A 140,785-nucleotide genomic window follows, 5' to 3' on the forward strand; every position below is an offset into this window, starting at 1 on the left:
TAACAAAACTATCCAGACAAATCTACTATAATCATCAAGAATAGTAAGGAAAAATATGTGATTATGCGCATAAGTAATGGACAAAGGGCCCCAAATATCAAAATGTAACAATTCAAATTTGCTGGAAACAATAGACAAACTATTTGAAATAGGCAATTGTTTTTGTTTAGCAAAATGACAGATATCACAAGTAGCTTTGTGATCAAAAGTTAATGAAGGATAAAGGTTGGTCATATGAGACAGTCTCTTATGAGAAACATGTCCCAATCTGAAGTGCCATAAAGCAGATGAAGGAATGGTTAAAGTTTTATTAGTGGAAACATGATTGACTGAAAAATTATTATGTAAAGGAAAAGCAGTAGAATCTAAAACAAGTCTATAGAGACCTGCAAATGATTCACCCAAACCAATCATCTTCTAGGAATGAAGATCCTGTAACAAACATTTGTTGTCATGAAAAATGGCAAAACAATGTAAAAAGGAACAAAGTTTAGAAATGGAAATTAAGTTGAAGTTGAATGATGGTGAGAACAAAAACAAATGAGCCATTGGGTAAATTGATAGGTTTTGGTGCAATTTTGTGAAATGAGGTAAACCAATGTGAAGAGGATACTATGTGCTCATTGGCACCAGAATCTAACAAGCAAATATCAGATTTAGAGGATATGGAGCATGAAAAGATAGAAGCAGATATACCTGACTCAATTTTGGAGATGGAATTTGAAGGAGATGAACTATGAACATGATTAGCACTGGCAGGAGTGGAAGGTACTGCTGCAGGAAGCAAATTCACTTGTTGTAGCAAACTAAGCAATTGATCATACTTCTCCTGAGAAATACTGGTAGTGGATGATGAAGATCCATCAGTGCAACTTCCTGATTGAGCCTCATTTTCATCAAAACCGCTTGAGGCATTTACAGAAGAATTTGGTTTCTGATAGTTTGGATTGGGGAATCCATGCTTCTGATAATAATAATCAATAGTGTGATTGTTCTTGCCACAAAATGAACAATGTCTAGGTGGCTTGGATCCAGAAAAATAACCACTCCCTCTGCCTTGAGGCTTGCGTGAATCAGCAGCATTCATGACAGATAAAGGTTCATCAATGGAGGAATGTAATGAAAAATTGTTACTTTCCTCTTGAATAACCAAAGAATAAACTTTGTTAATTGAGGGGAGTGGATCAAGCATAAGCACCTGAGTCTTAATCACATTGAATTGATCATTCAAACCAGTCAAAAACTGGATGACTTGGTCTTCAAGTCTGAAATTACGAGCTTCTCTCATAGCTGCACAACGACAGGGATGAGGACAAGTACAATGAGGCATTGGACGATGAGAATTCAACTCTTCCCAAAGAGTTTTCATTTTAGTGAAGTAATCCAACACCGATTTTGAACCTTGTTTTAAATTGTTAATCTTAGAATGAAGTGTAGCAATGCGAATTCTATCCACTTTGGAAAAGCGTTCTTTAAGATCTAACCAAGCATCAATGGCGTTTTCATGAAAAACTAACGTTTGTGCAATTTGAGGAGTAACTGAATTTATGATCCAAGACTGAATGAGATGATTACAACGTTCCCAGGCATTGCGATTCAAATCCTCTTCATCTGGAATCTCCATGGATCCATCAATGAATTTCAATTTGTTTTTCGCGCCAAAAGCTCGAATCATGGAACGACTCCATGCGAGGTAATTTGATCCATCCAAAGGAGGAGCAACGATCACTGAATTCAGTCCTTCACTTGGATGAACATAGAACACTGATTCAGTATCAGGTTGATTTTGGCGAGGCATGTTGAAAGATGAAGCGAATTACGAAGAACAGAGGAGAAAAAAATTTGCAGCAATATGCAATTGCAACGAGATAAGCAAGATGAGAGAAGAAAACGATGAAGTTTTTTGCAAAAATCAACGAAAAACAACGAAGATCAATGAAGAAGATGAAGAAACTGATCGTAACTAACTTTTGTAACAAACTTCCACCATGGAAATGAGAATAGAAGCTCTAGATACCACGTTATGGAATGCAAAGTGTAAAAATGATCTCATTTCTCGTAGATGTGAAAGTGGTTACAAGGTGTATTTATAGGCAATATGTAAAGTACAATAAGCCTAAGCACAAGCTAAATCAACTAGAATAGGAAAGCTAAACTAGTTAACTTGAGATGCAAGTAAACTAGATGAACTATGTTCTTTATTCTCTTCTCCCTCTAATACTAGCTAAGGATGAAAGGAAACATTGAAGAGAAAAGGAAGATGGTACGTTGTTAAGACTTACTGAAAAGAAGTGTTTATCAGTGAGACAGTGGACAAACAATCCCTTCCATCTCTCTAATCGTATATTTTATGATTATGTCTGCTAACTTCTATTCTCTTATTTTTATTATTAAATTGAATGTATTTTTATATTTGTTGTTCTACCTTGAAATTTAATTTTGATTTATTTGTTGTTATAAGTCATAGGATGGCCCAAGATTCAAAATTACAATTATTGGAGGATTCTTTGGTTGTTCTTTTAATTTGATTTGACAAGGACATGTGTATAGTCCTTTAAGGACATGTGTACCGTGTGAATCAATTTGCATGATAGCAGCAAGAGAGGATCGATTCAGAAGCGGTGTGAGAATTAGGTGAGTGAGTACCCTTTCTTTTATGCCACTTTATCTTCTTTAGTTGCAGCTTTAGATTAGAAGTTAAGACTTAAGACACTTTAGTTGCTCCTCCCTGCATATTTATGAGTGGAAAAGATTCTATATTCTGATACATGAACTTTATTATGTTTACCTAAATATATTTTGTATCAAATTTTGTCCATTCTGTCAAAACAGGTAAAAGAGGTTGGGGTTTTGCACCATGAGAAGAGTTTATGTACAAGATACATGAATCTAAGCAAATTTGAAAAACAAATAGTTAGTGGAGAAATTGTCCTTGATTTGTAAGGTATTGTGACGATATAACACTGAACAACATTCCTTAAAAAAAAAAACATTGAACAACATCTTGTCAAAAAAAAAACATTGAACAACATTATTGATTTTACAAAAAAAAAAACTTTTGAACCACGGTGATACAAATTATAGATATTTGGATCTTAATCACATGCAGACCCAAATGGTAAGTAAAATTCGCATTTGACTTTTTTTTTTTTACTTCATTTGTCAATGTCCTTCATATTATCTTCATGTACTTCAACTAATTATTTATGAACCATGCGGGACCAATGTACTATAATGGATAGTATCACCTACTCTACCAGTACAACCCAAAAGGATCTGTATGGGGAAACATTGTGTGGGCCCACTCAGTATCATAAATTGGAAAGCACTTGAACCCGATGAAAGTTTTAGTGTTTAGCCATAGATCAATAGATACAAGTTATAACATATCATCACAAATAAAGAAGAAAGAAGAATTGTGTACCTTTGAATTAGGTTGATGAAAGATAAACGTAGACAACGCCGACAACTATGAGAGGGATAACTACCCTCATTCCGTCTAGCTCTAGGTTTTCACCATGATGTTCAGAATAATTAACTGTCTAATGGGATGACGTTTAAATAGCTAAACGGCTGAGGGCAGGGACCTCTCATTGGGCTTATCTAAATGGTCCAACCCATCACGGTCCATTTAGTAACAATAGCCCAATCACTCAAATTCATCATATAATTAGTGCTTAACACAATAGACCATAATTTATATTATAAGATTAACTTATAATAATTGATTATTGTCAATCCATAATTGATTAATTAAATAATTAATCCAACAATCTCCCACTTGGATGACAATACTCAATTACTAAAAGAATATAATATTTCACTTGTCATAAAGAATTAATTTTAAAATTATATGTATGGTCAAAGCACTAATCATTCAAAAGTGAAGTGGGCTTTAATGCTGTAGAAATTGAATCCGATAGGGAAAACAAATCATACATGTCAAAGACTCACTTTTCAAACAAATGATGAATTTATAGTGACACATTTGAATTAAAGAGAATGTGTCATTAAAGAATGGCCCAATCATTTTAAAAAATGCTATAACAAACTCCCACTAACCCAAAATACCATAGACTTAATCAAATCATTATGAGTTACAATACTCGTATATATAAGTCTGTGGTTAGTGGTTCTGCCAATGAGTTTTCAATTCCATAAAAGTCATATATCCACATAGGTATAAGAATAGTAATTACTTATAGGGATAGCCTATAAAGAGAGAGTAATTACATTTAGTCAAAATCGATAAATGTTCTACGACATTCAATTAATCCAAGTTTTATAAAAAAATGTGACTATGAAAATCCATAAAAGCAAAATAGGAAATTCAATAATCCCCAAATTGAATTAACACAGACACTTAGTTTAAAGAAAAAGATGTGGATTAATGTAGAATGTCAATAACAAAAGAACATTTATGATTATCTCAAATTATAAGTACCACAAGAACACAATATCATACTCGATAGGAGTATTGATATTATACATTGTACTTATTATTTATGACCTCAAAAAATGTGGAATGTTGGTAAAACAGAAGCACAATGTATATTTGCATGCCAAGGAGTTATTGTGCATATTCCAACAAAATTGACTTAAGCATCCAATTATGATGCTCATTGAGATTGATAGAATTTTAACATATATCTCAATATAATAGAATGAGACTAAAGTTTAAAGTCTCTTAAGCTATGCCATATTTTATAGTGTGCACAAGAGTATATGGCGATAACGAGAATAATATTGTGTACATATTTCTCTTGATCTCACATATATATAAACAAGAGTGAGATTTCTCATTTGAGCTCATAATATATAATGTTGTGTACACACTCCCACTGATCCTACATATATATAAACAAGAGTAAGTGGGATTCTCATTAGTGATCACTGATATAAAAATATTATAATAATGTAATATTCAACAGTGGGATACTTAATTGCTAGTGCAAAATTATTAACATAAGTGGTTATATAATTTTAACTAACAGAGTTTCGTGAACTCAACCACATATTTTGCACATGAGCATAGCAGAATTATTAACACAAGTGGTAACTCAAGGATAATGTGACACCCCATAAATACATATTTTATCAATGGCAGATATCATCAAGAATTGGGTTTCATAGTTAACCACATATTCTGCATTTGGAATTAAGGAGAATGTAAATTTTCATTTAAGAATTTTATAACACAAGATCTCCTTTTCACAATTAAAATTCCAAAGAATTTTATAAATATAATAACCTTTATATGACAGAGTATGATGATTATATAAAAAATTTATCATCATATGAGTGAGATAAGTCTCTTATTATTATAAAATACGATATAAGACTCTATTCACAATTTTAGTAACTCACTCAAAATTCAAATGCTACAATTATACTTCCACACATTTGAGAAAAAAAAAATTAGGTTACAAGCAGCAGAAATACACAAGACTTATATTTTATTATTACTGAGGATATAAGAGAAAATAATCATAAACTTCCATAAGTATTAAAGAATAGCAATAGCATAACTAATATCCTCAATATAAGTCTCTACAATAATTTTATATCTAAAGTTATGAAACAAATAAATATATTTGTTTATGAGATATAGTTAGTTGACATGTAAAATTTTTCTCACTTGTTGAAGAATGATATTTTCTCCACTTGGTGGAGAATGATAGTTAAACTATCTTACCCACAAAAGGATGATTATGTTAAGTAATGTCATACCGATAGGGTATGTTCATCACGTTATACAATACATAGCAATGATTCTCCCACTTGATAGAGAATAGACAATGATAGTTGAATTAAAAAGTTTGAAAGATATTTTAATAAAATATTCAACTATTTCTCTATCACAAAATGATATGTTAAGTAACGTCACACCGATAGGGTATGTCCGTCACTCACATAACAAGGGATATATAGTAGCAATCCGATATATTTATATATATAAAAAATCACATTTAGGTAGAAATTTAATTCAAAATGTAATAATATTGGATTGCAAAATTTATACAATTTTCTACATGTCTTTTAATAGAGTAACTTACTTATTGTAATCTCATTCAAGGACCTTAAGGATAATAATAAGTAAGAACTATATCATCACAATGTACAATTCTTATGTCTCAAAATTTAAACATTGATAGAGTATTATAATTGACATAAGTATAAACATTTTAGGTACATCGAATAATAACAATTATATTAATAACAACACACCGATAGGGTATGACTGTCACCAATATAATGCTAATCTATTTAACAAAATTTGCATAATTGTATCCACGATAGGTGAGACTACAATTATACAAATCAATAATGTTTATGCCTAAAAGATTATGATAAAATAATATCATGCATAAAAAATTATTAATTTACTCAATTTCGGTCATATTCAAATAATAGAAAAATGTGCTTAACAATATTTTAAATTAGCACATCATAAATATGACTTTAGAATTTATTTATATGAAGTAGTATAATAACAAAAGTTATTATTTAAAATACAAGTGTGTCAAATAGTTTTGTATTTTATCCAGAATAGAACTCTTAGAATAAAATTTTTCAATACTCCCACTATAAATTAGAAAGAACATAAATACAAAATGGAGTATTATAGTAAGAAAATAGTATATAACAACAGAATTCTATTTAATATTCTGAAAAAGGATTACACTTCTATATAGGATATCATAATTGCACAACAAAAGAGAAGAAAGATTAAATTTCTTCATATGTGCAACAATAAGCAATAAGTCACAAGAGGTAAAATAATTAAATCACAACTTACCTCGAAGAGTGTGACATTCATCCTTATACTTAGAGCCACTGAATTTTGATGACTTAACGAGAATATCTTATAATATAGTTATCTCAAAATATTCCTCAATAGAGAATAAGCAATTATAAATAAACATATGTGATACTCTAATTATAAATCAATATGATTTATATAAGAATTCAGATGTAAGGATGATAAATATTTAAAATTGCCTAAATTCTTAATATGTTGTTTTGATAATATTTAACGGATAAACAACAAAGAGGCGTGCAAATATAATTCACAGTTAGAATTTTAGCATAAAAATGCAACTATGCATCATTCAATATATATAAAATATTTAGTATAATATTATTGTGATCCAAGTACTTAATTGCGACAAGACATGTTAACAGTATTTGTCACAAAATTTAGAGTAGTAAATTACGGGTCTAGATTAGAGCGTATAGTAGAAAGTATAATGTATATTAAAGAGAAATATGCCAATTTTAGATTCAATTAATATAAATGGCATATATAATATACAACTCACTATACTCATTTTTTAAAAACAAAATATTATTAGGACCCTTTGAATCAATTTGTGACAAGAATCAGAGACAAGTGTCTAAGTTCAAATATGTCGTCAAAAGAATGATAATTAGTGAATTTTGGATCTTTATGTTGAGACAATATGAATTAAAGAATATAATTTATTAGAAAATTTATAATGCCAATAATATTTAAAATCGTAAAATTTAGATTAATTATATTTGGCATTAAAACTAATAAATTGAGCCTTCTACAAATTCACAATAGTAACATTTTAATTGATGAGATAGATAATGTTACTAATATAAGAGAAGATTTTCAAAACAGTTTAGACTCAAATATTGAGAATATATGATCTTTTCAAGATTTGACAAAATTTTGAAACCCATAAATCAAGAATAAATATAGTATAATAGTGAAGTTGTTCTTGACAAGACAAATAATTTTGAGGGTATCAACAAATCTCAAAATATATATTAATATAGAATATTTGATGCAAGAATATAAGTCTGAGTCTAAATTTTTTCACAATCATAACACTTTAAAACTAATTCACATAAGTGTTATTACCATAAAATAATATTTTCTTATAGAATATTTTAGACTCAAATCTAGATAATATATGATTTAAAAGAATATATGAATCACATATTAATTTACATCAAATATTTAGAGATTTCATAAAGTGATTTAAATCCCAAATTTTAAAGGTATAGAATAAATCAAATCTTCTAAAAGTACTTTGGGTGTAAAATAATATACTAATATTTACCAGATAATTGGGGATGAAAAGTCCTATTGACACATTAAATTCAATTTTTGAAAGAGTGAATATAATTTTTTTTAAGAGTGAAAAATTCCTCATTGACACATTAAATTCCTCATTGTCATATAAGAGTAAGGAATGTTCATAAAATTTTATCACAAAAAATGTGAGAATATAATTTATTTATCCCCAATCAATAACATATAAATATCTACATGTGTCAAAAAATTCCAAAATAATAAGAATATAATAAATAATTTTGGAAGATTTTTTTTATTTTACACGCGCTCCCACGCGCCAGAAATGCGTGAAGGATAGTTTTTTTCTCACGTGCGCCTGTAATCACGCGCCTGGTCTTCTTCGCCCGTTTAACTGAAAAACGGGTCGAAACGACCCGCGATCTACCCGATTGGATTCTCGCTCATTAGTGGACGAACTTCGACGATTCAAGTGGGGTTAAAAAATCGCGATTGAGATACAAAAGGATTTCACATGTCAATTTTTCGGACTATCGACTTAACGACAAATCTAAGAAATTAGGGTTCATCCCAAAATCCAAAATTGAGACTGATTTCTCATAGAATAATAAACAGCGATCTACTAATTTGATTTTATGGGGAACACGATCGCATTCCAGAGAAAATTTAAGATTGAAATTGTAGGGTTGGAAGCAAGATATACATCGATATCTTATTATTTGACAACAGGCAATCTCATATGTGTTTTTATTGAAAATCAGTGACAAAACACACAGACAGACCAATTTTAAGAATCAATTGCTTTTTCATGGATATGAATTTTCGATGCACACAGTATAAAGAATATAGAGACAGTTATATGTTGATTCATGTTTCATGTATTAGGATTAATGAAATCAACATACAATAGTTTACGATCAATAAAAAATTAGAATGAATCATATGGATACAAATAACGATGGACTGATTTAATAACACATGATTCACGGATAAACCGATAACTATAACATGTATCTACTTGACTCTGATACCAATTGATGAAAGTTTTAGTGTTTAGCCATAGATCAATAGATACAAGTTATAGCATATCATCACAAATAAAGAAGAAAGAAGAATTGTGTACCTTTGAATTAGGTTGATGAAAGATAAACGTAGACAACGCCGACAACTATGAGAGGGATAACTACCCTCATTCCGTCTAGCTCTAGGTTGGTTTTCACCATGATGTTCAGAATAATTAACCGTCTAATGGGATGACGTTTAAATAGCTAAACGGCTGAGGGCAGGGATCTCTCATTGGGCTTATCTAAATGGTCCAACCCATCACGGTCCATTTAGTGACAATAGTCCAATCACTCAAATTCATCATATAATTAGTGCTTAACACAATAGACCATAATTTATATTATAAGATTAACTTATAATAATTGATTATTGTCAATCCATAATTGATTAATTAAATAATTAATCCAACAGAACCCGCTATATATCCATCCAAACCTTTTGACAAATACGGATGTTGGTCCGGGTCAGCCACTATTGTTCCGGGTAAAGGACCCGTGATCCTTTACACTGGAATTATCGACGAAAAAAAATACTCAAGTTCAAGTTTATGCTATACCCGAAGATCCAACCGACCCACTTCTTAGAAAATGGGTAAAACCTGATGAAATCAACCCGATTGTGATTGCGGGAAAAGGTGTTAATGGTAGCTCTTTTCGTGACCCAACAAGTGCTTGGATGGGTAAAGATGGACGTTGGAGAATGTTGGTTGGTAGTAGAAGGAAACATAGAGGGATGGCCTACTTGTATAGAAGTAGGGATTTTGTGAAATGGGTTCGGGGCAAACACCCGATCCATTCAAAAACTACTACCGGTATGTGGGAGTGCCCTGATTTTTACCCGGTTTCATTGAGAGGTAAAGCAGGGTTAGATACATCAATTGAAGGAAATCATGTTAAACATGTCTTAAAGAATAGTCTTGACATGACTAGATTTGAGTACTACACATTGGGCACATACCTAGCTGATAAGGATAGGTATATTCCGAGTAATACTTCAGAGGATGGTTGGGGTGGACTTAGATATATGACTATGGTAATTTCTATGCTTCCAAGTCATTTTTTGATCAAAGTAAGAATCGTAGGATACTTTGGGGTTGGGCTAATGAGTCTGATTCCAAGGATGATGATGTTAAAAAAGGATTGGCTGGAATTCAGGTACTAATACTGAACCGACCCCTTATTAATAATAGTTTTCTGTACATCTAATAATTTGAAATGATGCTTATATTTATTTTATGCATACACATTTTTTTTTCTTCTCAAATGACAGACTTATTTAAGTAAATGTATTCCTTGAATAGAAATTGACATTTCTCGACATACATTAGTACTATTCCTCATCACAATTCTAGCTATATAATATTTTATATGCATATTAGAAAAAGACTATATTATTTGATATTATTGTTTGCATGCTCATATGTTTTGTTAAGATACATGCTATGAAACATGATTTATTTAATTTTATTTGTTTTAATCAATTAATTAATGTATGTGTATGTTTAAATCTTTAGGCAATTCCAAGAACTGTGTGGCTTGATCCTACTGAAAGACAATTAGTACAATGGCCTGTTGAAGAATTGAATGTACTAAGAGAGAACGAAGTTAGTATGAACAATCAAAAGCTTGAAAAGGGTGTTCATGTTGAAGTAGGCTTGCAGGCAGATGTGGAAGTTACTTTCTCATTTTCAAGCTTGGATAAGGCAGAGGCTTATGATCCAAGTTGGGTAAATGCACAAGACCTTTGTTCCCAAAAAGGTTCAAAAGTTCAAGGTGGTGTTGGTCCTTTTGGGCTTTTGACTTTGGCTTCAGAAAATTTGGCAGAGTTTACTCCTGTATTCTTTAGAATCTTCAAAGCTCCAAACAAACATGTAGTTCTCTTGTGCTCTGATGCGGCCAGGTATGTCTAATTTAAATTGGAATAAACTATCAATTTAGTATTAAAGTATCACTCTCTTTTCAAAAAACAGCCTTAAAGTATGTGAAATCAATCAAGTTAGTCTGTAGAGTATATGATATTAATGTTAAATTGATGAATTTTACATGTTTTAAAAACTAATTATTTTACTTATATATTTTTATGGACTAAATTAGAAAGACATTGATCGTACTTTAGGAACTAAAATTTGATGGTTGTTTCAATGAAATTGTGATGAGGATCCAATTTTATTTTTCTCATCAAGTCCTTTATATTAAACTAGATTAATTTTGTTTTTCATTCTTTGACAGTTCTTCTTTGACAAGTAACTTGTACAAGCCATCATTTGCTGGATTTGTAGATGTGGATTTAGCTACTAAAAAGCTTTCTCTTAGGAGTTTGGTATGTGCAAATATTCAACGCCCATCTCTATTTTGTTTTAACCGTTATGCTGATTATTATTAATTGATTAATGATTGATTTTTTAATTAACAGATTGATCATTCAGTGGTTGAAAGTTTTGGAGAAGGAGGTAAAACAAACATTTTGTCTAGGGTTTATCCGGTACTAGCCGTGGCAAATCAAGCTCATTTGTTTGTGTTTAACAATGGTACTGAACCGATCATTGTGGAGAATCTCAAAGCATGGAGTATGAAATCAGCTGATATAAATTGAAGTAACTTTACATAATTTATTTCAGTAAATCAATCCTTAGCATTATTAATACAAGACGTCCATCCGTACAATGCAGGGGTAAATTCTATGAAATTTTTATTGTTATTTTTACTGTTTAAACAAACAGTTTGATAAATATTTATATTTTCATATGAATGTTTATTTAAATTTCAAAGGATTGATTTAATGATGAAAAAAATCGGTTGCGCAAATTGCACTTGGATCAAGCATTAAGATTTGATATACAATCGTTTTTTTTTCTTTTCTTCAAATTGAATATGAACCATGATCAAATTTATAAACTTGCATGTTCAAACATCACAAATCCCTTAGGGGAGGGGAAGGGAAGACTTTACATGTTTTTTTTTTTTTACTATTCATTCAATAAAATTGAAAGAGTAAATCGATATAATGCAAATTCGTTAAAAACAAAAAGGATGAATCTGTGAACATGCTCACATCATCCATGTTAATAGCATAAAACGGCAAAGTACAAATGCCTACACATGTGGCTATATTTAAATCTCCGTAATAACCATGTTTCCGGATCTGCAACGTAAATGACGCCAAAGTCATTGATTGGATCTGCACTGGATCGAAGCTGATCTGACAATCTGAACCGATCAAATACCTGAGAGAAACAAACAATGTCGCACAAAGACGACGAACAACGAACGTCGCACGAAGACGATGAAATCACAAAATAAAAAACGAAATAGATGTGAAAATCACTTATTTCAATAAAAGGAAAAGAGAAAAACGAGTTAGATGGGTGATTTTGGGTCAAAATTGACCCTAAATCACCAGAAACTAGGGTTTTATTGACGGCTCACAAGAGAGAGAAAAAATATTTTAGAAGGTTAGAAATAGAGGAAAGTGGTAAAATCTTTCACATTTTTGAAAAAAAATATTTTTTTAGAGAATAATAATGTTTATGACTAATTTTGTCAAAAAAAAATAATGTTTATGACTAATATATTTAACAATATTATAATTACATATATTAAGTTTGAATAATTCATGTAAACTCTCCGAAAACCCCAAAACCTTCCTCCAACACAAATTTTGAGTTTCTCCAAATGAAGAGGATTTTGTATTATGAAGAAAAATGAATCCCCAAACATCTCTCTCTCAATGTCATCTATTTCTTACACTTGCTCTTTTTTTTCTTCCAAACTCACAAACAAACATCAGAGTATAACGTGGGAAAAAAAATTCATCCATATTCACTGCGGTATAATTGTATTTCAGGTCATCTTTGAGCAAATAGAGTTAGACCTAAGATTACTACCATTTAATACTCAAAAGTAAAATCGTGATATATAGGCATTATACTTGAGCTACTTTGATTTGTATGATAAAACTTTTACTTCAAAGTTCAAAATAAAATTGTACAAAATCAAAATCAGCAAGCTTAACCATAAAAGTAGGATCAACATATCTTTCATCAAAAGTTCAAACTCCAAATGCCATAACGTCCGACCATATTTTCTAATCGCTAGAACAAAAACAGCAATAAATACTTTTAATTCAAAATAAAATTGTATATTATAAATCAGACTTTTATTCAAAGAGATTGAAAAGGACCCTAATTTTTGTAGGGCAGTGAAAAAAAAAACCCTTCTATATATGGTGTTTATATTGTGTTATTGTCAAATACTTCTTTGCACAAAGATGCTATTTTTTTAGAATATACAAATTTACAAATACTCATTATTTAATCAATGATATGGAAATATATCAATTCAAAAAATATAGATATTAAAATTTAGATATCCAAGTGCAACCACCGGCTCGTCCATCACCACCACCGGTGAGAGAGAGAGAGAGAGACCAGGCCAGAGAAAATCCGACGAAGAGATGCAAGTACAACCACTGACTGACCTTTCAGATCTGTCATCAATCCATCGTGACCTCCTCTTTTCCTTCGCGACGACCACGAGCTCCATCTCACCGGCCGTCGCCTATCTCGTTACCCCCTGCTTTTTTTTGTTTTTGAATGGCTAATATTACCGCGCTGCATTGTTTTGCTTATATGGTTTGAAATCTATTTGTTTAGATAATATTATCAAGTATCATTACTCTCAAAATTGCTTAGTTAAAACCAAAGAAAAATCTTTTAAACATATATTATTATTATTATTATCATCATCATCATCATTATCATTGTTGTTATTATCATCATTATTATTGTTGTTGTTGTTGTTATTATTATTATTATTATTATTATTATTATTATTATTATTATTATTATTATCATTGTTATTATTATTACTATTATTATTTTGAAGGGTCTCCTAGTAGATAATATTATCAAGTTGTAATAAAAGAGTGAGATTAAAGTTTCAATCTATACTCATCATAATGAATCAAATTTGTCAAAAAAAAAATGAAATAATTAATATTTCAGTCAATGTTCAAAAAGTACAAGAAAGTGACTCTTAAATTTTTTAATCTCTCCGTTCCAAAATACATGTCGCAGTCAACTACTGCACACATTCTAATACACAATTTTGACCATTAATATTTTAATTATATATAAAGAAAAATTATTTTGAAAATATTCATTGAGACAAATCAAACAACATCTTACATGTTAACGTTTGTATTTATATATTAGTTAAAAAATATGGTCAAAATAAGATATTTTGAACGGTGCAAATTGTAAATTTGTGACATGTAAATTTTGACCAAATGTTGAATTAAAATTGCAGGCAGATGTGGACGTTACTTTCTCATTTTCAAGCTTGGATAAGGCAGAGGCTTATGATCCAAGTTGGGTAAATGCACAAGACCTTTGTTCCCAAAAAGGTTCAAAAGTTCAAGGTGGTGTTGGTCCTTTTGGTCTTTTGACTTTGGCTTCAGAAAATTTGGCGGAGTTTACTCGTGTATTCTTTAGAATCTTCAAAGCTCCAAATAAACATGTAGTTATCTTGTGCTCTGATGCCACGAGGTATGGGTAATTTAAATTGGAATAAACTATCAATTTAGTTTTAAAATGCACTCTCTTTTCAATTTACTTTCTAATATATATATATATATATATATATATATATATATATATATATATATATATATATATATATATATAGGACATATCAAGTGAAAGGAGTAGATATAATGAGAGATGAGAGGATTCAATCTCAACCCTTGGATCAACATTAATGGTTCAGATTAATTATTGTTAAAATACTCTCTTTCTTGTTATGCACACTATTCTTTTTCATCTTCCCTGTTTTCCATCTAACAGGTTGGCTTTTACTCCCTCCATTCCTTTTCTTTTGATGTTTTAGAACTTCAACTATATTCCAAAACTTTTGATGTTTTAGTGAATTTATTATTGTTTTCTCAAGTTTACCCTTGTTGGAAAACACAATAAACTATTAAAGTAGTTGTGACCTTTGGTTTATCACATGTGAATTTAATGATAAATAAGGACATTTAAGTAAAACACACACAAATGTTTATATACTTTAATTACTCCTTAAAACTTGTGTCAAGAACTAAAACATCAAAAGAAAAGGAATGGAGGGAGTAATAAAATTCAAATGAGTTTTGGTGCTTAATTACATTGACGAATTACTTTCTAAAATATATATTAAATAGCCTTAAATATGAAATCAAGAGTATATGATATTAATGTTAAATTGACGAATTTTATGTCTTAAAAACTAATTATATTAAACAAGTTGCTTGGGTTCCAGTGGCAAGGAGCTCCTTCCAAGGATGTACCCGGGGAATACCGGGTTCGATTCCCAGGGGGAACAATGTTTGGCCAGTGTGCATGCCTCTACGCACGAGCCGGATTAGCCGCCCACCTTTGGTGGGTCCGAAACCGGTGCGAAAGAAGAAAAAAAAAACTAATTATATTTATATTTTATGGACTAAATGTAAAAGACATAGATGGTATTTTAGGAACTAAAATTTGATGGTTATTTTATTCAAATTGTGATGAGAATCCAATTTTATTTTTCTCATCAAATCCGTTATTTAAACTAGATTGATTTTGTTCTTCATTTTTTGACAGTTCTTCTTTGTCGAGCAAATTGTACAAGCCATCATTTGCTGGATTTGTAGATGTGGAATTGTGGATTTAGCTACTAAAAAACTTTCTCTTAAGAGTTTGGTATGTACAAATATACAAAGCCCTTCTATATTTTTGTATTCACTCTTATAATGGTTATTACCAATTGATTAATGATTGGTTTTTTAATTAACAGATTGATCATTCAGTGGTGGAAAGTTTTGGAGAAGGAGGTAAAACAAACATTTTGTCTAGGGTTTATCCGGTACTAGCCGTGGCAAATCAAGCTCATTTGTTTGCCTCAAAACTCAAAACTACAACATAAACATGCAAACATCTAAACAATTAAGCAACACAAATCATTTTCATGTAAGGGTTAATTATGTTTCTAGTCCCTATAAAATAGCGACCTTGTAAGTTTAGTCCCTACTTAATTTTAATAGCATTTTTAGTCCCTATAAAAAAAATTTACTTATAATTTTAGTCCCTGCTAAAACAAAGTTTGATTAATTATCCTTAAACTCTTAAATTTTTGAACGATTTTTTTGAGACAAGATTAGAACACTATGAAAGGTTCGTTTACTAAAATTTAGAATTTTCTGACATGAAATGAATTAAATATGAATTTTTTAAAACGACAAAAGTTAAAGATAAAAAGTAATAAAATCTGGATGTAGAAATCAAATTTTGCAATAATTTTTTGCGGACGAACTTTTAGTAATGTTCTAAACATGTCTGCAAAAAATTGTTCAAAAATTTAAGAGTTTAAGCATAAATTAAACAAATTTGAATTGAGTAGGGACTAATACTCAGTGCAGAAAAACAAAATTAGGGACTAAAAATGCTATTAAAATTAAGTAGGGACTAAACTTACAATGTCGCTATTTTATAGGGACTAGAAACATAATTAACCCTTCATGTAAACATTGTATGATTTCTTGCCAAAAAAATCAAAATTTAAACAAATCTAAATCTAAAAAAATTCTAATTTAAGAGATAAAATCTAACATATAAACATAAAAGCTTAATGGTGTTTGATTATGAAAACTTACTTGTTAATGGAGTGTTGTTTGATTTGGAGTTGAAGGAATTTTGGATTTTGGTGATTTGAGGGAGATTTGAGAAATTTTAAGACGGGAATGAGGAAATGAGGTTCGTAGTGTTTAAAACAACACGCAACGTGAGTTAAGTCACGCTGCGCAACTTAACTCACACATCGTTATTTAACTTGCGTAGAGTTTAAGTTTAACACTTGCGTTAGTTAAGTAACGCATGAGTGTTTTGGGCAAATCAACCGTGTGAGAGCGAAATGTGGTGTGAGAAGAAATCCTAATTCAATTCATGCGGACTATAAATAATCATCTATAACACAACTGGTGAAGAAGAAATCCTAATTCAATTCCCAATCTTGTCACAGTATTTTGTTTTCTTCAAAACCAGGCCAAGCCGTTCATCATCACAAACTGAAACAGGTACAATAAGCTGCTTTTCTTTCTCAAGTATCTCTATCTCTCTTCTACTCTCCAAGCGATACTTACTTAATTATGTTGTAGCATTATTGTAAAATCAAAATCATGCGATTTTCATCGTTCTTTTTAAATTTAGGGTTTTGGTTTCGATTAATTTTTTATTCTATTTACTATATATTGTATAGTTTAATAACTGTGTTCGTTATTGTGTTGCAGTAGCAATGAAGAGGTGTAAAAAGCTTAAGAGTGAGTCGCCTGCAATGAAGCTTGAGAGTGAGTTGCCTGATTGTATTATATCTTATATCTTTTCCATGTTAGCTTTGAAGGATTTGGTGAAAACTAGTGCTTTGTCCAAACGATGGACTCACGAATGGGGATTAACGACGGACCTCAACTTTGATCTTCATACCATGTTTGACTATAACACAATTCAAGATTTACCAAACACCCTTCCACTCTTTCAAAGGTTTCACTTTCAATCTCAATTTGCCACAAGATTGGATCAATTTATGCTGCATTATAACGGTGCCATCATCCGTTCAATCCGAGTAAAATTTCCATTAGGCAATGAACATAGGGATGTCATTGATAGATTGATCTCCAAAGGAATTGCTACGGGTGTCAAACATATTGAACTTCTCTTGTCGTCTGAAACAAATGATACTACTGATTCTATTTCGCCATACAAATTTGCCCTTACTCTCTTATCTGACAATGATTCTCTGACCTATCTGCACCTACGAAACTGCATCCTAGTAGAATCTCTGGACTTCTCTGGATTAAAAAATTTGAGAACTCTTGTGTTGCATCTAGTTGATGTGAATCGGAAACTGCTTCAGAGTCTGTGTTCCAATTGCAGCAATCTTGTAGACTTGACCCTTGATGGTTGTCAGTTCACTTCTAGCTTGATAATAAACAGTTCAACATTGCTTCATTTGAACATTGTTAATTGTGAGGTTGACTTTCCAAAGTTGTTAACTATCATTGCATCAAATCTCTCATCCTTTGAATATTCTTGTAATGATGGTTATGATTTTCGAGTGCACCCAATCAACATCAAGGCTCATATGTTATCCAAGTTTAGCTTTAGAGGTAGCAAATTTTTTGAACCTGTTGGGTTTTCTGGATTGAAAAACGTAACAACAATTGTGTTGGATGGACTAATTGAAAATCTATCCATGTACATCTTGCCTTATTTGTTTTCCGATTGTCTCAAACTTGAAGACGTCACCTTTAAGAACTGCTTGCACATAGGTTCAATAGAAATTACCAGTCCAAAGTTGCGTCATTTGAAAATAATTGACTGTGGTTGGGCGGATGACTCTCCTTCTGAGATATCTATTGATGCATTGAATCTCTCATCCTTTGAATATAGTGCTCAATCCACGAGGATAATTTCTTTTACGGCTCCCAAGTTATTGAAGGTTTTCTGGAATACTGCTGTGAGAAAGGATGCGCTACACCTTTTTAGTCCAATTGCAAGATTTCCTCATATTGAGAATTTATCTATGCTCATCAACCCTTTACTGGTGAGTCACTCAAAACCCATGTTTGCTAGTTGATGTTTATTGTTTGCATATAGGTTGCCAATCTCGGATAGCGGTTGGTCCCAAAATTGAGACAACGACATAGTGCATTGCAACACTTACTAGGTTTCTTTTAATTAATCTGATCACTAGCTGCTTTTAATTCACTTTAAATATTACTGTTTAAACAGATAAAGGAATTAACGAAGGTCTTGGTTCGATTTCAAAATCTGAGACAATTGGAGTTTTTTATTGAGGGACCATATGATCCTAGTTGGGACTACTTTTGGATTTTAGATATTGCAATGGCATCTGTGCATCTCCAAAAACTTTCTCTGACGGTGAGTTATTCAAACTCTATTTTTTTTTTGTATTTTTTTTTAAAAACTTTAATGGAACTAGAAGTTTATTTTCCGCCTTCAATACTTGCAATGTGTTTGTCTTCATGTATCAAGAAATTTATAAATTTAAAACTTATTTTAAATTAGAAAATAAATAGACAATTTTGCAGTTAGATTAACATCATATCATATGATTTATAATGATCTTGGTTGATAACTTAATAAATGATCATTGTAATTTTTTATTTACTTTCTTTAATTAATTTTCGGAACTAATTGTTAAATTTTTATGTGTATAATAAAAGTAGGAATCTAGAAGGAAAAACTTTAGATTTTTTTTTTGGGTTAAGTAGCCAAGTGGCTAGAGCTCACACATTTTAAACGTGGAGAAGTGGAGTGTCCGAGGTTCGAACCCTAGCCCCGCGTAGAATCTAGAATTTAACTCAATTAGTAACTCCCTTGTAGTTAACTACAATGATGTAAAATAGATTTGTACTTCCCCCTCTTTCATAAAGTGAGTTGTTTAAGTCTTGCATGTGTAACATATAAGTGGGAACATATTACAACTTCAAATCTGCACAATTAATTTCAACCCAATTATTTTTTGTAAAAAAATCAAATCTAATATTTCATGGCTTATGCTTTGTTCTGCAAAGAGTAATAAATAATTGATACGTTAGCTTACAGCTTATATGCTCAATAAGCTATAGACTCTACTTGATGTAGCATATGAAAAAACACTAATCTCATGAAAAAAGACTAGGTTTAAATACATTTTTGGTCTCTCTATTTAAAAAAAAAAAAAAAAGTAGTTTTGGTCACCCTATTTAAAAAGACAGCTTTCTACCCCAATTTCAATTTTTTGAGTTTTAGTCCCGTACCTCAATTTTGGTGATGTGGCCTTGACACTAATAATATGGCAGTGGTGGACATTTAATTTCCACGTCATTACTAATTTGTTTAATTCAATAATACCTATTTTATACAATATTTTAATTCTTTAAATAATATATCCAAATAATTGTTAAATCTGATTTAATAATTATAATTTTAGAAATTATCCAAAAAAAAATATAAATGCATAATTCTTCAACCCACAAATTGCATGGAAATGATAGCTGCAAGCGCAATTGAATGAAAGAAAAGAACACACTCTGAATCATTGCCCCATTAAGGATCTTTCTATCCATGTAATTTTCAAGTTTTAGTTCTCTTTGAATTTTGGGGTTTTATTGAAGAGCTTTGTAAAAAAAATTAAGCTTGTTTTGGTTCGTGCATGTTTTTTTTAGTACCATTTTGGATGGAGTAAATAGGCAATTATCCCCGAAATTGTAAGTTTCGTCAATTACCCCCTGACATTAACAAAACTTCAATTACCCCCTGAAATTGCACAACGTTAATCAATTTACCCCTCCGTTAAATTTTTCTGTTAGTCAACATGACGTTTTGCAAATACCCCTGAAGTTTTGCACTTATGTGGAAAATGCCCCTTGAACTTGAAAATTTATATATTTTTTTTCTTATACTTGACTCAAAAGATATTAAAAGCAAACAATTAATTGTTAGTTTTAATATTTAAGTTATTTAACTGTTAGCTTTAATATTTAAGTTATTTAAGACGCATTCAAACTCCCATATGCTTGAAAACAGAGTCAAACATTATTAGGGAAAAAGCACTTCTAATAATTTTCTTCACTCAAAATTGCTTGAAAAGAGAGCTAAACACAATGGTCAATGTTCTCATCCATATGCAAATTATCTCTCATCATGTATAATTGAAATAATGCATATGCGTTGAAGGGAGAATCATGTATAGTTTGAATGCGTATTAAATAACTTAAATATTAAAGTTAACTGTTAATTGTTTGCCTTTAATATCTTTTGAGTCAAGTATAAGAAAAAAAATATAAATTTTCAAGTTCAGGGCATTTTGCACATAAGTGCAAAACTTCAGGTGGTATTTGCAAAACGTCATGTTGACTAACAGAGGAATTTGACGGAGGGGGTAAATGGATTAACATGGTGCAATTTCAAAGGTAATTGAAGTTTTGTTAATGTCAGGGTAATTGACGAAACTTACAATTTTGGGGATAATTGCCTATTTAATTTTGGATGTGTTGGAATGAATTTCACAAATGCTACTGCTTCATTTTATACTTCATATTCTGGTTTTGATTTGTCGGGAAACTACGAAGAGGTTTATGATTTGTAAAGGGCGCTGCCACATCATCAATTGATAAGGTCACGTCACCAAAATTGATCTCAAAATGGGCGAGGGACCAAAACTCATGAAAATTGAAATTGGGAGACAAAAAAGGTTTTTAAAACAGGGGACCAAATCTTCATTTTTTTTATTTTAAAATAGGGAAACCAAAAAAAACCACTATCAAACAACTCTATTTTAGTTGTGTGTTTATATGCTATTACCTCCGTCCCTAAATATATGATACTTTTGTGAAAAACACCGGAATTAATAAAGTTAATTATTGTATTAATTTTGTTGACAATTGCTATTGTTTTACAAATTTACCCTTTAAGAGAGAGGGTTTGTTAATGTTTTAAAAAATATTTATTACATATTGAAGAAAAATATGTAACATAAATCGGGGTTTATTGGTGAATAAATAATTAATGTACCTTAAAATTTGAAAAAGGTATTATAAAAAGGGACAAAAAAAAAACTCAAAAGGGTCTTATAATTTGTTATACTCCTTCTATTTCTAAATACATGTCTAGTCAACCATTTTACATACGCCAATACACAACTTTGATCATTATATATTTATAGGTTATGCTAACTTGGGCACAAGATAAGGAACCTAAAAGTATAAACATTCCCTCAAGTTTTGTGCATTCTATTTATTACAAATTCAAAAATTATATTCAATGCACATATTCCAACAAAATACTATGATAAAAAAATTATAAAAATTAGATATTTTAAAAATATTCATTGAGACAAATCAAACAAAATCTTATATAATTAACCTTTGTATTTATATACTACTTAAAAAATATAGTTAAAGTCATGTGAATAGTACACGTTTACAAATTGTGACATGTATCTTAAGCTAGCAGTTTGACCTTGTCAAACATAACCTCAATCAAACAACCTCTTATTTCAACTAAAATAATGAATAAGTCCTGGATTAGTTTCATATGCCTAATGGAATTTTTAAATTTTCATATTAGTTATATTATGCTCTTTATTTTTCAATTTTTAGATTTTAAATCTACATCCGGAACTTTTTCAATTTTCAGATTTTAAATCTACTTCCGGAACATTCACACATGGTTGGATTTAAGAGGCAAAAACGAGAATATGAGGGGTTCTCTCATAATGATTTGAAATGTGTGGATTTGCGTGGTTGTGTTTGCTCCACAAATGTTATTGAGTTAGCTAGTCATCTATTGAGGAGTACAAATTCGCTTACGAAAATGATTTTCAGTTCTCGTGACAAGTTCTATATGGGAGCTGGTAAATGGACTTCGGACTCTAACCCTCGTGAAAGATTTTATGTAAGTGCTACTAAATGGGTTAATGGTTGTGGTGGTGGTTGTTGGCTTGGAGAGAATGTTATTCACGAGATGCTTAAAGATGAAGTAAAAGAACAATGTCAGCTTATAATTTTGTAATTTTGTAGTGTATTTTATCTATTTATAATGAGTTTTTACTATTAATATTAGTAATAAATCCATTTGCACATTGTATAATTTACTTTATTTATGAATTGAAATATTACAATATTAACTATCCTTTTGGGTGTCTTTATATTTATTTGAAGGAATCATTGTAGTAGCAGACATTGTTATACGTGGAGGTAGGGATGGCAATTGGACCCAAGTCCGATGGGCACCCGCAAAAAATACTCGCAATGGGTAGGGTATAACCCCGCTTTTATGGGTATGGGCTTGGGTCCAGGTAATTACCCGCAAATTTAGATGGGTATGGGTGCGGGTAAGGGCACTATACTACCCAGCCCCGCAACCCTTATATACATATTTATATAATATAATAAATATTTTATTTATTTTTGGGGTACAGTTATTTAATTTATTTAGCTATTTAAGGATATACCTAAACCTAAAAACTAATACGGTAATTGTTTCATCCTTACCTTCATAAGCTCACTAGCTAAAAATTTATGATTTAAATCAATTTGATGTTTATCTTAGCATGCACTTTTTTATATGTATTTTGAATGTTTTTATTTTAATTTTCGAGGAATATTTTGGATGTTTTTTTATTTGGTTAAATACTGTGATTTCTACTATTTTATGAGTTTCTTTAAAAAAATGGATCATAGTTTTATTTCAATTGAAATGTTTTTTATTGTCTTTTTATAATTAAATTGCAGGTAATGGGTACGGGTATGGGCACTTAGATGCCCACAGGGTATGGGAAAGGGCACTAAAGTTGTTACCCACGAGGGTATGGGCTCGGGTACGGGCATTTTTAACAAATGCGGATATGGGGATGGGTACTGTAGTACCCTACCCATTGGGTATCATTGCCATCCCTACGTGGAAGAGGAGTCCATTTAGCTCTATGGATGCATGACATGTGGTAAAAACACATCTAAAGGCTGAGATTTAATATCAAAACAACAATTATTTATTGTTGATAAAAATGATTAACAAATCGATCTGTATGTGTATGTGTATGTCAAAATCTTTAGGCAATTCCAAGAACTGTGTGGCTTGATCCTACTGAAAGACAATTAGTACAATGTCCTGTTGAAGAATTGAATGTACTCAGAGAGAAAGAAGTTAGTATGAACAATCAAAAACTTGAAACGGGTATTCATGTTGAAGTAGCTGGAATAACTGCTTCCCTGGTGGGGGGTATTCATGTTGAAGTAGCTGGAATAACTGCTTCCCTGGTGGGTTAACATTTTTCTTTTTTTAGTTAGGTAGCCTAGTGGTTAGAATTCACCTTATAAGGTGAATAAGTAGGGTGTCCGGGGTTCGAACCCCGGTCCCTGCATATAATAATGCATTGTCCTACCAACTGAGCTATGCTCACGGGACATGTGGGTTAACACTTTAATATAAGTAATAATGTCAAACTTAACATTATTCATTTTTATAATATTTATCACACCTTCAATAATATATAAATTTAACCAAATTCAAATGTTGAATTAAAATTGCAGGCAGATGTGGAAGTTACTTTCTCATTTTCAAGCTTGGATAAGGCAGAGGCTTATGCTCCAAGTTGCACAAGACCTTTGTTCCCAAAAAGGTTCAAAAGTTCAAGGTGGTGTTGGTCCTTTTGGTCTTTTGACTTTGGCTTCAGAAAATTTGGCGGAGTTTACTCGTGTATTCTTTAGAATCTTCAAAGCTCCAAATAAACATGTAGTTATCTTGTGCTCTGATGCCACGAGGTATGAGTAATTTAAATTGGAATAAACTATCAATTTAGTTTTAAAATGCACTCTCTTTTCAATTTACTTTCTAATATATATATATATATATATATATATTAAATAGCCTTAAATATGAAATCAAGAGTATATGATATTAATGTTAAATTGACGAATTTTATGTCTTAAAAACTAATTATATTTTTATTTTATGGACTAAATGTAAAAGACATAGATGGTATTTTAGGAACTAAAATTTGATGGTTATTTCATTCAAATTGTGACGAGGATCCAATTTTATTTTTCTCATCAAGTCCTTTATATTAAACTAGATGAATTTTGTTTTTTATTTTGACAGTTCTTCTTTGACGAGTAACTTGTACAAGCCATCATTTGCTGGATTTGTAGATGTGGATTGTGGATTTAGCTACTAAAAAATTTTCTCTTAGGAGTTTGGTATGTACAAATATACAAAGCCCTTCTATATTTTTGTATTCACTCTTATAATGGTTATTACCAATTGATTAATGATTGGTTTTTTAATTAACAGATTGATCATTCAGTGGTGGAAAGTTTTGGAGAAGGAGGTAAAACAAACATTTTGTCTAGGGTTTATCCGGTACTAGCCGTGGCAAATCAAGCTCATACACCATCCTTTAACCTAAAAAAATAAAACTTAAAACATTTGGACCAAGCATTTAGATTTGATATACAATCGTTTTTTTTTTCCTTTTCAAATTTAATATGATCTATGATCAAATTTATAGACTTGCATGTTCACACATAACAATTTTTTTTTTTTTGACAAAATGTTCACACATAACAAATCTCTTAGAGTAAAATATGGAAAAGAAAAAAAATTCCATCCATATTCACTGCTGTATAATTGTATTTCAGTTCATATTTATAGAAAATTGAGTTAAGACCTAAAATTACTACCATTTAATACTCAAAGTAAAATCGTGTCATATAGGCATTGCTTTTTTTTTTTTTTTTGAAGGAATATAGGCATTACTTGAACTACCTTTGTATGATAAAACTTTTACTTCAAAATAAAATCGTATATGAAATCAAACTTAGCAAGCTTAGCCATAAAAGTAGAATCAACATTATGTTTTTTTTTTTTGTTTAAGAAGAGAATCAACATATCGTTCATCAAAAGTTCAAATGCCAAAACCTCAAAAAGTCCGACCATATTTTCTAATCGCTAGAACAAAAACAACAACAAATACTTTTACTTCAAAATAAAATTGTATACAAAATCAAACTTGTATTCAAAGAGAATGAAAAGGACCCATATTTTTGTAGGGAAGCAACAAAAAAAAAAATTCCTTCTATATATGGTGTCTATATCATTGCCAGATACTTCTCTGCACAGAGATGCTATTTTCACTGCTAAATAATGGGAACACCTGCTGTGCGAAATTTGACAAAAACTAGTTCGTTGATTTTCATTTGTATTTCTTCGTGCTACTTAGGCATTATCCATTTACAAATACTCATTATTTAATCTCTGATATGAAAATGTTCATTCAAAAAAATAGATATAAAAATTTAGATATCCAATAAACATTTCATTTCTAATCCTCCCTTATTTTTAAAATGAGTGTCGTCTTAACTAAAAATATTTGTTTTAACGTGAATGTCACTTGTACTTTTCAATGTAGAATTATTAGTTTAACTCCAATTGCACCTTCTAATTAATTGGGTGTACACTACTTCCAAAACATTACACTAATAGTAAATAAGGGTAGTTTAGTAAAATTGTCATGTTTTTTGACATCGTTACATTTCTTAATTTGTGGGTAAAAAAACGACGCTCATTTTAAAATAGAGGGAGTTCATCATTTTGATGTTAGTGAATTCGCTCGTGTTGATGATGTATCCAAGAATTGAAAATGCAAGGAATAAATATATGCACTAACAATAAGAATACGCAAAAAAATGAAATGATGTACAAACGTCATTGAATTCTATGTTGAAACTTCATAGTTGAGTGAGAGATTAAAACTAATAATTAACAATTGAAACTTGATGATGTGAGTGCCTAAATGGTAACCACAAGGGAAAGAAACAGATGTACTGAGAAGGAATTTGAAGGACAAAATGTGATACTCCCCTACGTCCCGGAATAACTCACCCATTTTTTAAAAAAAAGTGTCCCAAAATAACTGACCCATTTCAATTTTCAATACAGCTTTCATCATTCCCAATACAATATAACACTAAATAATACTACTTTTATCATTTCCAATACAATATATTCCACTTTCCCCTTTATTTATACATTTTTCTTAATATGTGTGAAAAACAAAATTGTGTCAATTAAATTGGGACGGAGGTAGTACTTAATTTAGAGACAACAAATAAATAAAGGGAAATGTTAACTTGTGCCCTTGGGGCATAAGTTAAGAAACCAAATATAGAAGGATTTTCTTGAATTTTCTTGAAACTTGTACCTTCAATGTCTTAAAAGTTGCAAAAGTTATATTTTCAATATAAAATTTATTTTTAAATTCTATTTTAAGCTCCTTAACTTGTGCCCTAAGGGCACAAGTTAACATGACCCATAAATAAAATACTTTTGCACAGTGAGATGGTGTTGATAATGTATTCCCCGGATTGGTCCTTCCAGTACAAGTCCAAGTGGTGCATTATGTTATTGTTGATTCGCCATTTATCATCTGCTAATAGGTTACCTCTTACTTTGTTACTCAACTCTTATTATTTATTTGCTATGACTAATGATAACGATGATTCTCTTCAATTTATTAGTGTCCAGCTGAATTGTTGGTCCATATGATATGGGGACCCTTGATAAGAATTTTTGGACCATGATATGGGGACCCTTGATTGCATTTTTTTCTTTTGTTGGTATACCAGCTGAATATTTTAAGAGGAAAGATTTATGAACACTCATTCACTTATATTTACACATTTAGAGAGAAAGGAACTATATCTATAAATGAAGAATCTCGAACATATTTAAATATAATTGCTCTAGTGTCTTTATATTTTGAACTTATTTTATGATCTTTTTTTTGCACTATAGAAAACTCTCAATATTATATAGGATTTGCTAACTTAAGAGAAAAAAAAATATGAATGTCCAAGTTAGCAAGTGTGCACCTTTTTATTTAAACAAAAATATCAACCTACTGCTATTATAAATCATTATTAAATGAAGGGTGATTATGTAATTTTAAAAAAATGGAATCGTTTTTTTGTCAAAACTGTTGTTCTTTTTAAGGTTGTCAAAACCGTTTTGGCTTTTTTTTTTGGGTTGTTTAATATTTGTAATTGTGATATAAATATGTTCATAGCAAAAGTGGGTCTAAATTAGCAAATTGGAGCAAGTTAACGAATATTTTATAAGTTATCAATTTTAAATATTAAAGATGAATGATATTTTTGTCCAAATAAAAAGGTATACACCGGCTAATTAACTTAAACCTTTCATGTTATTTTTTTTTAAGGAAGCCTTTCATGTTATTTCTTGATATAAGTTAGCAAACTTCAATATATATGTGTGTGTGGGGCTGTTAATTTACATAAACGTCATAAAAGTATTAATGAATAAGTTAGCAATCTACATCTTTTTTTTTTAACCAAGCAATTTACATCCATTTGTTTTTTAAAAAAACCACCTTTTAATATTTTTAATCTGTTTAAGGTTAATTTTGTAAATTTCATTTTAAAACTAAACCACTTACCTTTTTCTTTGAATAAACTAACCACGTACCAATGTTGTGTGTCGGCAGTGTACTAGGAAACATTGTAATAATTATTTACGTGTACAGTTTCTCTTTGCTATCATTTTAATTAACGTCATTTTCTCAGTGTCTTGTCTTGTTTTTTTTCGACGGTTTGTCATAGTGTTTTACTCTCTCCGAGTTTATTTACAAAAAATTATTGATTTTTTAATAATTGAATAATTGATGTATCATGTCTATATTCTACTAACAAAATTAAGATTAAGAATAAGTATCTCATTGAATATTCAACATACATATGCTTTCCGATTTTCAGCAATATTTTTGACATTAAAGATCATCAAAATAGTGGGGGGCAATACGTAATTCTTTATGGAACCAAAAACTAATTCCTTCAACAACTACTACCAAAAATTGGTGCGTATATAACTAATGAATCCGTCCTGTGCACAAGCCTGGTAACGTGCTTTTGAAAAAGGAGATATTAAAATATCTCTATAAAAATAAAAAAAAAGGAAGCAGCCATTGTGGAAATTTGAAGCCATGCCTGTACTAGGTTTAGGCGAGGAAGTTGACGATACTCATCGTTACTTTGAACTTAATCATCTTTTTTAAAAATTCATTTCCTATTTTTGTAAAAAAAAAAAAATCATTTCCTATTGTAACCTGAAAATGACAAATATTTAAGTTTAAAGGTATAATTAAAAAATAATCCAAAGTGTTAGATTTCAAGATCTAATTCATAACCAAAAGAAAAGATATCTAACTTAAGATAGATTCCAAACATTTTTTGACTTATAAACATGTGCAACTATCAATACCTTAATCAATATCAACATTTAAAATAAAATAAAAAAACATAATCTAGTAATTGATTTTGCAGTATATAAGAGAAAGGACATGCATTTATCACTCTATGTGCAATATCTAAGCAAGAAACTCAAAGAAAGAAAGAAACATGGCAGCCATAACAACCGGTTACGACAGAGTAAAAGCAGTGAAGGAATTCGATGAATCCAAAATGGGAGTAAAAGGTCTCTCCGATTCTGGTATCAAAACAATTCCACAAATTTTCATTCATCCACAACAAACCCTTTCAGACATAAAATCTACCACCTCCAATAAAACCACTTCAATTCCACTCATCGATCTCTCCAACTTAGCTTCACCAAATCACCGACCAAACATCATCAAACAAATCAAAGAAGCAGCCAAAACATGGGGCTTCTTCCAAATCATAAACCACAACGTAAACGTGTCGGTTCTCGACAACACAATCAATGCCATCGAATCTTTCCATAACCAACCACACGAAACAAAATCCAAATACTACAAACGAGAAGAAGGACGTGGAGTTATGTATGCAAGCAACAATGACTTGTATAGATCCAATGCTGCCAGCTGGCATGATTCTCTGCAAGCATGGATGGCACCGGAGGCGCCGAAAGCCGAGGAGTTGCCGGAGATTTGTCGGAAGGAGATAGTTGAATGGGATTTTCATGCGGCCGGAGTTGCTGAAGTGGTTTTTGAGTTGCTTTCTGAAGGTTTGGGATTGGAACGTGGAAAGTTGAAGGAGTTAAGTTTTTGTGAAACGAGGGTGATTGTGGGACATTGTTATCCTTATTGTCCTCAACCAGATTTGACTATGGGTATTACACCGCATACAGATCCTTGTGCTATTACTTTGTTGTTGCAGAATCAAGTTCCAGGATTGCAGGTGAAGTATGAAGATGAGTGGGTGGATGTTAACCCGGTGCACGGTGGTATCATCGTTAATATTGGCGACTTTCTCCAGGTATGTCACTTTTTATAGATTAAAAAGTACTCCTTCGATCACTGTTATAAATAAAATTTCACTTAACACTACCAAAAAAAAAATTCACTTTTTAAATAAATTGAATAATTAATGTATTTATAAATATAAGAGCAAAGATACCCTGATATTACATTGAATGATCGGATAATAGATACGTACTCTCTTTAAACTCTGGATACTAGCAGGGGCGGTTCTAAGGCCCGGCGAGCCCGGGCTCCGGCCCAAATTTTTTGCAATTTCTTATGTAAGTCCCCTTGAATTTCTTATATAAACCCCTATAAATTGGGCAATTTCTTTAAATATTTTATTATTTGCTTGCAATTTCTTATGTAAACCCCTATAAATGTATTGCAATTTTTTTTTCGCCCGGGCTTTATAAAAATCCTGGCTCCGCCACCGGATACTAGAGTGTTCACAAAAGAAAAAACACATTTTTAAGGCTTTTAGATTTCATGTTGACATTTAGGTTCTTGTGATGATTTCATTTGAATTTATTTTTTGTAGATAATATCCAATGGAGAGTACAGTAGTGTACAACACAGGGTGTTGGCTAATTCACATAAAAAATCAAGAATCTCAATTGTGATGTTCTTGAACATGAGTAAATGGAGAGGAAAAGGATACCATGGCCCTCTTCCTGAGTTGCTATCCCCAGAGAAACCACCGGTTTATCGAGATTTCAGTGAGCAGGAATTTATCGAGAACTTTTATAGCAAGGGAATTGACACAAAGTCTTTCGTAGACAAGGTTAAAATTCAAAACTAAAACGCAACAACATACCATAATAAACATGCCAAAGTGTTTACGTTTTCTATGTATTGATTGCTTTTCTTTTTAATTGAAAAGCGAAAGGGATCTAGAATTGTCCTAAACATCATGACCTTGCTCTTGACTTTCTTGCACAAAAAATAGTTTTTAATTTGTGCATGTAATAAGCTATGTACTAAAATAAAATATGATATCATATCATATCATATCATTGTGTGGTGAGTTTTTGTTTTTGCTTATGATTTGCTTTGTTGAAAGGAAAATGTCTATTTTTTTCCTTCGTTTATGACATGCAGGATGAATAATGTAAATTGATTTGTTTATTAATTAAGAGCATTGCTATTTATATAGAGAGTTTTTATCAAGAATTTATCAAGAAAAGGTCTCAACCAATTAAATTTGTTATTTGACGGAAATCAAGGAAGGTAATGGTGTGTAATTAAGGAAATGTGTTAGTAAATATACTGTCTTGAAATTTTCTTGATAAATTTTGTCACTATATCTATCATTTCCCATTAATTAATTAAACACTAGGCATGGTTCTAAAGAGCCATTCGTTTTTTAAAATAAAAATAGAGCTAACGAGGAAAAATAAAAATCAGCATTCATAGATGAGATAATTGAATAGTACTACTGGCAAGTCGTGCTCTATAATTTGCCACAAAAAAGATTAAAAGACCACTATCGGAGGATATGTCAAACACAACGTACAAAATGAACAAGAAATATCCGGTGGGCGTGCGTGTAAGAAGCTGGAGAGTGGTGAATTTTGGACGACACTTTATCAACGACTCAACGTTGGCAACAACTTTATAGTTTGAGTTTTCTTTTCTCATCCCTAGCTAGTAGCTACACGCATGCACTTTAGCAGTATACTTTGAAAAAGAAAGAAAGAAGAAAACAAATTTTTCTTCTTGTTCGAAAATATACTTTCACACAATATGGCATGGTCCTAACTCCTATCCTGCGATAGTGGTCTTCTAATCTTTTGTGTGGCAAATTATCGAGACAAATCTAACGACATCTTATATGATACTATTTATCTTTTAATATTAGTAAAAAAATATGGTCAAAATAAGTTAGGTCAAAATTACACATCTTCAAATGGATCATCTAGTACGGGACGAATGGAGTACATTGGAAGTGGGACTCCTAAAGGTGTGCACTTTCAGGAGTATACAATTTTGTGAGTCGGAGTTAACGCAGGCTGGGCCTGGGCTTGGATAAATGGTAGGAGTATCTATTTTTTTAGTACCAAAAAATGTTAAAATTAACTAATTTTAGCATTAATTAATTGTGCGTGCGTTCTTCTTCCATCTGTTGCACTTTTGTGGATAATGTGATGAGAAATGATATTTTGACAACCACTTTTTGACAACTTTTGGACAACTTTCTCTCTCATACTCACATGATGTTGTTATCCTCTCTCTTCCTTTTTCTCTCCATTGTTTTTGACCAATAAGAAGTGAGAAAAACAAGGTTGTCAACAAAGTTGTCATCAAATGGATGTCAAAATATCATTACTCTAATCTGATATGCTCGCGTCATTTGATATGGTAGCGAAAATCAGTTTCAGACTTCCTCTATAAATAACACATATCATTAGAAAATCATGGCTAAAATATGGTATTGGTCCCTGCAAAATAGGTCAATTTTGGTTTTAGTCCCTGCAAAAAATTTTTATAGTTTTTGGTCCCTGCAAACATAGGTCAGTTTTTGTTTTAGTCCCTGCAATTTTTTTTTATAGTTTTTGGTCCCTGCAAAAATAGGTCAGTTTTGGTTTTAGTCCCTGCAATTTTTTTTTTATAGTTTTTGGTCCCTGCAAAAATTTTTGTTTTTGGAAATAGTCCCTGACCCCAGTTATGTGATGATTTGTCACTTTTATAAATTAAAACATAATTATTGTATTGTTTTATTATTATTTTTTAATTAAAAAATAATTATTGTTATATAAATTATAAAAAAATAATATTCTTTTTATTAAGTAAGCACATATACACATATGCACAAAAGTGACAAATCATCACATAATTGGGGTTAGTGACTATTTCCAAAAACAAAAATTTTTGCAGGGACCAAAAACTATAAAAAAAAATTTGCAGGGACTAAAACCAAAACTGACCTATTTTTGCAGGGACCAAAAACTATAAAAAAAATTTGCAGAGACTAAAACCAAAACTGGCCTATTTTTGCAGGGACCGAAAACTATAAAAAAAAAGAGCAATGCTATATCTCTAGAAAAATAACATCAAGAATTCTTCAAGAATAAAGAATAGCCAATCACAATGCACTATTTGCCACAATTCAAGGAGGTGTGGCTGAAAAATAGGAAGTGGACAAATAAATCATCCAATTAAAATTTGCCAACTATTTCTTGAAAAATTCTTGAAGCCATTTTTCTTGAGAAGTAGCATTTTCCAAAAAAAAATTGCAGGGACTAAAACCAAAACTGACCTATTTTGCAGGGACCAATACCATATTTTAGCCGAAAATCATTTCCATCGAATACAATGGTACACCCACAGACTTATCAGAGCAGCAACACAATCAGCCCTCAATTCACAACCACCTCAACGACATGATATCTCTAGTCAACAACCTTCCACCTCAAATTTGCAATTAGTGTTTTTGCAATTAGTGTTTTGATTGTGATGTTGCGGGTGATGGCTTAGAAAAGATTCCTGAGTGGAATATGGATGGATGAACTTTGCAGATAACATCGGTGAATAAAAACTCACGTTAAGGAAAATTGAAGCGCTCTAACGATAACAAGTGTGTTTGGAATGTTAACGAGATTGAATTGAAAAGAAACCAGTTAGAGTTCATTGAATATTTTGGAATGGTGAAACGGAGTTGGAACGTTTTATTAGGTTTGATGTGCTCTTGTTTTTCAATGAAGAGGGAGTGAAAGGGGAAGACGCGTTAGATTTATTGTCATATTGGATAGGTTTTACTGTAACTTAGTGATAGGAGAGAATTGTCTCCTTTGACATCCAGTGAATTTCCATCCCTCGATTAGCAATGAGAGTGAAACAGAAAAAGGGAAAAGATGCATTTAAGGGTGGGGATTAATACTGGAGAGAGTCCAGTGAAAATATAAGACTAAATGGTACTGGCCAAAATATAAGACCGAGGCTAGAAAAAATCCATCCCAACAAGCTGATCTTTTCAGCGCTCATTAGGCTCTCAAGAGTTATAAAAAAAAAACGAAAGGAAACTTTAACAGCACATATTTAACGGATAGAATAAGACAGCGAGAAACGATACACTTCAGGGTGCTGAAAGTTCTTGAGTTTTAATAGCAATCTAAATACAGTTTTGGTAAGTCAGCAGTATAACACTGATGATTTTAGTCTACCTCCTGCCTCTAAATTAGAAGAAAATTGTCTCAAATTTTCATAAAGACAACTTTATGCTCAGACAAAAACTAAGATGAGAACTAGACGACCTAACAAAATACATGTAATAATGCATTGCATTAGCTTAAGTTCTCTCTAGATAGACCCTGATTGGTGTTATTATTGTATGGTATTCATGGTGCAGTAAAGTTGCATGACATCAATGGTCACAACATGAAAAGAGAACTTAATCAATAACATTCGTTTATACCAAAATATAATCCATTGATACCAAAATAAGTTCCAACTACATTCAACATCAATTAAAACAAGAGATCCAGTCAAAAGATAAGTAACAACCAAAACCATCAAAAGTATCTCAGAACAGTCAAAAGATAAGTAACAACCAAAACCATCAAAAGTATCTCAGAACAAAACAGAGGAAAGAAACAATATCAACCAAAGTTTACTTGATCTTCTTCTTTGGCCTCAACTGCAGTAAAAAAAAAAAAAGACCACAAAACAAACATCAGCACAAGGTAACCAAAAACATAGCACAAAATTACAAACAGCATTGTCTGAACGCTTACTTGATTGCTATGACCACACTTCTTCTTGCGGCAATTCACAGCCCTGGGATGAAGACGAGCATAACATCTACAAACAAAAACCCCAAATTCACACTTAGATCAAAATTAAATAATTGCACTATGTACTGAACCACCAACAATGAAATTGAATAAAAACAATATCCAAAATGTACCAAATCGAGAAAATCAACTGGAAAATATTAAACCCAGGTGATAAAGTAAGAAATGGATCATTATAGGGAACTTATATAACCCCAATTGCACTTTTAAACAACAAAAGAGGCTAAGTTATAGTCCCATCAATATCAGCTATACAAACAACAGCAACCAGGACTAATTACATTAAGGGCCGTCTGGATTAACTTAAAAGCTTATTTTTAAGCTTGTGAATAATAGCTTATGCAAATAAACAAGCTAATTCATAAGTTCTCGCTAAGGAAAATTGCATAAGCTTTTTTTGAAGGAACTTATGAATAATAAATAAAAGTGTATTGGTTTACATAAATGTTAAGCCTAAGCTCAAAAATCATTCAATTCAAACAGGACCTAAATGGGACAAATTGCATAAGCTGTTTTTTAAAAAACTAATAAGAAATAAAAGTGTATTGATTTACATAAATGTTATGTATAAGCTCAAAAAGGGATGGCTACATGAATCAAACAAGGACATAATAATCTAGCATATACAATATTTCTAGCCAATTCATTAATATCACAATCAACAATATAAAATGAAATAAACAATTGATATAAGAAATGACGAAACGTACTTGCGGCAAATGGTTTTGTCTTGGTTGTATTTCCTTGCCAAAGCCATCAAAGAAGGTTCAATGATACCACCACGAAGCCTGAGAACAAGATGAAGAGTCGACTCCTTCTGGATATTGTAATCAGCTAAGGTGCGTCCATCTTCAAGCTGCTTACCAGCGAAAATCAATCGCTGCTGATCCGGTGGAATACCTGATTATTTCATTCAAAAGCGCGTTTGGTTAAATAAATAAATACAAATTCAGATTATGAAAAGCGATTAATAGATGATTATGATTGTGTTATTTTGTTTGTTACCTTCCTTATCTTGAATCTTTGCCTTCACATTGTCGATTGTGTCACTGCTCTCGACCTCGAGGGTGATGGTTTTCCCAGTTAGGGTTTTCACGAAGATCTGCATCTTTGCGGCTTCTTCACCTTTGTCAGTTCTGGAAGGAAATGGTGGTGACCTATTTTATATTCCAGTTTCTAGGGTTTAGACAGAGCCATTGTCCTTGTTGGGCTGCTATTGGGCTTTAAAATATTTGGTCCTTTAATCGATGAAAATTTCTTTTTCCACCCTACCAGCATCTCGCGCACATTCTACTTTGACCATTTTACATTATTTGAATTATATAATTTCAACCATTTTTATCATATTTCAGATTGTATAGTATGAGCCTCGTAAAAACTCATACAAACAACTAAAAAATTGTTCTGGTTCTCCAATTCTTGTGTTTAACACGGTTCAGAAAATATAATCCGAAATAAAATACTAATAGTTCAAATTATATAATTCGAACTCTGTCAAATCCATCATCCGACTAACTGCAAAGACAAAGCGCGGTTCATAATTTGATACAACTTAGATTATATAAGCTCTAGTATACGCTTTGTCATCGACCTTATTTTGTCGCCGTATAACAATAACAATATCTCTTACCAAACCCTTAGGCTTTATTTGGGAGTTTGGAGGGGAAGGGAGGGAAGGGTTTTGGGGGGTTGGAAATATATAGAAAAATGGACAAAAAATTCACATTTTTTGAAATAACAGTTTTTTAGAGAATGATAAACTAATCTCTCTTAATATAAGAAGGGAAGATGTTGTGGAAAACTTATTTTTGCCCATCAATGGTTGGCTGCCACATATCACTTTTAAGGGTAAATTTTGTCTAAAAATTACTTTTTCTAACTAAATGACCTCACTTAACTATTATGATGTCATTTAACTATAAAAAGCTTATAGTTTGATTTATTTGCTCTTCAAAAAGTCAGTTCCATTACATCCCAACTATAAGCCAGATTTTGGTTGACACGGAATCCAATCAATGGAGCCAAATTCTCAATTTCAAAATTCAAATTTCAAATACACTTTATAATTATCCTTCAATACTCATATTCTCTCATCTTTCTTTCATTTTCCTTTCCTCTTTTTTCTGACTTATTCTTATCTACATTTTTTCTTCTTCTCATTTCTTTAACTTCATTTTCTTCTCTCATTGCAGGAAATTCTTTTCAAAACGAAGAACACAGACAGGTAAAATAATTTCTTTTCATCTTTACAAAACCATGAAAATGATCATTAAACTCATTATTTCTTTAATTTTTTATCTTCATTTTATTGTTGAGCTTCATATGACATATGAGGCAAAACAAGAAAAAGTATAGAGATGAGAAGTTAAAGAAAGAATACATATCCAAAAACAGTCCAAACACAATTTTACAATTATATCAACAACAAAAAAGCAAATATACAAAATATATTCATTAGAAAATGCTGATGATTGTGCCTTCTTTGTTTGTCTTGCAAACTTGTCAGCTGATCTAATGTTTATCCTTTCATTGGCAGGACGATTCCAGATCACATATGAGCAATAAGGGAAGGAAAAAAAAAAAAAGAGCCCATAAATAAGAGATAGAGGGATGAGCAGCTGATTCTGAGAATGAGAGAATTGAGAATATGGTTTAGTATCAGTTTGGTTTTATTTTTTTTATGCATAACAATTTGGGCTTTGTAAATAAAAAAAAACTATGTTTTTAGTTAAATCATAACAAGTAAAATAATAACATAAAGTGAATTTTTTTAGAAAGAAATGAATATTATTTGAGTCATATTACAAGAAAATCTAAGTGACATTTATGTTAAATCATAACAAGTAATAACAGAAAGTGAATATTGAAAGTGAAAAAAAATTCTTTTGATTTGCAAGTAAAATTTTTATTCATCTGTAAAAAAAAAAAAATCCTAAATTCTGAAAAGAAAAGTCTTCATTTTAACTTACAAAAAAAGTCTTCTATTTGTATCCTTTCAGCAGTAACAAAAGAAATCTTCAAATAATTTGAAGAAATTAAAAATAAAAAAAAATCTGTTCTATCAAAGATTCATTGAAAAAATGATTTTTGTTATCAATCTGTAGTATAAAAAAAAACTGACTTTTTTATCAGTAGCATCAGAACTAAACTACAAAAATTCATCTACAGAAGAAAGTTTTACATCTCTAGACATAAACAAAATCACATCCAATTTCATATTTGTATTGTTGTTGTTGCATGTAATGGAAACAAAATATGTAAAGAACTTGACCTTGATGAAGACAACAGCCCAGGTTTAAGTGTTTGTGTAAAAATTCTGACCCAGATCTGGACAACATACAAGATTGGGATGAAAACACGTAAGCTCTTTTCCGGCGCGGTGGTTGCAAGCTCCGGCATGGTGGTCACCGGCGAAGGTTGTTCGATCCTGATTTTTTTAAATGTGTTTTGTAGAGAAGATGGAGGGGACTCTTTTTATGGTGATGGATTTTCAAAAGCTTGTACGTGGATGTCAAGATCTAGCCGAAAAGATGGTCGTATGGAAATTACAAATCATCTTTGACTTAAAAATAAATTTGATAGAGTATAATTACAGATGAAAAGGAGAGGATGAAGATGGTGAAGCAATGTAACGACCGTCGGAGACACACTGAAGGAGGGAGGCGGCGGCTAGGGTTTGTTTGAGAATGAGAGAGTTTTCCAGATTTCTTTGGTGAAGAGAGAGAAAATTAACTTTGAAATGAATAATGGTGTGTGTGGAATAAAGTTAAATGACAAAAAATAAAATAAAAAGAAAATTATAAAAAAATACTCTAGGTTTGTACGAGATAAAAAGGGGTAAAGGGGTATAGACTTTTTTTATTGCAAAATTAGTGTAACATAATAAAAATAAAAATAATAATAATAATAATAATTTCTTTATCAAATAATAAAAAAATAGTAGTAGTTTATTTAACCTCTAAAAATATAGTTTAATAAATGTTATTTTACACACACGCATATATATCTAACGACGTGTTTTTTTACAAGATCTAAAGACGTGTTGTTACATTAATTAATGAATGTTAAAATTTAATTTTTTTTATATTCATAAAAACATGAGGTGAATAAATTTCATTGTTACATAAAAATAACGGTAAAACATTGATCATTTGATATGTATAAAATACCAAAGAGAGTAGTAGAAAAAGAGTGATGTGTATAGATTTGAAGTGAGGCAGTAAGTAACAGACGAGATATAAATAGTTTAAGAGACAAGTTTTAAAAAGAGTGACCAAATATATTATACAAGGGTCAGCTCATCACTTCAGAATTTTAAAATAATTGTTGTAAACGAGACAAGTTTTCACTGCACAAAATTTTAAAAAAAATTATTATAAACAAGACATGCTGATATAAATTTTAAAATAAGTATTGAACATATTTTGGTAGTGGCTGGAGTTTGAACCCCGAACCTTTGCATATATTATGCATTGTTCAAACCAACTGAACTAAGCTCACGAGGACGTAAGTATTGAACATATGATTTGTCATCACTGATATATATTATAAAATAATTAGTATACACGAGACAAGAGATACACTGATATATATTATTAAACATTATTCTCCTTCCTTAAAAAAACATTATTCTCCTTTTTTTTCAAACCATAATGTAAGTGAAAAACTAACTTAAAAAAAATAATAGAATTATACACGGCATTTGTTATCATTGAGTACAAATTCAAAATAATTATAACACAGAGACAAGTTGTAGTTGATATCCTTCAACAAAAAAAAAGTTGTAGCCGATATGAATTTTAAGATAATTATTAACCATGTGACATGTCATCACTGATATATATATATATATATTATAAAATATTTATTATGCATGAAACAAGTTGTTATTTGTTAACTTCAAATATTTATTATACACGGCATTTGTTATCATTGAGTACAAATTCAAAATAATTATAACACAGAGACAAGTTGTAGCCGATATCCTTCAAAAAAAAAGTTGTAGCCGATATGAATTTTAAGATAATTATTAACCATGTGACATGTCATCACTGATATATATATATATATATATATATATATATATATATATATATATATATATATATATATATATTACTCCCTCCGTTCCTATTTATAAGAGAAAACTGTGTCAACAAAAGCTGATGTATCTGGACTGAATTTTGAACCAGATGCATCAACAAAATCTAAGTGACATTTATGTTAAATCATAACAAGTAATAACAGAAAGTGAATATTGAAAGTGAAAAAAAATTCTTTTGATTTGCAAGTAAAATTTTTATTCATCTGTAAAAAAAAAAAAATCCTAAATTCTGAAAAGAAAAGTCTTCATTTTAACTTACAAAAAAAGTCTTCTATTTGTATCCTTTCAGCAGTAACAAAAGAAATCTTCAAATAATTTGAAGAAATTAAAAATAAAAAAAAATCTGTTCTATCAAAGATTCATTGAAAAAATGATTTTTGTTATCAATCTGTAGTATAAAAAAAAACTGACTTTTTTATCAGTAGCATCAGAACTAAACTACAAAAATTCATCTACAGAAGAAAGTTTTACATCTCTAGACATAAACAAAATCACATCCAATTTCATATTTGTATTGTTGTTGTTGCATGTAATGGAAACAAAATATGTAAAGAACTTGACCTTGATGAAGACAACAGCCCAGGTTTAAGTGTTTGTGTAAAAATTCTGACCCAGATCTGGACAACATACAAGATTGGGATGAAAACACGTAAGCTCTTTTCCGGCGCGGTGGTTGCAAGCTCCGGCATGGTGGTCACCGGCGAAGGTTGTTCGATCCTGATTTTTTTAAATGTGTTTTGTAGAGAAGATGGAGGGGACTCTTTTTATGGTGATGGATTTTCAAAAGCTTGTACGTGGATGTCAAGATCTAGCCGAAAAGATGGTCGTATGGAAATTACAAATCATCTTTGACTTAAAAATAAATTTGATAGAGTATAATTACAGATGAAAAGGAGAGGATGAAGATGGTGAAGCAATGTAACGACCGTCGGAGACACACTGAAGGAGGGAGGCGGCGGCTAGGGTTTGTTTGAGAATGAGAGAGTTTTCCAGATTTCTTTGGTGAAGAGAGAGAAAATTAACTTTGAAATGAATAATGGTGTGTGTGGAATAAAGTTAAATGACAAAAAATAAAATAAAAAGAAAATTATAAAAAAATACTCTAGGTTTGTACGAGATAAAAAGGGGTAAAGGGGTATAGACTTTTTTTATTGCAAAATTAGTGTAACATAATAAAAATAAAAATAATAATAATAATAATAATTTCTTTATCAAATAATAAAAAAATAGTAGTAGTTTATTTAACCTCTAAAAATATAGTTTAATAAATGTTATTTTACACACACGCATATATATCTAACGACGTGTTTTTTTACAAGATCTAAAGACGTGTTGTTACATTAATTAATGAATGTTAAAATTTAATTTTTTTTATATTCATAAAAACATGAGGTGAATAAATTTCATTGTTACATAAAAATAACGGTAAAACATTGATCATTTGATATGTATAAAATACCAAAGAGAGTAGTAGAAAAAGAGTGATGTGTATAGATTTGAAGTGAGGCAGTAAGTAACAGACGAGATATAAATAGTTTAAGAGACAAGTTTTAAAAAGAGTGACCAAATATATTATACAAGGGTCAGCTCATCACTTCAGAATTTTAAAATAATTGTTGTAAACGAGACAAGTTTTCACTGCACAAAATTTTAAAAAAAATTATTATAAACAAGACATGCTGATATAAATTTTAAAATAAGTATTGAACATATTTTGGTAGTGGCTGGAGTTTGAACCCCGAACCTTTGCATATATTATGCATTGTTCAAACCAACTGAACTAAGCTCACGAGGACGTAAGTATTGAACATATGATTTGTCATCACTGATATATATTATAAAATAATTAGTATACACGAGACAAGAGATACACTGATATATATTATTAAACATTATTCTCCTTCCTTAAAAAAACATTATTCTCCTTTTTTTTCAAACCATAATGTAAGTGAAAAACTAACTTAAAAAAAATAATAGAATTATACACGGCATTTGTTATCATTGAGTACAAATTCAAAATAATTATAACACAGAGACAAGTTGTAGTTGATATCCTTCAACAAAAAAAAAGTTGTAGCCGATATGAATTTTAAGATAATTATTAACCATGTGACATGTCATCACTGATATATATATATATATATTATAAAATATTTATTATGCATGAAACAAGTTGTTATTTGTTAACTTCAAATATTTATTATACACGGCATTTGTTATCATTGAGTACAAATTCAAAATAATTATAACACAGAGACAAGTTGTAGCCGATATCCTTCAAAAAAAAAGTTGTAGCCGATATGAATTTTAAGATAATTATTAACCATGTGACATGTCATCACTGATATATATATATATATATATATATATATATATATATATATATTACTCCCTCCGTTCCTATTTATAAGAGAAAACTGTGTCAACAAAAGCTGATGTATCTGGACTGAATTTTGAACCAGATGCATCAACTTTCGTTGACCCAATTTTCTCTTATAAATAGGACCGGAGGTAGTATAAAATATTTATTATACATGAAACAAGTTGGGTTTGTTAACTTAAAAAAAACTTTAATAAATTTTGGGAAATGTTAACCAGTGCCCCTGGGGCACTGGTTAAGGGGTTAAATATAGTAATATCTTGCATTGAAAGTTGTGCTGTCATTGCATTAAAAGCTTAAAAAGTGATCTTTTTGACTTAAAATTTCCACTTCTGGCTTCCTTAATCAGTGTCCCAAGGGAACTGGTTAACATGACCCTTATTATTATGGCGAAATTGTCACTGATACAAATCTACTTACATCCACTTCTTCTAACAATATCTAAAAAACTAAGTCCGACAAAATAAATAAATTAGTCTACAGTTATCAGTGGAAATTAGTTATACTGACCATTATTTGTAATTAGTTTTTTTAAAAAACTAATAAATTGGTTTCAATATATTTATATAAACGAGTAGTGATGAGTTCGCGAGGAAAAAATCGCTAAAACATGTATTCTCTATTTTTAAATTATAATATCAGTATTTAAAATATCAGTATTGTACGTGATACATGTTATTATTGAGTACACATTAAAAAAATTATAACATAATAAACAAGTTGTCGCTCATATAAATTTCAAAATAAATATTAACCATGTGACATGTCATCACTTATATATATTATAAAATATTTTTTTGACGGAATATATTATAAAATATTTATTATACACGAAACAAGTTGGAATTGTTAACTTTAAAAATTATTATTATACATGGGTGAAGTCGTCACTAATATCTACTTTTTTTTAGGGGGGGACCGATACAAATTTACTAACATCTACTTCTACTAACAATATATATATATATATATATATATATATATATATATATATATATATATATATATATATATATATATATATATATATATATATTCGAAGTCCTTCAAAATTTCATAACCGTCCTTATTAAAATTCACTGTCTTCTTAATTTCATGTGTTAACTTTAAAAGATTTATTATACACGAAACAAGTTATCACTGTTAACTTTAAAAATTATTATTATACACGAGCGAAGTCGTCACTAATGCAAATCTACTAACATCTACTTCTACTAATAATTATTTTTATACACGGGCGAAGTCGTCACTGATACAAATCTACTAACAACTACTTCTACTAACAACAATAACAATAACAATATATAAAAATCAAAGTCCACCAAAATTTCATAATAATCCTTATTAAAACTCATTATCTTCTTAATTTCATGTGCATAATTGTCATTTTTCAAAGTTTAATTTATTTAAAAAAAAAAAAAAACTAATTACGGACAACGATCATCACAAGTGTAACTAATTTCCGCTAATAACTACTCCCTCCGGTCACTATTATAAGCAAATTTCTACTTTTTAGATTCATTCAATAAATGATGTATGTGGTCTATAGACAGACCACATACATCATTTATTTAATGAATCTAAAAAGTCAAAATTTGTCTATAATTGTGACAGGAGGAAGTATGTAATTAATTTATTTATTTTGATGGACTTCGATTTTTATATATATTGTTAGTAGAATTAGATGCATACTCCATTTTTTAATCATAATATAAGTGAAAAAATAACTTCAAAATTTAAAAAATCAGTATTATACGCAATACTTTTTTTTTTATCCCTTATACGCAATACATGTTATCAATAAGTACAAATTTAAAATAATTATAACAAAAGAGACAAGTTGTCGCTAATATAAATTTCAAGAAAATTATTAACCATGTGACATGTCATCACTGATATATATTATAAAAGATTTATTATACATGAAACAAGTTTTCACTGTTAACTTTAAAAATTATTATTATACACGGGCGAAGTCGTCACTAATACAAATCTACTAACATCTACTTATACTAATAATTATTTTTATACACGGACGAAGTCGTCACTGATACAAATCTACTAACATTTACTTCTACTAACATTAATAACAATATATAAAAATCAAAGTCCACCAAAATTTCACAACTGTCCTTATTAAAACTCATTATCTTCTTAATTTCATGTGTTAACTTTAAAAGATTTATACACGAAACAAGTTGTCATTGTTAACTTTAAAAATTATTATTATACACGGGCGAAGTCGTCACTAATACAAATCTACTAACATCTACTTATACTAATAATTACTTTTATGCACGGGCGTAGTCATCACTGATACAAATCTACTAACATCTACTTCTACTAACAATAGTAACAATATATAAAAATCAAAGTCCAACAAAAATTCATAATCGTCCTTATTAAAAGTCATTATCTTCTTAATTTCATGTGTTAACTTTAAAAGATTTATTATACACGAAACAAGTTGTCACTGTTAAACTATTATTATACAAGGGCGAAGTCGTCACTGATACAAATCTACTAACATCTAATTCTGCTAACAATATATAAAAATCAAAGTCTAGCAAATTTTCATAATCATCCTTATTAAAAATCTCCTTAATTTGTACATAATGATCATTTTGCAAAATTTAATTAATTTGTTTTTTATAAAATTAATTATCGATAATGGTCAGCACAAGTGTAACTTTGCAAATTTTCTAAAGCACAACATACGTGACAACCTCATATTATATGGAGATAATGGAGAAAACCAAAATTTCAACATCATTGTCAATAATGATCGCAAATTAACTACACAAATTGAACAAAAGTGGAATAACTTCTCTCGAATCAATGAATTCCGACCTAGATGCACTGTGCGACTTAAATTTTATATCAATAATTGTTATATTTGTCATTTATTCCTAAAATTGTACCAATGCATTAACATTGCATCTCAATTGTCTTTTCTATATTTTTAATTGATTTTAAGTGTCTTCTACTAATTCAAAAAAGTTTAAATTACCTAATCAATGCAATTTTACTTTATTCTACCATCAAACATATAATACACAAATAATTCAACATTTACATATAATTCAATTATATCAAAATTCTTATTAAAATTTAATGATCTTTTACAAATAACAAACGTTTACTGTACCCGTGCGTCAGCACGGGTTTGTTACTAGTACTTATGATTAATATACTTTTAATTTTAAGAATATAATAACAACATAGATTGGATTTGAAAAATTCATATAAACCCTTCATAACCCCCCAAAACCCTCCCCCAATACAATTTTTGAGTTCCCCAAATGAGGGGGATTTTTTTATTATGAGTAAAAAATTAACCTCCAAAGCCCTCTCCTCCCAATGTCTTCTATTTTCTTCCATTTGCTCCTTCCTCTTTTCCAAAACCCTCCCTTCCCCTTCCCTCCAAACTCCCAGACAAAGCCTTAATATGTCTCTTTTATACGTGACAATTGGTTGGTGAATTCATGTGACACGTCTTGCAATTAAACTTGACATTTGGAAATGAGATTGGTTTCCATCGAACTTGACATCCATTGAAGTGCATTTTGATTGTCTTGGTGAGAGAGAATGGAGATGAAATGAAACAATCTTCAGCGGTAATTGAAAATTTGTGAAGTCATTTAACATAAACACCTACATGTTTTTTTATAAAAAAAAAAAAAAAAAAAAAACAACTATATATGTAAGTCCATGCAATAATTATAAATTATACATATTATCGTACAATTTCAATACAATTTAATAGATACAATATTTCTGTTTAACAATAGTATGACCATACAGCTAATTTTATATAAACAGATCATACAATTCATTAAGACATGACAATAGTTGTTAAAAATATTTTCTTCATTGGTTATGAATTTAAATGTTATTTTTGGTATAGTTATAAGTTGTAAGCATGTACTTATTTTGGAAATAGTTATGAGAGTTTTGGAATATACATGAAATCCTTAAAATTGATTGGTCTGGTTGTTTCTCTCTTCTGGCTTATTTGTTGTAAGCTCAATTGAAACATATTTTTCACTTTCACTCCATGGGTCTAATTCCGTATAGCATAGACAATTCAACCATAATATCCACATAAAACACAATAAAAAATTGAGAGGTTAAAAATTGTTGCAATATATTGGGATAAAAATAAGGGTTTATGCTATTTGTTACTAAAACAATCGGCACGAAAATGAGGAATTTGCCTTCTACAAGGAACACAAACATAATAGTTGGATGCGGAATACATGCATACAACCAATAAAATAACATGTACGACTAAGATTCTATATTTCGCTTTCGTTTGTCAATAAATCGTAAAAATAAGCATTTCGGTTAAAATGAAGTAAGATACTTTAGCAGCTTAAAATTAGATACGAACGCATTTTGATTCTTAATAAATTAAACGTAAAATTTAATATTCGTCCAATTACATATCTTGATTACGTCACAGTATCACTGGTGACGCTCGGGATGGATGACAACACAATGGCATTTCCCTTAAATTTATTCCAAAAAGTGTCTGTTTCTGCCGAGGACTTCAACCAAGCTTGCAATTTCCCGCCTTGCACTAGCAGTACACCATATCAGCTTTGTGTGATTACTACAAAAGTGAAATGCTCTACCAATGGGTGTGCTTAAAATCAATATTGATGCAGGCTGTTTTGAGGAACATTTCACTTGTTGGGGATTGATTGTGAGGAACCATGAAGGGCTGGTTTCTGCAGCTGCAACAAAGAGGGAAAATGTGACTATGGCTCCAGAACTGGCAGAGCCTATGGGACTGAGTTTGTGCTTCCAGTGGATATATTTACACAATGTGCAAAATGTGGTGATTGAAATGGATGCCGAAAGTGTTGTGAACTGTGTGCTCAAGATAACTAAGGTTGCTTCCATTGATATTGTGGTGACTGACTGTCTTGAATTGATGTTCAGTATGTCTAATGTTAGTTTAATTTATGTGAAGAGATGTAACAGTAGAGCTGCGCATAGGTTGGTAGGAATTGCTAGAAACTGTGGTATTATGTCTTGGGAAGGGCCATTGAACCCGTATCATCCATTATATTTTCTGATCTCTTTGATTCAACACAACGACACGAGATGATTTGCAGTAAAAAAAAATGACAAATATGAATATTCCTGGGTATTTATTCAATTATGAGGCGGGGTATGATAAATTAGGAGTGTACAATTAGAATGTCTATGTATACAGTAAATTGATTATAACTGTTTTGGTAGCCAATAAATTTATATAAATAGTAGGTTGTTACTGACCAACCTCATCTGCTCAATGTTCAGAATTTAGACTCTTGAACACAAGAACTTTCAATGATGGATACCGCAATAGTTCAAATAAAACAAGAATTAAAGAGATGCCATCTTGGAAGCTACAATCTCAAGAAGTCCCTTTGGATTGTCCACATGAACCCAATGACCGGCATTTGGAAGAACACAGAAGGAAACCTTTCCGACAGAATCGGTTCCTTTTTGACTAGCTAGTTTTTGGATCCTCTCAATAGCCTCCTGGTCCCATCTATCACTCTTTTCAGCACGCACAATTACTATTTCCATACCCTGTGGAGGGTTCTCCAATAGATTCCAATAGGATTTTTCCCTACAGAATTTTAACATTCGGGAATGTTACTTTCATGCTGTCACGGAGGAATATCGCAGAAAACACTTACGAAGAGCGAAGAACAAAATGTGAACAAAGTTTTTAGACTGTTCTTCAGATATTCATTTTGATCTCAAAATAAGTTAATCTGTTTCATTTACCAGTAAGAATTGAACATCTCCTTAGCACTTTGAAGATCAAATATCAATGTCTCGTGATCACCAACTTTCTTTAGGTTGGTGCCTATCCAATCTGCCAATGTCTTAGAGTAACCAAGTCCCATCAGATGACCCAAGAGCCACCTGAAAAGAGGCACAAAGTACATTTCAAGCCAACAGGAAAATAGAACGGAACATGGAGGCATCACGGATTGTAAATTTGTAACACTGTTCAATTACAATTGGACACAGTAGGTAAATACAGTGCACTTTTAACAAAATCAAGATCTCAACTTTTTTAGATATTAGACGACAATTGGATCACAGCCTCACAAAAGAAAATGGAGAAACTAAGGTAATCGTCTATGAATAATATTCAAATGTTTGATGTTTATATAAGAAATTCAGAGACTGATATCTAGAAAGAAATGTATAATTGTATCACATAAAATTTCATGTAATTTGTACCTTACCATAATCACGGTAGCTTCATAAAACACAAAAGGTGGTATTTAGTACATACTCGGAAACATTTGGTAAAACATCAAAGATTTAAAAGTTATGAACAAAAGAGACTAATGAACCATCAATATACAAATTATTTACTTGCATTACTTACAATGTCTAGCAGACATTGTAAACTTTCACTGTATAGTGCAAACAACACACAATACTGAAACTTGCAACAAAATTATTACTGTCCTCTTGACAACCTTAGCACAAACATGGAAGATAATAGTTTACGGATAGAGTCTCACTTTCGAGATGGGATTTGTGATGGTAAACTTTCCAAAGTCATTAAAACATCACGTACTTCATCACTTTTGTTTCCAATGGTCACTTCTCCCGGGACAGAATCCAATACCCAAAGCTGTTCTTCAGCAGAGATAAACGAAGAAAGTTACAATTAAATAATGAACTGGATATCCAGCAGTGAAAAATATAAGCGCTTGAGTAAAATGCAATCCACTAGATAGTTGTAGTAAGCCAACATACAGAGAGTGTTAGTCCTATACTAAAAACGCTTTAAATTAAAATCTACAACAACAACCAAGCCTTATCCCACTAAGTGGGGTCGGCTACATGGATCAAATGATGCCATAGTGTTCTATCAAAAACCATATTTGGATCCAACTCATTGACCTCTAATAAATTAAAATCTACAATAAAATAATTTTTGAAAATAGAAAAAAATACTGTGACATAGAAAACCTGAGAAGAGGATAGAAAATGGAAAGCATATATGTTTCTTAAAGGTTAATGATATTATCTATTTCTTAAATCGCAATTCATAAATTGGGTTGGTTGTACCAGTTCTATCTGGGTCTGATTTTTTTATTTGGTTTTTGGGAGTTGTTTTAAAGATGTTGTTGTGTGTCCTTCATGTTAATTTTGCTATTTTTGGTCAGCAGTTGCTAATTGCTGATGATTTTTTTATCATGCTGCCTTAGAAAAAATTGGGGCTGCAATTGTCACTCGTTGCTGTATTTTTGAACTGATTTGGGTTTTTTCAGTTTGCACCATGCTTTGTTCTGAAGAAGCCAAACATCTTTTAATAATATGATAAAAGATGAAGCAAGCACAAGATGTGCAAGAATTATCGAAAAAATGTTTGCACTGCTTTTATGCCTGCAAAGACAACTTGTTGCTATAGTTTGTAATAGGCTGCTGCATATTCTTGGCAACGTTGGCTACTTGATTTCTTAAACCAGCCTTCTGACCCATTTTTTCTCCTAAAAATTTCTCATTCTCACCAAAGACACTAACTTTCTAAACCTCAGTAGATGGTCTCTCTCTCTCTCTCTCTAATCAACTGCTTCTCTCTCTCTTGACCTCCCTGCTGCTGCATTGTAGTCATCATCTCTCCCACTACTTTGTTCACTACATTTGCGCTGCATGTTCTCTCCCTAGTTCCTTCCTCCTTACTTGTGCATTCTCATGGCTTGTGGTAGTAGGTCAAGGGTGGTAAGGGCCAGTGCTAATTGTGATTCATGGTTATGAAAATTCAGTTTTTGGCCAGCCTTACTCACAAGATTTTAGTAGAAGTTTAATATAGCCTAGCACGTGTGGATTGAGAGAGGCATGACGGACAACTGAATAACTATCTGGAAGTTCCCTAATAACTCATGATGTTATGACCAAATGGCTATATTAGTCAGGTAACACCATGAGCTGAGAGTTATCCTTATCGCTCACTCATATACGCCTACTAACTTGATCATCAGAGTGATAACACCCAATTTGAGTTGGGCCTCACTCCAGATTTTAGAGGGAGAAACTAGAGATAATAAAAGAAGAAAGGACTAATATTAAGGACTAATATTACAACTTCCATCGAGTTAAGCTACACTCTTTCGTTTATCTCTGAAAAGGTCTAAGCTAGCTAGAGTGAGGGGAGAAGAACAAAATTCTCATAATCCGCAACCACCTTCAAATTCACCCCGAAAAGAGCACAAGTCTCAATACAAGTTATGCACATTTTACAAGTATTATTACAACGATGAAGGAACTACTACCTACTGCTATATTCACAACAATGTAAAACTTGTGCCACTTGTTCATTGCCAAATAATTTCTTCAATATAAGTTTTGATTAATTAACCAGGGTTTTATCTACTGACATAACCCATTGGGAGACAGTTAAGGAGAGCTAGTGAAAACAACTTATGACATGTCCATATGTTATTTTCAGCTTATTCTCATGAGCTCTCCTCTCTGTAATTTCTAATATATAAATAATTTGACTTTATTATATCTTTTGTTATAGAATTAGCTTATACACGAACATGTATATGATAAGTGCTTAATTAAGCTGCTTATGCAAATTGCACTTTAATATAATGAATTGAATTTAAATATAACTAATACTAGTAGTAGATAAGACGATAATGTGATTGTTCAGAAGAAAAACCTGTTTAGGCCACTGAGCAGAATCTCCATAATCACCATTCCTACAACTATGAGCAAACTGAAGAGCAACCTTTCCACCCATGGAATGTCCAATAACAACTTCAGGCCAAGACCACCCTTCAGCTTTCACCAAATTCGCCAAATCTTTCGCCGTATTAACCAAATCATGAGGCGGATCAAGTTTCTGCTCCGTTGATTTTCCATGATTCCTCATATCCACACACACCGTCCTCCAATCTGCACACCAAAACTAAAACAAAATAAATGATAATCATAAACATTTCAATTCATAATTCACATATGAAAGAGAGAATTCGTAACTGGAAGATGGAGAGCGATTGGAGAGAGATGCTAAGAGACTGCGTGAGAAAGATCTCCAGTTTCTGCTGGATCCCAAAAAGCCATGGATGATTACGGCGGTGGAAGTGTAAGGTTTATCTGGTTGAGCACGTGATTCTTCGTAGGCTATGGTTTCGATCCATCTTGAACGAAGGCGAATCGGTGAGTTGAGAAAGCGAGTTAGAAGTAACGAATTATTTCTGTTTCGAAGATATGCCGCCATTTTTTTTTTTTTTCTCTGCTCCACTCTTTCTGTTTTATTCGGCTTTTGTATTTTCAAGTTAAAAAAATAATCAGGTGTAAAATATATTAAAAAAATGTTGAATTACCCAATAAAAAGTATGAATTTTCAAGTTAAAAAAATAATCAGGTGTAAAAAAATAATCAGGTGTAAAATATATTAAAAAAATGTTGAATTTACCCAATAAAAAGTATGAAATTGATTCTACCCAATAAAAAGTATGAAAATGACAGCTGTGGGATTTGAACCCACGCCCTTTCGGACCAGAGCCTAAATCTGGCGCCTTAGACCACTCGGCCAAACTGTCTTGTGTTGTTAGTTTACACATCATATATTATTTATAGTTAATTTAACGAAACAGATATTTGAATGATACAGTTTTAATTTTTTTATTTTATTTTTCAACTGAAAAATAAATATTTGTATTTAACTGTCCACTACGTGTGGTCAATTTATGTAGTGAAAGGACATATTTTGGTACGAAAGGGAGTTTTATGCTTAGAATTATGGCATTGGTATGTTAATGTTCTAGTCTAGACTTGGATGGAAACTTCTGGAGGGGCGGACCTCTTCAAGGCACAGTGTGGCAAGTGCTACACCAGCCTAGGTCCCCCCTTTTTTAATAAAATTTTTACCAGTTCATTGTATAATTTTATTCGTATATTAATACAAACTTAATTTTTTATGTTTATACATATGCCTATATTTCTACTTATATATTAATACGAAGATATATTTTTTTGTAATTTATATACGTGTCTATATTTTTACTCGTATATCAATAAGATGACCTATTTTTTTAATTTATACATGTGTCTATATTTTAACTTATATATTTACATGAGGATCGATTTTTTTTTTAATTTATACACATGTCGATAATTTTACTCATATTTAATACGGAAATAAATTTTTGTACAATTTGTACACATGTCTATATTTTTATAATTTTTACGCAATTGCAACTTGCTTTAAAAAAAAGAGCGCAACACACTCACCCACCTGTATGCACGTGTATCGTGCAAGAGCATTCAATTCATCTCTTGTAACCTATATAGAAAGAGATGTTCTTAGAACAATTAGTAATGATATAATCTTAGTTCATTTTCAACAAATGGAAAATAAATTATTTTCTTTGTAATTTTGATTGCTACAACTATTTTTAATATAACTTCTTACTAAATACAATATTATTTAATTATTTGACAAAAAAAAAAAAAGTTGCCCCACTAAATATTTTGAGTCCAGATCCGCCCCTGCTTCTGGTTTCAAAGAGAATGAAAAATGTGAAAAAAATACTCGCATTCTAGGTTTATACTATTATGGAGATGAATGAATTGATAAATGTACAAAACGAGTTTATATAGAATAAGGAGATATCCAGTCAACAACTATAACTAGTAGAATTCTTCTAACTAACAAACTTGAATAAAAGACTAACTAATTAACTATGACTTGGTCATGCTAAAGATAAAATCAAACTAAGACTATCAGTGGCGGATCTTGACTAAAAATGTGGGGGGAGCCAAATAATTGTAACTTATATATACAAGTTGTTTCATAAAATAAACAGAAATTGGTATGTGTTGCAGTGGTTCTCAAGGCATAAAATTGGTATGTGTTGCAGTGGTTCTCAAGGCATAAAACCACCTCAAGATCAGTGGTTCGAGTGGTTCGAGTCCTGCCAAGTAATTTTTTGTGAATAAAATAAAAATGAATTTTTTGTGAATAAAATAAAAATGCATTGTAAATATGGAAGAAAAAGGAGACAAAAAGGAGACAAATGGAATCGAACCCATGATCTCTCATCTCTCAACCAATTCTCCTTCAGTTTCCACTGCGACACTAGTGATATACCATATAATTTGTGACTAATATAGTATATATACAAAACCTGGGGGGAGCCATGGCTCCCATGGGCTCTTGAGAAGATCCGCCACTGAAGACTATGTATTATTTGATTGCAATGCTTCAAGTTCAAAACATACCTCAAATCTTGTTCAAAAAAGAAACATACCTCAAATCTCTAGATTCTTGATTTTAAATGTGGTGTTGAGGATTTTTTTTTGATTGCAATGCTTTCTTGTAAGTTAGAACCTATAATCAAAACAACGTCAACATAAATTTAAAATTGGAATTTCTTGCTTTGATAAATAAGGAATGACTATAAGATGATTGAGTGTAACCTTTTGAAACCAAAGCATAGGAAAGCTTGAAGAATGTCTGTCTACTTTATTGCTTTAGTCCATAAATGAATTTAAGCAATTGGTAGAAATGATTAGGTTTATTGGTTGTAAGGCCAAGAGGTAAGTAATTGTATGTAAACCTCTTTGAAAATTACTTGTGAATATATATTATGAACGTCTAAATGAATAAACCAGTTTTTAGAAGACACAATTCCAAGGAGAAGTAGAAGTCTTGCAATTGTTAATTTTAGAATACACCTTATATTTTTGAGTGAATGTCTATTTACGGATCCAACAAATTTGAACTTGATTTTATATAATTTGGATCCAGTGGGTTTTCTTACGTTGGGGTAACTCTATGATAATACATCTTATTTTGATTGAGTGTTGTAATTTCAACATCCATATTCTTGACCCAATTATCATGCTAAACAACTTGTTTATAAGTAGAAGGTTCTATTTAAATAGAAATAGCAGGAACAAATTTTGAATGTTCTAGAGAATTTTTTTTCACATGTTATTCAGACTTCTTCGTTTCTCTAAAGTTAGTAAATGAAGTGATCCAACTTTTTCTTTAGCTTGTTGTTTTGTCATGTGATATAACTATGAAATGAGATAAAAGTACATGTAAGTTTATATATCCAACTTTTTCATTAGCTTTATTGTTTGATATTCAAACTCTATTTTAATTTGGAAAATGTTAAAGAGTGTCCTTGGAGCATTGATTAAGAGAAGAATAATAAAAATATTATGTTGGAAAATGGTAAAAAGTGATTAATTTAACTTTTTAGAAGTTTGAAAATTGTAGTTTTCAATGTAAAACTACTGTTTTTGGTTTCCTTAACTATTGTCCTAATGACACCGGTAATCAAGGCCCTTTTAATTTATATGGAATGGCATAACTATGAAATGACGTAAAAATGCATGTAAGTTTAATTTTTTATTTTCTTGTTAACTCTTGTTGGTTTTCATTTTTCATGTTAAAAAATGGTTTTGATTTATTAATTTCGTGTCAATTGAGGCATCATGCCAAAGGCACTTTGGGTGAAGCAAAACCGTTCAAGGAGAATAATCATAGCTAAACAATATAGTAGTAATAGTAACATTGGTTTGTGATGGTTAACAATAACGGGAGGAGAAAAGATAAAAACAGAATGGGTGGTGAGCTTAAATGCCTCAATTGACACGAAATTAATAAATCAAAACCATTTTTTATCCTCTTTTTGTAGAAAATTTGTCATAATCCAGAATTCTTCATCTAAGTCCCTAAAAAAAATGAATTCTTCCACTAAGTAAATCTAATAAAAAAATAATCAAAATTAATAGAAAAGTAAATTGATTTTAACATTTATTTTCCTATTTACGTGACAAAGTCAAAATTTAGGAAACTATGTTCGATGTGAATCTTATCAATATGATCCAATCGAAGCAGTTGTTAAAAAACACATCCAAATATATCCAATAAATATCAATTTTGTGCAGTTTTAAATTTTTTGGATCGGTTTATGATTTTACTTTTGATCGGTTTATGATTTTTCTATAACTAATACACGTACAATATTCATATTATAATTTGATATTTTATTGACAATAATATTTTTAACATTAGAATTTGATTTTTGTTGGCAAAGCATTGGAATTTGATTTGATCGACAAAAAAAATGATTTTAATTAAAATAACAAAGGTGCAAATGTGAGAAATATTATCGATTGTGCAATATTCATGTTGTATGCCCCATATCTTTTTCGGTAGAGAACAATCACTTCTAATAAAATATTCCATTCATTTTTAAATGCATTCACTGTTATATTAGGAAAGTTAAATTTTTCTCTCGTTGTATTTTTTTTTTGGTAACAAGGCTAATAAAAAAAAAACAGCGGAAAAGGAAAAACAACAGAAGGAACAGAAAGAAAACAGAAGCTTAGGCTCTAGGAAAATAAGTTCCTATAGCATCATTCCTAAGTAAATCAGGAAGGTCTTGAGGAGGAGATGGATGGATCAGACACTCATCATTAGAAGCAGCTCCCAACTTGGCCATGAAATCAGCGCATTGGTTTCCTTCTCTTAAACAATGTTGGACCGAAAAATTGCGAGAAGATAATATATCCTTGATATCCTGAATTAAGACAGCATAGGCATGAAACTTAGAAGCGTGACCTGTGATGAGGTTTATGGAGAGAAGAGAGTCAGAGTAGCAAGCTAGTTCCTCAATTCCCATATCTTTTGCTATGAGAAGACCGCGATGAATTGCTGTGAGTTCTGCGAGCAAAATATCAGAAGAGTCTGCAATGAATCCGGTGAAACCAGAGAGGTAATAACCGGCAGTGTTTCGAATAACCCCTCCAAATCCTGTGCATCAACAAATCAAAAATTAATAAATGTAAGTGACTATATTATTAATTTTAGAGCTACATTTTTATCTACAAATCAAAAATTTCATAATTCTAAATGTAAGTCATTTTTACCTATGACACATAATTAATAAATGTGTCATCACCTATGACACATAATTAATAAATGTGTCATCATGAACTTATCTCAGTTGGTAGGGATGATGCATAATATATGCAAGATTCGGGTGAACCCCAACCACCACAAAAAAAAATAAATGTAACTAGATTCTAACCTCGTACGATGTACGAGTTTTGTTGAGTTTCATATATAAGTATCAAAGTGACTATATTATTAATTTTAGAGCTACATTTAATGTAATAGAAACAATCAAAGTAAGTGATAATTGAGAGTGGTCGACATGCAAAATCTAAAAAAAGCAAATTAAAAACATTAGTTTGCATCAACAAAAATGAATATGGAATCATAGGCATAAATTAAATTATGTGAAAGTAATCAAACATGAAAATAAACACAATAAAAATTAGTGTTAGTGGCTTAAAAAAGGAATTTAGGATTACGTATCCATTTTAGAAGCAACAATATTTCAATAAAAATGCTAGTGATCTAGTGGTAAAAGCTCTAAGGTGTTGTGTGTTGTTATGGGTAGGCGGTTTGATTCCTAGCAAACTTTTTTAAAAAAAAATTATTTAGACCTGCCAAAAAGGGCGGGATTAGGGTTAGACAGGGTTGATTGGAGACTGTCTAACATTTATATTTGCATGGAAATTAGGATAGCCGAGTTTGCATGAAAATTAGAGTATTCTGTTTGTAAACGTATTAAACAAGTGTACAACAACTTGTAAAAAAAAAGTCTAGAGAAACAATAAATATATACAAACGATGACACAACAGATAAGAATGAAAAGCTAAGCTCATCAGTGAGGAGAATTATTAAGGATTGCTGCATTTTAGAGGAAATTTGTTAGGTTAAATTGGTGCGCTGCATTTTAGATGGAATTTGTCAGGTTAAATTGCTGCTAACCTAATGCAGCATTTTAGAGGGAAATTATTAGGTTAAGTTGCTGCAGACCTAATAAAATTAATAAATAAGGATTATTTTATATGCGAAAAAATTTACTTTGCAAAAGGGATTAAAAAATCACTTATATTAAAAAATCACTTAAAATTGTTACTGGACATGTAAAATGATTTTGTTTATTAGAATAACTTATATTACGAGACATAAAGAAGGAGTATACTCTTGACCAAAAAATAAACAAGATGGAGTATACTACTTCTAATTCATTATATTTTTTTAAAAAAATATTAATTATAATACTCCTTATGTTTATAATTATAAATAGAATCTTTCAAAAAAAATATAATTATAAATAGACAGTAACATGAAAATATGTCTAATTGAATTTTCAATCCAAGAAAAAAAAGTCAAATGTATTTGTTTTAAATTTGAATAAAATACATTTGACTTTTTACATGTAAGAGAGTGGTTGTTTTAAAAACTCATGATTATTAAACTCATTTATTATAATTTTTTTAATATACATGAATTTTTTAATGAGGTTATTCAAAAACTAAAATAAGCAAATGTGTCTAAGTTCATTACTCATTATTTTAAGTTATTAAACTCTTTGCTTCTTATCTTGAAGGTCCTATTGGCAAAAACTGTCAAATTAAATTCATGACTAGGTGGGACTCACCCAAAAGATAACCATTGCTCATTTTCGTTTATTATTCATGTAAGTAACTGTGGGTCCCACATTGTGTTTTTTTTTTTTTTGAAGAATGGTCCCACATTGTGTTGTCATCCATTCATGTATTTTATTTCACCATACTCTGCGACAATTTGCCACATTACCCATTCCTTCATTTTCCATTTTCCATTTTCAATTTTCATTCTTCTTCTTCTTACATTACAATACAACAAACTCTTCTTCACTTTCAACATCTTTTCTCACCCCACTCACCAACCAAACCCAATGGACCCCACACCTTCCTATCACCGCCGATTCCCCTCCTCCTCCGACCGCCTCCTCGGCGCCTTCAACTTCTCTCCTTCCACCACCTCCGCCGCCGGCGATGAGCTCACTGAAGCTGAACTTTTTAACTGGTCCTCCGACAGCTCCGAATCTGAAAATCAACAACGTCCACCACTTCAACCGAAGGAGCTAACTCGTCACCGGAGTTTCGATCTATCTCAAGACTCCGGCATACTTGCTGTCCTATCAGGCTCCGACAACCGCCGCGGTGAATCGCCGGTGTTCCGTGGTAAATCCCCCGTTTCATCTTCCAGAATGATTCCTTCGTTTCCGAGACCAAGACCTTCCGAGAATATGATTCAATCCATGCCTACTAGAAAATTCTTCCAACAATCTGCTCCGGTGAAGGTTCCGATTATGCCGCCGAGTCGATTCCCGAGGCGTAGGGATGTTGATGAGCTTGCGGTGTTGGATGATGATGATGACGACGGCGAGGAGTTGTTGCCGCCACATGAGATTGTTGCGAGAGGCTCTGGTGTTTCGCCGAGAACTACCTTTTCGGTTTTGGAAGGAGTTGGAAGAACTCTCAAAGGGAGAGATCTTCGTCAGGTTCGAAACGCTGTTCTGCGCCAAACCGGTTTTCTTGATTGAACCGGTTTATTTAATCTGTTGAGGTGGAGAAGAAGTTCAATTTTGATAACTTCTTTACACCATTTATGATATGATGATGATAACTTCAATTAGTAGGAATTTTGGTTTTTGGATTCGATTTTTGTTCTATGTGATTTTATAAAATCTGCGTATGATATATGTTAATGAAGGAAACTTCGATTAAATTTTGTTTAGCTCTGTTGATTGTTAGTTTAATTTGCTTCAATTTACTATGAAAATTCTGCACTATGCGATTTTGCAATTGATAACAAATAAATGAAGCTATTTTTGTGTGAAAGCCGTCAACTGAGTGAAAACAAATGAGATAAATAATTGTCGTTTTGGCGTGATTGGAAATACTATTGTAATTTGGAGGTAGAGAGTCATGTTTTGGAAAAGCTTGTGGAGTAGGTAAGATTGTTTGTCAGTATTATTATTGTAATAGGATGTGTGTGTGATTAAGTTGATAATTAAGAATATTAATTATGTCATTGTCACGAATTAGATTCTTGTAAAACACAAAGAATTGTAATTACTGGTAGTTTAGACTGTCTGATTGTGCTGTTTTGTGATGCCGAATGGTAGCTATTGTGAATGCCGCATGATTCTCTTCTTTTGTTCTTTGCAACATCCAGATGAAAGACAAGTCACATAGCATAGCAGCATGTCTTATAGTGAATGTTGCCATAATTTTTTTTTCTTTCAATTTAGTTTATAAACTGTACAAATGTAATAAAGTCTTTCGAGTATATGAAAATCTGTCAATTTAGTTTATAACATTTATATTGTTTAGGAATTAAATTGTAGAGACAGTGATAATTTATAAATTAAATTGATGGTTTATTATTTTTATTGTTGAAATTATTTGTACCTTAGGGAAAGTTTTGTTGGTAGATGGCTTGATTTGCCGGTAAAACTGGTATATATTAATGAGTCATGGGAGTCGGACAAACAAGACAAACAATTTCCACAACTTAGCAAAGCAAAACAAGACATGCAATTTCTATGCAATCAGAATAACAGGATTATATTTTACTGTTTTCAAACCAAAATCTGTCGACATTTTCCAATGGCACATACATATATGGTAACTTTTTTTTTTTATTTTTATTTTGAGGAAATCATATATGGTAACTGGTATGGGTATTTTCTTTTGTCAAAAAAAAAGTATGGGTATTTTCTCACGTTTAAAAACATTTTACACGAATTGTCTCAGGGCCCTTCAGGGTCTGAGAAAGCCTAACTCCTCAAACTAAAGAATGTCAATGGTGATAGTATTTACATTTTCTTTTCTAAGCCAATAGTGACATTTAGATAATTTTTCATATGGGTTCAAAATCATATCATTGGGATTTTCACAAGCCAATAAACTAGAAATTTTCTTTTCTAATTTTTCATAAGCCAATAAACTAGAAATTTTCACATCCATTCAAAAATCATATCATTGTGGGATCACGAAGACGACCCTTATTTTTCATATTTCATAATTTCATTTTAAATGGTGACATGTGTTGGGAAAATCACCAAGAGGAAATATGTAAACAAGCGGAGACACAACCCTAAAAGAAGTAAAAATAAAAAATGATTGTAAGATTGTAGTTTGACACTTCATATATACAACCACAATCTCACGACAAAACATGTTATACTCAAAACGAATTTTTTATAAGAAGAATTGCAAACACTCATACAAATGTACGGACAAAATTGTAAACAATCTCAACTCTCATACAATTGCAATTTTTACAAGGAAAAAATTGCAAACATCACAATTACAGATTTTGTATGGAAAAAAAATACAAACCTTACCATGACATACAACTACGCAAGCCCCACTACATCCACAAGACTAAAATATGTGGCGGGGAAAACTCAAACTAACTCTATTTATACAACCTCTCTACTTTTATCTTTCCTTTTCACCGCTTGATGTGAGACTCGGATGAATATCAATTTCAACGACATGAAATCTTCGGGTGGCACTTTGGTGCCATTAATGACACCATGCCATTAGATCAGGGCCACACATTGCCCCAAGTGTGTGTGTGATGTGTGTGTTGGGTGCCATCAATTACCAGGATTTAATGGCACAGTGCCATTAATGGCACCCAAGTATTGTCCGAAATCTTCATAGACACTCTAATGTTTATCATGTAAGCTTAAGATATTTCACAACAAAAAATTTAGCCAAATTTTGGGTGTGGGTAAAAGTTCTAAAATTTTAAAAATAAGGTGACTGGAGTCGCAAAACTAGAAACGAGCCAAAATTCTATATGGAGCAAAATGGTGGAACAGTGCCAAAATTAGGCCAAATTATTTTATATACTCTGTTTTTTTGTTTTTTTTTTGTTTTTGAGGGATTTATATACTCTGTTTTTTGTTACTTAAAAAATTCTTCCGAAGGCTTAAATTATAGCAAGTCAAACAGAGCCAATGGGTAACAACTCAACTAAATTACAAGAAGAAAAATTACCCTGTACCCCTAATTCTATACTTTCATCCATGCAAACTACTAAAAATGATTTTTTTTTAGAGCAAAACCGTTAAAAATGTTGGTAAGACTTAACCCAGATTTTCACAATTTCTCCTCCTCCTTTACTAACACATTCTAACAATATTACTCGTGAACTTAGCTCGGTTGGCAGGGACAATGCAAGGTCTAGGGTTCAAACCCCGACCACCATAAAAAACCCTCATATACCAGAGACATGAGATTGGTGCCAAGAGAACTAGTGAGATTTGATTATGTGGTAGCGAAAACTTGACTTTGAATGAGATAAATTTTAGAATTACTATTTTTTCAAAAGTTTGACTATTTTTCTCAAAAGTTTGTGTAGGCAGGAACCCACACGAGGCTCTACCTGCCTCTAAGACGAGCATAAGAGAGAAGAAAAAATTCAGATAAAAGCTTAATGTGTTCATGACTAATGGATTTTGAAAAAAAGAACTAAAACTCACATGTATAGTCTTGGTCTCCTTTCTTTACAATTCTAAATACTATGAGACATCTCCAACATATATCTTTTCAATCAATGCCAATACCCAGGCACGGATCCAGGCTATACTAAATGGGGTCACTTGACCCCACTTCTTCAAAAAAATTGTAACTACAATCTAGTGATTATAATGTATTGCCCCCTCTTCAAATTTTGCTTTGACCCCACAAAGACCATTAATTGAAATTTTATTAGATTGATTAATTTAAAGTATGAGTATTGCTAACAATTTCCTTAAGGGCTTTGTTTAAGGAACCCTCAAAAGAAAATTGTCTTGAAAATATAAGTCAAACACATGTAAAAGTCATAATTATAAATTTTTCAATGTAAAAGTTACTATTTTAGGATGCTTAAACAATGTCCTAAAATATTAAAAATAAATTTTTATTAATTGTTTAGTCACATACAAAGAATGATATATTTGAAAGTGTATAAAGACATATGGAGAGAAGCTATATTTTTTAAATGTTAAGTTGTCTTCAATTTTGAAAAAAATAATGCTGTAAATTTTTTGGCCTTAGTTATAGTCGTGTCATCATTTAAACGATTATATATGTATTCATACATTTTTTTTTGAGGGAATATATGTATTCATACATGTTTTGTCTAAATATAATTTATAATAAAATTTTCAACAAAAATATATTTATCATAAATGACCTTTACCACACATGTTGAGATTTCTGGATCCGTCACTGCCAATACCTATAATAATGTCTTACTTTGTTATTATTGCAATAGGAAAATAAAGAAAAAGAAAACCAACATTGCTTTGGGATTGAACTCGCAACAAAGTTCACCACTGATTATTATCTAACTTAAAAGTTATTAATAAAAATATATTTAAATTTGTAAACAATGAATAAAAATAGATATATTCAGCTAAAACTTTAAAGCTTAAATTTTTTTAATTTAGTTCAACGGATGGAATAAAACTTGCATGAGAAAAAATACTCAATGTTACTATAATTTTTTTTATATTATATGTATCAAATTTGGAATAAAAAATTTATATTATATGTATAATATAAAAATAGAGATATATGATATATGATATATCTATTTATATCCACTGATTATTATCCACTCAATGTTACTATATTTTTTTTTATATTATATGTATCAAATTATATCTTCCATAGATAGAGATATATGAGAAACTAATATATCGATAAAAATGCCATACAAAGTTGAAATGAGTGGATAAAAAAGGGTCAAGCTGCCCAATAGTAAGCGAGTCAATCCATTTTGGCTTATTTATGTAACTAAGTTTTTTTTGTTTTTTTTTTTTTTGAGGAATTATGTAACTAAGTTCATTGGAATATGTCACACACCATTTGACAACTATAAAGTGCAAAATACATATCTATAGATTTTGATGATGACCTATCTATGCAGGGGAACCTGACTAACCACTTTTAATGAGGTATATCCTCCTATATTTTCATACTAGAAGGGTCGAACTAGAGAATTTATTTAAGGGATACAACTTTATTTCTACCCAAACCATATGATATCAATACTTAAAGTTTATATTTAAAAAATTATTTTTTTTTTCAAAGAAACTTTTTTTTAACGACATTATTTAGGACCCGTTTGTTATGTAATATAAAAAATAATTTTGGCATTCAATAGTTCACAATTTTTTTTTTTTTTTATGTTGTATGTTAAAATGAAAATCTTTCTTTTTAAAAATTGATTTTTAAGAGAAGCTCACAAAAAAACTTCTTATGTGAAGCAATTTTCAGATTAAACTTTTTTTTAAAAGTTGTAACAACTAGACTTAAACCTTCATCGATCATCATTATATTTAAAAAAGTGATTCTTTTGAAAAAAAAAGTTGTAACAAATAGACTCTTAATAATGATATTTTTAAAATCTCAATTATTATTTTGTAAATTAATCTTAATTGTTTGGTACATCTAATAATCCGACTTGTTTGTGAATCAAGATTAAACGTCGTTAATAAGTAACACCTATACCCATTGATTAAACGAGACACATTTTATAAAGGACAAAATCTGACGTGCTAAGTGTACAAATTGACTCAAGATCCAATCTCTTGCAATTTTATGATCCACTTCCGGAGCACCCCCACCTTTTGAACAAGGAAAATGTTAGTGAGTGCCCTCGGAACACTCTTTAAGGACCATATGACCATAAGTAGTATGTATTTATGAAAAAGTGTGACACCAATGCATTGAAAATCGAATATTTGATTTTTTAAAAAAATAATTTCTAATTTTAGAATGCTTAAAGAGTGCTCCGTAAACACTCGTTAGCAATATCCTTTGAACAAATTCATCTGACTTAGAATTTTTGCAATCTCTAGCGTTTTAATGGATTCAATGTTTGTTCAATAGTCATCGAAACAAGTTGTTGAAAGGTACCGTTCGTAACGACCCCATCTTAACCTTCCAACGCCGTATATATAAATAACTTTTTCAACAAAAACTCAAGGTACATATAATATTTCTGGATCCAACTCTTCTAAAGTGAACAATTTATGTAGAGTCTAAAATGAGTAATATTAACCATTGACTACTAAACCAATGGTATATATTAAACAAATCACAAATTGTTAAAAACCCTTAATTTTAGAGGGAGAAATGATATTTGTACAACCATTTTTTAACAATTTTTTGAGAACTTTCTCTCTCATACTCACATCATGTTTTTATTCTTTCTCTTCCTTTTTTTCTCTCTCTATTATTTTTGACCAATCAAATGAGAGAAAAACAAAGTTGTCAATAAAGTTGTTCCAAAGAGTTGTAGAAATATCACTACTTTTTAGAGGAGCCAAAAAGAAATGATATTTTGACAACCACTCTTTGACAACTTTTGGACAACTTTCTCTCTCTTACTCACATGATGTTGTTATCCTCTCTCTTCTTTTTTCTCTCTCCATTGTTTTTAACCAATAAGAAGTGAGAAAAACAAGGTTGTCAACAAAGTTGTCATCAAATGGATGTCAAAATATCATTACTCGGAGCCAAATCCACTTTTTCTACCTTAAAAACTCTTGGTCCGACCATCACTCTCAACACCAACGAAACACTCCTCGAGTCACCAACCTTCGTTAAGAAGAAACCCCTTTTACTATTTGGAAAATTAAGAGCCACGCGGTGGGGGAAAGAGGTCGGGAAAGAACTCATATAATATTTGTTTAAGAAAGACATTGTACGGACATAGAATATAAACGTGACAACGACATTTGAAACGCGTGTTGTGGAAATTTCGGGGTAAACCATAACACGATTAACGAACGATTCTCTCATGCAATTTTTCCCATTTCACTCGTATACATCCCTTTTTTTGCAACTTTGCCTAACTTTCTAATTGATTCCCCCATTTATGGTACTACGTCTTGACTCTTGAGTCTCTTGACTTGTCCCTATAAATTGATCTAACTAGGGCATGAGAATCAAACACTGCCCCAATAACTTACTAAAAAAGAAAAAAGTATGGACAATATGCCACCAGGTTATCGTTTCTACCCTACAGAAGAAGAGCTTATTTCGTTCTATCTTCACAATATGCTTGAAGGAGAGAAAGAATACACGATTCGTACCGTTATACCAGTCGTTAATATATACGATTACAATCCATCACAACTCCCACGTATAAATCTTTCCATGACTTGACTACGTTATTGTTTTTCATTCTTCTTCTTTTCATTTTTGAATCTAAATGTGCTAGAATTGATAGATCTCTAACTTTGGAAGTAGACATTATCATAATACTTTTATTTAATGTTTAGTTACAATAAGATATTACTAGGTATAATTGTTTATCATAACTCAAAAAAAAAAAAAAGGTATTATTGTTTATCAATATTTTGAATAAAAAAACCAGTTAAGTATTTTGAATAAAAAATTATCTTCATTTTGCATCATTGCATGTAAAATTTCTATATCATTGTGAAAGTCTAATTTATAATTTATTTGTCCCGAAAAAATCCATATATTGCAATATTGTAAATTAGACAATTGATTTTTTTTTCTTATAAAATTATTGGTTTTCAGAAATTTCAGGAGAGGCAAGTATGAGAGACACGGAACAATGGTTCTTTTTCATTCCAAGGCAAGAAAGTGAAGTGAGAGGAGGAAGACCAAAGCGTCTCACCAACACTGGGTACTGGAAAGCCACTGGATCTCCTAATCATGTTTATTCTTCAGATAATCGCATCATTGGAGTGAAAAGAACTATGGTTTTCTATAGTGGAAGAGCTCCAAATGGAAAGAAAACTGATTGGAAAATGAACGAGTATAAGGCCATCCAGTTAGATGAAACATCCTCTTCAAACAAAGTAGCTCCTAAGGTACGTACATATCATATGCATCTTGAACTAGGCCTAAAAAAATAAAGTCTGTTAGATTGATTTCTATGTATACAACCTGATTTATATTGGTTTGAATTTTGAAACTCTAGAGAACCTTGAATTTCGTACATATTGGTTAAGCTAGCATTACGATTACAACGTGCAATTTTATTGTATATATGCATTATGAAGTCTAATTTAGTTAATTTGTTTTACGGGGTCAATCTAATAAGGCGTGATTTTCATGGGAAAAAATGGCAGGGTCTATCTTTATTCTTTTTTTGAGGTTCATATTAGATGGAAACCAGTTTTATATCGTGGATCATAATTTCGCATTATTTGTTTTGTTTTGTTTTGTTTTGTTTTACAGGTCAAATGAGAAGCTAGCTAGCTAATTAACCTTTTGATTAATACTGGCTAATAAAAGAAATTTGATATTGATTATTTAATTGGTTGCAGTTAAGGCAAGAATTCAGTTTATGCCGAGTGTACAAAAAATCAAAGTGCTTAAGGGCATTTGATAGACGACCACCACCAAGGAGGGTTACAACCCATGTTCAAAATGCTCAAGGGCACCAGAAAGATTCAACTTGCGAACATGATGTTCAAATCTCGATGGACATAAGTGCAACAAACTCACCAGAGAGCTCTTCCTCTATAGACCATGTTCAACCCTCACAAGAGGTTGGAGAAGCTAGCCAAATGGATATTGCTGATTATGATGCTTTGTTGGATTGGGAGCAAGTGGATTGGTTCTTAGGGTCGGAGCCATAATATAGGAGAAAATTAGACTACGTGCAAGATTAAATTTGTGGTGGGAGCATCTCAATGACGAAAAAAAAAATTGTGGTGAGATTATCACAATGATGACAAATATTTGTTTCGGTTTTGACAAAAATTACACTTAAGTTTCAACAAAACCACGATGTTAACGTGATATTGTCAAACTCATAGTGAGTCCAAACATATATTATGTGACTACAAGTACAATTAAGTGATTCAAGTTAAATCGGTTGGAATTAATAATGATTATGTAGTTATTTATGTTTTGAAAATGTTTTGATTTATTTATTGCTAGAAACCCCTGAAAATAAATTGTGACAGAAGTAGCTGAGGTGCCCATACAAATCAATTTGCGGAGGTCAAAAACCCCCGTAAATTAGTTTAGAACCCCATTGTTAATTCAAACATATAGTGGAATTGGCTGGAATAGATAATGATTACGTAGCTATTTATGTCTTGAACAAATGTTTTCATTTTTTTCTTACTAGAAACTCCCGCAAATAAATTGTGACACAACTCCCTGCGGGCAGGGATCCTCTCCAGTGAGGGATTGAGGGATCCACTGCAGGCTGTCCAGTGATAATCTTCACCGTTTACTTTTTTTAATAATTAAACCTGCATTTAAGAAACATAACATGAGTGGAGGAGATTACACTGGATGAAAATCTCACAGTAGACAATCTCTTCCCACTCCCCGTAAACCAATTTGTAGAGGTGTCAAAACCCTCGTAACTTAATTTAGAACCACCCCTCGCTCTCTAAATAACGTATTTTTTTGTAATGTCTCCTAATTCTTGCAAATATTTTATCAATAATGATTGAAAATAAATTTACAAATTTAAGGTCTTGGTTAGTATTCATGTTATAGATTTGTGGTTTAAAAATATGATTTATTTCATATCCAATGTTTGTGGGTTTGGGATCTTACCTGATGATAGAGCTCAATGAAGTAATTCAAACCCTAGCTAATGTTTGGACGAGTCCATCACCTCCTAAAGTCATTGTCTTTTCGTGGCAAGTGCATTTAGATAGAGCACATGTTCGGTCAAACCTCCCGCATCACATGGTGATTTTCGAGGAATAAGGTGTTTTTTTTTTTTGTTGTTTTTTGCAAGAGTTTACGTGTCGTCTCTTTATTACTTGTGAGTTTGTCCTTCGTGTGTGGTATGATATTTTTAGGTGATTTGAGTTACATTTACTTATGCCTCCGTGTCTGCTTCAATTGTTTTTGGTCTTCACCTCATTTGGATCCGGTTCTTGAGTTAAAACAAGGCATACATTGGTTTGACCTGTAGTGGTGTGAGGTATTTAGAAGTCTAAGAATAATGTTATCTTCTCTCATAACATGCATGGTCAATGTTGAGCAATTGATAAATCAAGTTCAATTCTCCTTGTTGAAATGGTTTATAGGGAAGTCTCAAGGTATGTCATGTTCTTCAGAATGAGTGCGTCGTAGAACCTTAACTATGTTTGTCTAGATCGTTGCACTTGTTGTTCATCTCGTTGTGTATGTCTGTATTTTGCGTCTGGTTAGTTTGTTTGTATTGTTTTTTCCTTTTATTTTGGTGTGTGTGTGTGTGTTTTTTTTGTGCTTGCCATCGTATTTATCTATCTACATCACATATGCGATTCAAAAATATTCATAAGGAAATTTTACACTATCAATCAATCATAATTATTATATCATTAGAAAAACTGAGATGATAGCAAATAATAGATCAACTGCGAGAAGCACTAGTTGATAACCTAGGTATACTAGCCAATACCAATTATGTTGACATTATTAGATTCGACCGATCCCCATTTATATTTTGTAATAATTGTTTTTGTCTAATTAGTAAAATGGGTTGACGTCCTCTAAAGTTAATTTTCATTGGAGTCGTGTGCTAACAAAAAACTCTAGACCTTAAGAACTATTCTTGACAGCAATGGTGCAACAGTCGCACGACTACACAACAAAAGTATATAAGAGCTGAAAGACCACTAGACTTCAAGTCTTTAGATACTTGTACGCGTATTTGACTTGCCCTATATACATTTTTTTTTTTTTTTTGAAGGAGACTTGCCCTATTTGCATGTTCATTGGTATTTGTGTTACTGTTAGGCTTTTTGATAGCTAAGCATAATACTACTAATTTATTTTATACATGACCATATTGAGGGCATGAAACTGCCGAAATAGAGTAATGTAGACTACGCTATAAATCAAATGCAATGCAATAATACAACACACTTAATTTTGTGATACGTCTATATATATATATATATATATATATATATATATATAGAAAATAGAAATTTCACATCAAATAAAACAATAAAATAGTAAGGCTAAACGAATTTATAAGCCACGTGAGGTGAAAGACCAAGACATTTCCAAACTTAGATACAAAAGGCAGTATGTATAACACTCCTTAAAAATTATATCTTGAGACTCAATAACATGTTATCAGATTCTAGTATATAACCCAATAATCCGTAACGTTCTAAGCTAAACAAAATTAAATAAGAGCTAAAATTATATCTTGAGACTCTTTTTTTTTTTTGACGTTTTTTGACGTTATCTTGAGACTCTACAACAACTAAAAAGAAGACAGAAAAGCCCCCTTCATTTATTAATTATTTTTAGTTATTTTATTCATTTCTATTTTTATTTATTTATTTACGTTATAGATCCTAAACTATTTAATAATTTGTACATAATTAAGTCCCTAAAAGATATTTGTTTTGTTATTTTTATACAATCGCTTAGTGATTGTCTAACAAATAAAGTCCCCTTCACTTCTTTTTTTAAAGAAAAGTCCCTATGCACTTATTTATTGTCTTTATTATTGTTATTATAAAGTCCCTAAATGATTTAATTCTAAAAAATATATTAGTTTCAAGATCTTATTAATACCTTTTGTTAAGTTTAGCAATCTACTTGATAATATTCAAATAATTTAGGGACATAGAGTAATAAAAAAAAAAAAGAGAGAAATAGAGAAGAAAAAAGTAACCAAAAGTAGAAAATTGAAAATAAAGAACTTCGTTCGCTGATAGAAATATAGAATTTCATTTGGTAAGAGAAACATGAAGGTATTTGAAAACAAAAAGATTAGCGTTGATGAAATACAAGCACTATTTTTTCTTTTATTTTATCTCTCTCTCTATATAAATACTATAGAGCCCTCAATGGTCGGTCGATTTCATTATATTATGTTTATTTTAGGATTGAGAACAATTATTTTGTAATAATTTTTATGACAACTTTCTCTCTCATACTTAGATCGTGTTTTTACTTTCTCTCTATTGCTTTAGTTTTTGTGTCAATACTCATATTTGTTTGAATATTTTGGTTGTCTCATGAGCTGTGACAAAAAATAGTTGTTCAAATAATACTCCTTTTAGGATTTGAGTGAAACTTATTTTTTATTTTTATTTTTTTGGAATAAAAAAGATGATTGGAACTAGGGGTGGCAAAAAATTCCATGCCCGCGGGTATCCGCGGATAAAATCCGTCATGGGCACGGGGCGGGTCGCTAAACGGGTACCCACGGGTATATTAAACGGGTATTTAACTACTCGTTACTTTATGGACACGGACACGGATTTGATGATACCCGTGCCCGCGGGTATCCGTACCCGTTAATAAATTACGTAAATTACTAAAATATATATAAGAGTCTGGTTTCAAGAGCATCAAAAATTTCTCTTCATCTCTTTTTCTTTTCTTCTTCTCCTTATAATGATTACTTGTTTATGATTTTAGAATTTAGGGCTTTCTAATTTTAGAGGAATAAACTAATTTTAGGACTTTCTAATTGTTTTATGGATTTGAATTGATTTAATCTTTTTTGGTATGATGAATTTGCTTGGGATTATGTAAGAATCCTTATTTTTGTTGGATTATGGTATGGATTATGAAATTTGAATGGAATATGTTATGTATGAATCTTTAAAAGTTGAATTTTGTAGGTAATTAAAAGTTGAATTCTTCTTTGTAAAAAAAAAAAAAATCAAAAATTCATGGGTACCAGCGGATATCCGTGGGTATCTAAATACCCATGGATTGCCCGTATAGAGCCTGCACGGGTATGGCGACGAGTACGGGTATCATATTGCCCGTACCCACATATACTCATTGACATCCCTAATTGGAACTAGTTGCTAAAGAACCACAACCGAAGATGAGATCCTCTCCATTTTACCGGAGATGAGATCCTCTATATTTCTTAAAATAAACGGTAGTGTCAATAAATGATATTTATAAAATGCATTTATTTCTAGAATTGATGATATTAATTAAATATTTATACATCAAAGCTATAATAATGGAGATACCCACTTCTTTTTAAAAATGGAGAGGATATCTACTCAGTATTACTGGCTTTGTTTACGGGACCTTCGATAAAGAGTTTAAGGGAAAATACTAAACAAGTACGTTAATGACATTGTTTGAAGATTCAAAAGAAGCGACTTTTGTATAGAAAGTGATGTAATTATGACTTTGACATGTATTTTATTTGTATTTCTAAGATAAAATTTTATTTTAAAATATATTTTCTTTTGGAATCCTCAAAGAGTGTTATGGAACACTCGTTAACAAAACCCAATAGATATTCCTTAAACAATGTCTTTAGTACAGTTGTTAGCATAACTCATAGTTAAATTTACTCTTTATAATATAAGTTTTTTTATAAGTGTTAATCATTATAGTTATTTCTATGATAAAAGATAAAATTAAATTGCAACTGTATATAAACTATTTTCATAGGCTATCTCACGGAGCTAGTTATACATGGTTTATGAACATGTCATAAATTATTTTATAAATTCTTTTAAACAATCTCACAAATACTTATATCAATAAATAAGTTGAAATAAGAAAATTTAAATTCGTCACGGGTAGCACTTTGGTGCCATTAATGGCACCGTGCCATTAAATATGGGCCACACAAACACATTATCATTGCATCTGGGTCACACAACACATCTATCTTGGTGCCATTAATGGCACCAAAGTGCTACCCATTGGTCACAAGTCTAACACATCATTGCAAAACTATTGCAAGCCATGAATTGTTATCTATAAAATCCTTTTCTCTTCCGGATTTTATTTATTTTCAATTAGTAATTAATAAAAGAAAAACAAATTTTAATATAAAAATTGAGTTTTTCTCAATACTACTTAAGGGGAACAATGCAGCTAATAAAAAAGCCGAACCAACCTTTCAAAAAAAAAAAAAAAGCCGAACCAAATGACCTAGTATAGTTGGATAGGATAGTCCAATCAATTTTGAATAGATTTTAATATCATTAAAAAATAGGGATTAAGTGTCTAATTCAACCCTTAAAAACCAACATCTAAGATGATGATTAACACAATTTATTATTATTATAAATACATATTCATATCATATCTAATAGTATAAAATCTTCCAATAAAGACCAAACCACCCAAGCCCCAAGCCCCAGACTACAAGAGTAACACGTAGTATGGTAGCTTAGTTGATTCTTGGAAGCAATAGAGAAAATACCGACAAATTAATGACTGACCAAGAGACTTGAACAATTGACTATATACTATCTCATATGCACCAAACAATATATCGGGTATCTCTATTATATATATTTGCCTTAATTTTTTTGAAAAGTACACTTGGCACTCTTCTATGTTAAACTTCATTTAATGTATTACACACCTAAGCATCACTAATACACATGTGCACCTCATCATCTAATTGTAGCTTGATTATTGGCTATTGATAAATCATTGTTACAAATTAACACATGTTTGACCTTGCCATTTATTACAATTGATACCGATATGAATGCCAATACAAAAGTGGCATCCTATAAGAATATGCTCTCTATTGAACCTACAACCATTTCATTTTGTATGTGTATTTCCACTAATCAAACAATCACCCTTTAATGTCCATAAATGTCTTATAATTACCTGTGAAAAAAGTTCTAATTTAAGATCTGCATCAACAATTGTATTGCTCAATTTTTCTCTATAAATATTGATTCAACTTTCACCATTTCATATTCATTCAAAGAATTCAGAATTCTTTCCAAATATCGTAACGAAAGTTGTATATGATGGTGGTTCAGGTAAAAAGGTGTTTTCATTTATAGTATTTTCTGTTAGTTTTCTCTCATTGTATTGTTTTTATTTGATAGTATTATCTATCATTTTTTTTAATTCACTTATAAATTCTAGACTTCTTTATCAAAGTCCAGGGATTATGGATCTAATATGTAACGTGGAGGCTAGACCTAGCAATTAGACATCTAAATTTTGAACTCACACCTTTCAAGCGATCATTTGATATCAGGATCAACACGTAGTAGCAGTACAATTTCGTCCAAGAATTTTTGAAGAATATTAAGATTGAGAAGGATTGATAAGAATCTATGAAACATGGAGTTTTTTTTTTCTTTCTATGAAACATGGATATAAACACGTAATAATGTTCTTTTTAGTGTTTACTGGCATTATCATCAAATTGTTTGTTGATAATTTATTTTTTTTGGCTGAAATATATAATTTAGTTTTTTTTTGAAGGAATAATTTAGTTGTTTCTCCTTAGAAAAATAATTTGGTCGTTTCAAATTATAATTTTGCTACGTTAATGTTGTTGGTTTTTTTTTGAAGGAATATTGTTGGTTGGTTTTTATTGTCTTTGTTTATTTTTTCATATTTTTTAATTATATTTTAAAACAAAGCAATGTGATTAGATGCACCAATAAAACAAAGTGATTTGATATATCAATAAAAAAAATTGTTGGTATATACAAGTTAACTCATTCACTATATACGAAATTACGAATCTATCTCTATTATATATATTTGCCTTGAAAAATTGTAAAAGTACACGTGGCACTCTAAATTGTTAATCATCATTAATGCTCTAATACACCTAAAACTTCAAATTTCAACTTGATATTCCATTTGAAAATCAAATTTCAAGGCTTAGCGAAATAGGTAATGACAATCTGACCATTAAAAAAATTAATTTCATTTAAATTGTTTTAAGGTATGACTTTGATATTATTTTTGTAATTTTGAATAGAAATAATATTAATAATAATAATGATTTATCGTTATAACATTATTTAGATATCAAGTGTCTATATGCACAACAATTATTGAATTTGTTTTAATGTATAAAACTTATAAAAAAAATATGAATCTTTACATTTTTAAAAAAAAAAATTACTTTCTTATATTTTTTTGTAATTTAAAAAAAACCCAAAATAGAGAATAAAAAAAATAGTTTGCTTTAGAAGTTTATTAAAAAGGATGATGAACAATATCAATCAATATAAATGCTTGATGGAATTAGCACAAAGAGAGGTTACAAAATTAAAAGAAAAAGATTTCTAATGATATCGTTATAAAGACTCCTTTTTGAATGTGCTTGGTATGAAACAAAAATACTAAAATACCCTTGCAAATTGTCTATATAAATGATATTCGAAAGACCATTGCAAATTACATTGCTTCTTCCATGTATTCTCTTTTTCTTATTAGTTTCTTTGCTTCTTTTTTTTTTTGTCAATCGTTGGTTGCTAATTTTTTTTTGTGTGAATGAGAAATATTTTGTTTGCCAAACAATATTTGATTGTTTATGCAATTTATTTATTTTTGAAAAAATATGATCTTTAGTAATAATCGTTATTATAGTAGTTTCCGTATTGTTGTGTTTTTTTGTGTCTTAATGATTATAACTATTTTTCTAACTATTGTGTTTTATTTATTTTTTTGAGAAAATCCATGTCACTGTTAGAGAACTCTCATAGTATGATAAGATACAGAGTTAGGATGAGAAGATTAACGACACTGTAATGGAAGATTATACATTTGTATTTTAGTTGTCATCTATTTTCATATTCAACCAATTCATTTTTTTGAAGGATCCAATTCATTTGTTTGCTTTACATGTTGTAGTTTGTAGCTATATTTTGTTCTTTTTTAATATGTGTTAGATACACTTTGTTTTTTCATATCATGTTAGAGAAATGAGTGTCATCTTTATAAACATCAAAACTCTTTTGTACATAATGTTTTGTATTATTATTTATTATTTAATCAATTCAATATATTTGTTTATTTTAAAAAATGCTTACCTTAAAATAAAATATTTACCTTATAAACTTTTGTGGTCAATTTAGTTTATTTGTTTATTTGATTTCAATATTGTTTTATCATATTACTCGAATTATTATTTTACAAATTTAATGATGATATTGTTTAAAAGAGGAACTTATATAATTACAAAACAATTTGAAAAATATATATTATCTAAATTTTATTATATTTTTACACACAAAAAATTTATGTATATTGCCTTTTTTTGGTCACATATGTGTTTTTGATTGAAGTTGACACTTTTATATTGATTTATATTTAGAAATATCATAATAAAAAATCATTAATGTATTTGTTCAAAATAAAATCTGTAATAAATGTTTGTAAACATAAGGTCATAAGTTTCTCATTTATTTTTTTTATGGAAGTTTCTCATTTATTTATTAATAAGTTTTTAATTTTTTTTGTTCAAATATTTTTTTAAATTTATTTATTAATATGTTTGTAAACATAAGGTCATAAGCTACCTTTTCATAATTTCACATTTATTTTTTAATATGTTTTTTTTTAATTTAATGAAACTAAATATGCAAAAGTACATGTGTATTGTTTCTCCCTAATTAACTGCTTACGTAAAAAAAAAAATATTCACAAATTAATATGACCATTAATACGCACATTAAACACAAATGGTATTCTTTTTATTTTATTTTTATCCCCTATTCTTTTTATCTTTAGTAAAACATATTCTTCATCACACATTCAAATTTGTCAATGAGATTATATATTTTAAATGTCCATCAATTCTTAATCTTTATGTTGCATAAAAAAGACAATCTTAACATTTATGAAATATTATACACTTTTTCTACTCAAAATTGAATCAAATTGTTCTGCGTAAATTATTAATGCGCTAATTAAAACATGAATCATAAGCTCCAGTAAAAATAAAACATGAATCATAAGCATTCAAAATTAAAACCAATTCATAACGTGTATCAAAATTATTCAAAATGCACGTATACGGACCTAATCATTAAGGGGAAAATTAAGGTAATTTCTTTTTCATCAATCCAAAAAAATCGAAATTACTAAGTTAAATAATCTCTTAGCCATGAAAGTTGACTCAATTGGTAAGTAATTGACTCATCCAGATGGTTGAAAATTACTTTTGTACGCGTTCTAGGAATCCAATTCACTTATATTTATTTCCAAAAAAAAAAATTTGATGTTAAATTTGTAAATTCATATGGTATAAACATAACTTTTTTTTGTATGATTTAAAAAAGACAACAGTATAATGTTTGCTTATATTTTTCCCTAATAAATACATTTGCTTATTGTGCCAAAACAAAATACAATTACTTATAGATCGTTTGTCAAAAAAAAATTACTTATAGATCGTGACATTTTTTACTATAGGTAAATGTGTAGGTTCCAAAATTTTATACAATTTACTCATTTTTTAATGACATGTTTGGTTACCCGTCTATAATCATCCTTACAGTTTTCAAAATTTTATACAATTTATTTGTGATTGACTCATTTCCAATTATAAAAAATTTATACCTGTTATTCAAGGGTATTTGGATGGGATGGTAAGAGATTTTCGTAAGCTTCATCAAAAATCATATGTTCAAATATAGCCTAAAATATACATCAATGTTAAATCTCCTAAGAGAAACCTTTCCCATTCATTGTGGTCTTACTCAACTCCATTTATGCTTAAAGGATACACGGTAAAAAAAAAATAGTCAATACTTGCTTGATTAATTTCCATGAATGGTAGTTACTATAAACATTGTTGTATGTTTGGAACATTAAAAAGTTGTCATCCAACAATAGTGCCTACCAGTTGGGTGGTTTATTGCCTATTGTAGTAACTTTACATTTTTCAATTTTTTTTTTTTGTAAGCCGGGAGAAAGGACAAATATCAAGAGGAAACAACGACATCTCAACTAGGTTCGCATCCCGTATCCTATGCCGCCAAACTCAAAAAATTATTAAAAAAAGGGGAAAATATATACACAAGAGGGGGACTAAGCCAAAACCCTCAAAAGCTGAAAATAAAAGAGAATGAAAAATAAAAGGGCAACAATTTCTGTTAAACTTTTAGCACGAGTCTCTGGAATTGCAAAAAGTCAACATCACCAGCAACATAGCTTTGATTTTCATCAAATCCACCAAAATCATCAATAAACATTCGGAACCTGTTCGACACCGCGAAAATCAAAGATTCCGCAATAATAATTAACAATGGTTTATGAGACGGAAAGCAACTCCTGTGTCCGAGTTGCCAATACCTTAAGCACTCCAATATAGGACAATCATTGGACACTTGGAGATGAAGCACCCCTTGAGCGGGTTCTATACGGCGGTTTCCCAAGTACATGTTGTTGTCTCAATTTCTGTTTTTGCTTCTTAAACAAAACCAGTGTGAATAGATATATATAAGTTTACATATATAATATATATTTAAAACAATTTTATAGTTTGAGAAAATTAGTCCTAAAAATTTCTAACTCAAATAATAAAAATGTCAAAATTGTTTCATCGGATGTTATGATTGATATTCGATCTCGGTCTCTTTCATGGTGTACACAATTTTTTAGGCGAGTGAAAACATTTTACATCCACAATAGAAATCCCATTTTATGTACCTAAGTGGATCTTAAATGTATACGCCGTCTATTTTATAATATACATCTAACTTGCAAGAGTTTCAAAGTACAGGTTGCACATAATCTTGCTTTCTATCATTAGTTGCTTTCAATTATTTTTTTCTAATTGCTACCATTTGTTCATGTCTTTATTGCTTTAGTGGTCTATTTCTTTTTTGGTAATGATATCTTTGGTACTAATATTTTATAGAAGTTGTCGAAGTCAATGCAATTTTTTTTAATGTCTTCCCTTTTCACATTAAACGTATTGAATGCAAATAAAAACGTCTGACAATAATTTTGCATTGATTTTGGGTACCTATTTTGTATTCAAATTTATAGTCATGTCTTCACTATATATACTCACGTTACTCGAATTATTTCTGTACTTTTTCTTTACTTAGTCTCTCTTCACACACATCCAACGAATTTTTATTTTTAATTTACAATTTTTTTATTGGTACAAAACAAGGAGTACACTTATAAAAACAATTTTTATATTCATGACATATGCAGAATTAAATAAAATATGCATAATTATTTTTCTTGCACATTATTAAGTATATTTTTTTAATCTTGGAAAATGTTTTGATAACTTTTCTAATTCTCTTAGTGTTGAATCATTCACTACACGATAGATTCAGCCACTTATCGGCGTTCACTCTGCAACTGATTCAACCACATATTAGCTCCTTATGTTTGTTTTGATTCATGTTGTGCTTGATTCTTAAGCCCGTGTGTGTGTGTGTGTGTGTCTTATAAGGTTTATCATTCATTTCATCAATAAATTCTTTTAAGGTTATTCTACTATCTTTTGATAATATGCATATCCATGTAGAAGGCTCTTAGACCATCCACAATGGTGGGTGCTTCACCTATTTAGCACCACATTAAATAGGCACCCTCATTGTGGAGTATAACATATGGGTGCTTAATTTCTAAAAAAAAAAACATATGGGTGCTTATGGAGGAGGGTGGTTATGGAAGCACCCTCTCTCTCTTCATTTTTCATGGGGGTCCCATTTAATAAATCTTAGTAAAATGAATAAATTTTGTTAAAAATGTAATGATATAGAGTTATTTGTAAGGGCCTATTTAATAATTCCTTTTGAGGTGCTAGGTTGGAGAAAATTGGTGCTTATTAAGTATTACCGTAAAATTGGTGATATGGACATAGGGGACCCACTTAAGCACCCAATGTTGGGTGCTCTGTTGTGGATGGTCTTACATTCACAAATATGGAATGAATTTCGATTAGAAATTTCTACCTCAGGTATGGGTTAAAGGATATGAATAAATATTTGTTTTTTCTAGCATTTGTTCTTCTACTTCTTTTACTTCCTTTTTTTTCAAAGCATTATAATGTATCATTGATGAAAAAGTTCTTGGATGGTCACAAGGATTTAGACACTTCGTTTGGTCGCACACAAACAATGCTTATGACATAATCCTTTAAAAACTAATGATTCTTTAATTATTATTTTTCTATTATTTTTGTTCTTTTTATGTATGTGATATCAAATGAAGTGCCTAATTCTTTATGTTCACACAATAATTCTCTCATAGATGTCATTAAAAAGCATTAACATGTATTCAAGTCAAAATTCAAAAAAAAAAATTCATATTTACTTTCTATACCTTTCTTTCTTTCTAAAATATATTTTGTTGTCATATTTACCTTTTTTATGTTGATTTATTCTTTCTTTTATATAAAAAAAAAAGAGATTCATTCTTCTACCAAAAAATAAAAGAGATCCATTCTCATATGTTTTTATCTCTTTCGATTATTCTTCGTTATCTATACTTTTTTTACACAATCAATTTAATAAAAATCACACCTTATGAGAAGGAGAATATTACTAAGTGTTCCTGTTTTCTTGAACAATTGTTCTCTTTTACATGTTAAGGAGCAACATATATTTTTAATAGGAAATGACACTTCCAACCAACTGTTTTGTTCTTCATTATAGGATTGGTTGAATTTTTTTCTCAGTTCACTATTAACTTCCATGTGTATGATGATTTTGAGATATTTTGTTTTTAATTTGTTTAATAGTGTATATTTTTAGTTTAAATTAGTAGCTTAATGGATTTGGTTTTGAATCCGCCTTTTTTTTTTTGGGATTTCCTTTTTATTCGGAGTAAGTTGGTCTAAAAGAAGCTGTATTTATCGGATAATGTTAAGTTGTGTGTCAATTTTACAATCCTATATGATAATCCCTTCATGTATATTTGACTTCTTCTAGATTCTTTTTCACAAATAAAAGGTCTTTTGAAATTAGGAATTCGCCTCAAAAGACAACAAATAAGATGTTGATTTCAGGAACGAGTGAGCGATGATCAACAAAAAGTTATAAATGTGGAAAATTATCAAGTTACAGCAAAATTTTACTTTTGCAAAAATTTGCATCAACAAATTAATAAATCTATATAATTTGTTTTTTCTTTTTCATTGGTAATATTTTTTAACATATCTTTCTTAGTGTGAGACTATCTACGTTTGTGATTTGATGACATAGTCAAATAAGGTCAAGCGGAGGCTTAATATGGTAAAAAAATGTGGGTTAATGATGGTTTGATAGAGGTAGGTTTATGTTCCTATCCTTCATGAAAAGAGCAAAAGGAAGTATCAAAAATAGAATGAGTTACTGGTAATTTTGTAAGTTAGTTGAAGGAGTTGGAAATTTATGATTAATTATTTTATTAAAAAATAGACTTAATTAAAAAATGCCACGTTATTTTAAAAGAGAAATGCTTCTTAGTACGGAACGAAAAGCTAAGGGAAGAAAATGCATTACGTGGCAGCCAATTTTTTACCCCCATACTGCCTTTATTCCATCCAATACGGAATTATAATTCTCCCAGCGTGAAACACCTATGAGTTTCGTCTTTTTTCGTATGCAAAGCCCCGTACTATATGGCATAAATGATTTTAAAAATGTCTAATTAGCATGTACTTTATCAATTCAGCATAACATATCTACATTTTTTCATTGTTAGACCCCACCAAAGATCAAAAGTGAAGATAGTTAAGACATGGAGGTTGGATAAAAAAATTGCATGAAAGCGAACAACATCCAAAAACTTATATTTAATATTATTTTTTTAGCAAATGACATCCATATATTAAGTAAATGGATCATCACACTTAAATAATAGAAACCCCACAAGTGAAATTAACATCATATATTCACCCAAAACATTAAGACATTAAGTGTATTGGAAATCTCACTTATATGTTGCACAATTTCTACTACTGCATCAAATGTAGATGTTTAACTCACACATGACACATTAACATCTTTATCTTAATTGTGTGACTCTTTGTGTCTGTGATCAGATGAGATAGCCAAATAAGATCAAAGAAACAACATGATAAAAATTATGGGTTGGTGACGGTTTCATCATATAGGGATATTTTTGTTCCATTTGTTCTTGCAAAGATAGAAAATAAATTAAAAAAGAAAAAAAATGAAAAAGTAATTTGAACATGATATCAATGATAAGGGAAGAATTTAAGGGGTGTGTATTTTACCTATGATAGTATATGGAATAATGAGTTTCTGTTAATTTTATGAATTTGTTGAAGGATCATTGGAGATTATTGGGTAATTATGTTACCAAAATATCATACTCATTTAGAAAATGCTAGATCAATTTAAAATGTCTAATAACTATGTATTTTTTAAGGATAATAATCATATATTTTGTCAACTTAGCAAAACACATATATATTTTTTCATTGTCTGATCCTACCAAAGATCGACGGTAAAAGAATTCAAAATAATAGAAGTTGAATTAAAATGAATGATATCCAAAAACTAAAATTTAAGATAGAAAATTAAACTAATGATACCTAAAAACTAACCATATAAATCATCATAATATTGAGATTTATGTGGGAACGTACATTGAATTGCATCATCATATTCGGTTAAGAGTAACCACATAAGTGAGGTAGCCATTACATCATTATTCACAGTCTTAAAACATTAGGTATATGGATCATCTATTTTCAAAGCCTTAAAAAATATATGGGTCATCTCACTTATATATTGCTCAACATCTAATCTTGCATCCAATTTAAAATTTTAACTCGACACATTAACATCTCTCCGCTAAGTGTTGAACTCTCCGTGTGTGTGGTCCACCACCAAGAACCACTCCTGCTCCCCCACAATGTTGAACTGGGATATGATACAACTGTTGGGCCTTCTTGAGGAGTCAACACTGTTGTGGATCAACACGTTGAAGAAAGAGAAAACACACAAGTGAGAATGATGCACCGTCTTATCCAAAATTTTAAGGCTTAGGTATGAGTTTTTTTCGCTTGATTTTGGTTCGACTTCCACTCTTTTATCCATTGTTGAGCTTTATGTGGCACTTGATAAATCACAATATTCTCTACCTTGAGTATGGCAAAATTCTAGCCCGTGCTTGGCACGGGTCTACATACTAGTATATTCTCTTTCAAAAATGAAAAAATCACATCGGAACGCAATTGCAATCATCACTTGACTCGTTAGAATTGGTGTGGGAACTGATAAAATTAACAAGTGCATGATCAAATGGACAAATTCACACTATTATAATATCAAGTGTTTTAAGGACAATAATTAAAAAATAAAATAAAAATAGTAGCCTTGTAGTGGAAATGACAATTTTTAAACTTTTATAAAAAACAAACACAACATTTCTATATTAAATTCCTTAACCTATATGTTATTATTTGTCTATTTTTTTTTTTTTTTACAAAAGAGCGTATAAATCCATAAAATTGAGAAACTAGCTTAACATCTTTAGGCATGAAGACTAAAAAATATCATAAACTAAAAGTCTATGAAACTCCCTAAACAAAATTTCCATTTTTTTGTTGTTGTCAAGTTGTCTAAAATTCACATTTTTTTAAAGTGAATAAGTGGGGTGTTCCTGTTAATTGAGTTATGTTCACGGAACACAAATTAAAAAAATATTTGACAAATTTTGCTTTTATTTTAATTAGGCCATGTTTTGATTTGCATCAATTTGTTTTAATTTTGATTAGGCAATCATTAAGCTGTGATTAATGAATAGTTACAAAATCAACCCACGAAATTTTCTTTACTACATAAATTATATCTTTTCATGATTTCATGATTAATGAAGCAGTCGAGTAAGACAATTGGCTTTAATGCGTAAATGATAGCTCTTAATCTAATGACAAATTAACATGTGTCATTTTTATGTTGTTGAGCCAATCATTCTGCCTCATTTTGGTTTTATTACATCATTTTTTTTCAATTTGCTTCAAATAATATTTTACTTATACTATTAACCATATGTACCTCATGTTTCTTCAATCATTTCATTTGCATATTTCTCTTTCATAGAGTGTTGTAATGACATCAAGATCTGATAACATCTCTGAGATCAATCCAGTGAAGGAATCATAGAGCATATTCGTTCAAATTGTTCGTAATTCGTTCGTGATGTCAATCATGACACACCTGTTTACTTGAGAAATATTCAAATGAATAGCTCTTAAAATCAATATACATGTCAATCTATTTATAAATTAGGCATGATCCACAAACAATTACACGGACATAAATTTTTTAATTGTCTACAATGATATTCATTGTGTTCCATTTTTCATAAGGAAAGTAAATAATTACGGGTCTTATTATCAAAACATATAAGGCAAAAGGTATTGGATCCATTTCCATTCTCATGTAAATTGTTTGTCAACGACAATAACAAGAATATTTGTGAGATTTGGGAAGCTATGTGAGAAATTTATGGATTTCAAATAAATAAAATATCTTTGTTTTTTTTTTCTTCATCAAAATACATATACCAAATACCGATATATTTTTAACAAAAAATACCAAAATATTAATGTGCACTCCACCATTCGTAATTTAGACTTTAACTGTAATATCTATCCTGGCAAATTTTGGAACATATTTCAAAACCAATTGGACAAACTACTCATAATCCTCTAGCGAAACTTAATTTTAGTTACCGATAATGTTTCCTTTCATATAGTGTATACTCTAATTTGGTGTTGAACTAATATTTGAATTCTTTATATAAGAAGTATTCATATTTAGTTCTTTGAATATAATTTCTTCCGGCGTAGTTAACTTTTGGAGGACCTAAATGTTGAGACAAAATCCTTATTTGATGTTTTAAAGATTACAAACATATTATATTTATTTAATCTTGTTATCTACTAATTCATTTTGTGAGAATTTGTTTCATGAGAACAATCTGAGAACGTTCTGGCAAATACAATGAAAATGAAACAGTACATCAAAAGTGAACAAGTCTGCACAGCAAGAAAGCATGGCAAAATAGCATTTGATAAATGTCTCTTGGGCCTTAGGAAAAGGGTTCGACCCATTTGGATCCAAGAAGCCCATTAAAGAATAAATGCACATGGCTTAAAGCATGACATCACTAAAACAAAGGACAATGACATCATCTGCATTGGGCAACAAGTTATACAGCTCATAACAGCTGGTTATCTCATGCGCAAGCAAGCAACAGTGCTGTAAAAGCCAGGCTGTTCATACATAACATTCTGAGAACGTTCTGGCTATTTTAAAGAAGAAAAGAGAAATCAATTGAGTCTTTGGACAACTATCAAAAACGTGTCCAACAGCTCTATTTTCTCCCTTGATCACCAAGACACTCCTCACCTATAAATACAAGGGCCTTTGAAGGTTATAAGCAAGAGTTTTGCAAGCTAATATCTCTCTAAGTGAAAATCATCACTACAAACAAAGCTCTTCGCAAACAAAGCAAATTCCAAGCTCTCTCACTATATCACTTGGATCTTCTCTTTTGAATTTGCTATTGTAAAACTCAAACTACGAGTTTAGTATTTTATTTGATCCACACAAATCTCATTATACAAAGTGTGTTGTATTCTTCTCAAGTCTATTGGGCTTAATAGTTTGAGGTAGAAAATTCCAACCTTTCTTTTGCTAGTGCGCAAAGAATTGTAGAAGCCTGCTGAGGTTGATAATACAGGTGTAACGGACTGATCTGGTGTGATCAAGATCTTATAGTGCTAGTCAGAAGTTTCTGTTAGCAAGAAAACTATAGTGGATAATCTCACACGAGGTGTGGGGACTGGAAGTAGCCGGGTTTGGTGAACCAGGATAACTCTCCTGTGTTATTCTTCTTTCTCTCTCTCTTTATTTAAAGTTACACAACACACACACACTTTATCACACTTACATTAATCTCAAGAACATTCTGGTCCAAGATAAAGCAATTACTTAAATATTTGACTAAGGTTTAAAATCAGCATATAATATTGTTTTATCATTCTGTCATCATTCTCCAGAACATTCTAGTCTTTGTTAAAATAAACTTATATTTTAACTTAACATCATTTTTCTCATTCTGCTTATAATCATTCTTTAGAACATTCTGTTTTGATTAAATTGTTATATACTCTAAACTTGTTGAACTAACGTACACCAAGAACATTCTTGAGTATATAAATCTAAACTTAACTTTCAGGAATAATTTTTAAAAGGGTCACAATTCAAACCCCCCTTTCTTGTGACGTTTATTGCTACTTCACTAAAAATATTTACAATTTAATGTTAGTATATTTTTAATTAAGTGCGCATATTCACTTATGAAAAAATAAAATTAAAAATTAGGGCAAAAAAAAATCCTTATATCTTCTAATTAGAATGATTTCCTCAAATCCAAATGACTTTCACTTTCATTCATATTCATTGCTGTTAAATTACATAAGGCTATAAACTACTATCAATTAGACTTTCACATTTATTGTTGATATACACCTCAAATATGGTAACCTCCGGTTGATAAAACATATGTGAAACTAAAAAACAATGCTTAAATGCATGTTAAAAAATAAGATCAAACATAGACTCATTATGTTCAAACAGGTTGCTTGGTGGTGGTTTTATATAAGGCGATTTATGTTCGTTTATTTCTTAAGAAGAAAGAAAGAAATTTAAAAGGAAGAAACGGATATGAAAAAGGAATTCGAACATGAGAGAAGATGAGGAAACAAGGTATTATGTGTTTTTTTCGCAGGAGTATATGGAATAATGGGAGTTATTGGTAATATTATAAGTTTGTTGAAGAAGTTGGATATTTCTAGGTAATTATTTTATAAAAAAAATAGATTCAATTAAAAAAAATCCACATAATTTTAAATGTCTAATGAACATATATTTTGTCAACTCAGATTTCGATCAGATTAAAAAAATCAGTTTTCCATTATCACTTGCCACCAAAGACCGAAAGTAAATGAATTTGAAATAAGAGTGGTTGAATGAAAAGATTCACGTGGAAGAGAATGATATCCAAAAACTATATTTTAAGCAAACAAATTAAACAAATGACATCTAAAAATTAAAGAAAAAACAGTTCATCATAAGTTTGTGACTTTCGAGAGATCCTACGTCAAGTTTGATCATCATATTAGACTAAGAGAATCAACACAAATGATTTTGACACCACATTTTCACCCTAAAATTAAGGCATTAGATATATGGATGATGAAAACGAACAAAGAAAAATTGGTATGAAAGTGAACAATATGAACATTACAAATGGTATGGAAGCGAATGACTTCCAATGACGAAAATTCAAGATAAAAAATCAAACAAATTACATCCAAAATTTAACAAAACAGTTTATCATATTTTTGGGACTTCCATAGAAGCCTAAATGAGGTTGGATAGTCATATTAGACCAATAGCAACCACACAAGTGAGATTGACACCAAATATTCATCCAAAGCCTGAAGGCACTGGGTATATGAGATATCACACTAATATGTTATCCGAAGTATACTTTTGCATCAACTATGTAGAACGTTAACTTATACTTGACACATTAAAATCATTTAATTAAGTATGTGACTATATGCATCCTCTTATTATGTGACATAGTCATATAAAGTCAAACAGAGACACAACGTGTTCAAAAAGGTGAGTTGATGTTGATTTCATAGAGGAGGTTTATGTACCTTTATTTCATGAGAATAGAGACCGAAAATTAGAAGAAACATAAAGTACTTGCAAAAAACACAATAAGGGATACTAGGGTCAAGTATCGTATTCTAGGGTTTAGACTGATTATTGGATGCTTTGAGAATGCTCTCAAGGGTGGTATTTATAGCCTACTGTGGGCTTGGGTTTCGGTTGCTTGGTTCCCAAGCAACAGTGGTATTTGTGTATTTTACGCATTTTCTAAAGGTATCTAGAAGCTATGAAGGGTGGCGCCATAAGGTGAGCGCGCTTAGGCCTCAGGAGCCCTTCTGGAGGGCGCCTGAGCCATTCTAGAGAGCTTAGAGCCTTTCTGGAGGGTTTTTAAGTCTTTAGGAATATTATGACGGTTCACAGTCCCCCAAGCACGAGTCTTGGGATAAGGCGAAGTGATGAAAATATGGGACTGGCCCTTTTGGAGGGCACCAAGTCTTTAGGAAAGTATTGACGGTTCACAGCCCCCCAAACACGAATCTTGGGACAAGGCGAAGTGATGAAAATATGGGACTGACCCTTCTGGAGGGCACCAAGTCTTTAGGAAAGTATTGACGGTTCACATAATGAATACGAAAAAGAAATTTGAACATGAGAGAAATGATAAAGAAAAAATGTAGTGTGTATTTTTCCTATGAGATTGTTAAAGGAGTAAGAGATTTCTTGGTAACTATTTTACCAAAAAATTATACTTAATTAAAAAAATGTCACATCATTTTAAAATATTTACTAAATATGTATTTTGTCAACTTAGTATAACAACATAAACATTTTTTCATTGTCACATGCCACCAAAGACCAAAATTGAATTAAAAATAGCATTAAAGAGAAAGACATCCAAAAACTAAATTTTTAGATAAAAAAAACCAAACAAATGGCATCCGAACATTACTAAAATAGTTCATCATAATACTAAGACTTAGACTACAAAGGGAGACTACATATGTAGCATACACTGAGTTGGATCATTATATTAGGTTAAAGGCAATCACGCAAGTGAGATTGACACCATATCTTAACTTAAAATGTCAAATAAGCATTTATTGTTCAACTCAGCATAAACATCTACAGTTTTCTATTTCCAGATCCCGCCAAAGATCAAAATTGAAATGTTTTGAAATAATAGAGGTTGAATAAAAAAAATAGCACATCCAAGAAATAAAATTTAAGACATAAATTGACACCACTCTAATTCGCCAAAAAATCTTAAGGCATTATGTATATGAGTCTTCTCACTTATATTTTTCTCACCATCTAATCTTGAATCCAGTATAGAATATAAACTCACATATGACACATTAGCATATCTCTCTCAAGTGTGGGACTCTTCGCATTTGTGATTTGTTGACATAGACAAGTAATATCATATTGGATCACTACATGGTAAAACATGTGGGTTGATGGTGGTTTCATGGATGAAGGTTTATGTTTCTTTCTTACAAGAAAGGAGAGAAAACAAATTATAAATAGAATGAAGATGAAAAAAGAATTTTAAGAAGAAAGAAATGATAAGAAAAATTATACTCATTTAAAAAAAAACATTACATAATTGTAAATGTCTAATAGACATGTATTTTGTCAACTCAACATAACATTCATGCAATTTTCCATTGTCACATGCACTAAAGACAAAAAAATAAAGGAATTTGAAATAATAAATTCAAAAACTAAAAAAACAGTTCATCATAATGTTGTGACTTCTGGTTGATTCTACATTGAATTTGATCATCACATTAGACGAACAGATACCACAAAAGTGAGATTGACATCACATCTCCACACTAAACCTTAAGGCATTAGGTATATGAGTTCAACGGTTACTCTTGCAGCCAATGCGAAACTTAACTCACACGTAACACATTAACATTTATTCCTTAAGTACGAGACTCTCTGCATCTACGGTCTACCATCATGAACCAATGCTACTTCCCCACAAAGTTGAATCGGGTTATGATATCATCGTCGGACCTTCTAAGGGAATCAACATTGGTATGGGTCGACTCATTGGATAAAGAGAAACCATGCAAGTGTAAGAGTTTGTTCAACTTCCACTGTTCTATTCAATGTTAGACCGTAACTGACACTTGATAAATCACAACATATTCTCGCCTCAAGTACGGAGAAATTCTAGCCCGTGCTTGGCGCGGGTCCACATACTAGTACCGACAAATTAATGACTGACCAAGAGACTTGAACAATTGACTATATACTATCTCATATGCACCAAACAATATATCGGGTATATATTCTCTTTCAAAAATGAAAAAATCACATCGGAACGCAATTGCAATCATCACTTGACTCGTTAGAATTGGTGTGGGAACTGATAAAATTAACAAGTGCATGATCAAATGGACAAATTCACACTATTATAATATCAAGTGTTTTAAGGACAATAATTAAAAAATAAAATAAAAATAGTAGCCTTGTAGTGGAAATGACAATTTTTAAACTTTTATAAAAAACAAACACAACATTTCTATATTAAATTCCTTAACCTATATGTTATTATTTGTCTTTTTTTTTTTTTTTTTACAAAAGAGCGTATAAATCCATAAAATTGAGAAACTAGCTTAACATCTTAGGCATGAAGACTAAAAAATATCATAAACTAAAAGTCTATGAAACTCCCTAAACAAAATTTCCATTTTTTTTGTTGTCAAGTTGTCTAAAATTCACATTTTTTTAAAGTGAATAAGTGGGGTGTTCCTGTTAATTGAGTTATGTTCACGGAACACAAATTAAAAGAAAAAGAATCTATGCCCCAAGGTGGAAACCGATCCCCTAATTAAACTTGCATTTTCCTCTTTAATATACTTAATTATGTTGTGAAATTTCTCCGTAACTCATGCACGTACGACTCCAATTAGTGTTGATTTTGACAGCACTAGATCAATAGACAAGACGTCGTTGCCCTAGTCAAATGAAAAAATAAAGTACACATAAAAACAAGTTTGCGACATTCATGGAAATGACATATTTTTTCGTAAAAAAAAACATTCATTGCATAATTTTTCGTAAAAAAAACATCTATATCTATATCTATATCTATATCTATATCTATCTATATCTATATCTATCTATCTATCTATATTATATACAAATGCAAATGTTTTACCTTGACCTATATTAAATGCTTCTTTTCTATTAGACTCTTCACATGTGCATTGTGCCACTTGACAAATGATGATTAAAATTCTCAATTTTCATGGCACTAATTATATAAGGCAATATAAGGCAAATGTTTTACCTTGACCTATATTAAATGCTTCTTTTCTATTAGACTCTTCACATGTGCATTGTGCCACTTGACAAATGATGATTAAAATTCTCAATTTTCATGGCACTAATTATATAAGGCAGTGTTAATTGGCAAAATTAAATTTCTCATTTGACTTTTCTCTGTCGTCATTTAAATTTGTTAATTTTTATTTATTTCATCAAACAAAAAATAGTAATTCTTGGAATGCTTGATAATCCTTTGGAAAAAAAAGGAAAAAGCCCCTATATTATTTTCACATGGAATAATACCATAAAATATAACAGTTTGTTCTTTGTTTAATTGGAAAAATTGGTAACTAACGTACACAAATGAAAAAAGAGTCACAATAGTTTATATGTCTATCTAGCATATAAAATAATTAGTTTTTTATTTCAACAAAAAAATGCCCAAATACTAACAATAAATTATAATCACTTAGATAAAATATTCTAACAATACATTATAATCACTTAGATAAAATATAATAGGCCCTACAAAATTAGGACCATTTTTGTTTCAAAAATTAAATAAAAAATCAGGACCAAATTTTTTTACTCACGATTTGATTAGTGACAACATAAATAATTCAATTACAACATAACTAATTTAGATGTATGTAGCAAAAAAATAATGGAACAAATTCTCAGTTTGAATGTCTCATAATGAGTTGACTCTCCATTAACCACCAATAATTATTTTGCAATTGGTTCTTTATTTCAAAATAGAAATTAAATTATTGTTAAAATGGATATAAAGGTTAACAATCCATGTGAATCACTTGAAAAAAAAAATGAGTCTACGAATAACCGTTAGATAAATAGTGTACACCAAAAAATTAGGGAGATAATATTAGTGAAATATTAATTAGAATGAATCAAATTATTAGTGAAAATAGCTAATAAAACGTGTACCGAAATATTAGTGAAAATTATTAGAAAAACATTTAGCAAAATATTGGTGAAAATGACTCAGGGAAAAAAAGTGCAAAAAAATATTAGTGAAAATTATTAGAAAAACGTGTAGGAAAAAATTATGGGAGAGAATTGTTTGACTTAAAACTGTCACATGATGTAAATTTAATGCATATTCATTTTCATTAAAATCTTATCACTACAATTTAATTGACTTAACAAAACAACATTCTCGATTATCCCATAAATAGGCTAAGTCTGCTGTCATTTTCCACCATATCATTGCTTCCGTCTCTTTTTCAAAAGTATCAAAATATTCTTGATTTGATGCAAGCTTTCAAAATTATCAAAATATACCTTGCAATGTATCAAGGAGTTTTTGGTGGGATTTCACTTCTTGGAGCAATGGGTTTCTCTCATTTTCCTAAGCATATGGTGAAACTAGCTATCACATTCTTATACTTTGATGTCCCATAGTCTTTTGATGTGTTATGAAACTAAGTATAAGATGTATTTTTTTCCCTAACCTCATGTGCAGGGCTATACCATTCTATATTGGTGGATACTTTACTGTTCATTTTTGTATTGAGAGCTTGATTTTGTATGAATTGTTCTTATATAATAATGATTATATTTAAATCTTAGGGTGTTGTGGAGATAGATAGTCCTAATTATACATGAAACATTGTTGAATCTGATCGAAAATCTTTAAAATTACAATATGTATGAAATCAAAGCAAAAGTAAATATAAGGATTACTTACCAATTTACTTAAAAGCTATTATTTAATTTGTGTTTCCATAGGGTTTGTCACATGTATTTATTTTTTTATTTTTCTATATTATATTTTGGCTTTGTTGCACATATAGGAACTTGCGTTGTAGTCATTGAATTAATTGACACATGTATTGTTTTTTCAATATTCTAGCTGCAATTGTATATGGAAAATAAATTGCATTTTTTTATGCAACCCTGATTTGGAGACTTTTTTGGATGGAATATCTACATTTGATGTCTTTGCAATGTCTTTCCTTATTTTACCATCAATGTAAAGTTAAGGTGCAAAGCTTATGAATATGACACATTTGGTGAAGAAAAAATGTATCCTATGTCATAATACAAATGTTGGTTATGTATAAGGGACTATGGATTAACGCCTATGCTATTGTAATTTAGATCTTTTCTATCAGAATGTGAATTGATATTTCTAATGGTATCACTAATATTATGTTTATTTTAATAAAAAATTGTTGTTTCACACAAAAATCAAGAGGGTTTTAATTGAGACATAGCTTTTAAGTTGTGTCAATACCTGTGAATCAATTAGATCATTACATTAAGTCATTGCCTCTTAATCAATCAAATTATGAATGAAATTTCGCTATACAAAAAAAATTCTATTTCTATTTTCTTTTTATATATCTTTCTTTCTCACATTTACTTTTTTGAATAAAGAGAGAAAAGGAACACATTTTTCGTTAAAAAAAATGGAATACATTGAAAATGAAGAGTAAAATATAAGAAATTTCTTATTTACCCATCAATAAAATGTGAATTAACCTATATGAGTTGACACCAATAAAAATCATTCATATATGTTAACTATGGGTTGACACCAATAAAAATCATTTATTTATGTTAGCGTAAGACATAATAATTTTGATTAGTGTCAACTTAAATGGGTAAATTCACATTTTGTTGACGGCTAATGTAACTGTTAACGTATAAAAATATAAGAGCGGGAGCGGCATTGTCATTTGATAGATAAGGAAAAATCAATAAAATAAGTTTAAGAATTTTTTCTAGGGAAAATAAGTTTATTATTTTTCTAAGACATGTACTTTTTTTGACATGGGACAAATGTTTAAAGGTCATGGGAGTGTTTGAAGAAGTCAAAACATGGTGGAATGTTAACGAAGAGCGATGCACATAAAATTAAATAGAGTGTATAATTAAAAAAACGTAATTCATGTTGTATTAACATTAAAAAAAGAACCATTTTAAAACGATTTCATTTTGCAAATTGATCACTCATTTTTGGATGAAAAGGGTACTTTTTTTTTTTTTTGACAAAATGAAAAGGGTACTTACTCTCAATATTTAATTAGAATAGTATAGTCTTTTTTAAGAGTATATACACACACACATGTTAAGGGAGATAATTAAGTTGTGATGCCTTAGGCTATGACTTCATTTGTCTTGCTTTTTATACGGGTTTGTTTTGGTCTTTCATGTTGTTAAAGATTATCCTCTTCCGTTAAAGCAAACCTTTGTTTGTACTTTTATTTTAGTTAAAAAAACAAATACTTTATTGTTAAATTTGTCAAAAACAATAATTAGACCATCACATACTTTCCTTTTATAAATAGACATTAATTGCAATTTGTCAAAAACAATAATTAGACCATCACATACTTTCCTTTTATAAATAGACATTAATTGCAATTATTGTAAATTTGAATTTGATTTCAAATTATGCCAAAAAAATATGCATTGTTTTGCATTATTTTACCCTTTCATGTGTAGGGGGAGAGGAGATGTTTGGGTCTATTTTTATGTTTTTTATATTAGTATTACGCTTAAAAACAAAATAAAAAGAAAAAACTTAAGTCTGTTTTTTTTAGAGAACTTTAGGTGCATTTATTTAGGTATTCTTTTGTATAGTGATTAAAAAAAGTTAGAAGGGAGCGTTATATAAATAATAGCGACACTAATGACTAAATTACAACTGTCTCATATGAGATTCGAACTCCGTCATTTGAGGTTACAAGTCAAACTATGTCACTTTATATAGTGACTCATCAATGGCCTTACGACGGTCCATCTATTCAAGATATGCAGATGAACAACGTCTTTTGAAGGCTCTCGCATAATACAATTCAGGCTCGTCACAACACATAACGGGATCTCTGGACGACCTCACATGTTATCTTACCATCCACGATCGTTACTGGCCCCTGATGTCCATAGAAGCATGATACCTCTGCCACACCATGTATCATGTGTCTGTTTTGCAGGTACCGTCGTTACTCGCCTTAACCATCAACAATACACTCACCGGGGCATCTCCTCCACCGTTCCGGTACTCCATCGCACGTGTATCATAATCGATTCATCCTTAAGGTTTGTTTTTAGACAGTTTAGTTCTAACAACCACAAAAATTGTATTTTAAATTAAGAACCATGTGAAGAGTAGCTAAAGAAATGCATCTAAACTTTTTTTTTTTTCCAAAAAAAAAAAATAACATTGGCGAAAAAAAAATTAATAATGCATATCTTCATTTAAAAAATTATATTACTTAAAATATAAAAAATAGTTTTTCGGTAAAACATTTCCCGTGCGGGCACGGGTCTCAAACTAGTTCATTGCATAATTAAGCACTTACATTAGTATTTAAATACCAATTCCTTAAAAAAAAAAATTGTATTTAGATACACATAAAACTTATACTCCCTCCGTTTCAACTTTCAAAATACATATCCAATTTTTGCAATGTGCACTATTCACTTGACTTACTTTGACCATATTTTTTAATTAATGTATAAATACAAATATTAACATGTAAGATGTTGTTTGATTTGTCTCGACAAATATTTTCAAAATATTAAATTTTTATAATTTTTTACTTTAGATAATTAAAGATATTAACGGTCAAAATTGTGCATTGGCATATGTGAAGTGGTTGACTTGGACATGTATTTTGAAACGGAGGAAGTAACATCTTACTTACTAAAGCTTGTCTGGTCAAGCTAACCCTAACCCTATAATTAATCTAGCATTTTCCCTCCCATTTCTAATGCATTAATTCCAGGTTTGACCTCCTGACCCTTAATACACGCCATAAATACATTTAAATTCAGGTTGTTTGGCAATTCATTGCAAATTAAAATAATATGGTTCAAGTCAAATTATCTTTGTTTCTAAAGCTTGTTTGGTCAAGCAATCCCTAACCATAATTTTTACCTAGCTTTTTCCCTCCTATTTCAACGCAATAAATTCGCAGATTTGACCTCCTCACCCCTTTGTCATGCAATAAATGTCATTCATTTCAAATTCAATTGTTTGAATTTCTCATTTAAATGTCCTTAAAGCATTTCGAATTCTCACATTTGACCTTCTCACTCTTTTGCCATTCATTAAACGCACTTTTACCATTCATATCAAATCTGAAAATTCTCTCCTCATTTAAATGCAATTGTTTGACGTTCTTCTTTAAGATCAATCTTTTAAATGCTCCTTTACCACACAATAAATTCTAACATTTGACCTTCTCACCCCTTTGTCACGCAATGAATTTCATTCACATCAAATCCAAAAAATTTCTCCTCATTTAAATGCAATTGTTTGACCTTCTTCTTTAAGATCAATCTTTTAAATACTCTTTTACCACACAATAAATTCTAACATTTGACCTTCTAACCCTTTGTCACGCAATGAATGTCATTCATATGCTCACGTTTATCTCTTATTATTAAAGCTTAACCCCCTCAGCAGAAATCATCTTCACCCTCTCACGGGTAAGCATGGTCAAGGAAATGCGTGTTTTTTTTTTGAGGTATTTTAGATACATCATATTTTCTTTGAGTCAATCCATGTTATAGAAATTTCTAATTGGGGTTTTTCAAGTTGTAGATAAAATCAAATTTTAATTGTATTACACGAGATTCATATGTGGTTAGTTCTATGTATTTTTCTTATATGTTTTTAAGTTGTTTGTGTTTTTAATCTCAAACTTACCAATGATGATTTTGAGATCTATTTTTGTTTTATGTTTTCAGTAACGTGTAAGATGTTTCCTTATCCTCAGAAAATATAATGAATATGTCTTTTTTGTGTTAAGTTATATGTCCACCTTTATTTTGATTCAGTATAATATAGTGTATTTGTAAATTATTCCATCTGATATAGTGTTAGAAGAAAATATAAAAGACAAAAAAATTTATGCGCTGACATAGCGTAAACAAAATTTAAATAAGTTAAACAAAGTTTGGATTCATCGTTAATACTCAAATTTAAATAAGTTCAACTTATTTTATGATTTTAAGAGATAGAAGCAAAGTTATAAGACATCAAACAGGCTGAGATAGAAGTAAAGCTACAAGTTAACAATTATCGGACATCACATAATATATGGTTTAAGCAAGTCACCTACATATAAATTTAGAGGATCTAAAATACTCAAATTTGAACAAGTTTAACTCAGTATGGATACATTAATAGTACGATTAAGTTTTAAAAAGTTCAACTTATTTTATGATTTTAACATGCATCCATATGGAATTTCAATTCGAAAATGGCCAAGATACTTTTCTATCATTAGTTATCCTTTTTTAATGTAAGTTAGTTGGTCATATGGTAAAGCACACCTGACTATGATTGAATGTATATGTTTGAAACCATTTATTTTAAGTAACATAATGTTGAATGAACGTGTAACCTCTCTTAAGCCTTAGAGGTTAGCATGTCTCAAACATCTGACCTCCACTATCTTCATTCCCATTTAGAGTTTATAAAAATCAAAGATAGTTATATATTCTAATGTAGTAAAAATTTGCTTTGTAAATTTTCCATGTAAATCCAAGAACGTGTTTGCATAAATTGTTCATGTCTCTTATTTGTACTTTAATGATGTCATACTCTAACGATGTCAACTTAATACTAATTATGTAATACATCATATTCCTTATGGAACTATTAAATTACAACCCAATTAGACGATATAACTTATTCGTCGCTTTTCTTCGTTGGTTGGACCCGTGCGTCGCACAGGTCGATGTTCTAGTTATTTATATATAGTTGGGTTTTTAAAAAGGGATAAAGGGGGAACTTTTATCGGTTAAAGTGAACTAATTACTTATAACTGGCTAAATTTGAACTCAATATCTTAAATACCACCGAATAGCATGTTAAGTGTTACTGAGCTTATTTCAATAAACTCCTCAAAATAAAGAGTAAGTTCTCAATCAAACTCCTCCAAATGTTTCCATATATAAAAAAATGTTGTTAACAATATATTTTGTGAACTTTTAATGCTATTAACTGATTTTTTTTTAACCGTGTTTCCTCCATGCACGTAACTGCAAAGACTAATAATCCATTAAGTCTTGTCACTTGTGGGATCGAAATAGACGACAAACTCTTATCTAAATTTAATTTTACATGTAAAACTGGTCAAATTTCTCAAAATCAATTATAACATTGTCAAATTTAATTTGTCAAAAAAAAAACATTGTCAAATTTAAAATCATTTTTTTATTTAGTGTGTTCGATTTCAATGTGAAGTTATATACTCCCTCGGTATTTTATTATAAGTCATTTTGAAAAGAAAAAAAAATATTTTGGTTTTATTACAAGTCGCTTTACACTACTAATATATTGTTAACATTTTTTTTCCTATCACATCCTTTGCCATTTCTTACTCTTTCTTCTTTCCATTCTTTTCATCTCTTTTTTCCACATTATTAATATATGATAATTTTATAAAATCATTCATAATTTCTCTTTTCAATACATGATAATATGTGTGAAAATGTTAAAATCACTTTAAAAATATAGAGAAGAGGATAAATTAATTGTGATTTTACAAACTACATTTTCACACATATCTTAACAAAACAACGTTAAGATACGACTTTAATAAAATTGTGCTTCCGTGCTATTAAACCCGACTTTGTCCATCTGTGTTCGTAGGCATTAATGAATTCTGCTCTTTACCCAACACTTTTTGCTCACTCCCAACTGAAAATACCAAAATGCCCCTGCGTGAGTTAACTCACGCTAGCGTAAATCTCTATGTGAGTTAAGTCATACTGATTTAACACTAGCGTGGGTTAACTCACACAGGGGTATTTTTGGAATTTCGGTTAGGAATGAGTAAAATGTGTTGGGTAAAGAGCAGAATTCGGGCATTAATTGTGTTGTGTGCACAAACTTGTATTAAGGGGACAACGAAATATGAAAACCATTAGTAATCAATCACACAATCGTATTGAAACTGTGAGTTAAGATCCTTTCCATTTTGGATCTTTTTCATTTCTTTTATTTAGAAAGATGAAGACACAATAAAATTTAAAAGTAATTAATAATAGTGAAACTCATTTGTTGGTAGGACTCACAGTACAGTTTTTGTGTCTTTTTTTTAAATGGTAATCTCCATTTATTTTTATAAATGGAGGGCATCCTTACTCTAAATCTAAAACTGTTAATGTGTTGACAAAAAAAGCTCTTTACCACCGAACTCATTCCCACCTTTTAGCACAGATAATTTTGCGTTATTAAAACTCAATTGGGCAAGTAAAGATTAAATGTTTCTTTAATAAACATACGTTGCACAAGGGCTCATGTTCCACATAAACTCTCTTCAATCCTCTAACTACTTCACTAACTACAGTTCATAAAGTGTTTTAGTAAATGAATACGTTACCATTAAAATTAATATTATTAATCATTTTTTTAATAACCCTGTAAATCTCAAAATGAACGCTTAATTTGAGACGGAGGGAGTATTAAAATTAGTTCAAAAGATCTTATAAGTAAATCATGAACTACTTTCAAAATATATAAAAAAAAAATTGAATGTTATTTTTTTCCAACATACGCTGGCGAGAAAAGATATCATACATAAATGACGCTTTTACTTGCACACCCTAAGGACAAAGGTAAACCAAAGGAAGTCATATAAGTTGCTAATTGCTATACATTACAGAACATATAAATACGAAGAACGATACAGTTTCCATTGCTGTATTAAGTCTCAGCACCTTGTTTTCTTTTTTATGTTAACAATCCCTAATGACTAGCAGGACATAATAACTATGGAATTCGTTATTACCAATCATCGTCAAGGCTCGCTTGGTGGAAACACATAACAGTACATATAAATATGAAGAACGATACAAGCTCAATGAGCATTGCTCCAGTCTCAATCATGTGTGCATGCCTAAGGATTATAGGAATGGCTATGCTCCCCATAGATGATGCTCCAGTCAAAAACTTTGCAGCATCCATCCAACTGCAGCATAATACCATAATATATTATATTTACTGCGTTGAATAATAAGTAACTTCAAAAATTTGTCCGTGCACTCATTGAATTGAAAATGTCATATAAATCAGGGAAAATCAGTTGCATAAAGCAGAATAGCAGATAAAAGTTTAACAAGTTAAAAACAATTTTATAAAAAACCAGAGAACTGTAAGCAAGAGACACTTACCCCCCACCATCACGACTGATTAGAAATTGAGTGGACCCACCTCCAAAGAATAAGCAAGGCATAGGTACCAGCACATACATCAGAGCTGCAGGTACAATGATCCGACTATTAAAATTTTCCAACTAAAAACAGGACTTCCAGTTTGAGCACAAAAGACTAACTCACCTGATAACATGGGCCACCAATTGTTGTATATTGCACATGCCTGCCATATCAAAAAGAAAGCAAATGGAATACACTTTAACACTTGAAAGTGAATGTATTTTTAAAATAACAGAGAAGATTCATATGTGCCCCTATATCATTCCAAATTCAATATTTCAAATAGATCATGTATCAACCATGTCATATAAAAAGAGCAAAAAATGTAAAACCCTATTTGAACATGTCTTGCTTCTTCTTTTTCCCTGTTCAATCCAAGTTTGAGTCATAAAGTTCTAGCCTATCCATCCTCTCCCAATGAGTTTTGGGTCTGACCTGAGACCTCCAAGTTTGAGGACTCACAGCTAAAAGATGAACTCCACCCGTTCAAAATATATAGCTCAGACAGATCAAGCTGACACATTAACACATCTTTGCTAGTCGCTAGATTACTGTTACTATTAGGTGTCTGTTAGAGACTGTTCCTCCCTCTAATTCACCAACAATTCTAGCAGCATGTTCTAGCATTTATTTTATGTTTATGTTAGTTTTATTATTTAAACTTTGACGGCTCGAATCTGATGGTTGTGAGACTTGTTAATAGTTATGATGTGAGTTGGTTTTTTCTTTTGTAATTTATTTTCTGCAATATCTTTGGAATGCGAGTGTAAAATGTTTATATTCTATCTGCCATAGGCCACAGAGCCAGCAATATCTATATGCCCTATTTTTGAGTGATCACCATAGTCCACCATCTACGATTAATAAAACAGACAGTGATCTTCGAGTTTGAGGGGTCTACCATCCACAGAAGGAATATTCCAAGTGAGGAAACAGGACACAAGGTGGTTCAGCTCAATCATGCCTAAGTAAGCCCTAAGGTTTAGCAAGTTCATTATAGAGGTAGGAAGGAAATACTCCCAAGTTAGTTAGCAGCAGGAATGGGTCTTGCATGTGTAAGGCTCGTATAAGGGGATAGTGGTAGGAGTACGTAGTCATTTTTTGTGTGGAATTCTGTTATTTTTTACGGTTGTAAGCTAGGTAAGGTGCTTCTATCCTCTAATGGAGCCAAGCTCTGTGAATGCACAGGAGTATATTTCCTGTGAATATTCTCTTTACATTCAATAATATCCCAGGCAATTCATGGTCAGGCTTAGTGGGGCCTAAATTTGAGTGTGCCGAAAAATTAGGTGTAGAAATGATCTATGTTGTCAATCGCGCCGCTTTTGCGGGCGATCACGGACTCGTGTAGCGGCAGAGAGGTCCACTGCGACGAGTTACGTGCCACATTCAACAGTGTGCTGGTTGCAGCCGTGTATCATGACGAAATTGCAGCCCAATCGCAGGCTTGTGTCTGCCTTTAGGCTTCACCTGCAAAATCTCTCAAATATCCCTTTTTTAAGAATTCTGTTTCTTTTTTAAGTGTATATAGATCATACTGTATTATTTTATTTGACCTATTTAATTATTTTTCGCAAGAACTAATCTATTCTGCGACTTTTCTCATTCATAATTGAAGCTCTATTTCTCCTACTTCTGTGTGCCAAGTGTGAATCCCGTGTTTCTCTTGCTTCTTCTTTATATAGATCATAAATTTTCAAGGGCATATAGATCATATTGTATTATATTTTAAGCATGTTTTGACACCTATTCTGCATGATTACAGAACCTGTATTTATTGCCTACCAATAAATTTTTTTCAGAAGGAGGGTTTAATTTCAACAAGCATTTGAACAGTTTGTGTTTTCAAAATATTATGTCATGTCATGCCTAGTAGACTGCTTTTCAGGGTTATGGTTTATTTTAAAAGCAATCAAAATTAAACAGCATAATTCAAAAAATATTCGAAGTTAAAAGCAAGCAAACAAACATTACTCAGTTAATTTCAGGTATTTAAGAGCATACCAGAATCTGTAGCAAAATGCTAGAAGAAAACATAAAAGCCAACCCAGCAAGGCTACACATCCCAAAAACAAAAGGTTAATAGTTAATTAGCCTTATTTTGCAAGATAATATCAATCATGATACAAAGCTCAAAATTCAATTTTCAACTTACACTGTAATAACGAAGACACGAACAGCCCCAGAACACCGATTTGTAACATCAGATGCAAGACAAGATCAGTAAAACATTACAAAAAACATGAAAAATTTAAAAACAAAAATGCATAATATGAGCAAAAATAAATCCTGAGTATAAAATTTAAAGAGTGAATTTGGTCGCAGTAACAGCAGTATAATCTCCAAACATACAAGTGAATTTATAATAAACTTAGCATTAGTGGTTTGTCCTTAAATTTAAGCTATGATTGAAAAAATGTAACAAAAGGTACTCCTATTCCAAAGTCTTAGTTCCAAGTTTTGTTACGACCTAAACAGATTAAAGAGTTTCAATTGAAAAAACCTCTACTATGGATTGCTAATTGTTGCAACCATAAGCGAATTGAGATGGAGATTATAATGACCTAATTGAGGCAATAATAACGAGGATCGCGAAAAAAGATAATGAATAGTTTGGGAAGAAAGGTGAAATAGAAAGCACGAACCGTGTACTGTCATCGCCATGGGAGCTATCTCTCTCTTGGATTTCCGATTGCAAGTAACGGAACTGAACAGTTGATGCTTGCTCTCAATTTTAACCCGCTTTTTTCTTTCCACTTTTTTTATCAATTATTTTCGATCTCTGTATGACTACGAGCTTAATTAATACACCCTCCGGTCCCAAATATAAGCAAAAATCCATGTTTTAGATTCATTTAATAAATTATGTATGTGGTCTTTATTATAGACAACATACATCATTTAATGAATGAATCTAAAATATAAATTTTTGCTTATATTTATGACCGGAGGATGTACACTTCATTAGATTTTATAAATTGTTCTAGGAAAAAAGTAGAAAAGCTACGGAGTTATCTTTTTTAATTAAAAAACAAGAAGTAAAATATAAATTGTGCTCTAACTTCCTTAAAAAAAAAAAGTGTGCTCTAAGTATTAGCAAAGTGTCAAAACTTGAGTTTGATTTGAGTGAAAAAAATAAAATAAGTGTAGTTCAACTTATAGCTACGAGGGATATTACATGCAGATATCGGAGGACTCAAACTTAGATTTATCACTTCTTTACATTTAAAATGTGTGATTCTAGTCAATAGACTATTTGACAAAAAAAAAACGTCGATAATATATTAAAAGACAAACTGTTCTTATAAACTTATAAAAGTATTAGATAATTATAGTTATGTTATCTTTTTGATATAGTGTTGTTATGTTATCTATTTGCTCGGTTGTGACAAACTTGTGACGAGTTTCCTTGAGATTGAAAACTTCTAACTCTTGGACTCAAGTGGTTAACGAGCTCTACTAAAGGATGAATTTTCAAAAGAGCCTAAGTTTCGTTTATAGGTGAAACAATTATTGGTCGGACTCAATTTACCTCTCAGACGGATTACCAAAGACTCTTTTCCCTAGAAACGGGAGGGTTAACACACAGGAATCAGTTCATTGTATTTTTTTTTTTTTTTTAGGAAATCAGTTAATTGTATTGCACACAAACTTATTTTGATTTCTTCATAGGATAACATTAAACCAATTCTTGAGCTTCTATGCAAGCAATGTTGTTGCCTTGCAGGAATAAAACTGAACGAAGAGAAAATCAAACATACAAAATGGTTTTCTGATGTGTTTGATGCAGCTATGAATGGGTTGCCCATGGTGGTTCGAGATGTTTGTTGGTTGATTCAACAAAATGTCAAACTGATTACAATTTGATCGGCTATAGTAGTTCGAACATCGACATATTGGTTCATGCATCAGAGGATGGTTCTGATTTTATTCAGTGTGAAGTCTGCACCATTAGAGCGGTGGTGGTGCATGATTCTATAGTAAACAATTGTTGCGCACAATACAACACCTATGTCAATCGTGCATGACAGAAACTGAAACTGAAAGACATAAATTTATTTGGAACTTGGAAGTACAGTTCCAAAACGATAGGTCATAAACATGGTTTTTAGTTTTCATTGTGTGGCCAATCTAGTGCCAAAAGTTACAATTTTTATGCTTAATCATGAAGCCAAATATGCCATGACATTTTTCCAGTCGTAACTATGTCAGCGATTGATAATAAAACTTCAATTTCTTCACATCATATCACGCAACTCATATCAATCCTTGACTGATGTCCGTAGTATCTTCACATCATGGACGGGCCTGAATAAGTAGAAATAGAACAAATATGTCAATTTTTTCAAGGAGTTGTTCACAAAGATCGACCAAGAAAAAAAGTTCATAAAGGAAGATCAAAGAAAGTTCTTGATTTAGTCTAGCATGATCAGAGAATGTTTTCATAAAATTCCATTTCCTGGAAGACACCCTTATAACATGATAGTTAAAACTAGCGTATAATAAGGGTGGTAAAGTGTTGGGCTAAAGATGATATACACATTAAAAAACAAAGCCCAAATCATACATTTGGTCCTTTAACTTATTTTGTGGCATCACTTTGGTCCCATAACTACTTTTTGTTCCATTTTGGTCCCCTAACTTTACCTCAGTTGGTCAAGTTAGCCCTTTCCGTCCAATCTGTCGCCTTTACACAAAATCTCGGTTTTCCCCTTCTAACCCAAATCAACTACTCAGCGTGGATAGTCAATTTATTTGATGTCTACACACCCAATTAGCCACTATATATCCAAACCTAGATCCAACGTGTTTTATTTAAATGTAAATTGAATACGCACAAGGCACATTCTTCCTTCTGATCCTATATTTTTAAATTTTAGACCTCGACAGATAGGCTTTCGTTGCCCAAAAACTTTGCTTGTAATTGAATATTGTAACAGTGCATGAGGCTCATAAAACAATTCCTCAGATGACCAACATTTTCGAGGACACCCAACATTATCAGTATCATATACCCAATACTAGCAATTTTATGATCCCCAATATCACAAAGTGTCATTAAACTGTTTTAGGCAAGATTGTTGGTTTATATATAGTATCTGTAAATGGTTTATCTTGAATGATACGACATACCTGTCATTGTTATCTGTTTGGACACTGCCAAGTCTTTTGATGATTTCCATTCCCCGACTTACTCTTCCGAATATTGTGTGTTTTCCTGGTTGAAACAGAAATTGAGTACTAATAAGCATTCCAAAAGTTTCACTATATGAATTAGAATGATGAATCATCTGATGCTAATGTTATGGCTAAAAAAATACTTGACTCTACTCTAGTAGTTCGTAGTAAGTAACAATTGTAGGTTTATTAGAGAACTCACAAACAGCACTTAGAAAATAGTCCCTTGTTTTTTGCATTCCTACAGATTTAGTCAATGAAACTAATGCAATGCGTGCAGCTGTCTAATATCCGTTTTGGCATATATGTTTATTATAGTTCTTTTGACAAATGAATAGAATAGAGACAACAAGACAGATTCTAATCAAACCCAGAGATAATCATCCACATTCATATTACTATAAGCACCTGATTATCTATTGTGTTTGCCATCAGTGACCTCAGATTACATTACATAATGATTAAATAGCAATATAGAGGATTTTTTTAGATGATTTGGTGATTATATGGATCAACATATCATATTGCAGACAAAAGTTAAAAAAAAATGTAAAGATAAAACGAGGTGAACATGATACAAATACGAAACATTTTACTTTTCACAACTCTGCAATGAGAAAATTTGAACCCAATAAGCATGGTGCATTGTCCAAAAACAAACCAATAGTTGGGTACTCTTATCATTTAAATAAGCTCTACTTATATGGCATTTGAAGCTCAAAGTCCTCACCATGCAAGTGAGTAACACAGTGCCAAACAAAAATCATCAACAAGGACCAACATGTATTAATAATTTCCAAAGTAAAATAGAAGGAAGAAGCAGATAAATTACCATCCAAAGAGGGGCACGGTGCGAGAGTAATAAAGAACTGACTTCCGTTAGTATTAGGGCCAGCATTAGCCATTGATAAAATACCAGCTCCAGTGTGCTTCAGCTCTTGTTTAATCTCATCTTCAAATTTAGCACTGCCATAAACAACAAAGTGGCTAAATTGAATTGATAACTCATAAGTCACCCAAAAAAACCTAGGCCCCCTTTGAATAAACAACTTCATTTGCAGCTTATAGCATAAGCGCTTATCAAAATAAGCACTTATATATAAGCTATTTCTATATCAAAAGATAAAATAAAGTCAAATCATTTTTGTATAAGCTGTCTTGGAGAGCTTATGAAAATAAGCCGAAAACAGTTTATGAACATGTCATAAGTTCCCCCAAACAGTTTATGTCAGTTGATAAGCGAAAATAAGCCGATCCAAACAAACCCATATTATGATAACACGATTACAAACACAATTAACATAACGATGATGAGTTAAAGCATACCCATAGATGGATTCTCCTCCTCTTCCTGTCCCAGTGGGATCCCCACCTTGTACTATGAAATCCTACTCAACAAAAAACCAATGTAATTAAAAAACAACACCATCTAAATTTTAAGACAAAATAACGAACAATGAAAATGTGGAAGATGAATACCTTGATGATTCTGTGGAACTTAACGTTGTCGTAATAACCTCTACGAGATAGTTCAATGAAGTTCCTACAAGTTCTAGGTGCATGCTTGTAGTACAACTAAAAACCCAAAAAAAAAAAATGTTAAAACCCTAATTCTGTATCAGGGTTTAACGAACGAATTAAAAAAATTAAAATAATAATAATTACCTCGACGGTGAATGAACCCATGGAAGTTTCTAGAGTAACCTCCGGAGCACCACCTTCTGCGCTTGCCCACATTTTTCTCTCAAAACACAAAACAACGATTTTCCTTCACTCTCTCTATCTCTCTCTAACGCACGCTAGAACTTGTGAATAAATAAAAAACCGTTTACGTGAGCCGAACCGGGTTGATCCGGACCGGGTTTTTTAGAGTGAAAAAGTGGAAACTATTTATATTTTCTTTTTCCGCTCATTTCATTTTTGTTTCAGAATGGAAAAAACAAGCGATGTCTGAGATGTTAGACGGTGCAATTCGACGAGTTGTTGTGATCGGAAACGGCTTCGCCGGCGCTGAGAATCAGAGCATTGGATTGGTTCGTGCTCTCGGTCTCTCCAATCGCATTTCCTTATACGTAAGCCTTTGTTTTCTTCTTCTTCTTCCTTCCTGTTCACAAATCATAGCATTTCAATTGAATCTTATTTTCTGTGATTTCGTCTCGTTTCAGCGCGTAACGAGGCCGCAAGGAGGAATCAATAGATGGTTTAAATGGCTTCCAGTTTCAATTCATAAAAAAATAGACTCAGTTATTAGAAAATTTTGTGGTAATTCAAGATTTCTATCACTGAATCATAATGTTGGTATATCTAGTATATTAGAAGCGGATGCTCACAGCATTGCGAAAATGGCTCGTCAAACATTTTATAAGTATGTTGCATTTGTTATTTTGTTCGTTATGATTAAATGGATTTCTTTATAAATCAATTGTTTAAGTGAATTGCGTTATTACTTTGTTTTTGGAATTCCTAGAGATGGTCCTTTGTTGGTTGTTGCGTCTGGACGAGACACCATTAATGTTGCGACTTCCATTAAACGGTTAGCTTCAGACAATGTTTTTCTTGTTCAGGTTAAACTTTGTACTTTAATCTTTTTTATTGTCCCTTTGATTGAAGCATGGAAATTAATGTCCCTTGTTCATAGTACATTCATCATAATTGATTGCATAAATGCTATTATTGGGGATAACTGTTAGTAATTGCATAAGATACTGGATGTTGCTTGTTTTTAAGAAACTGTGATCAGAAGCTTAATTCATAAAGAATACATGTTGGTTTCTTGAATTCATAATGACTCACCTTTTTTTTTTTTAGGGATCATAATAACTCACCTGTAGGGTAATGAAATTGCATATTTCTCTTTGGTGCATGTTTTTGAATTTATTATTTTCTATTCCATATATGCATGGATTGTGTGTAATGAATGATGGCATAGTGACATACATTATATATGTTGCTGTCTAACTCTCTTATTACATGCTCAATTCAGATACAACATCCAAGGTTCCTCCTGAATAGGTTTGATCTTATAATCACTCCTCGACATGATTATTATCCCCTGACTCCTCACGCCCAACAGCAATTACCTTGGTTTCTTCGGAGGTGGGTTACTCCATGGGAACCTCCAGGTCGCAATGTGGTAGGTACTGTAGTTTCGTGTGTGGCTATTGATGTTTATGCGTAAGAGAAAAAAAAAACATTTTGGTTGTCATATCTTAAAGGTCGCTGATTTTATATGATTTCAGGTCCTTACTGTGGGAGCACTTCATCAAGCTGATTCTGCTGCTCTTAGGGTTGCTGCTTCTGCTTGGCATAATGAGTTAGCTACTCTGCCAAAGCCCTTGCTTGTGGTTAACATTGGGGGACCTACAGGTATTTTATCTTCCATTAAGTGATTTATAATGCTCTTTCTATTGTATTTTATGAAGTTTTATAATGTTCATTAAGATCTGTGTAGCTTGAAATATGTAGAAAATGTATATATATGCTCATGCGCCTGATGACTGCGCAATATTTGTCTTAAATGGATGAAAATGTTCATCAAGCTCGACCCACAAGTCTCCTAGTGTTGTTTTTTGTATCTTTTTTTAGTTAAGGGTGTTGTCAATGTCTAGAAAAATCTGGTCATTCATATTTCATTTATTTGTGATTAGAAATTAGACAGTCCTCTTTTCTTCTCTTTAATTTGATGATCCCTTGCAAATTGGAGGCTTCTTTAAATGACTCTATAACCTAAGCTTTGATTGCAGGAAAGGAATTCCATTGCATGCTCTATGTATAGTGTTGTTCTATGTATAGTGTTGTGCAGGGCGTAATTGAGATTTTAACAAAAAGTAGGTCAATTTTGCATATGTAAAGCTCATTTGTTTGAAACCTTAAAGAAGGGGACTTGAACATAAAATTTTCAAAGATTTATATGCCCTATATTTTCTTCTTCAACTTTGTTTTTACACATTAACATTGGTGAAATATAACCATACATGTATTTCACCTTCTGTCTTGATGTTAAGTCTTTTTTTTCGGGTCAGGCAATTGTCCCTATGGTGTGGATCTGGCAAAGAATTTAGTGGTTATGCTTCAGAATGTTCTATGGAGCTGTGGTACAATCAGAATATCTTTCTCTAGAAGAACTCCTGAGAAGGTACGTACATGGTATAAAGATTTATGCAATTTGTAAGATTATTTTTGCCTTTTTCAGTCCATAGGTTGGATGAAGTTATAACTTCTAATATGTGTTGGCTTCTACCATGAACATGCTCACGGTTGGTGATTTGTCTGTAAAACACCATGTATAAATGATGCCGTCTGGATTTCAGTTAAGAAAAATTTAAAAGAACCTAATTTTTTGGGTATAATGTCAAATAGGTTATTATAAAAAAATAAAAAATAGGTATGCTCTAATAACAAATTCAAATTTGCATTCACTGCAGATCTCCAAAATTTTGATCAAAGAATTTTCCACAAATCCTAAGGTCCAAATATGGGATGGAGAAGGTACTTAGTGGTCATATTTTTAAATCATAGGAAAGAAAATTTAAACTTGAGTGTTCTGGTAATGGAGGTTACTTACTGTAAATATTTTTATTACTTATAGGTCCAAATCCACATATGGGACATCTGGCCTGGGCTGATGCCTTTGTTATCACAGCTGATTCAGTCAGTATGTTGAGTGAGGCCTGCAGTACTGGGTATGTAAGATCAGCATGCATCTCATGAAAAAGTAAAGTCAAAATGAAAAGAAAAAAAAAATCCAAACATTGCTTTAAGTGAAATCATCAGTGTCATGACTTCATATCTTTTACTGCAGGAAGCCTGTGTATGTGATCGGAACCGAATTGTGTACGTGGAAGTTTGCTGACTTCCAAAACTCTTTGCAGAAGCAAGGAGTTGCTCGACCATTTACTGGGATGGAAAATGTAAGTTGCCAGATGTCCTGTAATGTTCTGTGTTTTTTGTGTTTAAATGGATATCAGTCTTTGAATTCAGAATGAACTAACCATGACCCCTTTGTCCTTATTTCATTGTCAGGAAAATGCACTAGTTATAATGAAAAAAAATTAGATTGCAAAGCTAGGTATATAAATTAGTTTGTTATTTCATGCTACAATTTCAAAAGTAACATATAGCAAATGCTAGAGCCTAGAAGAAATTTTTGAATGGCCTTATCAGAATTATTTGTGCAGTGTTTTTCTAATCTTGGCAGGTGCCCTCCTACTTCCTAGCCAGTCCAGAGCATTAAATGTTGCCTTTTACTAATTTATGTTTTTAAAATACAGATAACTGAAAGCTGGTACTATCCTCCACTGAATGACACTGCAGAAGCTGCTAGTCAAGTGATTGCTGCTCTTGCTCAGCGAGGATGGACTATTCGTGCATAATGATTCCCTAAGCCTCCCAATATTTTATTGGAATTCTTGGAATTCATTGACTAGGTCTAATTGAAGAGGAAACACCATCTTGCTTAATTTCCACTGGCTCCTGCTTAGCTTCAAAGTGCTTGCCAGCAGCTGCAGCTTCCTTCTCTGGCAAAGGTTGTAGAAATGGTTCTTACTTAAGTGGATTGGGCAATAGGCGGTCACTTCACTTGTAGCTTATAAAAGAATTGTAATTGTTAACCTTCCCTCAATAGTTATTATTGTGAGCTTTAGAATTTAGATAGTCTGCACCACGCACTCAAATCATTTTTTTAAACCAACCGAGGAAATGTATCATAATGTAAAATAATTTGTATTGAATGATATATTAATTGCCATATTATGTATTTTTATTTATTTTTCCTTACTCCTGTCTCTCCTGAAGGAGACATTCTATGCTTATGCTCCTGCAGTCTGTCATTCCTTTTTACTATGTTAAGATAGGGTCAAATCAAACTTGCAGAGATCAACGTTCCCGGAGTTCAAATTTGATTTTAGAAGTTTCATCCTTTATTTTCTAATGATTATCAACGTCTAAGGAGATATCTTCTATAAGCACTCTCGCAAGGCTCGGTGTTAGACGTGTCCATGTCTAACAACAAGAGTTCTTTTGTTCAGATACCAAAAGTACACGTTCACTTAATTGTGCCAGAGTCTAATATTGAAATGTCCTCTAGAGAGTTGCATGGTTCTATTACAATTTTTGGGCTTTTAAGTTAGGGTTTTACAAGTAATCACATATGTAATACTCTTGTTGACCCAAAAAAATGCAACATTGTTGAAGGGTTTTGCATCCAAGGTGCTTGTAGTAGCCGATCATTCCTATCATCTCCATAGTAGAATTTTTCTTATCATATTGAAGTTGCTTTTCCTTCGTTCATGACTTTTATTCGTAGTTTTTCCATGTTGAATCTGTGTCCTTTCTTCTGGATCCTTTATCTATATTGTTGTGCATTATTTCTAACAAAATGGTATTGTATTTCTTGGCTTTGGGTTGCTCGATTATAATGGCAACTATCAAGTACATAATTTTGTTGCTGGGGATTGTAACACCAGATTTAGGTCAAGAGAGTTGTTCTTGCATGTATCGATTTGAACAATAATATGCATTGTCGTTGACAAAGGTGAGGCAACAATACACTTGGTAAAGCTATGAGTCACGTTCATCTACACACATGTTAAATAATTGAGGGAAATGATAACAAGTGTTATTAGGGTATTGTTTAAGAACCCAAAACAAGTAACTTTTGCATAGAAAGTGGTGTATTCCAATACTTAAGTATGATTTTATAAACCTTCTCAAAAGTAAGGTTGTTGTTACACTATGATTGGAATTAGAGTAATATTACGAGCATGAGGGGACCAATAGACATGCATTGGCACATACTTCTCTCTACGAAAATTTCTCTCCCTTCTCTTTAACCTTCATTCCCAGCCGTACTCCTTTTCTCCCTCAATTCCAAAAACCTGTTTCCATCATGTAGATCTAGGAGTATGGTGGAGTGACGAGATGCTTCAACAGAGTCTCCACATCACCGGAGTACTGCGCAGAGCTGTTGCCGGTGGCTACAGCGGCGACTGCGCGGTGGCCGTTCTGCAGATCTACGGTTTTTGAGCTGTTTTATGACAGTAACCAAGCTCCTTTCCTTTCTCCCTTGTCATCCAAACTCTATTTACCTTAGTTGGAGTCTGCTTCTGGCGGTCCGGCGTCATTCAAGGCCGCACCACCGCGCGTCCGGCGATCTGTCCACTCCTCCTCCGTCACCCATTTTCGACGGATTTGTCTGCTACGACGGCAAGTTTTTGTGTGGTGGTGAGAAGGTGTTAACATGTGCTGTTTATGGGTGGTTATGTAGTGGTGATTCTGTGGTGGTGAAGATCGATGTTGGGGTGGTTCCTGAGGTGGTGATTGGTGGTTGTCGTGGTGGTGATGCGGTGATGTGAAGATGTCATGGTTATGTGTGGTCTGTGACGAGCTTGGTGGGGTGGCGGTTTAGGTTGTGTGGTGGTCGTGATGCGGTGTGAGGAGGACACGGGTTTCGAGATTCGGGAAGTGCTGTTCAGATTTGATGTTCGCTCCACCATTGGTTCTCTTTTACTCCGGCGACGGACGCCTTATCCTTGTCACCGGCGGTCGCTTTTTTAGGATCGGGTTGTGTTTTCTGCTTCAAACCGGCGTCGCTGCCCGTGTTTTGGTGTTGGATTGTGTCTTCCTCTAGATCAAGATTTGTGTTGCTGCATGTTTCTTGGTGAGGCTGTTTGGCGGTGTAGTGATGCAGGGGTGGTGGTGGTGGTGTTGTGCGGTGATGATGCAATGGTGGTGGTGGTTATTCAATTGTGGTGGTGGTGGTGATGTGTGGTGGTGGTGAAGTGTGGTGGGGGTGTTGATGTGTGGTGGTGGTTAGTATTTTGAGTGAGGAGGCGGGTGCTTGTTCAGGTGATTTCCTTTGGAAGCAACCTCTGTTACACGGGTCCTTGTTCGTCGTCTCTAGCTCTTGTTTGTGCTTTTTGGGTGGTTTAGGTGTTTTCGGAGTTTGGAGGGTGCGTGTCTCGTTGTGTTGAGCCTTTTCCTTTTGATTTGTTTGTTGTCTAACTTTGCATGCCATGTCTTTCGTCTTACATATTGTGTGCTGGTTTTCGATGGGCCGGTTCATTTGGCTTCAAGATCGGGAGTCGGGGTCTAGCTGCTATCTCTGTTTGACTTGCTTTGGTTTTTCTCTGGTGTACCGGGGGCGAGGGGTGCCCTGCTAATTTGGTTCTAAAGTCTGGTGGGTCGATCACTTTTGATTCGAGATCGGAAGTTAGTTCTTTGTCTCAGTTTGGTTTTTGGGCTTTTGTTTTGTGCTCTTTCGGTGGATCGGAGGTCGCGAGGTTATGGAAGCTGCATGATCCTTCGGTCAGGTGCTCTTAGAAATGTGGCTCAGCTTGGGTGTTGGGATCTGGGAGTTTTATTTTGAGGGTGTTCTTTGGGGGTGAGTAGTGACGACGAGCGATGGTGGATACCTTGTTTACATGGGTTGTTTCTTTGGAGTCTGTTTTAGGTGGTGATGTGTTTTGGTGGGTTTATCTTCAGTGGTGTTTTTAGGTGGTTATGGTGTACCGTCTATATGCGGCACCATTTGTATCTTGTTTCGTCCATTCCTCACGTCTTGCGGGGATGGCGTTTAATAATATTTGCCGATTCAAAAAAAAAATTACGAGCATGAGGGGACATTCATATGAAACAACTGGAAGGCTTTGTGATTTATGCAAAGAGGACTAAGTATGCTCATTGAAAAGGTTCCTTTATGGCTTGAAATAGTATTCCGGTAATGGTACACAAGAGTTGACTCATTTATGATTTTCCATATTTTAAGAGATGCAGTTATGCTTGTTGACCGTAGATTGAGTATCCCTTTCTAAAGAGTCACTCTATTAAAACTACTCTCTCTGGCTAGCTGAAAGGAGCACATAATTCTTTTGATATGCTGCAACCTTAAATTGGTATTTGCCTACCTATTGATTTGTGGTACTTTTACAAATTTGTTTGTATAAATTTTCCTATAATTCATCGAAACTGACGAACCAACATAAATAGATGAAGATGAAAAATAAGAAGAGGTTGAACAGGAAATAAAAGAAAAAGGAAAACCTCAAATCCGGTGGTGCAGATAAATTTTAACAATAAAAAAGTGAATATCAAAAAATGTTTTGATAAGTGTGCACTAGTTTGTTGCAACTTGCAAGTGGCTATTATAATTCTTCTACTTTTTCGCACTATTAATTAATTTAACTAATTTAATATTAAAAGATTTTGAGTATCTGAGCGGGGGGAGTGTTGAGCACTTGGAATAAATCGTTTTGGGTAAACACAATCTTTTTTTAAAAAATTTATTTATAGATTACTATACTTAATTAAGTAGTGTTAGTACTACGAACCAACGCGTACCAAAGTTCTATAACCCTATACTTAATTGGCTAATCAATTATTTTTTATTTATATAAAACAATAATTATTTTGTCTTTATGGGATAACCAAAAGTTGAATGAGAGGGAAGACTAGTTGATGGAGAAAAGAGAAAGTTATCAAGAAAGATAGGTCTGTCAAAAAATAAATCAAGAAAGATAGGAACGATAAAGAGTCGAAGACGTATCCAGTAGGATAAGACATATTTTGGTTAGATCTAACTACAGTAGAAACTCTTTAATTTAATACTCGGTAAATTAATAAACTCTCTAAAATAATAAATTTGTCCGGTCCCGACTTGAGCCAATGTAAAAAATTGAAAAACTCGATAAAATAATAAGATAATAATTTTTCGGGAGATCCCTTTATAATTTTCGGTCCCAAGAAAATCATAAATTAATAATTCATAGAAACTGAAAAAAATATATTAAGAATACATTGAACACATTTGTTCCTCTTGTTTACATTTACTGTACTTCAAAAGTCATTATTGATTTCCAATGCATATGAACACAGTAGTTACTAATTTACGTTGAGTCCCAAGATTCGCTGCAACGTAATTCTAAGCGGCATAGACTAATTTTCCTTTTTGTTTGGTATGTACAGTATAATTACTTAAAAACTCTTTAAATTAATAATTATTAATTTATCGATAATTAATAACTCTCTAAATTAATAAATTTCTCCGTACCTGACATTATTAATTTATAGAGTTTTAATTGTAACTTAATTTAAAGCATATTTTGCAATCTTTTGTGAGTAGCACTAAATCATCAATGTTATTTTGATTTTGATATTTTCTTGATAGTCTTGTTGCTTTTTATCAACATTTTCATGCATTTCATTTGTAAGAATTTGAATATTGTTGAATTTTTTTTAATGAGTAAAAGGGGGGTTAAACCCAACAGAAAACAACAAAAAATATATGGAAAACAGAATAGAGCAAGTATATGCCAACAAGACGTTAGAAATAAAAAAAAAAAAAAGTGGCAAATCAAGATTCTTAACGAGTGTTTCCACCTCAAAACCATGCTTAGCTAAAAGGTCTCCTACCTGATTACACTCCCTAAGAACGTGGCTCAAACGGATTTGACCATTTCCCCAATGGATATGATGAATATCATTTGATAAGTCGATGCAATGGTGAGTTTTGCTGCAACCATTAACGAGCACGACCATCGTAAACCTAGATGTGACAAGTAAGTCTTTTATTTTCCCTAAAAAAAAAGAAGTAAGTCTTTTATTCTAGTTCATAGAAAACACATGTATGCATTTAGTCTTTTAGGTTTTTGTTTTCGTGTATAAAAAAAATGTCGACTCAATGAAGTGGTGTTATGTAGTGGTAGTGGAGCTTTTTTTATTAGGGGTGTTGGCGGCGGAGGTTAGTTGATCTAAAAACAAGAATAGTCAAGAACTATTCTTTATTTTTATTTATTTTGCCTATTTTACTCTTTACATTTACACACACAATTCAACTCCAAACGTTTTTTCCTTATAAATGCGCAACTAAAAAATATTAGCAAAATTAATGCCATAATTAAAGAGATATTGAAATAAATTTTATCATATAAATATGAAATAGATGAAATAAATACAATTTTATTCAAAAAGAATGATTCCACATGCAACCATAAATAAAATAATCTTTTTACGATATGTCCATATACTTGCCCTTCCTGTGATATGTTTGATGAAGACGAACAACACTTGTTCCTAACTTGCAAAAAAGCGCACACAATATGGAAGGAAGGGGGTTTGTGGACGGAGAATGAGAACGTAATTCAGATCGAATGGAGATTTAAGAATGTTTCTTTAATTTGTTGTTAATTCTGCATAATCATCATCATTCTTAGTGTGTGGAAATACTGATACTGCTATCAATATGTATATACTTTATGAGAATTGTTGCAAAATGGACTCGAGTTAGTTGGTTGTCTACTATGAAAACTTCGAACAGAGGAATAGTTGATCAAGGGTGGAAAATACGGAGAATGGAACTGTGAAGTGCAATATTGATGCAACTTTTTTCTATCAACATAACAATTTTGATATATGATAGGAACGTGTATCCACATCAAAAGAGAAGAATCTATCCAAGCAAAGACATTATACAAACAACAATGTCTATCCCCAAAAGAAGCATAATCAACGAATTTTGCGAACGCCGTAAATTAGTTGCAAGAATAAGGTTTTCGACGAGTTACCATCAAACTGAACTGCAAAGCAGTAAATCACATCACCAGACACTAATGCGATATTACTGAGATTGACTTGATTTTACATTACTGTAAGACTTCCTTGAACATTTTAAAAACTATAAGTATAAGATAAGATAAGATAAAATAAGATAAGTTTTATAAACAAATCTTGTGGTTCGAACATTATCCTTGATGAAACAAAATAAGTTTGTTACTTTCAAGTTTCAACAACAAAAATTCTTTTGAAAAGCTTTTTTATATCCAATTTGTATTATTGCAATAGAAAATAAATAAATATTAAAATATATAAGTGTGTCAATGGTGGAAGCATTTTCGGTCGAAGCATATTCAACTTTCATTTTCATTCATTCACCAAATGAATCGAGTTAGGTTTTTTGTTTAGAGTGAGTGAGACTGCTCAAGTCAAAATTCTTTTCTTCTTCTTCTTCTTCTTCTTCTTCTTCCTCTTCTTCTCTCGAGTCAAGTTTCTTCTCTGAGTAAGTGTTTCGAACTCAAAAACAATGTCTCAGACTAAGAAATTAACGCCGAATCTGGATCAACACAGCACGAAGATGCTCAATCTCACTGTGCTCCAACGCATGGATCCATTCATCGATGAGATTCTCTTCACCGCCGCACATGTTTCCTTCTATGATTTCAACATCGAAACTAATCAGTGGAGTCGCAAAGATGTTGAAGGATCTCTGTTTGTTGTTAAGAGGTAATTTGATTATTCTATTATCTCTGTTACTTCGATTTGTATATAATTGGATCTTGTTTTGATTGCTGTGATTTTTCTTCAGGAATGCTCAACCTCGGTTTCAGTTTATTGTGATGAATCGGCGAAATACAGGTTCAGATTTGTGTTTGTTAATTCCGTTGTTGAAATTATAGTGTTTTTCAGATTTGTTATAAGGATCGGTTATAGTTGTATTAGATCATTCGTTTCTGATTGCATTCAATTGAAACCTAAAGAACTTGTTATTGTTGATTACTGAATGCTACTTAATTGTTGAATTAATTTCTGAATGCTAATTACTATTCATTCTATGATTGATAATTGAATGAAAGTGGATCGAGTTTTTTTTTTTTTTTTTTGAAAATATATACATCAAACAATTTGTGTTGTGTGTGATGTTATTATCTGCAGATGTAGATTTATTCTAAATTAATTGTTGTTACAATGAATTATTTTACTGTGTGGAGCAGTGTTGTCAAATAACCGCTATAGTGTAGCGGAATTTAAAATCGCTTTTGTTCTGCAATGCACTATTTGGCGCGAAATGTTGTTTTATAGCTAGCTATAGTGGCGCGAAAGCACCGTATCTTGGTGGAATGATCCGCGATTGACAACATTGGTGAATGTCCAAATCTGTGCCATCTATTCTGCAATTTGGTGTAGTTCCTCAATGCACTATTTAGCGCGAAGTGTTATTTAATACAGCTGTAGTGGCGCGAAAGCACCGTAGCCTTACTGAATTAGAACAAACCTCTTTTCCATGATCCACAATTTAAAACACTGGTGTATGTATGAATCCGTGCCATCTATTCCCTACTTGATTACTTTCTATGTGATGTTTATTATGACAGATAATCTGGTGGAGAATCTTTTGGATTTTGAGTATGAACTGAAAAAGCCATACTTGTTATATCGGAATGCGTCACAAGAAGTTAATGGTATATGGTTTTACAATCCAGAAGAATGTGAAGAAGTTGCAAATCTCTTTAATAGGTATGTTAGTTTTCCCTAGTCAAGCTATTTGTGTAGTGTTTTTCCATGTTTGTTTATGCGTGTTGTTAAATAGCCGCTATAGCGGCGTTATACCGCTATAGCGTAGCGGAATTTGAACATACTGCTATTGTTCTGTGATACGCCATTAAGTAGTATAAAATGTTGTCGGGTAGAGATTACAGTGGCACTATAACACTATTATGTGACGTAATTTGAAAAATCCTCTATTTTCTGCTTTTCGTAATCGACAACACCTGTCGTGTAATCAAAATGCAGGACACCTATTTGCTACTAATATATATATTTTGCCGAATCAAATTTGCAGGATTCTTAATGCATACCCAAAGGCACTTCCAAATGCAACGATGTCTTCAAACAAAAGGTGAGGGTTCTTAGAAAGTTATAAAATCTTAAGTGTAAGTTTGGTTCCACTTTTAGAGGAGGTAAAATTGATTCTATTTTGAAATATTTGGTCGCTCTCAAGTAGAATTGATTTTGCTTCTTGAATTGATTCTAACATGAAGCTAGAATCTGGAATTTTTTATTCTAGAATTGATTTTTAGACTCAAATTTATTGTTCAATGCACTTTTCAATGTATGTATCCAAACATAAATCACTTTACCTCCAACACACTTTTAGCCAAAATCAATGTGACATAATCAATTTATTTAAATGTTACTTTTCATCTGAATGTGCTGCCAGTTGCCTATATGTTAATGATTCTAAAGTACATTATTTTTGTTATTCTGTATGTGGAAATAATTTTTTGATAAAAATATTCATTGAAAAGGTCAACTTTTCATGTCCATTGATTTGCTTGTTCAAACTTCAAAACTCACTATTTATCAATTTGATACTCCCACTTAATTATCTCTCCAAGCTGCTTTATAAGTCATTTACTATTGCATGTTATGCCTGATGTTTTTATCCTCTGTAGTGAGTTTGAGGAACATGACCAAGTGTCAACCATAAATGAAAGCGCTATCGAGTCGTCTTCTGCTGCTGTTGCTGCAACTGATGCTGTTGAAGATTCTGTATTCACAAATTTCTTCAACGTATGTTTTCTAGTTGTATACCGATTTTCCTGCCTTTTTGCTGAATACTTATGCAATGTCAATTTCAAGTTTGGTTTTTCATTTTATGATTATATGATGTCTCTGGCTTTAGAAACTTTTGATTTCAATTGTTGCAGACATGTAAGATTACTGGACCTTATGCTTCAAATGTAGAAAGTTTTCACCAGCCCTACCATTCTGCAAGTGTCACTTCTACTGTTCCTGGTGGTTTTTTGTCTCCTGTACCTTCTATTCAAACACCTTCTACCTCTCTCGAAACAATCAACAGTGGCACTCAGGTCACTAATCTTGTTAAGCCTTCTACTTTTCTTGCATCCAACTCCTTATTACCATTAATACCACCTATTTCTTCACCCATGCCACCTAGTGCAGCTGTTCATCATACCCAGAATCTACCACGCCAATACGGCACTCCGCTGCTCCAACCCTTCCCACCACCTAACCCCCCTTCTTCTCTTACCCCCATTTCCAGCTCTATGCCAAATAGGCCGGTTATCAGCAGGGATAAAGTCCGTGATGCACTTGTATCACTGGTTCAGGTACTTCATGGTCTGCCTTCTACTAGTTGACTGTTTTACATATTTCAATGCACAGTTTTGACCTTTAATATATTTAATTATCCATCAGCAAAAATTATAAAAAGTTGACATTTTGAAAATATTCATCGACATCTTATATGCTACCATTTATCTTTAATTGTTAGAAAAATATGGTCAAAGTGTGTTATGTGAATAGTGCACATAGTCAAACTAGTTCATTTATTTTGTGTGGGAGGGGGTAATTGTTATTCAGTTACGTTTTTGAGGGGTGGGGGAGGTAGTATCAGTCCCAATGAAGCTTTTCCAAATACATTAAAAATAGTACTCTATTTTTACTCCAAGACAGAAAGTACACTTCTTGGTAATTATCCAAACTATTGATATTAAGATTTTTTTCATGTAAGATAGCCAACAAAATTAAGAGAGATCTGTGATTGGGAAATAAGATGGCAAGACCATAAAGGAAGGATTTTATGAATTTGATGGTTGAACACTGCATTTTTATTACAAGCGTGAAATTAGATTTGTGGTATGCAGTTTTATAGGTTTTCATAATTGTATTGCTTCGTGCGTTTTATGTGCCATCTTGTTACAAAATAGAACGTCAGTATAGGGTGGTGAAATGATGAACGTGTATATTTTTGTTTTACCATTTGTGTGGAATGCTTCCAAGTTTTTGTTCTGGTATTTCTAAATGTTTCCCTGATAACGATATTTTCTTGTGCCAGGATGATAAATTCATTGACATGATGTTCCAAACATTATTGAAGATGCATAATTCATGAGTAATCGAACATCAAAGGTTGGGTGAAAACAGCATATAAACTTAGTTCTGTATATGGTAGTTGCTCTCCAACACATCTGACTCGACCATGGCATGTTTTGTGTAACTTCAGTCTAGTCGTTTTTTTTTTTTTTTTTTGTCTTTCACTCCTGTCACAACTTTGCATATCTTTTGGCCGATTCCGCAATACACCGTCAAATTATAGTGCATTAATACACAGTATCCTTACCTTTGAATTTATGTATGTATACGTGGATAGTAATGGAAGAAAACAAGGATTAAAATATTAAATAATTTTAATTGGATAAATTGATTACTGTCCATGTGTACACACAAAAATCTATGGTAAAAATATGCTCGTGTATTCTTCACTTCTAAACTCTCCGTTTGAAGTACTTCACTTCTAAACTCTAGTATATCATAGAAATTGCCATATATGGTTGAATAATGTTCAATAAGTACTTTCCTGTCGGTGTTCTCCTTACACTTCGTGGTACTTGTGCTATTGGCACAAACCTGGAGGTTTTATAGGTTTTCTATATAATATTTGGATTTTGGATTTTGGAAAAACTAGTCATAGGCATCCATGCAAAGGATATGTCGTGCAAGAGTTTTGGAGTAATATTTTTTAAAGATTTTGTAACCACTTTTGAACAACACCTTTGAACAACTCTCATGTTTAGGTTATATTCTTATTCATTTTTCTCTCTACTGTTTTTTACCAATAAAAAGAGAGAAAAAGAAAGTTGTCAGAAGTAGTTGGATTGTTGTTGAAAACCAAGATCAATTCAACATTTGTATCTTAAGAGGGCTCATTAGTTCCACTCACAATTTATTTTTTTACTTAAATGGTGCAACAAGTCTTAAGAACTTGGGTCTCACAACTTTAACATATTAGTAATGTTTTATTTATATTTGAATTTATTGCAATCTAAGCAAGTATTATGAATAAAAAATTCAATTTAGTTCTTAAATTGTCATTTTCATCACCCTAAACTAAAATCAATTAAAATGTCTGTAAACTATGAAAAATGCATCAATTTAGTCCCTAAACTATTATGAAAACAACCAATTTTGTTTGTAAAGTGCGAGACTAAATAGCAGGATGAGAAAATATTTTAGGGATTTTTTAGTTGATTTTTATAGTCTTGGGACTAAATTAAAATCACATTTTTAAGTCCACGTGACATTTTCCTTTAGTATTTCAGAGATAAAAAATGTTAACAGAAAATTTTTACAAGGAGTAAAAATGTTGATGGAAAATTTTATAAGAACTAAAAATATGTTGACGAAATTTTTTACAAGGACTAAAAAGTGTCATTTTATTTTGTAGAGATTAAAATGAAATTTTAAATATTTATAGGATCATTTACTTAATTAACCTTATAAATGTGGGTTGTACGGTGGCACGAGAGAGTTGGTATTGGGTAGGGCTTGCGACTGTGCTGCAAGAGCGAGTTGGAATTGTGAGCAGTTTGGCAAACTTTGTTTTTGATATATGTCGTTAAAAAGCCGAGACATTGCTGGTCGAGTGGCTTTACTTCTTTGGCAGATTTGGGCTGCACGTAATGATGTCATTTGTAATGACGCTCATCATACTTCAACGAGCATTGGAAGGACTGCACTAGATGCATGGCAACAATGGCAAGAGGTTCATAAACACCCCTCACCATCGGTTGTACAACACAGGCAGAGTAGAGTGCAAGGTAACCAAGCGAGACGTGGTTGAAGTGCAATGTGGATGCCGCGTTCCATGACCGTAACCATATTACATCTTTTGCGTGTTGTGTTAAAGACTCCCGCAGACATTTTATTCGGGCTCAAAAGAAATGGCAGCGGGCAAATATAACAGTTTTGGAGGGGGAGGCAGTAGCCTTACTCGAGGCCTTCACTTTGTGGATGCGAATAGATGGGACCGGGTTGTATTTGAAATTTTATGCTATTGTTTCTAGTATTATTTATCAATTATCCTTACATTCCAACTTCGAGGCGAAGTTTGTTAGGAGACAAGCGAACATGGTTGCTCATAGTTTAGCTAGGGCGACATGTTCTTGGGCTAGTCACCGTATTTTTTATTATTATCCTTCTTGTATTGAACATTGGTTGATTAATGATAACAAGTAACTTTGTTTCGGTCAAAAAAAAATTAACCTTATAGATTTTAGAAATTAAAAAACTAATATGTTTCCATGCTTTGGTTTTTATGATTCAAACCTACGAACTCGTGCTTAAAACTCATGCAGTGCCATAGGTCACCAACCAAATTAACGACTTGTAGGCTTTGGTAGGATTTGATTTTGCTTTCTTCACATGTTCTTTTCTTTTTATTAGATGTGATCTTATTTGAAATTTGTAAAACATTCATTTGTTTTGAAAGACAAGTAAACATGAAAAATAGGGACGAAAGCCAGTGTGAAGCACTTCTCTCGTTTGGAGCACCAAAGAAATAGAAGAGAAAGACTTAATCAACATGGGTCCCACAAATTCTCTCTTCTACCTTAAACCGCGAAGAAAGCTTCACATTTTCATCTATTTCCATTTTCGTCATTCTTTGTCTGCAAACCATGAAAGTATAGAAGCACCTTTCATTTTTCCCATCTAGCATAGAACCGTTTTTTTGGTTGCAAAGACCTGAAAACTTTATGTTTACTCAAAATAATTTCCTTGTATCTGTCCCATAGAAGGAGTCAAGGAGACAGTGATCCCTCCCTTGCTTCTCTACAAATTCTTCGTTCTTTTGAGGCATTAGGCCCTTGTTTTCCTTTTTTTTTTCTCTTTTTCTTTCCGGTTGTTTACTCCCATCATCAAAAAATTGAGGAGAAACTTGAGTGGTTTTTTAATAAATTTATCTTTGGCTTTTTAAAAAATACTCGTCTTTTCTTTATTTGGTCATGTAGTCTAGATGCTAGAAATTTTCCTTTCCAAGAAGAAAAAAATACTCTTCTTTAATATGTTCTTTTTTGTCAACTCATCTTTAATATATTAATCAATAATTGATAGTGTTTATCTTATGCCTAATACTTTCCTTTTTAAATATGTTTAAAGATTTAAAGAATATGCATTTTCAATATAAATCAATTTTATACTGATATCAAATAATAATTCACTATTTTACTTTTACCACATCACCCCACTCTTGAAAGTGTGTAATTTAAAATTATGGTGTTATGTAGAAAAAAAATGAAGATTTTTCATTTGATGTCAATGTGAAATTGATTTACACTAGTATAGCATGCCTATTAAAACAAAATAAATTAATTTTTTAGATCTTAATATGAAAATCGTTGTGTAAAAGGCCTTACTTTTATATTATATTTAGAAAAAAATCATGATGGATTAAATAAAAATATTTGGTTTAAAAAATTTGTACCATTATTGTAAATCATTTTTACACTAGCATTCAATAAAAATCTACATTTTGACGGATCGCTCCCCATTTTAGTTTGGCATAAAAAAATCATTTCACTTTTACTAGTTTAATTTAAAATCCACTACCAAAAAAATTTAATTTAAAATTGAGGGCTCCTAAAGAAATAAAAAGTTTAATTTAAAATTGAAGGTATGATAATAATAATAAACAAAAAGCAGGTCTATTATATTTATTTATTTTTATAAATCAATTATATTTCACACACAACTATAGAGATTAAGCACTCATTCCGTGTATGACTACAATAAATTGTAAAACTCATGAAATTTAACAATGTTGTATTGAGATAGATTTAAATTCATGACTTATGATTAAGCTTAAAGAGATGTATTACCATCTATATATGGTCGAATGTTAGTAGTAAAAAAAAACGTGTAATAGAATTTAAATTGAAAATCACTCTTCTCATTCATGGAATTGTTCATTCCCATATATTAGCGCAAATTATCGGTGGTTCGACATTTTTCAACCATAATTAACTTCCGTTGTTACTTTTAAGATATGTTGCACCAACCTAAAAAGTGATTGAATCAATCTTAAAAATATCAATGGCGCATTTAACTGTCACTGAAAAACGTCAGAGGGACAAACTGCGGCTGATACAAGGGAATAAGCGAGAAGAGTAATTTTCATTTAAATTATGCTAAATTGATCCGCCGGTCCCTTAACTTAATTCTTTTATTCATTTTGGTCCCATAAGTTTAAAGTCTGTCAAACAAGTCCTTAACTTATTTCTTTTATTCAATTTGATCCAATTTTGATAATTTTTATCCCCTAAAAAAAAAGACCGTTGGATTACGAAGGTCTATGAGATTTTACGGTGTATCACCAGCACCTAATTTTTTACTTTATTCATCTTCTTCCTCCATCTTCATCTTCTTTCAACCTCCCATAAAAATTCTTCACATTTCTCAGAAAAACCTAGAAAAATAAAATTAAAAAACTCAAATCATTCACCCTTCTTCTCTCAACGTTGGCTTCATCATTTTTCCAGAAAACCAACCTCAAAAATCTAGCTTCATATCATCTTCATAAAATTGGGTTTTTATGCTTCATCATTTTTCCAGAAAACCCAACTCATCAATTTTCCCTTTCCAGATCTATCAACACAAAACTATCATTTTCAAAAATATAAAAATCCGTCCCAAAACTATCATTTTCCAGTTCTCCCATTTCATCTTCCGCCGCGAAATTCAAACAATCTTCTTCTTCCTGGGCCTCATCGTTTCACAGTTCATCAACGAAATCATCAAAACCTCCGTTCAACAATCCGTCCCAAAACATGCGCGAATCTTGAAATGTGTGATTCTCATGGTTGGCCTTCAAGCCATTTCTCTTGTTCCAGAACAAACAAACAAACAAACAAACACGCTTCAGAATTGGAATTGATGAAGAAGAAGACATAAGATCTTCAAGGAAAAGATTGTTTACCGATTGGGTTTAAGAAAGATTAAAAGAAGGGATTAAGCTTCTCAATTCCCTTTATACCCCCTTGATCTGAATCTTTGTATTATGAATTTCATCTCTTGTTAACTTTAATCATAAAAAAAAAATCTGAAAAAAACAACAACATAGAGTTATGTTGGGGTTCTCGTGAAAATGAAGGAGGGAAGAGAAGAGAGAAGGGAAAGTGAAATGGATTTCATTTTTGGATTTGGGAGAAAAGGTTTGATATGAATTTGTTTAGTTCTTTTTTTGGATTTGTATGGTTTAATTTGTGAGTTTTTTAATTTTATTTTTCTAGGTTTTTATGAGAAATGTGAAGAATTTTTATGGGATGATGAAGGTTGAAAGAAGATGAAGATGGAGGAAGAGGATGAATAAAGTAAAAAATTTGGTGATGGTGATACACCGTAAAATCTCATAGACCTTCGTAATCCAACGATCTCTTTTTTTAGGGGATAAAAATTATCAAAATTGGATCAAATTGAATAAAAGAAATAAGTTAAGGACTTGTTTGACAGACTTTAAACTTATGGGACCAAAATGAATAAAAGAATTAAGTTAAGGGACCGACAGATCAATTTAGCCTTTAAATTACTACTACAATGCGGTGGCAGGCAGGCCAGCCATTAGAATTAGGGCTTTTTTCGTAAGTTGAAGAAGCCCTTTTACTCGCGCCCTAATTCCCTTCTCTGTCTCTGTCTCTGTCTCTGTCTCGAATTACATTTCCATTTCCATGGCGTCGTCGATCACAAAAATAGTCGGCTACAATAATTCCGTATCTCCGTTTCTCCTCACTTTCCGCAGAGCTATTGCTTTCAAGCTTTTCGTTGGAGGTATATATCTCTTCTTCAAATTCCTCAATTCCTTTTTTAAATGTTATTTTATCATTATTCAACATAATTATTTTCAATACTCTGTAGGAAATGAATCGTGTGCATAAAAATAGAAATTAAGCCCTAGGTTTTGTAAACTGAACTAGCTATGTTATTGAGAACTAGTGTTTTCAGCTGGTGTGGAAATTTTGCCAATGGTTGCTGTTTTTTATTTTCTTGTACTTGGATTTGGATGCATAAATCCATGTATTAAGTGTATGTTTGGTTCTGCTGCAACAAAAATTGACGTTGAATGAACAGATTTTGAAAAATTGGCTTTAGTAAAAAATGAGGAGAACAAGGTCAAGAGGTTTATGTTTGGATACATATTTGTTAATGTGAGTTGAACAATAAATTTTAATGTAAAAATTATGTTTGGAATCAAAATCTACCAATCCTAGTTCCAAGTTAGAATCAATATCATTTTCCTTGAAAAACGTCCAAACATGTCAAAACTCACTGGCTAAGCTAGCCATTTTTTGTGAGGTGGCCAAATATAAAGAAATAAAATGAAACATATTTTGAGTGTTGTTTTCACAAGTTTTTATGTTAGCAAACCTTTGTTTGTAGTTGCTTAGCGATCAGAAGTTTCAAAACAAGATCAAATACTTCTATCAAACAAGTGGATATCTTTTGAGTTTTGACTTTTTAATTTCTACTAGTTTTTGACAAATAAACTCGTAGGGGTAGTTAAATATATATGATTGGGGTAGCTAATTATAAAATATGCTAACCTATTCAAATTTTATTTAAAAAAAAAAAAATTAACTTCGGCACATAGCTTTTGATTATACATAGCTTCGACTTTGTCAAAGTCGGTTATACATCTATAGAATCAACTTTGGCACCTCCAAAAGTTATTGACCTTTGGAAACGGGTAATTGATTTTGCAGGACTTTCCTTTCACACGACAGAGAAAACATTGTCCGATGCATTCTCAAATTATGGACAAGTTGTTGAAGGTAGCTTCAAATTAATTAATAAAATGCACTAACATTATGTTACTCTGTGTCATATATGGTTTTCTCATTGCTGACCTTTTACAATGTTACTTTTTCCAGCTAAAGTTATAACAGATAGGATTTCAGAGAAATCTAAAGGGTATGGTTTTGTTACTTTTGCTTCACAAGATGAAGCTGAGAAGGCCATAACAGAGATGAATGAAAAGGTAACTGTCGAATTCATAACTCTGCTGCTCTTTTTAGTGTTAGAAGTGCGAACTAAAATATCTCTTTGCAGGCACTAAACGGACGTGTTGTCTTCGTTGATTACGCAAAACCAGATACTAAACGCAGCATGGGAATGCCGATTGCCAGAGGACCTCCTGAAGATCTGAACAAACAACAGACAGTGGATTCTCCTCAAGACGCATGAGATACAATACAAGGTTTAACGTACTTGAGCAAGCAATGCGTTAAAAATAAGATTAAACTTCTCTAAGACAAGCAATTTGATACTTTAGAATGTAAAATAAGTAATCTCGGCCGGTATATAATCTTATGCACGCGCATAATCATGAATGTGCTGGAATATCAACCTTAGGTTGGGATTTGCTTATTTTACTCTCTAAAGTCAATTACTTACTTTAAATGAGTGAAATCAATAAAAAAAAAATAGCACAGTTTTCTTTCATCAGTTGTTAGTACGTTACTTGCATATGGAGGAATGTCTTTTTTGAGGTTATAGAACCATACAACGACGAACCTCTAGATTCTTGTATACTGAGATTTTATACGATATTCTTTAATTTAAGTCGACGATGAATATGGTTTTATTTGCTCATTTAGAGGAGCCTCTTCATTATCTATGTTCTAAAACTTGAATACTATTATCATGTGGAAGGTTAATTTTGTGGCTGCTTGCCTTGTCTGTTGTATATCTACATTTGCGACGAGACTTTTAAATTTTAAATTTAGTATGAAAACTAAATTTAGTTAACTTTCTTTGAAATTATCTTTGGGTTTGAGGTGTGAAATCATTAACTAATACTTTTAGGAAGAAGTCCTCGTGAGCTTAGCTCAGATGGTTGAGACAATGTATAAAATATGCAAGGTTCGGGGTTCAAACCCAGGCCACTACCAAAAAAATACTTTTAGGAAGAAGAGTCACAAGAAAAGGGTGTTCTATTTTAAGGGAGACAATATTTAGTAAATCTTGATTCAAAGTAGGAAGAAAAGATTGATTCATATACTAGATTCAACTTAATGAAAGAGTGTTACAATCTAGTCTTACACATTTACAATCATATTTGTAGTCGTGTATATATTTTGAAAACTGCATAAAAATCCAATTGCAATTGGAATAATGTAAGAGGCCAATAAAAAGATTAAAAATGCAACGTGTGTGTGAGTATAAAATTGTATACTTGTTGTAAAAAGATATAGTTTATTTAAAAATAAAAATAGTAATTATTGTGTTTAATCAACAAAAAATTGAAATTATTGTGCTTGAAAAATAATATTTTACGACAAAATTATCACAAAAATTTCGTTTTAATTTTAGACTTAACAATTAATGTAACTTTTTCAAAGTATATATATTAAGAGTCTCGTGCTCGATGAGTTAAGACATCAACATAAGTTTATAAATTGGATGGAATTTTTATTTACAAGTTATTTGAAGGAATTTCCACTTTACAAGTTAGGGTTTTGTAAAGGATAAATTAGGCTTAACGCAACATAATGTTCAAAAAAAATTCGGATGATGTTAAAATCTATTCTATTCATTGAGCCATATAGTTATTTGGTGTCACCACTATTGAACCATGTTTCAAATGTACAGTTGAGTATGAGAAGTATGTTAAGAGCCTCACACTATATGATTACTATATTGAGCATGAAATAATGTTAAAAGTACCGAACTCGGTATTCGCTTAGCAAACAAATATCTTGACGCCTTGAAAAATAGGGGCGAACTTTTTTTTTTTTTTTTTTTTACAAAAAAATCAAAGAATTGTGTTAAATAAATAAAAAAAATTTACAAAAAAATCAAAGAATTCTAAATTTATCAAAGATTCAAAGACAAACTATTCTTCTGCGTCATAGCAGGCAGATTCATTTTTCTTTTGTAAATGATTCGCAGGTTTTATATTTTCCCCTCAAAATAAAAAATAAAAATATGCGCCGACTTTCCCCTCAAAATAAAAAATAAAAAAAATAAAAATATGCGCCGACATTGTGCGGATCGAACCCACCACCACGTGGAAAAATAAAAAAAAATAAAAATATGCGCCGACACTGTGCGGATCGAACCCACCACCACGTGGTTAAAAGCCACACGCTCTACCACTGAGCTAAGTCGGCTAATTTATTGCAACAAGAAGCAAAATATTGCATATATAATTTTATTAATTTGCTTACAACAAAAAAAAATTACGGCGTCTGTGGGGATCGAACCCACGACTACGTGGTTAAAAGCCACGCACTCTACCACTGAGCTAAGACGGCTTTTTTATTATTTTACACAGTAAATGTTTTGTATTGTTTTATGTATACTATTACTTTCTTTCTTTTTTTTAGCAAATTCTAATATATTCAGAAATTAGAGATCCAAATAAGCAAATCCAGTTACAAAAGGATGAATAAAAAGTATTACTCTCTTTTTTTTTAGCAAATTCTAATATATTCAGAAATTAGAGATTCAAATAAGCAAATTCAGTTACAAAAGGATGAATAAAAAGGGTAGTAGTTTCTTCAATCAACATCGCTTTCCCATTTTGTACAGCATACCTACCTTTTGGTTTTAAAGGCAAATTCTATTAGCTTACACTCGTGGTAGTTTATATGAGATATGCTTGCGGTTTTACGTGTATGTCACGCTTGAGTATTTGTTTCAACTTTCAAGTGGAGTAGGTTTGAAATTCGACCAAATTTGGGAATGATAACATGGAGACTGAGTTTACTTCTTCCATAATACTCCATTCACGTCTTTAAACAAATATATGAAAGCGATTTTTAAGCACATATTTGTTTTGTTTTTAATTTTCGTTGTGAAAAGATGTGGGATAGGTTTTTTCAAAATAAAAAGGTTGTTTTTTGAGTAATTTCTTCTTTATGTGACTATTAAGTGCAAGCGGTTTACATTCAATTTTTAGAGAGATAAAAGTGATTTTAAAACTATGAAATTGATTTTGCTATTTGTTTCCTTTAAAAAAAGTAAAATTGATAAAACTCGATCCCTACATAAGATAAACAGATAACTATAGCTATTTGTCTTACAGTTAATGTTTAAGAGCTAGCTTAGGTCCATCATAATCCTTGTGGTCACTGCACTACAACTTCCTTCACGATGGTCGCAAAGTGGTATTTTTCTTCACTAAGGGGTAAAATATTAAACATTCAAATATCAAACGTATTTTACTTCAATAGAAAAAAATATATCAAACGTATTTATTGCGACTAGCAACAGTGCCATTTCGGAACTGAATGGCAAAGCATAACAAGATAATATAATTTATTTATTTTTTAAAATTAATGTCATTGAATAAGGGTTAAAGTAATCAATCCTTCTGTCCTGTTTGAATAAATAATAATTATCATGTTGTCTGGCAAAAAAATTCTCTAACTCGCATTATTTTTGTTACATATAGCCAATGTTGTCTATCATCTGGTATAGATTCTATTTATATTTATTTATTTATGATAACGAGTAACCAACCATTAGTTATAAATCTACAAGTTGATTTGATAAAATCTTGGGTATAGATTCTATTTATATTTATTTAATTTATGATAATGAGTAAGCAAACCATTAGTTATAAATCTACAAGTTGATTAGATAAAATATTCGTGTACACAAGTCATACAAATACCATGTCCATGTTCATTACTTACAATTTAACTTAGACCGTCCTTTCTTTCAATTTAAAATTGTCCCTTGTCTCTTCTATTTGTATTTGGAACTAAAATTATAAAATATAATACAACAGTAGTATATAGAAATCAAGAGAGAAAGAGAGTGGAAAAAGCCGCAACGGACAAGGCAGCGAGACCGACGCAAAGCATATCCAACCTTCTTTCACTATTCAATTTCCTCTCTTTCCTTTCTACCTTCCTCTTCACAAACTCCACGTATCTTTCTTTTCCTTCTTTTTCACTCATCAATCTTTTCCTTTCACCTCCCAAAGCTCTTTGTAAAATCCCCAAACTATCCCTCCCATTCAACTGATTCCCATCCATGTCCTCTATCTGAAAACACGCTTCCCTCACTTGCATTTCCCTTCCCAACGTCACCAGTAAACTACAAACCGTCGCTTCCGTCGCTGATCCCTTCTCTCCGCCGTGTAACACCGTCGCAAATCTCACCTGAATATCACCGGTTAGCCAGTGACGGTTCACTGAAACCGGTTTTCTACTTGAAACATTCACCGCACGCTTTCCACTCGGATCAATCACTATCCAACTCAATCTCAATTCCTCTTCTAGATTCTTGCACTCTTTCTCAGTTTTCAGATACTCCATACCTGTTTCGACCGAATCCTTCGGGTCAAGAACATCAACCCGAAACGGAGAACACCTGAACCAACCGGATACCGTCTCAGTCTCCACTACTCTGGATAGAATCATTCGCCGCCGGTGGAATAAATCAACAGCGGATAAAAATTCCGGCGTGGTGTTGATATTCAGGCGGCGGTGGTGGTGGAAGGTCTGAGCGGTAACGGTGGAGAAAGAATCGGAGAAGAAAGAGCGAGAGGTGTTAGGGAATGTGGAGATGATGTGGCGGAGGCGTGGCGTGTTTGTGGAAGGCCACGTGGAGTGACATATATTGATCCATAAATGCTCGTGTGATGAGAGTGTGTTAAGCTGAGAGCACGTGCTGGCTGCGGAAGCGAGTGAAGGACCGTCGAGGCGCGTGAGGATATGAGTTTGGATGATATCTTGTGGTACGGCGGAGAAGGTGGCGTCGCCACCTTCTTCCTCTGCTGTTGTAGTTTTGCCGAGAGTGGAAATGACCATAATGTATTGTACTAAGCATAGAACAAGTTTTGATTTGTACTTGTGTTGTTGTATTTATATATGGAGAATGAGAGGGAGAAGCGGTGGGTACAAACTAAACTACAAATGCAATGCATGATGGAGCGGTCAAATCAAGTAGCATGTTTAATTACGAGACTACCCTTCTACCACCGTTGACTTCTATGTTAATAACTTCTGCTTCAGCATATGGAGTCTGGTTAGTGTTCAGATTATTCACGGCTCGTTTGAAACGTGTATATTTTTTTATAAATAAAATCATGACGTGATAATATCTATTTTTTTATATTTTTTCAATGTTTACATTTCTGACACATAGAAAAAGCAAGATTTCTGTCCTTAAAAAAACTCAATTGACACGAAGACATTAAAATATACTAAAGGTTAAACATTTTCACTTATTTTTCACTTATTTAAGTATGTTGTAAATTCTCAATTATTAGATTATTTGATGAAAAAAAAAACCAGAACTTCTTTTCTTTTCTTTTTTTTCTTTTAATTCAAACTCATTAGAGAATAAAAAGAAATCTTAAAAAGCACTTTTTTTTTGTGGTCGGGACTTTACATATGTATCATATTGTCCCTACCAACCGAGCTAAGTTGACGAGGACTAAAAAACACGTATTAGCATGACTGCAAAATAAACCACTCACCATCTCATTTTTTTTTTGTTTTGTTAAATTGAAGTCATTGGAATTGAAAGTGAAACCGTCAAATATATTACTAAATATAAATCATTATTTACACTTAAATAGAAGGTAAACGGACAACAAGCTGCGTCGCCAAGCCTTTTTGAATTGTTTTGTTCTCTTTTAAATAAGGGTGTTCGTGGTGCAGTTTAGTTCGGTTTTTAGGTTAAAAGTCATCTGAACCGCAAGATAAATAGGTATGCAGTTTGGTTTGATTCGGTTGACTTCTAAAATAAAATCCGAACCAAACTAAACCAAACCAATGCGATCTGGATTGGATCTGTTGATTCGGTTTTTTTAGACAATAACTTTTTTTGTTATCAACGTTAAAATCAAATTAAAAAGTTAAAACACAACATATTTTCAGCAATGTTTTATATTTCATCCAACATTACAATTTTATTTTCATCCAACAATGTTCCCAACTACGTAGACCAAATTAAACGTGGACAAAATGTAATCCTATTTTGTAAGAAATACAAAAGACTAAAATTTTAATCTTTCTCTAAGAGTTCAAGTAGCACATAAATACATTTTCGATAGAAAAAACAAAGAAGAAATTTAACAAGAGAAAAAAAAAAGTCATTTTATTAAACTTTTCAGTGAATTTCTATGAGTATTGGTCTAGATCATAAAATATTAATTAGTGTTTTGAACATCCATACTTTTAAATGTGTGTTTGGTTCTATGTCGTTAAGAAACTTATTTTGAATGAACTAATTTTGTATAATTAATTCTGACCGAAGAGATAGATACACATACATCCTGTCAGTTGTATTAAGAAACTTATTTTTTTAAGAATGTTTTTTTTTTGGCACATAAGAATGTTGAATAGTGTTTCATAGACGTTGAATAAACATCTCAAACAAATAAATTGTCATAAAACAATAATACTTTATTAAAAGTAACATCTTAAATTTTTAAATGGTTATGTTAACTTATGTCTAAGAACATATTATGTTAAGATTTCTAAAAAAAGAATGTATTTATTAAGAAAAATTAAATTTCAATCTTTTGAAAAATAAATTTGTGCAATTTCTAACACAATAATTTTATCTTTAGTAACTTAACATGCGTCCTAAGAGTAAAAGTTAGCATTTCCTATTTTTAAAATAAGTTTTATTTTTGAATCTTTTAACTAATGTCGTAGAACATCTATCTCATGAGACACCTGTTTACAAAACCCTTTTCTTTCTTAAGGAATCGGTTGTGATTTTAATTATAGCTATTTATAGATATCTTGAAAAATAGGGAGATCAATTTAGCTGGAAATGTTATAAGCGTTACCGTCTGAACTAGTTTTCTTGAATCACAAAAATATAATGAATGCGTATCGTATCATTATTATCACAACCTGCAGGATACTCATCTCTCTTGGAGTGATTCATAAATGTCCTTGTCATTTGCTTTCACATGCCTGCGTAAGAGTTGATGATAAATGTTTACAAAAAAATAAAGAAGAAGGATCCATTTAAAAAAATATATTAATGGTTGAACTGGTGATTTATAGTATTAAACTTCATCATTGATAGATCATCCAAAATCATGTGACAGGCATATGGCGTAGGAAGGAATTGGTCCACAACAACTTGGGTCGAAGTCAGTCAGGACTCAGGTCGAGTTAAAAGAAGAGAATATATTTTTTTTTAAGACATAAAAATGGAATATATTAACAACGGCAGTGAAACACCTAAATACAAGATGTACTAAAAGTGCCACCCCTAATAACAGTCAGACATACAAAGAATAGACAAATCAAAAGTCAGTCGATACCCAAACATAAAAAATAAGAGAATATATTAACTAATGAATATGATTTTTTTTTTGACCAACAACTAATGAATATGATAAAACTATGAAGTTGTAACTGTTGTATTATATTTCTCACTTTTTTGTTGAAATGTACTCTCACGTTACATTTTTTTTTTTAGGGAAAACTCACATGTTACATTTATAAGCAAGAATAATTTAGTAATTTAATTAAATTACTAACGTATCTTACCTATACAGATCACGTATATTAGTTATTCAATAAATTTAAAAGGTTACTTTATTTTTATAGATGCGGCCGAAAGGAGTATTCCTCTGATTTTTTTAATAGAAGTATGCCTCTTACTTCAATTTCATTGTTTTTTTGCACGAGGCACACGATATATGCACGTCGCACGTTATGCATGTAACAATAAATAAGAGGAAAAAGTTGATGCTAACTAATTGAAAGGCTTCTCCTAAGATCTTTTTCTGAAGTATCCTGGATCTTTTTTATATTAAAAAAAACGTCTATCAGTATCAAAAGTATAGATAAAATTTGTTGGTAAATAAACAGAGTATAGAGTATACTGCTTGTTTCAAAATGAGAAATGATATTTGAATAACTATTTTATATAATATTTATGACAACTTTCTATTTCATACTTACATTATGTTTTCATTTTCTCTCTTAGTTGCTTTTGTTTTTGTGTCAAGACCTACATTCATTTATATACTTTAGTTATTCCACAGGTTGTCATATAAAATGGTTGTTCAAATAACGCTGCTCTTCGAAATAAGCTACAGCTCAACCCATCAATGGACATCACTAGTTTATAGACAAACCATTAAATAGACTTACCTTGGGGCCACCTTGGAGAACCAAGTCGTGTATGATCAAGAGCAAATCATGGTCCATGTACATTCCACACTCCTCCATTGAGACCGTTGTCTAAGGTACCATTTTTGTTCCTAACACCCTAATCCTCCTATTATGAAACTTAATTCATGATTCATGTCCAAACTCAATTACACATCTTTTGGGTTATATAAGTCATTCATCACTACTTCTCAAGGTATACTTCATTTTAAACCTAGTCACCACCTTAAATACTTACTAATTTGAACGTCAAAATGTTTACAGATACATCATACTTTTGGAACTAAATACGGCCATCCAATGAATCTTCTTCCACTGATCTGTTGTCAACAGTTCTTGATTGAAACAATATTGTTTAAGAAATTCATAAAAACAACTTTTTCTTGGTGATAAAAAAAATTAACACATGTGTAAAATAATAAATTCATCATTTTCTTATACAAACTTTCTCTTTTGATTTTTTAAAAATACTCCAATGACATCTATTAGCATTCATGCAACAACCTGTCTTGAAAAAACTTACCATCAGAAAAAAAAAAAAATCAAAGAAAGGATAATCAACAATATACAACCGTGTAATCAAATCACAAACATGAAACACAATTTTTATTTATATAGTTGATAAAAAAGAACTTCATAATAAGAAAAATGTTGGTTTAATTACCTTTTTTTAATTCTTTAACTTAATTTTGAGGTTCACTTTAGCTCAACTATTTATAACTAACTCTCCTTTTTAAACCTAACCGTCAACACCTTTCTCCTTTTTAGATTTTGAGGGGCGGAAGAAATAGATTTAAAAGCATATTTTTGATCGGGTTCGAAGGGAACGACTGAGAATGAGGGCTATGATGGTTAGTATAATTCTTAAACTTACTATTAGGCCAGTCTTTGTGCTGATGCAATTTCGATTATATAATCGAAAACAATTTTCCACAAATTCTTGACACAAGAGGGGTGAGTAAGGAGTATTTGAATTTTGTAATTCGAAAAAACAAGAAACACGCTTGTTATATTGGGTTTTCAAATTGTATAATCCGAATAGGTGAAACATTCGTTTTCCATCCAAAAACTGAGAGAAAACTCTGTTCGAATAAGACCACAGAGTGAAAACAGTAACGACCTTAGAGAATTTGAACACTATTTTGAGAGCTCGAAATAGTTTGAAACTTTTTCAAGCAAAAATCATATTAGATATATACATTAAAAAAACAATTTAATTTTCTTTTTTCAAAATTACAATTTCCATATAAAAAAAATTGTCTCTGTTGAATTTTTAAAGTGTATCGTGAACAATGTTGTTTTATAAATTTAGTTTGAACTTCTCTTTGTTCAATATATCTAGTTTAAAGTTGATTCAAAGTAAAATGATAGACAAATGCTAACATGTGTCATAATGATCACGTGTTAATTAATTAAATCAAAATTGCATATGTTAAGAAGTTTAAAATAATAATTTTGCATTAGAATTTGTACATTTTGTATTAAATACATAACTTTCTAATAAATAATTATTGGTTTTCAATAAAAACTTGTTACTTTTAGTTGGTTTAACATGTATAATGTTGCATATCTTAGACAAACCCATGTATTAAATATTGAAATACTATAATGAAATTTGTACATTTAATTATCTAAAAATTTTGAAACTATTTTTTTCAATACTAAAATTACACTTTAAGATTTTTTTAGTAAGTGTCTTTAAACACAACAAATATGAATTAACAAGACATAAATGAATAACCCTTGATAGCTTTAACTAAAAACAAGCGGAGAAAGTTTTGGTTGGACACATACTCAACGCTTCAATTTTGGACACACACACAAAACTAAGAAAAAATTAAAGAAAAATAAAATTATAATATATTAATTGATGTGACTAAATACTTTTTATTTAATTTTGTTAGTTTTATGTGAGTATGTGCCCAAAATTGAAGTGTTGGGTATGTGCCCAACCAAGACTTTCTCAAGCAACAATGACTTACATAAACATTAGTTGATCACAGTCTGTCTCGGGCCGATTCCATCCTATAAAATCAATATCTTGGTCTCGAAACTAATGTTCATTTTACTAGACTTTAATATATGCGATGCACAAATTTTGTAAAAATTCGTATATAAATATTAAATTGACTATATTTTTACTTGATACATTTAGTCATAGTTTTAAAAACCGGTTCGGACCGGCCGGTCGAACCGGTCCGACCGTGAACCAGAGGGGTGACCAGTTCGAGCTGTCTTATGGATCGGCCGTGTTTTTAAACCGATGTGAACCGGCATGGCTCGGTAAAAACCGGTGACTCGTCGGTTTTGATAAACTGGACCGGGTCAATCCGTGATTCGTTTTTCAAATAAAAATCAGAGGAAAAAAACAGATTCAGAGTAAAGAAAGAAGAGAGGAGGGTAAGATTCAAAGTGAAATTGCTGTTTAATTAAGCAATCACGTGATTTTACAAAGTTCTGAGTTTGTAATCTTGTATCTAGGTTGTTTTCAAGCATTCAATCTCTGTCTCACGATTGCAAAGAAGAAGAAAGAGAACTGTGAAAAATGGTCTCGTGTCAGATGATTGGTGCTGGCGCCGGCTACAAGAGAAATGAAATTAGAATTTTGCTCTTCACCTAGCACATTTCGCTCGCGCCCTGCAGCCATTCCTAATATGCCCCTGCGTTAGTTAAGTCACGCTGAAAACAACAACACGAGTTTGGTTATCTTCTTCCCTCTCTCTCCTTCCGATTTCATTCAATCCATCTCTTCTTCCTTCTCTCTCGTTCCATTACAATTTTGAATAAATCATTTGTGTCAATGATAAGGGCCCCTCATACATTATGAAGAAGGGGATTATTTGTGTCAATTCTCTTCCGATTTCATTTCTGCTCTTCTTCCTTCATTTATGAAATTAAGAACAGCTGGGTTATTTGTGCCAATTCACGTGAAATCTGTTTAGCAAGAGAATTATTTGAACAGCTGGGTTATTACTTTATGCGGTTGAGGTATACCAGTTTTGAAATGAAATTCATTTTGATTTTGATTTGTGAAATTGATTCAAAAAAGATCTTACCGTCTAATGAGATTTGACATAGGATTTTAGCAAGCAACAATTGTAAAATTGATAAGGTTGTTTGCAATTCAAAATAATAGGCAAAGATGTAAAGAAAGAAAGAAGAAGAAGAGAGGAAAATAGTAGAGAAAAAACCAGCGTGAGTTACGTTAGTTAAGTCACGTAATTCACTTCACTTTGGCTCTCATGCGCCTTCTGTGTATGTTGGAGCAATTCATATGACTTTGAGCTAGCGTGAGTTAACTCACGTAAGTGTTAATTTCTACGTAAGTTAACTCACGCAGCGTGACTTAAGTCACGCATGTGTAAAAATTAAGTCCCGTTTTTTTACACCTGCGCTAGTTAACTAGCGCAGGGGTATTTTCGGAATGGCTGCAGATCGCGAGCAAAAAGTTCAGGGCGGAGAGCAAAATTCATGAAATTAGGGGTAGCTGTCTTGCCCCCTTTCTAAGTGATGGGCTTTGGGTTTTCTAGCCCACTTATTCAAGCCCAGATGTGTTTTTTCTTTGTTAATATATACTAATATTTTTATTTATTTATCTCTAGGACAAGTAAAAGTGAGTTCACGATTTTGTTTGACATAAATGTTCACGGTCCATCCTATGTAATGTTTCAAGATAACCCAATTTTGTCTTTGGCAAATCCTTATGAATCACAAATCAACGATTTTTTTAAATTCTTTAACTAAATTAAATATTAGTTTTTTTATTAAATCAATTAATCTTAAATAAAGTAATTAAATATTAGTTTTTTTTTTATTAAATCAATGAATCTTAAATAAAGTAATATTAGAAAATTATGTTAACTTATCTTGTAAACTTGTTTATTGATTTTTTTATGATCGAATCATCTGATTGTATCCGGTTAAATAGCTATATAAATTCAATCTCAAGACAGAGTTATCTAACCGAGTCATCCGAGTTTATCCGGTTTAGTCATGCGGTTCGACCAATGACTCAGTGGTTCGGCCATTGACCCAGTGACCCAGTGCCCCTGCCGAGTCGACGACTGAGTCGAGTTTTAAAACTATGCATTTGGTACTATGTTATGAAAAGACTGGATCAAACAACAAAAAAAGGTGCAAAGATTACACCAATTTAAGCTATTGACTTTATTTTTTTATCAAATAATATCATTAGACTGTGTTCCCGAAATCATTCTTTCTCAACCTTCGTATTTGATTACATTCATGTTAAAAGTACAACTAAAATAAAAAAAATTGAAAATAATAAACTTGTTTAGAAAGTCAAAGCGAGAAAGCAGAGTGATGTTGTAATCCAGTGTAGCGATTTTTGTAAATAAAAAGTCAGAATAATTAACTTCAAGTAATATAATATAGGAGAAACAAATAGGCAAACAAAATTACATCAAAAAGTTAAGTTTATAGTGATAAGATTATCATCTAAATCAATCAAATTATCAACAATTTTAAAGATCCAATCTTAATGTCCTAACGCGTAGTAAGTGTGCAATAAGAAACTGATCTCAACCGCGAGGGTTGCTAAATCTATAAAAATGAAAAGGAAAAAAAACTACTATGTGGTAACCAAAAGAAGGAAAATGAAAAGTAACTTTTATGTGGTACCGAAGAACAAAAATAATAAAAAAGAACTGCCATAAAAAAGGAACCTGTAATCTTAATATATATATATATATATAAATGTTAAACAGTTCTGATAAGTTTGCCATAATTAATCCCGTTTTTTTTTTTTGTGGATTTGAATAACTTTTATGAAAAAAGAGAATTTGCAAGGAATCGAACCAGGTGCCCTATGCTTACACTTTACAACTATAACCACTATGCCACTCCTTTTTGTTGAAATATTGTTGCTTCCAAAATTAAAATACATGACTAAAACATTTTTTTTTAAAGCCCCAACCGCCATAGCAGTTTCCACTCTCATAGCAGTTATTTTTTATTATTAGCGGTACCTTTATTGATAGTAGTTCTTTTTCATTTTTTTTTGGTGTACGCTTACTAGGTTATACGATATTAAAGTTGCATCTTCAAAATTGTAGATAATTTGACAGATCTAGATGATAATTTTATAATTAGAAACTTCACTTTTTTCTGTAATTTTGCAGGCCTCTTTGTTTCTCCTATTAATAGTTTGAATTGGTGTAATTTTTGCAAGTTTTTGTTGCTTTTTGCAGTCGTTTCATAGTATAGTATTGAATGTATAATCAATATGATATTTATATATGAAATTCTACAAAACCCATGCATCGCACGGGTTAGAGTCTAGTAATGTAAAAGATCTGCTATCAGAAAAGGAACTCTTAGACGTCAATGACTTACCAAAAATGATTCAACACTCTATATCTATTTTGGAAGTAATAATGTTTCAGCAAAAACAGATGTGTCGGTGGTTAAAGTTGTAAAGTGTTGTCATGTGTTACCCGGTTCAATTCCATGCAAAAGGTTACGTCAGGACTATTTAACGGTTAGTATAATAAAAATAAAGATAGAGATAAAAATATCATATGATATCACTCATATTAAACTATCTAGAAAATTCGATTAATAAATCAAGAAATAAAAAACAAGACATGTTTCATGTAGGTGCTTCGATTAATGAATCAAGAAATACAAAATAAGTTATAAAAAAGGTTTATATATCAAATAAAACAACTAACATGACTACTAACATTGTCAATCCATCCCCTCAAATAAAAGAAGAAAAAAAACATTGTGAATCCATTTTTTTTCATAATATAACAATATCATTTTTAAGACAAATTACTAATATTGAACTTTTTTATGAACAGGAATGTAATGTAATACTCTAAAGTTTTCAACAGGCCGGCATACTAGACACCAGCTATCTGGGTTTGACTTCTATACTGTTAATTCAATAGAAAATACAAAAGAATACAAA

General features: G+C 31.4%; 13 protein-coding genes, 3 long non-coding RNA genes, 3 other non-coding genes and 2 pseudogenes across 24 annotated transcripts; 10 read left to right on the forward strand and 11 right to left on the reverse strand.

Annotated features, from left to right (window-relative positions):
- Nucleotides 1-1,284: 1,284 nt before the first annotated feature.
- Nucleotides 1,285-1,798, reverse strand: LOC146910770 (uncharacterized). The gene is made up of 2 exons (XM_085729460.1): nt 1,391-1,798; nt 1,285-1,290 (listed from the first exon to the last, which is right to left on the reverse strand). The coding sequence occupies exons 1-2, from the start codon at nt 1,796-1,798 to the stop codon at nt 1,285-1,287; spliced, it is 414 nt and encodes a 137-aa protein (XP_085585586.1).
- Nucleotides 1,799-1,877: 79 nt separating this feature from the next.
- Nucleotides 1,878-15,819, forward strand: LOC146910771 (beta-fructofuranosidase, insoluble isoenzyme 1-like; annotated as a pseudogene). The gene is made up of 7 exons (XR_015020262.1): nt 1,878-1,959; nt 9,542-10,284; nt 10,644-11,029; nt 11,359-11,449; nt 11,543-11,611; nt 14,437-14,675; nt 15,750-15,819. The product of XR_015020262.1 is annotated as a beta-fructofuranosidase, insoluble isoenzyme 1-like (transcript).
- A 1,485-nt stretch (nt 15,820-17,304) lies between these two features.
- On the forward strand, nt 17,305-22,834 carry LOC146910772 (FBD-associated F-box protein At3g49020-like). Of its 2 annotated transcripts, none has more exons than XM_085724420.1 (3): nt 17,305-18,744; nt 18,933-19,082; nt 22,344-22,834. In XM_085724420.1, exons 1-3 carry the CDS (start codon nt 17,437-17,439, stop codon nt 22,716-22,718), a joined length of 1,833 nt encoding a protein of 610 aa, XP_085580546.1. In that variant the 5' UTR covers nt 17,305-17,436; the 3' UTR covers nt 22,719-22,834. The 2 variants fall into 2 exon arrangements, with proteins under 2 accessions (XP_085580546.1, XP_085580547.1); XM_085724421.1 differs by having other exon boundaries at nt 17,437-18,744; nt 22,307-22,834.
- An 857-nt stretch (nt 22,835-23,691) lies between these two features.
- LOC146910773 (uncharacterized) lies at nt 23,692-25,091 on the forward strand. Its single transcript, XR_015018068.1, has 4 exons — nt 23,692-23,920; nt 24,239-24,469; nt 24,807-24,904; nt 24,999-25,091. It is a non-coding gene; the product is annotated as an uncharacterized LOC146910773 (long non-coding RNA).
- Nucleotides 25,092-29,077: 3,986 nt separating this feature from the next.
- On the forward strand, nt 29,078-31,091 carry LOC146910774 (1-aminocyclopropane-1-carboxylate oxidase homolog 4-like). Its single transcript, XM_085724422.1, has 2 exons — nt 29,078-29,956; nt 30,482-31,091. The coding sequence occupies exons 1-2, from the start codon at nt 29,120-29,122 to the stop codon at nt 30,740-30,742; spliced, it is 1,098 nt and encodes a 365-aa protein (XP_085580548.1). The 5' UTR covers nt 29,078-29,119; the 3' UTR covers nt 30,743-31,091.
- A 3,256-nt stretch (nt 31,092-34,347) lies between these two features.
- Nucleotides 34,348-35,942, reverse strand: LOC146910775 (ubiquitin-ribosomal protein eL40 fusion protein). Its single transcript, XM_085724423.1, has 5 exons — nt 35,739-35,942; nt 35,444-35,633; nt 34,674-34,740; nt 34,469-34,576; nt 34,348-34,421 (listed from the first exon to the last, which is right to left on the reverse strand). Exons 1-4 carry the CDS (start codon nt 35,839-35,841, stop codon nt 34,550-34,552), a joined length of 387 nt encoding a protein of 128 aa, XP_085580549.1. The 5' UTR covers nt 35,842-35,942; the 3' UTR covers nt 34,348-34,421; nt 34,469-34,549.
- A 759-nt stretch (nt 35,943-36,701) lies between these two features.
- On the forward strand, nt 36,702-37,594 carry LOC146910776 (uncharacterized). The gene is made up of 2 exons (XR_015018812.1): nt 36,702-36,957; nt 37,270-37,594. It is a non-coding gene; the product is annotated as an uncharacterized LOC146910776 (long non-coding RNA).
- On the reverse strand, nt 37,092-38,145 carry LOC146910777 (uncharacterized). The gene is made up of 2 exons (XR_015018811.1): nt 38,005-38,145; nt 37,092-37,357 (listed from the first exon to the last, which is right to left on the reverse strand). It is a non-coding gene; the product is annotated as an uncharacterized LOC146910777 (long non-coding RNA).
- Nucleotides 38,146-47,350: 9,205 nt separating this feature from the next.
- On the reverse strand, nt 47,351-51,545 carry LOC146910778 (alpha/beta-Hydrolases superfamily protein). Its single transcript, XM_085724040.1, has 5 exons — nt 51,233-51,545; nt 50,913-51,148; nt 48,760-48,872; nt 48,005-48,145; nt 47,351-47,843 (listed from the first exon to the last, which is right to left on the reverse strand). The coding sequence occupies exons 1-5, from the start codon at nt 51,471-51,473 to the stop codon at nt 47,594-47,596; spliced, it is 981 nt and encodes a 326-aa protein (XP_085580166.1). The 5' UTR covers nt 51,474-51,545; the 3' UTR covers nt 47,351-47,593.
- A 173-nt stretch (nt 51,546-51,718) lies between these two features.
- Nucleotides 51,719-51,798, reverse strand: TRNAL-UAG (transfer RNA leucine (anticodon UAG)). The gene has a single exon. It is a non-coding gene; the product is annotated as a tRNA-Leu (tRNA).
- Nucleotides 51,799-55,599: 3,801 nt separating this feature from the next.
- Nucleotides 55,600-57,752, reverse strand: LOC146910780 (uncharacterized). The gene is made up of 2 exons (XM_085729461.1): nt 57,731-57,752; nt 55,600-56,027 (listed from the first exon to the last, which is right to left on the reverse strand). The coding sequence occupies exons 1-2, from the start codon at nt 57,750-57,752 to the stop codon at nt 55,600-55,602; spliced, it is 450 nt and encodes a 149-aa protein (XP_085585587.1).
- Nucleotides 57,753-57,881: 129 nt separating this feature from the next.
- Nucleotides 57,882-58,854, forward strand: LOC146910781 (protein S40-7-like). Its single transcript, XM_085724612.1, has one exon. It carries the CDS (start codon nt 58,010-58,012, stop codon nt 58,658-58,660), a length of 651 nt encoding a protein of 216 aa, XP_085580738.1. The 5' UTR covers nt 57,882-58,009; the 3' UTR covers nt 58,661-58,854.
- Nucleotides 58,855-65,014: 6,160 nt separating this feature from the next.
- Nucleotides 65,015-67,032, forward strand: LOC146910782 (NAC domain-containing protein 90-like). The gene is made up of 3 exons (XM_085726945.1): nt 65,015-65,277; nt 65,682-65,977; nt 66,437-67,032. Exons 1-3 carry the CDS (start codon nt 65,121-65,123, stop codon nt 66,749-66,751), a joined length of 768 nt encoding a protein of 255 aa, XP_085583071.1. The 5' UTR covers nt 65,015-65,120; the 3' UTR covers nt 66,752-67,032.
- Nucleotides 67,033-98,354: 31,322 nt separating this feature from the next.
- Nucleotides 98,355-101,750, reverse strand: LOC146910783 (Vacuolar protein sorting 55 (VPS55) family protein). 3 transcript variants are annotated; one of them, XM_085731102.1, is made up of 5 exons: nt 101,106-101,750; nt 100,955-101,006; nt 99,074-99,113; nt 98,909-98,993; nt 98,355-98,706 (listed from the first exon to the last, which is right to left on the reverse strand). In XM_085731102.1, exons 2-5 carry the CDS (start codon nt 100,985-100,987, stop codon nt 98,523-98,525), a joined length of 342 nt encoding a protein of 113 aa, XP_085587228.1. In that variant the 5' UTR covers nt 100,988-101,006; nt 101,106-101,750; the 3' UTR covers nt 98,355-98,522. The 3 variants fall into 3 exon arrangements, with proteins under 3 accessions (XP_085587228.1, XP_085587230.1, XP_085587227.1); XM_085731104.1 differs by having other exon boundaries at nt 101,596-101,718; XM_085731101.1 differs by lacking the exon at nt 101,106-101,750 and having other exon boundaries at nt 100,955-101,014.
- Nucleotides 101,751-102,985: 1,235 nt separating this feature from the next.
- On the reverse strand, nt 102,986-105,934 carry LOC146910784 (Cyclophilin-like peptidyl-prolyl cis-trans isomerase family protein). Its single transcript, XM_085731100.1, has 6 exons — nt 105,794-105,934; nt 105,608-105,703; nt 105,455-105,516; nt 104,961-105,094; nt 104,084-104,168; nt 102,986-103,258 (listed from the first exon to the last, which is right to left on the reverse strand). The coding sequence occupies exons 1-6, from the start codon at nt 105,863-105,865 to the stop codon at nt 103,213-103,215; spliced, it is 495 nt and encodes a 164-aa protein (XP_085587226.1). The 5' UTR covers nt 105,866-105,934; the 3' UTR covers nt 102,986-103,212.
- A 77-nt stretch (nt 105,935-106,011) lies between these two features.
- Nucleotides 106,012-109,903, forward strand: LOC146910785 (mitochondrial fission protein ELM1-like). Its single transcript, XM_085731099.1, has 10 exons — nt 106,012-106,200; nt 106,294-106,493; nt 106,596-106,692; nt 107,112-107,261; nt 107,368-107,494; nt 108,151-108,263; nt 108,553-108,616; nt 108,717-108,810; nt 108,930-109,038; nt 109,399-109,903. The coding sequence occupies exons 1-10, from the start codon at nt 106,075-106,077 to the stop codon at nt 109,498-109,500; spliced, it is 1,182 nt and encodes a 393-aa protein (XP_085587225.1). The 5' UTR covers nt 106,012-106,074; the 3' UTR covers nt 109,501-109,903.
- Nucleotides 109,904-116,019: 6,116 nt separating this feature from the next.
- On the forward strand, nt 116,020-120,382 carry LOC146910786 (mRNA-decapping enzyme-like protein). Its single transcript, XM_085727558.1, has 7 exons — nt 116,020-116,401; nt 116,484-116,533; nt 117,271-117,412; nt 117,738-117,794; nt 118,351-118,468; nt 118,606-119,028; nt 119,757-120,382. Exons 1-7 carry the CDS (start codon nt 116,202-116,204, stop codon nt 119,811-119,813), a joined length of 1,047 nt encoding a protein of 348 aa, XP_085583684.1. The 5' UTR covers nt 116,020-116,201; the 3' UTR covers nt 119,814-120,382.
- Nucleotides 120,383-124,173: 3,791 nt separating this feature from the next.
- LOC146910787 (RNA binding (RRM/RBD/RNP motifs) family protein) lies at nt 124,174-127,436 on the forward strand. The gene is made up of 4 exons (XM_085727559.1): nt 124,174-125,521; nt 126,454-126,522; nt 126,622-126,728; nt 126,800-127,436. Exons 1-4 carry the CDS (start codon nt 125,422-125,424, stop codon nt 126,932-126,934), a joined length of 411 nt encoding a protein of 136 aa, XP_085583685.1. The 5' UTR covers nt 124,174-125,421; the 3' UTR covers nt 126,935-127,436.
- A 1,352-nt stretch (nt 127,437-128,788) lies between these two features.
- TRNAK-UUU (transfer RNA lysine (anticodon UUU)) lies at nt 128,789-128,862 on the reverse strand. The gene has a single exon. It is a non-coding gene; the product is annotated as a tRNA-Lys (tRNA).
- Nucleotides 128,863-128,934: 72 nt separating this feature from the next.
- On the reverse strand, nt 128,935-129,006 carry TRNAK-UUU (transfer RNA lysine (anticodon UUU)). Its single transcript has one exon. It is a non-coding gene; the product is annotated as a tRNA-Lys (tRNA).
- A 1,303-nt stretch (nt 129,007-130,309) lies between these two features.
- On the reverse strand, nt 130,310-131,894 carry LOC146910790 (putative F-box protein At2g36090 pseudogene; annotated as a pseudogene). Its single transcript, XR_015018590.1, has one exon. The product of XR_015018590.1 is annotated as a putative F-box protein At2g36090 pseudogene (transcript).
- Nucleotides 131,895-140,785: the final 8,891 nt, after the last annotated feature.

The sequence above is a fragment of the Medicago sativa genome, chromosome 7 (genome assembly GCF_051527215.1).
Source record: "Medicago sativa cultivar Bolivia chromosome 7, Bolivia_mono, whole genome shotgun sequence".
Lineage (NCBI taxonomy): Eukaryota > Viridiplantae > Streptophyta > Magnoliopsida > Fabales > Fabaceae > Medicago > Medicago sativa.

What these genes read in the sequence shown, in the direction of transcription:
- LOC146910770 (XM_085729460.1), bottom strand. Translation starts at nt 1,798, where the DNA reads ATGCCTCGCCAAAATCAACCTGATACTGAATCAGTGTTCTATGTTCAT.
- LOC146910772 (XM_085724420.1), top strand. Translation starts at nt 17,437, where the DNA reads ATGAAGAGGTGTAAAAAGCTTAAGAGTGAGTCGCCTGCAATGAAGCTT. An exon ending in TGCTCATCAACCCTTTACTG is followed by an intron (nt 18,745 to 18,932) that starts GTGAGTCACTCA and finishes CTGTTTAAACAG; the next exon opens with ATAAAGGAATTAACGAAGGT. An exon ending in TCCAAAAACTTTCTCTGACG is followed by an intron (nt 19,083 to 22,343) that starts GTGAGTTATTCA and finishes TTCAATTTTCAG; the next exon opens with ATTTTAAATCTACTTCCGGA.
- LOC146910774 (XM_085724422.1), top strand. Translation starts at nt 29,120, where the DNA reads ATGGCAGCCATAACAACCGGTTACGACAGAGTAAAAGCAGTGAAGGAA. An exon ending in ATATTGGCGACTTTCTCCAG is followed by an intron (nt 29,957 to 30,481) that starts GTATGTCACTTT and finishes TATTTTTTGTAG; the next exon opens with ATAATATCCAATGGAGAGTA.
- LOC146910775 (XM_085724423.1), bottom strand. Translation starts at nt 35,841, where the DNA reads ATGCAGATCTTCGTGAAAACCCTAACTGGGAAAACCATCACCCTCGAG. An exon ending in AAAGATTCAAGATAAGGAAG is followed by an intron (nt 35,634 to 35,738) that starts GTAACAAACAAA and finishes TGAAATAATCAG; the next exon opens with GTATTCCACCGGATCAGCAG. An exon ending in GACAAAACCATTTGCCGCAA is followed by an intron (nt 34,741 to 35,443) that starts GTACGTTTCGTC and finishes TTTTGTTTGTAG; the next exon opens with ATGTTATGCTCGTCTTCATC.
- LOC146910778 (XM_085724040.1), bottom strand. Translation starts at nt 51,473, where the DNA reads ATGGCGGCATATCTTCGAAACAGAAATAATTCGTTACTTCTAACTCGC. An exon ending in TCACAAATCCCATCTCGAAA is followed by an intron (nt 48,146 to 48,759) that starts GTGAGACTCTAT and finishes GCCTCTTTTCAG; the next exon opens with GTGGCTCTTGGGTCATCTGA. An exon ending in GAGATGTTCAATTCTTACTG is followed by an intron (nt 47,844 to 48,004) that starts GTAAATGAAACA and finishes AAAATTCTGTAG; the next exon opens with GGAAAAATCCTATTGGAATC.
- LOC146910780 (XM_085729461.1), bottom strand. Translation starts at nt 57,752, where the DNA reads ATGAGCAATGGTTATCTTTTGG. An exon ending in GAGCAATGGTTATCTTTTGG is followed by an intron (nt 56,028 to 57,730) that starts GTGAGTCCCACC and finishes GTTGATGCACAG; the next exon opens with GATTTGGAGGGGTTATTCGA.
- LOC146910781 (XM_085724612.1), top strand. Translation starts at nt 58,010, where the DNA reads ATGGACCCCACACCTTCCTATCACCGCCGATTCCCCTCCTCCTCCGAC.
- LOC146910782 (XM_085726945.1), top strand. Translation starts at nt 65,121, where the DNA reads ATGGACAATATGCCACCAGGTTATCGTTTCTACCCTACAGAAGAAGAG. An exon ending in CAATCCATCACAACTCCCAC is followed by an intron (nt 65,278 to 65,681) that starts GTATAAATCTTT and finishes ATTGGTTTTCAG; the next exon opens with AAATTTCAGGAGAGGCAAGT. An exon ending in CAAACAAAGTAGCTCCTAAG is followed by an intron (nt 65,978 to 66,436) that starts GTACGTACATAT and finishes AATTGGTTGCAG; the next exon opens with TTAAGGCAAGAATTCAGTTT.
- LOC146910783 (XM_085731101.1), bottom strand. Translation starts at nt 101,014, where the DNA reads ATGTGTAGCCTTGCTGGGTTGGCTTTTATGTTTTCTTCTAGCATTTTG. An exon ending in GCATTTTGCTACAGATTCTG is followed by an intron (nt 99,114 to 100,954) that starts GTATGCTCTTAA and finishes TTGATATGGCAG; the next exon opens with GCATGTGCAATATACAACAA. An exon ending in TTGGTGGCCCATGTTATCAG is followed by an intron (nt 98,994 to 99,073) that starts GTGAGTTAGTCT and finishes TTGTACCTGCAG; the next exon opens with CTCTGATGTATGTGCTGGTA.
- LOC146910784 (XM_085731100.1), bottom strand. Translation starts at nt 105,865, where the DNA reads ATGTGGGCAAGCGCAGAAGGTGGTGCTCCGGAGGTTACTCTAGAAACT. An exon ending in ACCGTGCCCCTCTTTGGATG is followed by an intron (nt 104,169 to 104,960) that starts GTAATTTATCTG and finishes TGTTTCAACCAG; the next exon opens with GAAAACACACAATATTCGGA. An exon ending in CAAACAGATAACAATGACAG is followed by an intron (nt 103,259 to 104,083) that starts GTATGTCGTATC and finishes CTACTTATTCAG; the next exon opens with GCCCGTCCATGATGTGAAGA.
- LOC146910785 (XM_085731099.1), top strand. Translation starts at nt 106,075, where the DNA reads ATGTCTGAGATGTTAGACGGTGCAATTCGACGAGTTGTTGTGATCGGA. An exon ending in CCAATCGCATTTCCTTATAC is followed by an intron (nt 106,201 to 106,293) that starts GTAAGCCTTTGT and finishes GTCTCGTTTCAG; the next exon opens with CGCGTAACGAGGCCGCAAGG. An exon ending in AACCTCCAGGTCGCAATGTG is followed by an intron (nt 107,262 to 107,367) that starts GTAGGTACTGTA and finishes ATATGATTTCAG; the next exon opens with GTCCTTACTGTGGGAGCACT.
- LOC146910786 (XM_085727558.1), top strand. Translation starts at nt 116,202, where the DNA reads ATGTCTCAGACTAAGAAATTAACGCCGAATCTGGATCAACACAGCACG. An exon ending in GTTGCAAATCTCTTTAATAG is followed by an intron (nt 117,413 to 117,737) that starts GTATGTTAGTTT and finishes TCAAATTTGCAG; the next exon opens with GATTCTTAATGCATACCCAA. An exon ending in ACGATGTCTTCAAACAAAAG is followed by an intron (nt 117,795 to 118,350) that starts GTGAGGGTTCTT and finishes TATCCTCTGTAG; the next exon opens with TGAGTTTGAGGAACATGACC.
- LOC146910787 (XM_085727559.1), top strand. Translation starts at nt 125,422, where the DNA reads ATGGCGTCGTCGATCACAAAAATAGTCGGCTACAATAATTCCGTATCT. An exon ending in TTTCAAGCTTTTCGTTGGAG is followed by an intron (nt 125,522 to 126,453) that starts GTATATATCTCT and finishes TTGATTTTGCAG; the next exon opens with GACTTTCCTTTCACACGACA. An exon ending in TTATGGACAAGTTGTTGAAG is followed by an intron (nt 126,523 to 126,621) that starts GTAGCTTCAAAT and finishes TACTTTTTCCAG; the next exon opens with CTAAAGTTATAACAGATAGG.